This window comes from Pteropus medius, unplaced genomic scaffold (assembly GCF_902729225.1).
Source record: "Pteropus medius unplaced genomic scaffold, Ma_sr-lr_union100, whole genome shotgun sequence".
NCBI classification, from domain to species: Eukaryota; Metazoa; Chordata; class Mammalia; order Chiroptera; family Pteropodidae; genus Pteropus; species Pteropus medius.
Genome location: NW_024349800.1, coordinates 55,534,200 through 55,678,378, shown reverse-complemented (window position 1 = coordinate 55,678,378; position 144,179 = coordinate 55,534,200). Strand labels below are relative to the sequence as shown.

The following is a 144,179-nucleotide window of genomic DNA, read 5'->3' as shown; positions in this document are numbered from 1 at the left end:
ACCTCTAAGATGAATAAGACCTAGAATAAGAAACAAAACAGTTTAAATGATATACAATTCTTTTGTAAATAATTGAACTAACTTTCCCAGGAGTACCATGCATAGTGCATGAATAACACTGTGCCATAGGGTAATAACCCTCATAAATATGAAATTATTATTTTGCATACTTCTTCCTGTAGCCATTATTGATTATCCATCCTGCTACCTCAACTATGAAATGGGTTATTTCCTCATGTTCTTCTTCTGGTCCATACATTTTGGCTACTCCAATAGCTACAGGTAATAAATTTTAGCATTGAGAATTCATTTAAAAAGTATAGCACCTACTTGGCTTCATGAGCACAGTTATGTTAGGTATAGCTCAAAGATATGATGAGATCAGAATTTTAGTAAAAGTAATTTAAATAATTTTTCCCCTGGATAAATCTATATAGAAGAAAAAAAATCAGTTTCGAATGTTTAAATGTTGCTTACTCTTGGTAACAGATATTTGTATTAAGACATGAAGAGCTGAGAAGATCATTATATAATCCATCTCAGAAATAAGGAAGGTCTGGTAAGGGGAAAAATATTTAGGAATGTATGTAGAGGAGATTTTTGGATTAGAAGAATAGAAATGACACTACGTAGTCCTTATTTTCCTAGTAAATTACAAAGCTTATTCCCTTTTTATTCTTTAATATGGTAAGAAGATGTTACTGAGATTGCTCAAGTTCATGTGTGACAAAATATCTTGATATTCTCAAGTAGCAAATGTCCCTGAACTTCAAAGGAGCAGATATCTAAGTGAGATACATATGGCTTAGGGAGGAGGTATGTGTGTGGTTACGTGTCTCTGTGTGTGTTTCTGGTTGGAGATGAGGCTAACTGGATGGTTCATGTTCCATGGTAAGCTGTCAACCCAGGGGACTTTTAATCTTTAGGCCTGGAATAGACACAATCTTGGCTGACATGTACTAGAGGAGGGATGATTAATAGAATTGGAACTAATTTTAAGGACATGTCTATTTAGACTTTTTTTTGGCGGTTGTTTTTTTAAAAAAGTCTGCATGTGGTATTATTGGCAAGATGCTTGCATAATGAGTCTCAACAAAGTTATTTCCACATGGGTTACCTGAATAAGTAAAGCAATAAGGAGAGAGCTAGCTTGTATTGAGCAACTGTTGTATATGATAATATACAAGAACAACAGAAACTTACACATTATGACATTAGTGTAAAATAGACCAGTTAGTTGGAATATGAATTGCAGGAATAGAATTAAATTGCTATGTGTCAAATAAACAGTCAAAACAAGGAGAAAAAAGGATTATTTATTAAATGGTACTCTGGTAGGATACAATTTGGAAAATGAAATGTTATGTAAAGGATTACTGGGTCGAAGATTAAGAATTGAGCACCTGATCTTCACTCCTTGAAGCCTCACAAAAATGGAACTAAAAGATTTTATGAGTATAAATATATAAAAGTACAGAGAAATTGAGAAATAGCTATAGCAACAATAGGGGCTGAAACTATTAGCTGACCTGAAAAATAACTGAATCCTAAGTCAGCAGCGGAGCAAACTGGGCAGCTACTCAATCTGCACCACAAATCCCCCGAAGGCTCAGAAATTGTTAGCACCAGGTACCTCTGAAAGTGGGGAGGATGAAGTGTACGAAGAAGTTGTTGAAAACAGAAGGTGGGATTAAATTCTGCTTTAAAATGCAGTTAAACAACCAGATTCCCTCTGTCCTCTGCTCACCTGGAAGGCTTCTCTTTCACCCTGGCAGAACTCTGGAGGCTTATTCTCTGGAGAGGTCAAGTTGTGTGTCTCAGGACTGAGAAAATTAGGTGCATTTGGAGGAAGGAAAATCTTACTTCAAATTGAGATATTTCATTCAAGCTTCTATATTGAATGATGAGTGTCTCGTACCACACCTTTCCCACTTTGTCCTTAGAGTACAAGGAGCCTGGCTTGCACTTCTCTTAACAGACTGGATGATGCTTCTGTACAGAATTTGAATGGTCAACAAGAAAAGACCTGAAAGACACACATCCATGCTTTCTTCAATGAAACAGCCATGTCAGTCCTTGAAGTGAAGCCAAAAGTCGACAAGCCAACACAGTGCTCAGCAGTTTCCATTAGCCTTTAGAGATCCACTCTTAAACATGAGTGAGCAGCCAGGGATCCCCAGGTATTTGACCAGAGTCTCTAATGAAAAAGGTTGAGACTAAAATAAGCAAATAGAAAGCAACAGCATGGCTGAAACAGTTTATGCAGAGAGAGAACAATATTAAAAGTATCATGATATTCCAAATACCTGAGAAGATATTGCATCAATGAAACAAGAATAAAATGCCACCAAGTGGGATAATATGACTCCAAAAAAAAGTCTTCAAAATTAAAACTATAAATATGATTATAAGCTATAAAAATCTAAACTATAAAAAATGGTTGGAAGCTTTAGAAGCCCATGGTGAGGAATTCTCTCAGAAAGTAAAACAAATAGAGATGGAAAATAGGAGTGAAAAAATAAGAATATGAGAGAATTATCTCAGGGGGATCAATATCCAAAATTATAGTTCTAAATAGACAAAAAAGACAAAATAGAAGAAAAAAACCAACAAGAAACGTATCTTATATAATTCAAGTATCTCTCAGAATTGGGGAAGATGAGTTCTATAATTAAAAGTTACAAGTACCCAGTAAAATGTATCAAAATAGAACCACATCATATCATTTCAAAATGTCAGTGGCCTGAAGAAGATCTTGTGGCTCCCACAGAGGAAAAAAAATCAGATATACCAAAGATTATGAAACAAACAAACAAACAAAAACAGCTTTGGACTCTGCAGAAACAGAGCAATACCTTCCAAATTTAATGGAAAGACCTTCAAAATTTTCAGGAGAAATGTTTTCCAAAGTAGAATTCTATCCTCAAACTGTCGATTAAATGTGAGAGTATAATAAGGATATTTTTGGATAGTCAATAGCATTAAAAATGTACTTCCTCCTCACTCTTTCTGAAAAAGTTACTTTAGGATGTACTCTACTAACCAAGAAAGTAAAAGAGAAGTAGCCACGGGAACAGGAGGATCCCACACAAACAAATGGCAAAAGGAATACCCATGATGATGGTGTGATAGAGCTTTCTAGTAGTCTGTAAAAATCCCCCTCCCTGCACATACACACACATTTTTTTCCCTCGTAGGCACATAGTTGTGCTCTATTCTCCAAACTCCCTTGCATCTATATGTGGCCTTAGGACTGAGTCCTGTCAATAGAACAAATGAAGATTGTGCTACTTCCAGGCTACTATTTTCAAGATATGAGTATGCCTCTTCTGATTCCTCTGAGGCGGCTGGATGCAGAGGATAACGACAAGGACCCAACAGATGACAAAGTTATGAGATGATAAAACCTGGATCTCAAACTTATCAGATGGAGGAGGTATACCCACTATCAAAGGGCCACCATCTTGGATTGTTACATCACCGAGAAACAAGTTTCTGTTCTGGAAGTCTATTTATCACTGTAGCCTGCTCTAACTATTAGGGATGCTGAAAAGAAATGCTGGGATAAAAGCTGCAAAATAGGCCTAGAGAGTAACCAGTCCAGATTGGAGCAGGTTAGAGGCTCTGGAATAAAAGTTTTCCAAGAAGATGAAACTGATAGAAAACTGGATGTATTTAAACACTGGGGAAAAGTTTTGGGGTGAATTAGTCATAATAACACAGGCAACGAAGAAAACAAAAGTAAATAAAACATCCATTGAATCCCAGGAGCACAAAGTTTATGCAAGATAAGAAAAGTAGCCATAGCTTGCTGCATGGCTCAGTCGTAAATATCATTTAGATAACCTTAATGGATTGATCTTAGCAACATAAAAATATAGCTTTATTGGGGGGATGGAAGTCTGGAGGTGTGCATGTGTGTAGTAATGTGGGATGGGGCAAGAGAGTTAAGTCCGTATCTCCTGTCTTGAGACGTCAATATCTGACGCCTAAAACTGAAAAATCAAAAATTAACAACATGAGCACACAAAAATTAACTATTAAAACTGAAAAATCAAAAATTAACAACATGAGCACACAAAAATTAACTATAAATATATATATATATATATATATACACACACACACACACACACACACATATACATACACACATATTTCTGTGGCAATTTAGTGGATAACACTGAGGAAAGGGAATATTGAAGGAGTAGCAGCAAGAGATTCATATTTTATAATAAGCCACTTAGATTTATTTTACTGTTTAAATTATATGCGTGTACAAAAAAGACATTTAAGAAAAGTTACATTCACATTTCGTACAAAAATATTCCATAGGGATCAAAAAAGAGCTATAACCTTATAATAAAGTTCAATCAGAGTGAAACAGAAAACAGATTCTCTACTATTAGAGCTTAGGGGAAAACTTCCTCTGCTTTGAAGCTACAGAAGTAACTAAAGAGGAAAACATCTGCGTCATAAAAAAACTGAAATCAAAGAGAAACGAATCTGAAAAATACTTTATTAATCATGAAAAGCTTAATTTTTATTACATAATAGCTCATTCAAATATCTAAGAAAAATATTAAGACCTCAGTAGATGAATGAAAAAAATATATGATGGGAAATGGGACTAGCCAATTATTGAAAAAATCCAATTTGCTGTTGCTTAAGTAAATAAACGAAGTGTAACCTTTATACTTATTCCAACTTTAAATTGGTAAGTAAATGCTCTGGAATTGTGATAGGCTTGTACTGTATATGCAGACACATCTAGTCTTAATGCAAATTTTTATGTTCTACCTAACAATATGATAATTAATATAACTAATGATGTGGAACCTTCAAACTCTTTGACAAAGTCTCAGAAACCTCAAAAATTACCATAAATAAATAATTAACCAAAGGGAAAAAAGTCATGAATAGTTAGGGGAATGATGAAATAAATTGTAATTCCCCACATCTTGACCAGATTATTATACAATAAATATAAAATGCTATATACAATAATGAAATTGTTCTTGTTACATAAAATATAAAAGCGTACAGGCACAATCTTACAAATTCACAAAATTCACAAGATCAATTACTTTGGGTTGCTGGAATGTGGTATGATCTGTTTTTATCTTTAAAAATTTCTTTAATGTTACAAATTGGATTTGAAGTTCAACACTTGCTGGTCATTTAGTTTAGAAAAGTCTCATGTATTTTTAAACCTCATTTTTTCCATCTGAGAATAATAAAAATAATATTTGCTCACCTACCTCAGAGCATTTTCATGAGAATCCAATGCTGTAATGTATATGTAAACACTTGGTAAATATAAAGCAGTTTATTAAATGAGGAATTATTGTTATTATTATCATCGGTGCTATTGAGAACACTGCTTTGGCAGAATTATTCTTTCTCAACCACAGACAGAGCTTTATCTCTCTGCTTCCATATGTGACATATTAGAAGTTACTTGAGCTCAAGGTCAGTTTTAACTTTGGCTTCTTAGAAAAGCAATGGAATAACCCAAAGATCAATGTGGATATTTTCCAAGGAACTCATCCAAAAGGAATACCCAGGGAGTGATGGAAAACAGTCCAAGGACCCCACAGGAAGAACAGTTCTTTGTCTGAGCAATCTGGGCCACTCTAATAATTTAGTCTTAGCCATTGTTCATCTCCTCGTTGGAAAAGACTGGCTCCTTGGTCACCTCCTATTAACTTTAGTGTTTATGAGGGGTCAATATCTTTGAGGGGCTCAATCAGAGAGGCTTAATCATATGAATTCAAATTAAAAAGAGGATAATAGGCCCAATCATTACAGAAGTATCTAAAATCAAATTTGAATTTTTACACGTAATTAAAAATATATATATCGATAACCTGACTTTTTTAGATTGTTGATGTGGTGGATTACATTGATTTTTTTAAATATTGAACCATCCTTGCATGCCTGGAAAAGATACCAGTTAGTCATGGCATATAACTCTTTTGATTCATTATTGAATTTGATTTGCTAATATTTTATTGTGGATTTTGTATCTAAATTCATTAGAGATATGACTATGTTTTTCTGATTAATTGATTTATTTCTTTACTCATCTACTCAACCATCACCATACCATTATTATAACTTTTATTTCAACATAAACATTTTCTGTGTTATTGAAAATTCTCCAGAATTATTACTTTCTGTGGCCACTCTTTATAGAGTTGCACCATTATTCTCTTATCGTTAGACATTTAACTAGTTTTCCTGATTTCAGCTTTTTCTTTTATAATATTGATGTAATAAATGTCTTAGTGTATATAATTATTTTTACTTTGCTTTATTTAAATGCAAAAGAGTCCTAGAAGAGGATCACCATAAGAGATAAGTTACGAAGAAACATAGGCTTTGCTATCAGAAAGTCAACAATTCAGTCCCCTAACTCCATTGCTTTCTACCTGGTCACTTACTCTACTTGAGCCTCCATTGTGGGAACTAATCCAGGTAATGTATGTAAATTGCTTAGTCCACACTGGGCCCTCAAACATCTCACCTGGCAGTCATACTCCCCCTTCTCCTGCTTCCTCTGCTCCTCTGTCTCACTTTCTTCCTTGGTAGAGTTATGTTGAGCTAAGTAAAATGGCCCTTTAAGGAGGATTTTTTTAAATACCAGATTTAAAACAATAATTAACGCGATTTTTAAACCATCTGCATTTTGCCTCTGTACAATTATATTTTTAGTAAAACTAAGTTAATCGGGAATCTTATACAGAGATTGTAGGATTTGTTGTGTGTGAATGTGAATGTGTGTGGGTAAAAAGCGGGGGAGAGAGAAGGAAGGAGTGAGAGAGAAAGAGAGAGGGAGATGTTTGTGAGACACAAAGTTAAAAAAAGAAAATCAGTGAAACGATGTTAGTAAACATTAAACGGTCAACACAACATGGCATGGCAATCAAGTACCACACGATTTCCACGAGCCTCTCTAGCCCATAGCAACCATATTTGGATTTCTCATGAATGATGATTTCTCTATAAAGAGACCCAGAGGGTTTGCATTTGCTCGTTATTACTGATGATGATGCTAATGATGATAATGGAGCAGAAGTAGGTGGGAAGGGGAAAGGAAAAGGGAAAGGAGGTGATGGTGGGGGAAAAAGACTAATTATTATGTATCAGTTGTTAAGCACCTATAGTTTGGAATTTTATTTTTCTGATGATATAGATCTGGGGTCATTTCTTCCTTCCCCTTTCTATGATCTTCTGTTTACTTTCATCTTATTTGCGTAGCCTGACAGGATGTGCCAGCAATATAAGTGATGACTCGTTTCTCTGTTTTCTATCACAATGCCTTTTCTCTTTAAATTTTTTGATAATTTTTATAAAGGGTGATGAGCCATATGATTAGTTAACCTTTCACTGATAGTGACTTCTGTGTCTTTCTTTTATAAGTTATGTTTAGTATTGGAATAAGTCAGAATTGGGGATGAAATTATTGTGAGTAGGGAGTGCTTTCCTCGTTTTTATATTTTATCTATTTCTATTGATTTTTATCGGAGTTTCATGTATAAGTTTATAGGGTGATAGATTTTTAACTGTCTTTGTTTTCTCCAGTCAAACAATAACTTTGAGGTGCTGGGTCATGTGCCTTTGGTTTAGGGACTTAGATGTTTTTATTTTGAGAAGTCCTGTGGTTCAACATTCTTGGGACTAGCTTTATCTGTGCACATAGCCCCCTGCCTTGGCTTCACCTTTGTGCCTGGGTTCCTTGAAGACCCAATTTACTATTCATTTACGCTCATGATCCCCACTGGGAGGATGATTCACCATTCAGCCAAGTAGGCTCAGCCTGGAAGAGCCTGTCTTTCTCTCAGACACAATTCAGCTCCCTAACTCCATTGAGTTTTCTGGTAGAGAGAACTAGTTTGATTGGTCAGGAAAATGCCCTGATGAAGTAAACTCATCTGACTCTACTTGGCCCTTGAGGTCTAATCTTTTTATATGAGAAACATCACACAGAAGATTCCATAATGGGCATCAATTGGGCTCTTGGGGAGAGGGAGATTTGGTTGGAAGGAATGCTTTTAGAATATATAGCATAATAGATGGATATTTAATATAATGCAATATTTCTGTCATTTCTGTAATAACTATCTTACATCCGAATATACTCTTCATTAGCTTAAGAACTTTACTGTGGTCATAGCCAAATAATATGTCACCCCATATATAACCATGAAAATCTTGAGATTAACCAGTCACTGGGTGCTACTTTTAATGGTGTTTTTGCTAGCAGCTTTCTACTTAGAAATATGAACATTTGGCAGATATTTTCATATTTGACTTTGTGTTGTAAAAAGGTCATAACATTGAAAAAGTGGCCAGATTCTTACTCGATGGTTCTTGAATCTTTATATTTGTTCATGTGTCAAACAAGGATTTTGAATAGCTAAATGCCAAATTCTTTGTTAGTCATTGGAGTTGGAAAAATAGATGAAAAGGACATTTGTTTGTTCACTCATTCATTTAGAACTCATTTTTGAGCATATATTATGTCCCAAGCATTATGCTAGGTTCTGTGAGGTGATGTAGAAATGGATAAAGTGAGTCCATTCATTCATTCATTTATTCATTCATCCATTCATTCATTCATCTAGTCAGTCAGTCAGTAAACATTACTGAGAAACTGATTGGACAGGTTAATAAAATATGATTCCCATCTTGAATAAACTCACCGTGTAGTGGCAGAAATCCCACCTAATAAAATTGTTGGGTTAATTATGAAATTAATATAAGTAATCATAGATGCTAGGGAAATACTTTTCAAATGATGAAGCTATGTGCTTGAGAGCATAAAATTTGTTCGGTATCAGAGTAGTCCACCTGTACTTTCTTCTGACGATACAAGGTACTGTGAGCACATACTGATGTAGCCTAGTCAAAATTCACCCTATATATGCCTGCAGAGTTCCCAATCCTCTGCTAGGCACTTCAGAATAACAAGATGAAAGAAGCATGGTTTCTGCTTTTGAAGAACTTAATAGTAACAGAAGCAAGGATGCTAAGCAATTGTACACTGACATGAGTGGTATGTGAGCGCTGAGGGAGCAGAGCAGTTAGTTTCCTGACAGTAGTGATACGTGGGTTGAGTTTCAAAACATGGACGGAGATGGGACGTCAGTGTCCCAGCCACAAGCGAAAGGCATCAGAGGTCTGAAGGAGCTCCCAGTGTTGGAGGAACTACATGTCATGTGTTATTACTAGAGCGTGAAATCGATAGAAGAACATTGGGAGAGGCCTTGGATGCTGAGAGAGAGCATTTGGATATTCTTCCGAAAAGGATGGTGAGTCAGAGATCCACTTTCCATCTGAACTGCCAGTATTTCCTAACTCCTCTTTCCTGCACACCCTATGCATTTGTTGTCCTTTGCTTAAAATAATAGCAGTGTTGTTTGAGCTCCACAGTGGCAGAAAGCAAAGAACAGTCATCGGGACAGTTAGATTAGAAGAACATAGAACCAACCCGAGGTATCAATTCGTCATTGATGCTACCTCTCACATGATATGAAGCACTTCCACTTATATTTATACTCTCTAGTCTTCCAGGCCAACCTATGGGGTAAAAATGCAATCTCCTTTGTTTGTAGTTGAGGAAATGGAGGTCCTGGGAGATAAATTGGCTTTTTCCAAGCCATAAACAGAGCCAGCGTTGGTCCAGTGCCAGAGCCCAGGTCTTCTGGTCCTAATGCATTATTTCTGCCATGGATCATGTGAACTCTCTGTGCTGCTACAATCCCGATGGGCACTGGCCTACCACAGGGTGTGCAATTTAGAGTGTGAAGGAGATGTATCCCTTACCTACCACACTGCTATCCATCTCATATTTCTAGTCAGCATTTAGTCATTTATTAACCACCTACTGTGTGTATTTTCACACCCAGGAGCATGTAGGAGGTCAGACATGGGAATTGAATTCCAGCTTTGATACTACATACCTCTTAGTTTTAGTTTTGAGCAAGTTGTTCAGAGTGTAGTTTTTATTTGCTCATCTGTAAAAACAGGCACAATCGTAATACCTAAAATACAAGAAAATATATTGTTAGCAGAAGGCCTGGCGTATGTTAATCTCGCAGAACCATTGTCTGGTAGCTGCAGTAATTAACAAGATCCTGGCCTTGTCTTCTCCATGCTGTAGCTCAGTGAGAACACTGATATTCAGAAGAGATATTGAAGAAGTTTCATTATGACAAGAGGGCAGAAAATCCCAGACACACTAGACCCTTTCCTGGCATAATAGAATTAAGCATTTTTAACTATTCACCCTCGTTTTGTGTCTTCTGACGACCATGACCAAAATGTATGGTTGTTTATGGAAAATGCCTACCATGAGGGAAGCGATTGACCTAACCCCAGGAACACCATCCACTTCTTCTTTCTTCTACTCCCTCCTGTGCCACTAATAGCTCTTAAATTTCCTCCGTCCTTTCCTCTGGCTGTTTTCCTTGAGATTTTTTATGATTGCTTATCTCATGGAATTGGGAGTTACTTTCTCAGTACCCACAGGCCTATCACAGACAGACATGGAGCCATTGGTGTGAGTTACATCCTCCTGACTGCAGACAACCATAGATACACACATACCTCCTCCTGCAAACACCTCGCACATACACACACATCACAAATGCCCTCACACACCTGCATACACACACATACCACGCATCACATGTACACACATATGCACGCACCCTCCCCTCTACATATGCACAATCACAGACACCACATGCCTGTTTCCATTTAGTTTTGCTTCTTGGATGAAAAAGTTTACATAAGTAAGACTATAGGTTAAGTTGCCCATGTTGAAAGATTTGGCAAATGGGTCCAGCCTGAGATGCATTTTTGATATCAGAGGGCTTAAATAGCATCATTTTCAGGGGTCGAGCCCAGCTGGATCTGGCTCGGAGTTCTTTGCCAGTTTTGAGGGTGTGGTGCAGAGAATCTGATGTTTGCTTTAATGACTGTGAGAAGTCTCTTAAACAGATCGGCTGCCTAGAAAAACACTTCAGATGCTTCTCAGTCCTGAACTTTGGCTTCTTCAGCCATGACCACAGGAATATTAGTGTAAGTTTAAAAGGTTCTCCAATCATGCCATAAAAATTGTGGTTTCCCTCCTCTATCAAATTAGCTAATCTCATTTAACCATGACCACTGCTTATACACAGTCAAACTATAGGCAGGAAATTCTGACTTGACTTTGCCAGAACCTAAACCGATGCTCTCATACTGATGAGTGTGACCATCACAGGGCTGAGGTCTGTATAGTTCTGTGAGGGCAGGTGACTTGTCTCTGGTCGTCACCACCTCAGTTAGCAGAGACTTCATTTCAACTAACAAAGCCTGAGTTCCTTCAGGGAGTTTATTTGTTCTTTTGTCTCTGCAGTGGATGCCTGGCACACAGCAGACTTCGGGAAGTATGTGTAGGGTGATTGTTTACCTCTGGAAATCTATCTTCTGACCTTCATTCATTTAGATTCAGACTTTGATTCTTATTAAGATGACCACTCTCTGGAGCAGTGACTCACAGATTTGATCTTCATGCCTGCTGCCTGTGTATGAATGAATAAAGGGTGGGGAGGTGAGAAGGACAGTGCCAAGGTGAAAGTAAGTGGACGCCACCATGGGGCAGGTTAGCAACAGATAAGACGTTTTCCTCCTTCACTCTAAATTTTAGCCAGCTGTCAACCAGCCTGGGCCACACCCCACCCCACCCCACCTTCCTTGGGGCTCTCTCATGCTGCCTGTGGCTCTAAACACAGGGAGCACCACTGTGCCATCTCATTAGGATTAGCAAGCAGCACTCCTCCTGATTGAACCACGAAGGTCCGTGGACAGGTATTTTTCCATGGAGTCAGCCTTTTGACATAGCTCCAGAGAATCTCACATATAGATTTGTTTCCCCTCAAATATACATTTTTGTATGACCATAAAAGCAATATATACTCATTTGAAGAAAATTGAGGCTACAGATGAGGTGTAAATAAACATAATGAATTACTCATTAACATTAAGCTATATTTAATTCGTTCATTATTTTTAATGTCTAGTTTTTTTCTTTTGCATTATTGAGATCATATTGCATGAAAAATAATGTATTTTGACTTTTTACCTAATATAATTAGTATAAGCACTTCTTCACAGCATTAAATGGCATTGCAAATACTCTTCCAGAAAACCCACAAACTTTGTACCGTGCAAGAGCACCATAATTTCTCTGGACTTTCCTCCCTTGTTTGGTAATAATTGATAAATAGAATGAAGGATCTCTCTAGGCATAGAGATCAGTGCTAGGTCTTGCCTTAAGTCTAAGCCAGGCTTTTGATCTTCCTGGGTCAATGTAGTTGTTTTGTGTTCTCTGGATCTAGTCTTTGTTAACGAGCCATTTGATTAAGGTGTGGGTGCAGTAAGATGTCTATAGAAATAAGACATTTTTGTGCCTTCTGACTTTTATAGTTTTGAAATAATAGAAATGACACTCAAACTGATAGATAACTGTAAGCAAACAAGTCAAAAACACCAATGCAGATTGTAACTTTTAAGCCTTCCTAAATATTTCAAAACAACATAGATAGTATATTTCAGTGTTAATTTGGATAACTAATGGTTTGGTTTGATAAAATTCTCTGAACACTGACTAAGCCTCAATCAATGCTAGGCACCGTTCAGAAGACTATGGAAGAATATAAAATTGTATAGCCACTTTGGAAAATGGTATGACATTTCCTTAAAAAAACCCCATAAGTAGAATTACCACATTATCTAGCAATTCACTTTCTTGGTATAAACTCAAAAGAACTGAAAGCAGGAATTTGAACAGATACTTGTGTAACCATGTTCATGACAGCATTATTCACAGTAGACAAAAGGTGGAAGCAACCTAATTGTTCATTGATGGATGAATAGATAAACAAAATGTGGTTTAAAGGTATGGTGGAATATTTTTTTGCCTTAAAAAGGGAGGAAATTCTGACACATGCTACAATATGGATTAACCTTGAAGACATTATGCCAAGTGAAATAATCCAGAGGAAAAAAGAAGACAAATACTGTGTGATTCCATTTAAATTAGTCACCTACAGTAGTCAAATTTATAGAAACAAAAAGCAGACTGGTGATTGTCAGGGAAAGGAAAGATGAGGAGTTTTTCTTTAGTGAAAACAGAGCCTCAGTTTTCAAGATAAAAAGAAATCTGGAGGATTGTGGTAATGATTTCATAGTATCAGTGAATTCCACTAAACTGTACACTTAAAATAGTTAAGATGGTAAATTTCATGTTATATTTTACCACAACTATTTTTTAAAGGGCTCTGGAAAAACAAGTAATGTAAGAAACAAATACTTTATCTAAGGGAAATCTCAGGGGTATGTGAGTATGTTAATGGAGGGAGAGTGGGAAAAAATAGACTGGTTCATAAATTATACCACAGGGAAGGAGTGACAAGGTCATGAAATTTACAAGACACTAAAAACGTTAAGTAATTGAGAGTGCACATATGGGGGCACACACTGGCAAGTAGAGACTGAAGAAGATCAAGGAAAGCTTTATGAAGAAAATGGCTAGGACTCCCATAGAAGGATGTAGGATATGACAGAATAGCCAGCATGCAATGAAGAGAGGAATATAGAAGGAAAGAGCATGGGAATTAACAAGTTCAGCATGCTAAGTTCATAGTGATAAATACCGACATTCGAACACTAAGAAAAATTGTAAATAAGCGACCTAGCTTTATACCTCAAGTAACTAAAAAAATAAGAACAAACTAAACCCAAAATTAGAAGAAGGAAGATTATAAAGCTCAAAGCAGAAATAAATCAAATAGAGAATCAAACCACACGATCATCTCAATAGATGCACAGGAACATATGACAAAATTTAACATCTATTCATGATAAAAAAAACAAAAAAACAAAAAAAAAAACCACACGGTACAGGGAATGCAGTTAGCATTAATATTATGGCCAAGTGGAGGGCCAGGGAAGGGAGGGAGCAATTATGGGGATCATTTTATGAACTATATAGATGTCTAACCAATGTACTGTATACTTGAAACTAGTTTAAATAAATAAATTTATTTTTAAAAAAAAGAAGGAAAAAAACTATGATAGAAACAGTAGAAAAATCAACAAAACTAAGAGTTTTTAATAAGCAAACTCTTAACTAGACAAAGAAAAAAGAAGATAAATAAATAAAATGAGAAATGAAAGAGGAGACATTAAAATGGATGTCTTAGAAATAAAAAAGGATTGTAAGGGACTATTGTGAATGACTATATGTGAACAAATTGAATAATCTATAATAAATGGATAAAATCCTAGAAACATCCAGCTGACTCAAGAAGAAATAGAAACCCTGAACTGATCAATAACAAATAAAGGATTGAAGTTGTAATCAAAAACCTTCCAACAAAGAAAAGCCCAGGAACAGATGGCTTCATGTCTGAATTCTACCAAATATTTAAAGAAGAATTAAAACCAACCCTTCTCAAACTCCTTCAAAAAATAGAAATAGAGGGAATATTTTTCAAACTTATTAATGAGGCTGGTATCACCCTGATACCAAAGCCACACAAAGATATCACAAGAAAACTATAGGTAAATATTTCTGATGAATATAGGTGTAAACATTGTCAATAAAATACTAGCAATCTGAATTCAGCAACTATTTTTTAAAGGGCTCTGGAAAAACACAACTATTAAAAGGAGTATACACCATGATCAAATGCAATTTATTAAAAGGAGTATACACCATGATCAAATGCAATTTATTCCTGGGATGCAAGGTTGGTTTAACATACACAGATAGATTAATGTGATATACCACAATAAGAATGAATGATAAAAGCCACACGATCATCTCAATAGGTGCACAAGAACATTTGACAAAATTTAACGTCCATTTATTACAAAAACTCTCAACAAAATAGGTACAAAAGGAAATTCCTCAACACGATAATGGCCATTTAGAAAAAGCCCATGGCTAGCGTCATAATCAATGGGGAAAAACTGAAAGCTTTTCCTTTAAGATCCAGAACAAGATAAGAATGTCCACTGTCATCACTTCTATCTAACATAGTACTGTAAGCTAGCAAGTGCAGTAAGACAAGATAGATAGATAAACAAACAAACAAACAAACAAATAAATAAATAAAATGGCATATAGACCAGAAAGGAAGAAGTAAAATTGTCTTTGTAGGTGACATAATCTGGATTATAGAAAACCCTAAAACTCCCTGGGCAAAAGGGAGAACTGTTAGAACTAATAAATAAATTCAGTACATTTGTAGGTTACAAAATCATCAGCATTTAGAAATCAGTTGTATTTCTTTATACCAACAACAATCTATCCAAAAAGAAAATCGAGAGAACAGTCTCATTTATCATACCATCAAAATAATAAAATATTTGGGAATAAATTTACCCAGGAGGTAAAAGATCTGTACACTGAAAACTATAAAAGAATGATGAAAGAAAATGAAGACACGAATAAATAGAAAGATATTCTATGTTCATAGATTGGAGGGATGCATATTTTTTAAATGTCCATATTACCTAAAGTGATCTACAGATTCAGTACAATCCCCATCAAAATTCCAAAGGCATTTTTCACAAAAATAGAAAAAAAAAAACCAGTTCTAAAATTTGCATGGAACCATGAAACATCCCGAATGAAATCTTGAGAGAGAGGAATAGAGTTGGAAGCAGTGCACTTCTAGATTTCAAATAATATTACAAAGCTGTAACAATCAAACAGTATTGTATTAGCACAAAACACATGGACCAATGAAATAGAACTGAGAGCCCAGAAATAAACCCATGCATATGTAGTCAATTAATTTTCTACCAGGGAGCCAGCAATACCTAATGGGGAACAAAATAGCCACTTTATTAAATGGTGCTGGGAAACTGGATATCCATATGTAAAAGAATGAAATTTGACCCATGTTTTTATCATATACAAAATCCAAATAAAAATTAAAGGTTTAAACAAAAGACCTGAAACTGTAAGATTCCTAGAAAAAACAAAACACAAAGGAAAAACCTCGTTGATATTGGCCTTGGCAATGATTTTTTTAATATGACACCAAAAACTCAGGCAATGAAAGTAAAAATAAACAATAGAGATTCCATCAGAGATTCCAATAGAGATTCCACAGTGTATTGTGCAAAACGTTTCTGCACAATAAAGAAAACCATCAAGAAAATGAAAAGGCAATTTAACAGATTAGGAGAAAATATTTGCAAACCATATACTTGATAAAGTGTTAAGATCCAAAATAGATAAGGAACTCATATAACTCAATAGCAATAAAACAAGTAACTGGATTAAAAAATGGGCAAAGAACCTGAACAGATACTTTCCTAAAGAAGGCTTACAAATGGCCGACAGGTATATGAAAAAGTGCAACATCACAAATAATCAGAGAGAGGCAAATCAAAATCACAATGAGATATCATTTCATACCTGCTAGGATGGCTATTTTCAAAAAAAGAAATAAAAGTATGTGTTGGTTATGATGAGGAGAGCAGGGAACCCTTGTACGCTGTTGGTGAGAATGTAAATTGGTACAGCTATTATGGAAAACACTGTAGATTCCTCAAAACACTAAAAATAGAACTATCATATGATCCAGCAATCCCTATTCTGGGAATATAATCGAAGGAAATTAAATTAGTATCTTAAAGAGGTATCTGTGATCCTATTTTTATTGTAACATTATTCACAATAGCCAATATGTAGAAACAACCTGAGTGTCCATCAGTGAATGAATGGATAAAGAAATTGTGATATATATGTACACAATAGAATGTTACTCAGCTTTATAAAAGGCGATCCTGCCATTTGCAACAATATGGATCAACCTGGAGAACATTATGCAAAGTGAAATAAGCCGAATATAGAAAGCAAAAAAAAAAAACCTGCATGATCTCACTTATATGTGGAATCCAACAAAGTTGAATAGATAGAAACAGAGAATAGAATGGTGGTTACCAGGTGTGGGGAGATGGGGAAGATGACAGACGGTTCAAAGTTGCAGTGGTGTAGGGTGGCAAGTCTAAAGATGTAATGTACGGCGTGAGGACTATAGTTAATAATACCATATTGAATACTGGACATAAGCTAAGAGAATGGATTTCAGATGCTCACGTACACACACACACACACACACACACACACACACACAGGTGCAGACACATAGAGTTGTAATTATGTAAGAATGTGTTCATTACTCTGACTGCAGTAATTATTTCACTTTGATATTTGATCAAATTGCAAATCATCATGTTACACACTTGAAATAAAGAAAAAAAGCATGGAAATTAGCTCAGGGCAAGTTTGAGCATGGACTAAATAAGAAGCTCTTATTCTCTTGAGTTGTGCCACCGTCTAGGCCAGCAAGTTCTGTACTAGTGATTTGATGTAGGACCAGGGGTGTCCTAGTCTTGCATCTGTCTAGGACATGCCTATCTAGGAAAAACAGAGCTTAAGGTTTAGAAGCATTTAATTCAGGGTGAAAACAGGTCTGTTTTGTTGGAGATTCGGTAGATCTGGAAATGAAATCTCACAAATCGTTGGTCCAATTGGTTTTATGGGAACAGACCAAATTATATATTATTCAATTGAAGATGTAAGTTAGAGATACACCGATATATTTGAGATACATTGGTGTCATTTTTAAAGGTCCCCTAAGTATTTTTTTAATTTAACATATACAGTACTTCTTGGATGAATAAGACTATGTTTAAGAGGGGTAAAGGGGCACAAAAAGGAAAATTTAAACCAGATTAAATGTAGTTTCTCACTCAATGGAAGTTATGGTTTTGCAGGGAATATAGACATTGTGTAGTTAATATAAGGTAGGGTGGGGTAGAGTATTGAGTCCCTTAGGGTCTATTGAGAGAATCTATAGAGATAGGTTGGGTGACTTAAATATTCAATCTAGGAGATATAAGGGCAGAGATAAGGTCCTGCATCGAAGGATTTTTCACTGTAGGTTGTTGCCAGCATTTGTTAAGATATAAACTAGAACAGAATGGAGTGGAATAGAAAACATCAGTGTGAAATCAGAGAGTAAAGAGAAGTATGATTTCATAAGACTTTGGTTTAGTTTTGAGAGCAGAGTAATGGAGTATAAAGTATATTTTTTACTATGAGCCCAGATCCAAAATGTTGAAAGCAGCACTCTGCAGATCCGCAGGAAGCAAGTTAGGAAGGCATTGGAGGGGATTAATAGGATAATGGAGGACTTCCTTAGCGCACTTTTATTTTATAATAATGCTATAATTAAACTTGTTCCAATATTATTAAAAATTGAATCTTGTTCTAAATATTTAGAAATATATATTTCAAAGAACAAAGAGCTAAAATAAACAAACATAACAAAACAAATACTGCCAGGGCTAAATACTAGACAAGGAAGGGAGCAGCTGTAATGATATTGTGAGTTCATGTGTGTGTAGGCATGTGTTTGTGTCTGTTCCTAAAATAGTCATTAATCTAAAAGAATTCGACCATTTTTTACAAATAGCAATCTGACACTGAATGCAGTGATAGGGCAAATGGAATGATCGTTATTCTGTCTCATGGCTCTATGGTCTCACTGGATACTACTGTTCAGGATCTTCATAACTAAGAGTCTTGTTATATATTCTTCGGGCTATAGAAAAATATATAGTTTTCAGGAAAGAAGTTATATACTTTCGAGGGGAATTGGTGTCAGGTAAATGGCTTTGTTAGGCCCACAAAGGCCATTACCGTGAGAAAATATAAATTACTTAAAATATATAGGCCAAAGATGGGTGTTACCAGCAATGCTTAGGGTTTCGTTGTAAGAGCAAAGCCAATAGGTTGAGGTGGTTTAATGAAAAGGTTTGTAAGTGAAGAGGGTAACATTTGGAAAGGAGTTTTGGCAATTCGCAAAATGATGCTGATTATTTTGAAGTTTTGTCTACTGAGTAGGTTTCATGAGCATGTTATCATGTCTACCATTCTCAGTGCTGCTTTAAAAAAAAAAATAGTCCATTTATTTAAGCATGTCCACTGCCAGCTGGGTGAATTCCTTTTACAAACACCCAATTGAGTGGATCGGAGAGGACTCTTTATTTATCTATGATTTCAACTCCACCTGTTTACCATTTTCTTGTTAAAAGGAATTAGTGTGTGTTGGGTATGTGGCTATGAAGCAATTGAACAAATCTCCACTGCAACTATAATACAAATCCATCTTCAACCCCAGAGCAAATTGTTCTCATTTTGGGAGGGGGAAGGTATTTTCTCAGCTAAAAACAAAAAACAAATATTTTGCAAGAGGTGAACCTTAGGGTCCCAACCAAATCCTGAACAAATTAGAGTGAAGCAGAAACAGCTGTTGGGTAAAAAGCACATCCGAAGAGTAGGTTCTGGGCTGTCAGGCCAGACTGTGTAGAGCTGGCCCATCCCAGCTTTACCATTCCTTAGTACCTTGGCAAGGAAGGGGAAGTGTAGAAGGAGGAGCCATGGTCAAGCAAAAGGTAGTTTCTCTCTTATTTTCTCCGGGGAAATAGCCTATGGATAACGAAGACTTGGTTCCATGACAGGGATGCATGAAGCTGTGACTGACGGTGAAAACTCAGCAAGCATCTCAAGAGAATTGTCATCTCTTTGCAAGTGCTCTCCCCAAACAGGGCTTAGCATGGTAATCCCTTCTTCTGTGAAGGTTAAACTTTGACCTTCTTCTGTGAAGGTTAAACTTTGCGTAACAATAAGTGAAACATCTGCATTTTATCCAATCATAATCTAAGTCAAGAGATATGCAATGACTAAAAATGACTGAAGTACAGGCTCTATCATTTTCGAATTCCAAGTTTGCTTTCACTCCACCTAGTACTGTTGCGTTTGAGTCCAAGAAAGGTCTTAAGTTTTTCTGAACATTTTATATTTTAGATATGCTAAAGAATTGGAAAGTGATTCAGTGCTCTACCTCATCTCCAACTTCACGCTTAATTATTTTTCTTGTTAAATTTGTTAGAGCGTGCCCAGGGATCCATAAGAAAAACACACCTCTTTCCACCCAAGTTCCAAACCAATGAGAAATGAGTGAAAAGAGTGATTATTTTAAGGCCAAATATAACCTTTATAATGGATAAAGCTGATATGGTTCAATATGGCTTATTTCTTGGGGCATGGGGGCTTTAAACACTGAACTAGAATTAGAAAGACTTATGAAGCCTCTTCCTCAGGTGACACCAGCCAATTCCACAGACTTTCTGCACCAAGAAGGCTATTATTGTTTGCCATGTGGCCAAGAACAATCAAAAACATATGCTCTCAGTAGAATATACCTCCTCAACATTCTTATAGTATAATTTATCTTTTTAAATATAGCTAATTTTCTTTTTGTAATGTATACAAAGTGGGAAAACAGATGACGAAGATATGAAATGAAAAGATAAAGTCTTTCTCCATTTATGCCCCCTTCTCTCCCTTTTCATACTTGAGGCAACAACTTTTAGATGGTTTCTGTTTTTACTTTCCCTAGTTGTTGTCATTATAGTTTTAAGTGAGATATTTCTATTCCTGCTTCTAAAATGATCTTTAAACAATATTTATTGATTTTCTTCCATAAAAGATGAGGAACTTAGCAACTTTACACTACCTGCCACCTTCTCTCCTTCCTTCATCTTCTAATTTTTTTAAGTATTTTCTTGTTTTCACTTCCTCTGTGGGAGGGAGCCTATTTAGAAGTGAGCTCCTAGAGTTCAAACTCCCTCTCTTCACTTATTTACTTATTAGCTGTGTAATCTTGAAAAAGATATTTTGCCTGTCAAAACTTTAAATGTCTCATTTGTAATTGGGGCTAATAATAGCACCTCCATCATAAGCGACTATGAGGACTAAATTGGTCAATCCATATAAACTTAGCACTTTGCCTAATAGAAAACACTGAACAAATGTTACATATGGTTCTGTGACAATAATACATTTCTGTCAGGAGAGTGGTTCTAAAATCTCACAAACAGAATCTATAATATGATTATTTAATAATTTTTCATGATAGAATCAAATAACATGATTAGACTCAGAAAGAGATATAATTTTTTGTCACTAAAATTTTGTCGTTTAAAAAAGAAGTTTCTAAATGTTTACTAGACCTTCTTAATTTCTTTTAGGTTTCCTCATTTCTTCTGGTTGTACTAATTTCTTTATATCTCTTGGATTGAGAAGTAATACAGTAATGGTATTCAGCTTACAAGGTTCCATTGTGTATGTGACATTATGCAAGTTACTCAGAATTTCTATGCCTTATTTTTCTCAATAATGAAAGTATATTATAATGAGTATATAACAATAAAAGATATAATAAAAGTATCTTCCTCAGAGTGTTAGTATGAATAACCAATGAAATAATACATTCGCAGCCCATGGAAAAGCATATTATTTTACTGTTTGTTTTCCTTTTTTTAATTTTGCTACAGTATTTTGTCTTACAAAATGTTGGGGGCACTAAATGTTCTGTGTTTGTATGTACAAAATACATTTTTTATTTTCCTGTCCTGTCATAAGCGAATGCTTAGAAGATTCTAAATTTAACATCATAATTTGGACTCCTGTTTCCATAATGATGGAGTAGATTGTTGCAGACCAATACTCCCACCAGGGACATATAGAAAGGCTGGAAAAAAATTCACGTAGGCACTGGAGAGGTAGTCAGGCAGCCAGGACTGCTCAGTTGGAACAGAACCCAGAAAAAGTAAGTGCATTGAGGTGAACCCAAAATTTTGCATTTCTTTTTCATTCAAGATATTTGCTATTCTTGGCATGTGGCCAAAAGCCTAAAAATTTGAGCAGGAAGTGACAGCTAATTGAGCAGAGCATTTGGCAATTTCATGGGACTAAAGAGATAAAAATTGAATTCAGTCTATCAAGAAAATGGGTCCTGGGTAATAAGCCTCGCACTTCTAGTTAGGACCCTGGAAGGGAGTACACACTAGGAGTAAAGGCAAACTGGGACTAGATCATCCCTCACAAAAAATGGAATTGGGCTTTGCCAATTCCAGACTGGATTATGGTGATCTACTCTAAATGCCCACTAGACAGTAAAACTCTCTCCTTATTGGAGGAAGATGAATCTTTCAGATCATTTTTTACATTTTTTTCATTCACGGTGTCCAGCATTCAATAGAAATAACCCAGCATGTCAAGAAATAGGACCAAATAATCAAACTAAGAAGAAATACAGAAAATAGAATCAGACAGACAAGTGACCCATTTATTATTTGACATTTACTTTAAAATGACTATGATTATTTTGTTAAAAAACATGTCAACAGAATTTCACTAGAGAACTAGGTTATATAATCTAATGGAAATATTCTAGGACCGTAAACTAAATAAAATAAAATTAAGAACTGAAAATACAGGTTTAATAGCAGATCACAGTCGAAGAGAGGTTGATTAAGTAAGCTAAATGACACATTACTATCAAATATCCAAACTCATGATCACAGAGGAAAAAATAATGTAAGATAGATAAAAATGCGTTAAAGACATAAGAGCCTGGTGAAAAGATCTGACATAGTATACAATTGAAGTCCTTGAAGGGAGGGAAGAGGATTTTGGTACCTGCAAGGTTTGAGGAGATGGTGGTCAAGAATGACCCCAAACTGATGAAAATCATTAAGTCACAAAATTCAAGAAAAATTGCAAACCCTAAATTGGATAAATAATTTTTTGAATGTCTAGAGACAGCACAGTAGAATTACTAAAATCAAAAGACAAAAAAAGAATCTGAAAAGCAGCCAGAAAAAAAAAAAGATTTTATTTTCAAATGGGCAACAATAAGACTAACAGCTAAATCCTCATCAGAAATAATGCTGGAAACCAGAAAACAATGAACCGACATCTTTAAAGTATTTAAAGAAAATAACTGAAAACCCGGAATTCTGTATTCAACCAAATATACTTAAAAAATGAAGACAAAATTAAATTAAAAAAAGAATTTCTTGTCAACAGAGACATACTGAAAAATAATCAGAACACAATTTGTCAGATTCCCCGGGTTCCCCTTTTTTAGCTCAAAAAGGATGAATGAGAAATTATCCTTTGTGTTAAGCTTATGATATATGAGGATTTGGGGTATAGAATAATCAGGCTATATTGACAGATGATACAAGTTTTTTTTCCCCTCATTCCTTCATTCTTCTCTCTGCTATTTGTAAGCTATGCTCTAGTCTACCTATGCTTTTAGTGGTTACTTTAGTTTTTTCTAGAATGCATAATTAAGAAATTCTAAGTACTTTGAATAAATTCTCAAATTTTAATGTATATCCAAGACACCTGAGGATCTTGTTAAAATGCAGATTATGATTCAGGAGGCCCAGTATGGGGCCTGAGATTCTGCATTTCTAACAAACTCCTGGGGTGTGCTGGTGCTACTGGTATACTGACCTCATTCTGAGGAGCAAGGCCTTAAAATACTTAACTTGGTTTACCCCGTCTTCGGACTCGTACCTTACTATTGTTCTATATTTTAGCTTTATTTCCCCACAAATTAAAGTTCAAATTTTTACGTAGTCAATGTTTATTTAGATTGTCTATTTCTTCGCTTATCATTCCTTCCTGTATCTCATTTTACTTCATTTAGAATTTCCTTCAGTGATGGTATATTTGTGATAAACTTCACTTTTCATTATGCAAACAATGTCTTTATTTTACTCTCCTTCTTGAAAATAACTTTATTCCGAAACATTGTATTGTCTTCTGATGTTCATACATACTAACATGAAATAATTCATCTGTCTAATTGATACCCAGGTGATTTATCCTTTCTCTCTACTTGCTTTAAGGACTGATTTTTTTTCTTTTTTCTTTTTTGATGTTCATACTTTTACTATGCTATTTCGTTGTGTAAAGTTATTTTTAATTTATTCTTTATGTAATATAGTGGTCTTTTCGGATTTGATAATTGGTGTCCTTTAGTGGGTCTCGAAAATTCTCAAATAAATTGTCATTAAACACTAGCTTCTTTTCATTTCGTCTTCTCCTTCTGTGTTGTAATTAGCCACTCACTGCTAGCTCTCCTCACTCTATGGTCTGGTTTTTAATTTTACTTTCACATTTATTTTAATCTCTCTGTCTTTCTGAGTTACATCTTTATATTATCTTTTTATCTACATTCTAGGTCACTAATTCTTGTCAACTTTAATCTTCTATTTAACCTATTTATTTTTAAATTTTATTTAAAATTTTTCTCTAATATTATTTGCCTCTTCTAAAAATATTCTTAGAGTTAAAAAATATCATTTATTCTTTGTTCATATTTTCATGTTTCTCTTTATTTCTTCAAAGAAAGTGTACTTGTATATTCTCTGGGAATTACAATAGCTGACATATTTAGAACTGATTCTCCTGTGTTTAATTCAAGATGCCTTGTCTCTTTGTGTTTTTCTTTTTTCCAGTGAATTGTTCATTTTCTTTGGAAATGGGCATTTTCTGAAGCCTGGGTTGAATTACTGTTCCTCCTGAAATGATTTGTGTTTGCTTCTGCCAGTTTCCTGGGGGCACCACCGACCTAGGACCACTTTAAATTAAATTGTCCATTGGAGATTTTTCAGACCTCACAGGTGGTGTAAATTTGGATGGCAAACTTGTGAACGGTCTGTTGTGGTTGTAAAATCTCAGGGGAGATTTTTTTTTTTCCCCTCCACTAGTGCCAATGTAGAAATGGAAAGATTCCTTGATCTTCTATTTTTGGCAGTGAGTTTATATTTCATTCAGCCTTCTACAAAGGGGATAGCCCATTGGGATTTCAGCTTCATGCAGGGGCTCCTAATAGTACAGCCATTTTATCCTACCCCTTCAACCCTATATAGTTTTTAGGATGGGATCTCAAGCTATCTAGGATAAAAGAACTCTTTGTATCCTGGAAGTTGGACAAGTTTGTCTTCCTCCTTCTCTCCTTTAGGTGCCTGATGTATGCTGAAGTACATAGGTGAGTGAGGTCAGTGACATATCAAGAACACTTAGACACTTTCTACCTATTCTACATTCGTATAATACTACTTTATGCTTCTGGCCCAAGACCATCATGGGAACACTACGATACAGTGAAATTTATTTCAGTCTGTTCTTAATTAGATTGAAACTCTGAATAAAATAGGGGCAATATCAGTTTGTTTTGCTTCAACCTCTTCACATAGTTCATGCCTTCTTCACACATAGCAGCTTCTCATTGAATGTCCAGTGTTGATACTCAGCTAACAACATTAATACTAACATTATGACTAATCTGTTTAAATATAAAACTAAAACAACAGAAATCTTGAATTTAGCTAATAATCAGTATGTGTTAGCTCCATCATTTCTGTATTCGGGCTCCTCTAGTTAATTCCAGAGAAATCAAATTTAGGTTCATGACTATGTGTTTTAGAATGTTGTACTTCCCAGAATCAAACCTCCCTCTGATTTCCTATTCTCAGCCATCCACATGGACAGTGGATGGAATCAAAACTAGATAATCAAGTGGAAGAGATTTAAGATGTGTGTTTTGAGAATGTTCCCAGACCTGTCCCTGTGGTTGAGACCCACAGATATTGTTCCTACCCAAATCATACTGGGAGAATGATGGAGGCTTTCCTCAGGGCACGAGATGAAGCCCAGCGAAGGGGCTGTGGTCAGTTCCACTGCGATTCTTCATCATTCCAAGGTCAGACCTGTCAGGCTCTCCATAAGTCATGAGTTAGTCATGCGCCTGGGGTCTAGGCAGCCCTCCAGCCTCCCTGTCTGAGAAGCCCTCTGGCTCAGGCCCTCCGTCACTTTTCTCCAGCAGACAATCAATGGGGCTCCCTCTATCCCTACTAACTCCTCCCTAGCCTGATTTCAGGTCCCAGTGGATGGCTCGAACCCTGTGTCGACCCCCCAAATTTCCCGAACTTCTCCTTCTTCTTCTATCCCGACAACTTCTACAACTGCCAGACTTCTCAGGGTGAGCCTCAAAATAAAAATTCTGGGTTTAATGGAACAACATTTTGGAGTCATTATAGATACTATCTATGGCGTTACATACAATTCATGTTATTTCAGAAGGGTGGAAGGAAATGGACACTCAAAGACTACTTCTGCAGTGTTTCTTTTTATTGGCTGCCATCACTAAAAGCTCTGATTTATTCATAGTCACTCTACTCATCTATTTAGTATCCTCAGGGATGATGCTGTTCTCTTCTTTCCAGGGAGATGAATCTTTTTTTTTCTAATTTTTATTTCTTGTTGAATCTGGGAAACTTCTTTTTCACCGAGTCCAAACCACTGTACCCCATTCTTTTTCAGTGCATGCTAGTACAGTGAGAAACGTATTTCTTCTGGCCAGTGAAATGTTCCAATAGCTTCTTAGAAGACAGATCCCAGGACAGAAATCAATTCCTTGGCAGTTTATTTTTAAGGGCCATAGTCTCTTTATCATTCCCCAACCCCCACTTTTTATTTAAACTCAGCATAATTAAATGGAATTAGTCTGAGTTTGGGAGCCTGCGATGGAGATTTAGTTTCCTATTCTGCCACTAATCCAACTGTGTGGCCTTGGTCAGATTGTTTACTTTATTAGTTAGTTTTCTTATCTATGAAGTGTGTAAATTAGTACCTACCTCCTGTAGTAGTTGTGAACATTAGAGAGGAATTGTCTGATCTAGACCAGTGCCTTACAAATGAGAAAGACCCAATAAATGTTAACTATTATTATTGTTGTTGTTATTTGTTTATTCATTCAATAAACACGTTAATCGTGTGATAGCAATTGTGGCAATGGTGATAACTCATGATTATGGTAACTTGGATTTGCCCCAGGGCCCTGCTCAATACTCATTGTCCTGAAGGGAGGGTGGGTTTCTAATGTAGTCAAATGCCTTGAAGTTCAGAGCTAAGTGGCCGTGGAGCTTCTCTTGTTTAAAACAGCACGACCCCCACAACCTTCAGACCCAGTAAGGAATTCCTGTGCAGTTAGTCCCCCTCATGCATGGCTTCTGAGGCTCTTAGGCCAGTGTGTCTGGGAAAGTTTCAGGCTGGAGGCATCAAGGAGTAGTAATGTGCAGATGTAGGATCTGTCAAGAATACGAGCTGTGGTGCAACACAAACCACCTGCACGGCTTGTGATGTTTTTGAAACAGAGTGCCGGAAAGAAGGGGCCCAGGGCCAAGAAACGAAAACGGAGCTGCGGGTTTGTTTGCAGCTCCGAGCCCAGGAGCACGAGGAGGAGGAGGACTGCTGCCGAGCTGCCACTTCGCTGCCCCCACTGCCGGTCATGGTGTCGCCTTAGGACTGATGGACCACGTCAGACTGAGGCCTGCTAGATTCACTTCCGTGCATGCAGAGAAGGGAATAGAAAAGTCAGCATCTCCCTTGAAACGTAGAGAATGTGTTATCCCGAGGGGTGACTCCCCCACAGCCTTGACATCAGAACATAGTAGGAAGTTTCCAGATAGTAACACGAAGCCATCTTGTGAATTGCCAGCCCCTAGGCTTTGTGTGCCCTGCAGATGCTGGGAATGGTAAACTGGAAACAAAGCAGTTAGAGCACCAGCATCAGCTAGTTAGAGCTGCATCCCAGTTAGAGCACCAGCATCAGCATCCTCCCATTACTCTTCTTCATATGCCAAAAACACAGGGAGGATGCTGCCATAGGTTGGGAGCAGAGCCACTACAAACAGGCAGCCGTGTGCCTACCAGTGGCTCTGCTCCTGTGGGATAGAAAACGCAGAGCTGAGTGAGCTGAGCGGCCGGGCCGCCCTTTCTCCCCAGCCGAGAGAGCGCCTTTGCCAAAGCAGGCCTCCTGGCTCTGCTGATTGTTTTTCAGAGCCATGAGTTAAAACTGGTTTTTCTGTTCCTAATTTATGCCACGAGAGCCTTGACTACAGCTTAATTGGGAGCTCCAGAGTGGTAGAGAAATAGCTACTGAAGTACACAGTCTGGCAGAAACCTAGGGTGAGAAACTATAATTCAAAAGGCTTCAGAAAAGCGATTTGCTGAATGAAGGGTGATCCTAACAAAATTGTTTCCCACCAAGTGGCAGAGAAAGAAGTCTGGCAATGTCAGGAGCGCGGAGATTTTGTGGACAGTATTCAGGCTGAGGGCAACACTTTCCAGACCAGCTTTCCCACCTACGATGCTATCAACATGCATTCACCCCACACTCCCACGTTTCCTTCCCATCGCTCCCTGCCGCCATGAGGCTCTCCACAGCCCCAGTTCTGTCTGCAGCAAGGGCAGTCCCACCTGACTTCCCACGTCGGCCGATGCAAACTCACATGGATGGGAGAGAAGGAGCAGGGTCGGGAGTGTGAGAATGCCCGGATGAGAAGAGAAAAAACTCCCAAACCTGCAATTAGGGTGCCAAGTTGAAGGTAGCTCAAACTCCAGAGTAGTTAGCAGTTAGCTGAGAATAAGTGCATTGTTGGAGAGATGCACTAAAATGTTTTTCCCTCCTCTGAGATGAGAAGTTAGCAAATGTAGAAATCCCGAGAGAATATAGAATGCCGTTGTGAAGAAAAACCATTCGTTGGCCTAAGTGGAATCTTTGCTTTTTTTATGAGAAAGATAGCGAAACCTAGGATTTTTTCCCCTAGATTATACTAATTTTAAGTGATATTGAATAGAATAATTTTATTCGTGTCACAACAATTCTGTAAAGTAAGTAGACATAAGATGATATTATGTCTTTTTCAGAGCGAGGAATTAGAATGCTTAAGACCAAGCATGTAGCATCAGCAGAATTGGATTCTCACCCTCATTTTCTGACTTCAAATCTAGTGTCCTATCCATTTGAGCTCACTTTTATTTTTATTTACCTAGCTTCTAAGCCCAAGACCTTTCTTAAATAAAACATAATAAAATTCTTATTTTAGACACAATACATTGCCTGCACGTGTGTGTGTGTTTGTGTGCACATGCACACATGTGTGCTTGGGGTACATTTAACATGACTTGTCTTTTGGTCAAATTATTCATAGTCAGGAGGACCTCTAGCATCACTTTGGAGTAAAGAGGCACTAAGTAGGTTTGTAAATATTTAATCTTTTGAAAAGGAAATATAATTCAAAAGAATGGCTGATATCCAAACAATGTTCCTCTTAAGTATGTTCCCATTATTTCAGGAGATGGATATTAAAAGCTAAATTAAGAATGATCTCAAATTATTGTTTTCTGTTACTGTTTAGAGTAATGTGCTTTGGAATAACTATTATATTAAAATGTACGTCCTTGCTTCACACCGACTCCCTACGTGGCCAAAGCAAATGTCAGTGCAGTAGGCATTTATTGGGAACCTGCTGGGTGTGTCTCAGGAGGCGTGTTCAATCCTGCAGTTGTGGAGATATTTACTTGCCCCTTTCTTTGGTTGGTTTCCATGTGATTGGGTTCTAACCTACCAAATGTGTTTCTATGTCATACACTTGTACTAGTCAGGATAGCCTCAGTTATAGTGTGGTAACAAACAACCCCTAACTCTCAACAGCTTGTCACAAGGAGGTTTGTTTCGTCCTCACACAAAGTTCACTAAAGGTTCACATGATTCTTCCAAAGCTGTCTTCCAAGTGATACTTCTGTGATTCTGAATATCTCAATCTTTAGCATCATAATATGAGACTTCCACATTTGGAATCAGACGAACATAACTATTGACATTTCAGGCTTCCTCTTCTAAGCTTTGTCTATAAGTAGAACACAGCAAATCTTGCAGCCTGTTGGCCACTGTCACGTGGCTCCACTTAACTGTGAAGGCATCTAGGAAGGAAAGTCTGCCTTCTATTCAAGAACAGGAAGATGAATTTATATCGGTGGCCACTAGTAAGGTCCGCCAGCCTGCATCTATACTGAGAACCTGAGCAAGAGGCTGTAGGCAGTCACAAACAGCAGCATGTAGTAAGAACAGAATGAAGAGCAAACTGAGATGGAGCAATTCGTAGGCTTATGGGGGCTGAGTTGGTCAAGGAGGCAGAGCTGGGCCTGGAAATGCGAAGAAGAGCAGCTGGGGAGAGGGTGGGGAGCTCCTTAGAGGAGGAAGACACAGTATAGTTCTCAGAGAAAAGAACGAAGCGGGTGAGCTGTCCTCAGGCCCACACCTGGTGAGTGACTCAGCATGGGCTACAATTTTGATAATGCTGAACTGTTCAAACAAGATAAAGTGAGAAGCAAAATTATGCCAGAGAATAGCAAAAATCCTATGTGGAGATGCACCTATGCAAGATTTTTTATGTACATGGTTTTCCTGGAAAAACAATGCACTGTCTCTAGGCTCTTGACACCTTCCTGTAAGGTGTCCCCAGCAGGCCAGAGAGATGCCAAATGCTGTATCCATCATGCTATTCCATCAACTCTTAGAGAATCTTGGCCTTCCCCCACCCTTTTTTTAAAAATTTAAGTCACGTTTATTGGAGGGTGAGTTACATCCAGTCCTAATAAAATTAGGACTCGAGGTATTCAGTATTAGTGATACTCTCAGTCATAAAAATCGACCCTTTTTCTGATGAGAGTACTGTGATTTTTAACAAAATCCATGTAGTCGTGTAACCACCAGCACGGTGAAGATAGAAAACATTGACATCACCCGAACGAGTTTCCTCATGCTCCGCTCTAGTCAGTATACTTTTTCCAAACCCAGACTCTGGCTACCATTGCTTGGTTTTTATGTCCTTATAGTTTTGCCTTTTCTAGAATATTATACAAATGGAAACATATAGTATGTAGCTTTTTTGATCGTGGCTTCTTTCATTTAGCACAATGCCTTTATGATTCATCCGTGTTTGTTGCATATGTCAGTTCATTTCATGTTATTGCCGAATACCGATCCTTTCCATGATGTTCCAGTTTGTTTATTCAGTCACCAGTTGAAGGATGTTTGGGTTGTTTCCACTTTTTGGCAATTATGGATAACGCTGCAATAAACTTTCCATCTCGATTTTTATATGAACATTTATTTTCATTTCTCTCGGTTAAATACCTAGGGGTGGGATCGCTAGGTCAAGTGGCAAGTGTATGTTTAACTTTATAAGAAATTGCCCAACTCATGTCCAGTGTGTCTCAGCTCCCCCTTTAATTCCTGCTGCAGCTTGCTCTCATGATGCACAAGGGAAGTGTTTAAGGGTTATAATGATATTTAATCCTCCTATATTCATAAATTTCACAATTTATGAAGTACTTTCTACCCATTGTTTTATGTGACCCTTGAAGCATCCAGAGTAGAAACGATGCCAGATTTGGAGTCGCTCGACCTGAGCCAGGCTATTCCAAACTTAGATAAATCCTTTCACTTTTCAGGGCCTTCGTTCCTTTGTTTGAATAATGGGAGTGATACTCATAAGGGACATTAAGGGTATAATTGTGATTAAGAGCTTAGATTTTAATGTCAGTCGTATGTTTGAATCCTAGTATTGCTGCTTACTCTCTGTGATATCAGGAACTTATTTAACCTACCTGAGGTTCACGTACAACAGAAGCTGTCTCAATGATTAAATGAGATCTATGTAAAGCACTTCATAGAGACTCATCGCAGAATAAGTGCTTCGTAAATAAGTGTTATTGTTACTATTGACAGTATTATTACTTCGGAGAGGGTATGCCTGAAAGCGCTCCACAATTTGCAAAGCATTATATGAAAGCGAACCATTTAGCAGCTAATAAAATTAGGACTCGAGGTATTCAGTATTAGTGATACTCTCAGTCATAACACTTCTAACGTGCTTGACCTTTAAGCCCAGAACTCTATCTGCTCATCAGATGGCCTCTTGAACACCTTTCAAGGGAATGTTCAAATAATTTGTCCTGTGACTAGAGCCTGCAGAGCGATAGCATCATACCCTTCTTTGTCTTTGCTCTTCTGATCTCAGAACACATTCATTCAGGTAGAGTCCGATGACCAAGGAGGAAGAGGATTCATTCTCAAGGCCACAGTGTATCTAAAAGGAAGTCGTCTAGACGTTGCCTGGCCAAAGGCTTTGTGAGGGAGCCATTCTTAGAGCTCAGTAGATGTCTGGGCTGTTCTTGATGTCACCAAGGCCCTGCAGCGAGTGTGGCATTATAGTCATCAAGACCACCTGGGGGATACTTTCGGAGTTGGGTTGAAGCAGGTTTCATGAGGTACACAGATTGTTTTAAGCCTTCCTAGAAGTGGCTATAAATGCGTACGCACATCCGTGCTCAGGTGCCCTTCGGACCTGTCCGGCCGGTTGCCACCTGGGTCATTAAAATAAATGTGGGGCATGTTGCGCACATCATTACTTGGTCATACATCTTGTATGGCTCTGTTTGTTAAACTTTTCATTTTGGAATAACTTGTAGCTAACTGAAAATCGCTAAAACAGTACTAAAAACTTGTGCATACCATTTACCAAGATTCACCAAACTTGAATGTGTTGCTGTATTTGTTGTATCACAACCTCTTTATATGTGTGTTTGTGTGTGCATAGTTTGTAATTTTTTCTCAACTATTTGAGAGTAGTGTACTTGCATCATGCTCCATTACTCCTTGAGACTTTTGATGTATTTTCTAAGAAAACTAATACTCGGTCATATGACCACTGTACAGTTATCAAATTTATAAAACATACCATTGATACATAATTTTTATTGAACTTACATTGCACATTCCAATTTTGTCAGTATTTTTCCTTTATTTACAGGATTAAGTACAGGGTCACATATTACATTTAGTTGTCATCTCTCTTTAGTTTCTTTTAATTTGTAACAGTTCCTTGGCCTTGCTACGCCATTCATGTGATTGACATTTTTGAAGAATACAGGAAATCATTTTATAGAACGTTCTACAATCAGGGTTTAATGTTCAATGTTTCCTCATGGTTATGTTCCATTATATATCCCTGGTGAGAATACCGCAGAAGTGAGGTTGTGTCCTCAGGGTATCACATCCTAAAGCCTATGATATTTCTCTGCTCTCATTTTGATGCTAATTTTGACCATTGGTTAAAAGGTTGTTCAGTTTCTCTTCTTACAGTTGTGATGTTCCTCTTGCAATTAATAAGCTTTCTCTCCTAGATTAAGTACTCATAATGATTCTTGCCTAAACCAACATTTACCATGATGATTATACCACTTCATTCCCAGTCATCAGTTGGCAGTCTAGTATAAGAAAAAGACCCCACTTTCCCTGTCTGTCTGTCCATAAATCTTCTATTATCTGTACGTCAATTTCAGTATATATTCATGAATTTATATTTTAATCAATGGTCTATAATCCATTATCTTCTTTATTTTGATGCCAGTGGGAGATCCTTCAAGCTGGCTCCTGTGTTTTTTGGACATTCTCTCTGCATTCGCTTGAGAAATTCTTTACTTTCTGGTACAGTGAGATATTCCAGGCTTATCTTGTACTTTTATCACTCCAGCCATGGAATCAGTCATTTCTCCAAGGATCTTTTCTCCTTCTGTCAAGGAATGGTATTAAGAAACAAGATCTGAGTGCTAGGTGTGCTCATTGATACTGGGGTGTCAGTGCTTCTAAGCACTTTCAGCACATAGAACTGGTGTAAAAACCATACATATTTATATAGCTTTAGAAATCACTAATTCATACCAAACGCTCCTAATTCCAATCCAGCTCCAACTGATTCTCCCTCGCTTTCCCTTTTTTTCATCTTGTTTCTTCCATAGTGAAAACTTTTGCTCCCAATTACATCAGCACATTTACTGAATTCTACCATACATAAAAATTCGTTTTAGAATTCCTAGACCTCAAATACTATGAAATAAAAAAAGAAACCCTATTCCGAAGAGTTCAAGGCTTATTTGCAGATGCATTTCCTCCAGACTGAAGTTATCTCTTCTTAGTACTGTGTTCTATAGTCACTGGCATTAGATCTATTTTTTACCTCCGCGTGATTATATTTTTCATTTTAAAAACTGAATTTATTGATTTGTTTCCTTTTTGCACTGAACTGAGGTTTTTCCCCACATCTTTTTAAATTTTATTTTTTAATATGTAGAACATTACTATACTTCCAACAGTTCATACTCTGCAAAATTACATACTCAGAGCGTGTCACCCCTTTATCCCTGCTCCTACCTTTGTTAGGTTAAACAGTTTATGTTAATCGTTCCTATCTTTCTTTGTGTAAAAATAATCAGGTTTATATGTATTTTATTATTTCCCTTTTTTACACAAAAGGTAGCACAGTATATACTGCTTTCACTATTTTTTTACAAAGACTCAATATAACAACATATTGAATTTTACCCTCTGCCTTGTCTGTGCTGTGGATTTATAACACTTTCATAGTGTGGCTAAGTTGAGCAAAGAAGATGCCTCTGAAGTACCCCAAGACTTAGCATAGAACTGGCACCCTATGAAATTGTTGGATTAATATTTAATTGAGCTGGTAACTGAAGAGAATGAGGTGACAACTGTGACATATAACTGAGTGCATAGTTGACTGTTTAATAACCTTTCTGTGGCTCTTATCAACTTTAGATTGAAGTCTAAACTCTTCAACTTGGCCTGTAAGTCCTTTAGAATATATTCCCAACTTATTTTTTTACTTACCCACATAGATCTTATGCAGCTGCCACCCTGCAGTACTTGGTCCTTATTCCAAGACACGCTTTTAAGCTTTAAAGAATTTAAAATTTTATTTGAGTTGTCTAGTATTCTCTCTCAACTCTTTATGAGTGGTCCACATTTAACCATCCTTCCTTATCTAACTTACTTGCCTTCTCTAGGAAGCTCTCGTTAAAGTACTCCGGCAAACTTATTATTTCCATAATAGCACTTGGTGCACATCTCAGATATGGCACTTAGTGACCCGTCTTAAAGTACTTGGTTTGCTTTTATGTCTCCCCTATGAGATTTTGAGGTCCCTGAGAATTAGGACCTTGTTTGTCGCTAGTGATTAACATAGTACCTACTGAAAATATTTTTAAATGATTCACTAAATGGATAAGACCTGCCCGTCTCTGTATACTAACCTGCTTTACATGTCTGATGAAGGGTCTACATGAGCTTATCTTTATAAGAGTCTTAACAACTCTTAACAATTTGAGATGTTAAAAGGCAGTGATTGTTTTTTGCTCCTTGACCAAATTCATCACTGACAGGAAGGGGGCGCCATTTAACAGCTTGTGAAGAAAGTTTTGTAACTTCTTACTTTTATAGAGATATTACTATTTTAGTATTGTAGATGAAATTGAAGTATAGTTCATGTTCTTCTCAGAGATACCAATTTACTTAACCTTTGTCATTTGAATTAATAATGAAGCTAAGTATACCTTATCTAAACTCTTGTAAATGTGTGTATAGCATTAACAATTCTTAAAAACTCTAGGTGGATTTGTGAAAGGTTAAGAATGTTGATAAGGAAAAGGAATAATGCTTGCTAACTCCTTATGTTATTAAAATTTATTAACACGTATTTTATATGAGTGATATATATATGAGTGTGTATGTGTGTATATTACAGTGCAACATCTGAAATTGTAGAAGGGTTTCTCTGAATAAAAATTAACACTAAAGTGTGTTTTATAATGCCTGTTTTTATCAGGATAAGCAGTAACAGCAGAAAAGCATTTCTGTTTGTTTCTCGTATTACTAACATTATGTGTTTTGTCCTAAAGTTGTACCCACATTTCAGGGACTATTGTGCCTGAAACAGTTCAGAACCCAGAGTATGTGGAGGTCCTGTAGGACCACACATAGCTCTGAGGTCCAGGTGATTGACCAGAATGCTCAAGTCGTCTCATGTAAAGGAGGGACAGACTTGGTAAAGCCTCTCCATGCTGCCCGCTCTACTTTCTAGGTGCCTGTTTTGATCCAAGTTGCGTTCACTGCCTGGCCCAGCCCCACAAGGCATAAACAGAGCTTGTTATTGTAAGAGGCAACCTCAAGCCACTCTCTAGTGCTGTTACATAAATAAGACCAGGGCTCTCTTGGAAGGGGTGTAAATCTCTGGCTAAAATGAGAGAAGAGGGAGCCATTCGCTTAAACCACAGTTAACATGCTGAATGAGTTTCCAAATAAACTTTTATCTCTTAAGACCGATTGCTAGTGATGGTGACAAAATTGCATGTGAGAATGTAGCCATGGAAGTGACCACACCTTTGCAGCTTCTTCAAGACGATTCGTCAGCTCTGTCTTCAGTGAGCATTTTCCTGGGAGCAAGGCAGAGGCGGCTCTGGGTCCCGAGTGTAACTTAAATTCCTTACAGACCGAAAGGGGGAGCAGTCCCCACCCTGAGCTGCTCCTGTACCCCTTTCTGCCAGTTGCAGAACATAGAGCTGAACAGGAGAGATGACCCAGAGGACAGGTTTGAAGCCGGCCATTTCCTGCTCTACAAAGGGTGCAAAGTCATCCTGCCTCAGCCTTCATTGTCATACAGGAAAACTCCAGGAAGTCAAAGGAAAATGCCTCATCTTTGAATGCTCTGTGGGTCCTGTGACGGGAGTCAGACTATTGGCTCGGGCTGCACACTTTTGTGACATTTCATAAGCTAGAAGATGTTGCTCGTAGATCATAGTCGTTGTCTCTTAGAAAAGTAAACAGAACAGCATTTCTTTGAGGTGTTATCTTCATCTAGCTTTCTTGTTTGTTTTCACTTGATTTAGAATTTTGTTTTTCCTTTAAAATGATTTTTTTTTCTGTTGTCAACATACGCAATGCAGAATAGCAACAATGTGTTTTGTGTTTGAGCTTATTTGATTTTTCCCTCGTAATTAAAATAAACTTTTCTACATTAGGTTAGACCTTTGCAGTAAAGATCGGTGATTATGAATTACTGCTCCCCCCACCTTTCTTTTTTGGATTCTGAACATCTTAAAGTAGTTTTCAGCACTTTCAAGGAATTTGGTTCAGTTTATTTTGGGATGATGTATTTTTTTCCTCCCTATGACATGGATATTTTTTTCCTTTTTTCACTCCTTTTTTGAAAGTCATATTACCAATAAAAGAAAGCTTTTTGAACAAACAAACAAAACGCCTGTTTAACTGAAATACAAACGGCCAGATATGATGTGCCGAGAAATATTTATAAACATGAGATGCAGATTTCCTTCTGACACCCTCAAATGCTGGTCACCTTAGGGCACAGTAAAGAATTATGACTCCATGAACTGCATGCTGACATAACTAAATAAGTAAATAACTTGAGTGAAGGCAAACTGCTGTCTAACAGCTTCCCCTGTTACGTATACACTTTCAAACAAGCATGAAATGTGGGTCTCTGGACATCACTTAAAAGAACCACAAACAAACAGAGTATGTGATCCCACACTCCTATTCCTCCCAGACGGCTAGAAAGCTTGGCTTGGAACTGGGGTGATTTTTGTTACTCTTCTGTCCCCTACCTTGTAAACACAAACCCGGTCGCTCAGAGAGCTCAGGGTCATGCTGCTGCCGACAGACCCATTGAGCCCCCCAAAATGAGGGAGGTGAGAAGGCAAAGAGTCTGTGACCCGTGGGCCATCACCTTGCCTCTTATTTTGCTAAGTCTCACACTCCAGACTCAGATCGTTCCATTGTAACATCTGGGCTAAGTCAGCCTAGAGGACGAAGAGCCAGATTTGCAAACTCCCGAGGGTAGCTCCCTCGTTTCACCTGTAAGATATATGTTTCTGCAGCTTGGGGTCTAATGGCCAAAACAATAGTCCTTTTAGGTGGAACCCATTCTTTTTGCATTAAACACACATTAGAGGTAGAAGGCCCATTAGACATTATCTATTCCAGCTTCCTCTTTCTACACATGAGGAAACTGAGGCAGGGAACAGAGCTCAGAAAAGAGTTCAAGTTTCTTGGTTCTTGGACCACTGCTTCACTTGACATTTAACTCTCTGTTTCAGTGACTTGTCGCCATGTAGCAAACCACCTCAAAATGTAGTGGCTTAAAACAATGATGATTTATTATTTGTCGCACTCCGTGTCTGGTCGAGCAGTTCTGCTGCACTCGCTTGGGCTCACTCATGCATCTGGCTGGTTGGCTGAAGGCTGGGCTCACCTAACTGGCTGACCTGGCTGGGGCCGGGTCGCTCTGCTTGGTCTTTCCCCCCAGCCTTTGTCACACATGAGGATCTCAGAGACAGAGAGAGATCCAAGAGGGCAAGTCCTCAGTGACTTATCAAAACGTTGCTTGCTCTCTTTGCCGATGTTTCACCGGCCAAGGCAAATTCCATGGTCAAAGTCAGCATGAAGGTGGAAGATGAATGCACAACAGTGTGGCGAGCAAGAGCATGACCAATGCAGGCTGCTGCTGGAAAAATCCATCACTCAGCTCATGGCAGCATTGCTCCCACAGTGTTCCGTACAGTAGTGAGTTCCTGAAAACGTTCAGAGGCCTGCCTTGAAAAATAGATTCCTCTGGTCAAGAATATGTACAGTAAATCCCACAGCTCTAACACGCTACTGTGTCTTGTGCACCAATGCACAGGAGGAGGCGAGAACCTGGCGTTTTGCAAACACATTGGACAGAGATTTCCTTTTCCTTGGAAACAGCTGTGAACGCCACAGAAAATAGTTTCTAAAACACGGGTCTAGGGCATTAAGAAGAAAGATTCCTTCCACCTTCTGCCCTTTTTCCTTCACATACATATTGGTGAACTTGAATTCAGTCGGCGGAGTTTCAGGATCAAATGCTGATTGGTTGCCATTGTGTGTTTTCACAGCGGCAGGGTACCCATCTCGGGGGTAAATGAAGGCTGAAGTGCCTGAGGCTCCGTGGACTACAGTGCCTGGGCACAGCCCTCAGGGTGATGAGACGTAAAATGGCTCTTCCAAGTTGGGACAAGTGCTAGTTCCCCAGGAGTTATGTAATCTGCGTTACAAAGCTAGTTCTGGAACATGTCAGAAACTGAAGAAAAAGCACCAGTGATGTTTTGCCTGCCTTTTCCGGGCTAATATTTTAAAACGCTTCCTCTGAGTTAGTATAGCATTATTTTTTTTTTTTCAAAATATCTTTTAATTCATAATTAAATTCCATTTTGAAAGTGTGATGCATGCCCAGTGCAAAAATTAAAGCAGTGTAAATGGATCTACAGTGAAACTTAATCTCCTCCCCGCCCACCCAGGTCTCCCCAGAGGCCGTCCCCAAAACCTACTTCTTTTATCTTTTCAGAGATAGTCTGTGTTTACACAGGAATATATATACAGTGGGCACTGCAGTACATGTACTATGCTGCGTTTTTAAACAACTTTATTGGAGTTCATTCTGTGTAAATAGATATTTAGCTAGAAGAACACCTAATATTTTCCACAGAATTTCCACATGACTGTCGCATTTGACCTTGACTAGTCCCTGAGGGTCTTCTAGTTTTCAGATTCATGTCTTTTCATTTTTACCGGATCATCCTATAGGTCATAAATTTTAGTCAACTGAAACTGGCCATTATGTTTATATTACCTGTTTCTATTATGATCTAGGCTGTCGAAGCAAGCACAGAACCTTCCCTCCGTCCTGGAACAGTAGGTTGGTGGCATGGATCCAGAGCCAGCCCCGCATTCCACTTTATTTTTCTGAGTCTTAGTCTCTGCTTTGGTAAAAACGAAGATAATCACGATGGCCTTGTAGATAGTTATGTTGATAAAATATGACTATATATTTAGAAGTATTTAATAATCTTTAGATGTTAGGCAATTAGTATCCAACTCAAGTTAAATACTCATGGAATTGCTATAATCAGGGTGCCACTGGCTTTTTAAAATACAGACTAGATCTCCAAAGCACCCAGCTGGTGCCAAGAATGAGTGAAACTCTGAAACTCTAAATCTGGTCATGTCGCTGCCCTTTTAAAAACTCTCCAGCAGTTCATTACTACCAAAGGGAGGGGACAAGGCCTTGCGTGGTTGACCCTGCCCACCACGTCTTCCGCTTCCCGTCTCACCAGCAACTCTGACCCTCCCCTTTTCCTTTCTGTGCTTCAGCAGGAATAATCTTTTATTTCTCAAATATTTCCTGCAGCCCTGGGCCTTTGCCTAAACAATTCTCTCTGCCTAGAGGACTCTTCTTCCTTGACAAGTAGTCACCCCTTACACACACACACACACACACACACGCATGCGCGCGCCCTCTTAACTCCTCCAGAAGTCTGAATTAGAAGGTGTCCTCTCTTCCAGTGAGCATCCAGAGCATCATGTCTTTCACTGTTTTAGCACCGATTCAAGTAGGCATCACTTAATTTCTCGCCTATGTTCCAAACACTACTGCAACACTCTTCGATCGAAGGAATAAATGTATTAGGCAATACATCCATAAGGAAGTCAGGAGTGCCTCGGACAGCATTTTGCAAGTGTTGTAAAGCCTGCATGAACCTCCCGTGGAGCAGGTTAAAGTGAGGGGGCTATATATATATTTAAATAATAAAATGCTTTTATTTAAGAAAGGTTAACCAAATGACTATCTTTACTGTCAAGGAAGAGCAGTTATTTTATAATCTTCCCCTCCAGACTCACTTTCTAGAGGAGGCCACCCCCTTGCTGTAAAACCAGAGGATGCATCCTGGGCACACTGGGTGGTGCTGAGTGTGGGAGGGAGAAGGCAGCTGGAGAGTTGTTTGCCCTGTCTGGGTCCAAATCCAATGACAGAGGATGAAATTGGACCAGACTAATCCCCTGCTCTGGAATGAGGTGTGGCTCTGAGAGGAAATCTAGGTCTTGGACAATAAAGATAGGCTGTTCTTATAAGGGCTGTGTGTGTGAGCTTTTGCATATGTGGGCCTGGGTGTGGGCCTGTAGGACAAGTATAAGGAATCTGGAAGATCTTGAGAAGAAGATCTATGGTGTAAAAGTCTGCCCGTCTGCTTTGCCAGCAGGAGAGAGGTGGAGAAGTCATGGGAAGAATAACCACCTGCAGTCACATTCCTTCAATTGGTTTAGCATGAATCGTCTAATAAGTTCCTATGATAAAACACCATTTTGATTAAAGATCAACACAACTTTTTGTTATCTTCCTTGAAAATTTTCTTCTTCCTCCTCCTCTCTGTTTCTCTTTCTCTGTCTTTATCTGTGTGTGTGCACACACATTTGTGCACCCATTTGCATGGGTGTGTGTGTTTGTGAGTTTTAAAGCATTTCTGGATGTACATATTCAGAATAACTATTTTTTAAATGTCAAGAAACCTCCAAAAGGTATAGTATAAGTTTTTATTTATTTTATTTTTAAAAGTAAAATAATATATATACATAGTTTAAAGATACAATTCATTCTACTAAGTTTATTATGAAAAAAAATGGTCTCTGTTCTGGATTGTCACCCGCCCGCCACCCCAAGAATCACTTTAAACACATTTAGCTTTTTTTTTTTTACATTTACCTACCCCTGTCTCTAAATCAAAGTTTTTCTAACAGTAAGCAGCAGACAGATTACAGATGTGGGGAGATGTCGATCCTTTCTGCCCTCGGGAGGTGAAGAGGACCCAGGGGTGGCCTGAGCTCCTGTCTCATTGCTTCCAATCTCATCCTTTGCCATTTATTACTGTGTGCCTTATAAGTGTGTGTGTGTGCGTGTGCGTGCATGCGTGTGTGTATGCCACATCTTGAACAAGGTTGGGAAGCATTGCTAAATATAAGGCTATTTACAGATGTTTCAGCTTAGTCATTATCCATTGGCTTCATACACACACGCACGCACACGCACACGCACACACATTTCCTGTTTCTCCAACACTTCCAACATATCCCTCATAATTTTAGTTACATGAATAGTCAGTGTTTTCTGGATTATTACTAGGTAAATCCTGAACCATGCAGTAAATCAAAATTTCTTCTTTTCTGCACAGTTTTTTCTTTTTTGTGAATACTTGTGTTTATTTTTTCTTTGTTTAGTTTCCTATGTTCTTATAATTAATTTAGCCCAAATACTTTCTTGATTATCAAAATCTTCAAGTATTCTTTAAATTTTATATTCTAGAAAATATTTTTATCAAAATTCTAAGCATCTTCTCATGAATTAGATTGTCTTCTACTCTCGGGGTATAGCTATCACAAGGGGATATTCTTTCTATTTCTGGTGTTTGATTCCCTCTTACTATAGTCATGTCTTTGCTTTTGATCACTTCTTCCTTGTTTTATTGGGGCACACCATCCAGTAGCTTCACAAAAATAGGAATAATGAGAAGTAACATTTTTAAAAGACCATGGCATGCCTCACAATGTCTTTATTCTAGTGTCACCTTTGGTTGAAAGTTTGGTTGGGTATAAAATTTTAGATTGTAAATCATTTTCCTTCAGAATTTGAAGGCTCTGATTCATTGTTTTCTAACCTTCCAGCTGTGTTATTGTGAAGTCTAAAGCTGCTTTTGATTTCTCATCTTTCGTATGTGACTATTTACTTCTCTCCCTGGAAATGTATATGGTCTTTGATATTTCAAGATGATGTAGTACATTGGTATGGGTCTGCTTTTTTTCACTGTACCAGACATTTGGCAATTCATATCCTTCAGTTCTGAACATTTTTGATAAAGTTTTTCAATGACAACTTTGTTTCTTTACTTTTTATCAGCGCTTTCTTTCTGGAACTCTTATCATTGCTATATGAGAAATTCTGGGCGTATTCTAAGTTTTCTTAGTGTTCTGTCCCATTTTTCATCTCTAGACATTTTGTCCTGCTTTTGGGGAAATTTCCCTAATTTAATCTTGCAATCCTACTGATTTTTTCATTTCTGTTTTTAAATTTATATCCAAGACCCTTTTTATATTTTCAGAATATTTGTCGCTGTAAAGTGCATCGTTATTATTTTATGAATGTAATATATTAATAACATTTTTGTACAAGTTTTTTCCTTGCATTTTTTTCTATTATATCCAAGTTGCCTTTTTTTCCCCCTCGCTTGCATTTAGGTCTCTGTCTTTCACTTTAGCACCTTTTCTTAATGGTCTGATTGTTTTTTAGAGTGATGTTCTTAAAGACTGATATGAAATTCTGCGTGCTTTGCTGAAATGTATTAATCTGAGTCTTCAAAATAGAGAGGTGACCTGCGTGGGCTGCTTTGTGGAGGAAGTCTCAATGCCAGTACCTGTGTATCTTTCCTCTCGGGCTAGTCAGATTCCTTGAGACAATTTTCCCATCTTTTCTTGTCAAGACGTAGGTTTGATTTTTAGTGTTGTAGAAGTCCAATAATGAAAGGAGACTGGGAATGAGGAAGTAGGGCAGATCTCAGCATTCAGCATATAGATGTGCACATCATCCCTCTGACTTCAGTAAGGTAGTGCCATCCTTGACTGGGCTTGTGTTTCTGTGTCCAAAGGCCTTCTGAATGGACTTGGGCACAGAATCTGGAGATTTAAGCGTTTCTTAAGCAGACTTTCAAGGAATCCTCCACGTTTTAGCCCTACCCTCACTTCCATCATAAGCGATAACTGGAGCTGTACATTCCTGAATTTGGGGGCTGGCGGGGGGCGGTATTTCTGACATGAATTTAGTCACATTTTAGCTTTCCCTATTGCTAATTTAGAATTCATAGTCCTCACGTTTCCTAAGTCATTTAGAACTAGTCCAGTTGCTTAACCAGATTTCTAAGTTTTATTGCTGTTTTTGTCTTATTTTTTTCTTATGGTTTTATGCCTCAAAAATATTTTCTTCATGTCATTTTCCTAGGGTGTCAAGAAGAAGCAAGAGTATATGCGTGTGTTTATTTTGCTGCCTTCACTTGGAGATTTAGCATAGCTTTTCCCCTTTCAGCTCTTTGATTATTCTGTCCTCTCAGGTTGTAATGTCTTTCTCTTGACCTTCTTTTCCCTTCACTGAGACTCAAACCTAACCATGGCTCCAACTTCAAGCCTTCTCTAATAGCTCCAGCCTATGGGGCCACTTTATGGTCTCTGCCCTTCAAACGATTTGATTCCTGTCCACTTAATACCTGAATTTTCACATGGTACTGCTGCTAAAACTACCAATACTATTTCTAGTTGTAGTAAAAAAACAATAATATAAATGAACACTAACATTTGCCGAACGTTCAGTACTTTTCTAATTGTTATACATACTTTCTCTTACCTCATCCTTACAACTGCTCTTTTAATTAGATATTGTGCTCATCTCCATTTTATAGATGGAAAAATTGAGGCCCTTAAAAGTTCAATGAATCACCCCCAAATTCACACAACCGATAACTAAAAGAGCCAGTTTTTTCACATGCAATGATCTGATTCTAATGCCTGTGTTCTTAACCGTTCACAAGAGTTCTGAGAAGAAAGTACTATTATGCCCGTTTCAGGAATGAGGAAATAGTGGTCCAGAGAGTTTATATGATCTTCCCAAAGTTCCTTTATGGCTGGTAGGAGACAGAAATAGAGTTCTGAGAGAACAGCTTCGAGGCTCTACATTATTAAGATACTTTATTACCAAGATAAATAATGACATTTTCTAATTAGCAAAACCTCGTGTCTCACTGTGTCAGTTTTTCATGAAATCGTTGATGAACTGATTAAATACTTATCATGTGCTGCGTGCAAATGCAATACGTGATGGCAAAATGTACTTCCAGTGTTTCAACATTGATCTACAGTTTGAGAACATTTAATCCAACTACCTTATTTGGTAGATTACAGGTGATACTCAAAGAAGCTGAGTAATTTATCCCAGTTTCCATCGCTAAATACTAAAGAAACAGTGTTAAAATCCAATCATCAAATGCACTCCTGCTTATATGTAATAAAATACTTTTCACATGACTCATATTGTTAGCAACTTAAAAACAGACAACATTTTTTTCCTAGAGTATTTTATTCAGTTTCACGGCAAATCACTTCACAAAATATATTGTTTCTTACAAAGGAAATTTCTTTATGTCATATATTATATTACATAATGAAACAGAGTTGTTTTCCAACTGATGTATTTTGGCCCCAATGCATGATAAAAATCACACAAAACACCACACTCACAAATATCTATATTGTTGAAAAGTCTTTCGTTTTGTTTTTTTTTCCTGCTAAAGCATGCGTGACTCTGAACAAGAGGTCACGGTATCAGTGCAGCCTTAAAATACTACAAATCAGAAACAGCGTTCTCCTCTTGATCCATGGGAGAGGGCCTGTGTGCTCTTTCCTGTCTGTCCCTTTAAACTCGGTCTTGGGTTTTATCTCAGTTCTAAGGTAAATATTCTTTAAAAGTCCAAATCTCTTAGCTGTTCCTTTAAAAGGTTTATCTTGTGCACGTATTGCTTGTTTATTTAGTAACCCTATGAAGCTATTGAAGTGTTTGTTTAGTGGTCTTTCTAAATTATTTATGGTGAGAGCCAACCAATCTTTAGTCACAGTGAATTTCGGGTTCTGCAAATTGCTTCCCCGGTTGATTATATTTCCAATTGAGAAGTTCTACAAAGTGATCGAGCTTTGTAGTGTTAGATCTTCAAGCACCTTTGTGCAGAGAAAAGTGAGCAAGTTTTGCATACTTGATGTTGTTCTCATAGGAGTGTCGGAAAACCAGTGAACCTGTGTATATTGGGCCGGGATTATGACTTCCATATTTATTCATCTCTCTCTCTCTCTCTCTCTCTCTCTCTCGTTTTTGAGGTAGAAGTAGAGAATTGAGGAGCTTTAGTCAGGTAATCAGAAGAAACTGGAAAAGTGATGAAGACAGAAGCAAAATATAAAAACTCGCAGTAAATACATCTTGTAAGAAATGTCAACAATACAGGGGAAATGCAGTCTTGGGCTCTTCATCCTATCTTAAATCTTGGCAGTTTTACAATTCAGGGCAAAATGACCAGCATACCCAGAGCTGTTCTTCCCTAGTTCACAGAGGGGCCTCAGTACTTTTAAGAAAAGGGAGTGTTCAACTTCGTCTTTGAGGGCAAAGATTAGAATCATAGAATGTTAGCACTCAGAGGGAATTCATAGATCATCTACTTTCTAGTTCAATCTCTTTGTTTCACAGTTGAGGTCGCTCTGAGGCCAAGAGAAAGGATATAAGTTTTCCGGAGTCGTACAGTGAGTTAATGGCAAGGCATTGATCAAAACCCACCCAAATCTTGATTCCCAGACTACAGTGTCAGCAATAATGCATTAAAATGCAAGCAAAATCCAAGCTACTTAACTTGGCTGACCTCGTCTTCTGTCACTCTCTTCATTATTCCCCCTGCTCCTGTCACATTGGCCTTCTTGATCCTGGGACATACCAAGACATTTCCTGTCTCCAGATCTTGGCAATGGCTGTTCTCTGGGCCTAGAATGCTGCCTTCCCCTCCCGCTCCCCCTCCCCATTATGGGTGTTTTCTTGTCAGTCTGATCTGAGTCTCAGTCTAAATGCCATCTCCTCAGCGAAACTTCCCTGACCAAGTAATACTAAATAGACACCCAGGATCTCTTTATCATATCATCATGTTTTATTTCTTGGCATAGCACTTATCACATCTATTTTGGGTTGTGGTTGTTTCCCTAATGGAATGTGAGCTCTGTGAGCATATAGATTTTGTTTGTTTATTGTTTTCATTAATGCCTGGAGTATGCCAAGGATGTACAGGTGTATAATGAGATCATATTAAACAAACGAACAAACAAACAAAATAGTTGGTAATACAATGAAAAAAATCTCACGTGCTGACATTTGTTTTACACCCTTCGACTTCACCACGCTCTTAATATCAACCTTTATGTACATATTTTAAATTAACATATAATACATAAATTTATAGGAAAATGCACACATACATATATGCACACAAGCTTCAACCATTGGATTCTATCTAGATAAACACATATCGACATAAAAAGGGAAGAGCGATGCACATTTGATGACTTATCGCAGAGAATATTGTTTTCTTGGGGGCATTTTTGAAAATGAAAGTCTCCTTTCGTGTTAAGAGAATAATCACTAACTTTTGGCAGTGCAGAGAGCAGTCCACCGAGTTCATTAACAGCTTCACATTTAAGGCAGCTTGGGTACTGTAATGACAATGACACTCACACCTCTATGTAGCTAAAGAGGCTCAAATGTTCATCGTCTTTTTGCCTGGAGCTTCCTCGATGTGGGAGTGATGTCTGTATTTCTAGGCTCATTCTTCCTAACTTGACTAGTTTAGGATATCCTTGGTGGGAATAGAAAAACTTCCATCTTCATTCCCACCCCCAACACACCCATGCTGACTTTAATTAGAATTGTAAAGATGCTCTTAGTTTTATAAGTACTTTCTAATCAGATACCAAGTTTCCCATTTTAAACATCTGATGTTGACTCGAACCTGGCTCGCTTATGCTTGGCTCTTCGGGATGGAGAACTGGATTGTAAAGGGAACTCTGTCACCTCTGACTTTCACCAAAAGAGAAGCAGGATCTGTCTTCCTTTGTCCATCTGAGCCCTTGTTCCAGACAAAAAGTGGGGGAAGACCTTCTTCTGGAGGCAAATGAATAAATTTGCTCCTAGAGAGTCATGAAAGAGAGAAAATCATAGACATTTAAGTGACATTCACATCTCTTAGCTATCACTGGGGCAAAACCTTCTTTATCCCATCTTACCAAAATGCTCTGACATCTCCCCAGCACCAGAGGGGCTTCCACTAAATCATGACCTACTGACAGGAAGGCTATGGGCCCTATAAAGAGAATGATGTACTTTTCTCAACACTGCTGTCACCATTAACATACAGTTTGAGTCCAACTAGCATTTAAGTATTGTCTCTATAAACAAGAAGCAAACATAGGAAGCAGACTCTCGTTTTTTTTCCCTTTATAAAGGATAAGTGTATGACACCAACAACTTGAGCGACAAAGGAAAGAACATATAAACTGAACTTCATAAAAAGTTAAAACTTTTGTGTTTCAAAAGGCATTGTCAAGTGAAAAAACAGCCAAAGATTGGGAGAAAATATTGGCTAAACACAAATTGGACCTTATATCTAGAATATATAAAGAATGCTTGTAACTCAATAATAAAAAGTCTACCCAAGTAAAATTGGGCAAGGGATCTGAATAAACATTTCTCTAAAGAAGCTATGTAAATGATCAATAAGTACATAAAAAGATGCTCAATATTCCCCACTCCACCTTCTAACCTCTTCCTGGCATTAAGAAACTGCTCATCTACTTTCTGTCTGTATAAATTGTACTATTCTAGGCATTTCATTTAAGTTGAGTCATTCAGATATGTTGTTTTGTTACTAGTTCCTTTCACTTAGCATAAAGGTTTATCCATGTTGTAGCATGTATCAACACTTCATTTTATTGTCAATTATTCCATTGTACGGATGTATTAGATTTTACTTATCCTTTTATCAGTTGATGGATGTTTGTGTTATTTCCACTCTGGCTATTTGAGTAATGATGCTATGAACATTTGTGTACAAGTTTTGTGTGGATGTATATTTTCATTTGCCTTGGGTACATATACTTTGGAGTAGAATTGCCAGGAAGCATGATAACTCTGTGTTTAAATTTTGAGAAACTTCCAAACAGTTTTTGCAAGGTGGCTACAACATTTTATGTTGCCATCTGTAACGTATGAGGACTCCAGTTTTTCCACATCATCTCTAACACTTGGTATTTTCTAACACTTGGTATTTTCTGACTTTTATTTTAGCTATCCTAGTAGGAGGGAAGTGGCATCTCATTGTAGTTATTATTTATATTTCCTGCATAACTGATGGTGTCGTGCATCATCTCATGATCTTTTTGGCCACTTGTATATTTTCCTTGGAGAAATGTCTATTCACATTCTTTGCCTATTTAAAAAAAAATAGGCAATTTTTTTGTATTTATATTATTGAGTTTAAGAATTCTTTATATATTCTTGATACAAATCCATTCGCATAGATAAGATGTATGAATGTTTTCTCTCATTCCGTGGCTTGTCTTTTCCTGTTCTTGATGGTATAATTTGAAGCATGAAAGTTTTCAATTTTATATAGTCCAAATTGACTGTTTCTTTCCTTTGTCACTTGTGCTCAAGATCACATAGAGTTATTTCTATAATTTATTGTAAGGGTTTTATAGGTGTAGGTCTGACATTTAGGTCTGTAATGCGTTGTGAACTGCTTCTATGTGTTTTGAGGTAAGGGTCCTGATTAGTAATAGGGTTCGATTTGTATATACCATTTTGCTTTATTTTTTTCCCGATGTTTCATGTCTTTCGTTGTTGCTGTTGTTCTCTTCCTCCTTCATTGCCTTCTTTTTTATTAATTGAATATTTTCTAGAATAACACTTTAACACCTTTAATAATTTTAATTTTATTTTTGAGTTATTAGTAGTTGCCTTAGCACTTACAATAACAAGGTTTTTTAAATTGCTCAATAATAGTAACTATTTTTATTTTAACCAATAATTTGCACCAGCCCAAAATTTGTGTTCTGCATTCTGCCAAACAAAAGACCTGAATCTATGACTCCCAGAAAGAAATTTGGGAATTTTTGACATAGTCGATATGTATATAGGCTTAAATTGGTGTTATATTGTATTCTGTACCATAATAGATTAAATAAATTGTGGCAAGACTCAAGCTGTTCAAAGCCATAACACACACCACTGTACTCTTTTCTTCTTCTATGGGTTGCCACAAAAGATAAAATTGTCAGAACAGACTCAGTGAATCATACATCTTGCTAAACACTAGGTACTAATGATTCAAAAGATATAAGTGAGAAGGAGGCACAGATGTGGTATTCCTTTCTTGAGGGGCTTGAGCCTTCATAACCAGCTTCCTAGTTGTCCGTTTTCTCATTACTGGAATAGCAAACAAGCACTAACAACGTGTGGCGTGCATGTCAGCTCAGCCACTTAGGTCTAGAGCTTCTTAGTTTTAATATGTGTTTAGTCGTTCAGTGACAAAGATGTTACAGGATTAATTTCCATTCTCTAGCCAGCTTTATGCTATAATTGCATAAATTCTAGATTTCTTTATAGTAATCAGTATAGACAAGCACATCCTGGACAAATCATCTTTTAGGTTGCAATAGGCATCTTAACTTATCAGAATCTATTTCAGGTTTATACACTTAAGCCAAGTGGAATTAAGAAATTTTACTTCTGTATAAAACATAATTTTCTCCTCACTTTTTAAAACTATTACTATTATACATATTATGCTTGTTATGTTACAAATCCAACAATACATTTTTATAATTATTACTTTATATAATGTTATATTTTTAAATAACCGGAGAGAAGAAAGTTTAGCAGGTAGATGTTTATAAAGCATGTTATATTGACTGCTCTCTTATTTACCCTTTCCGGTTCTCTTCTGTTCTTCCCGTGGCTTTGACTGACCATCTGGTATCATTTCCTTACTCCACTACAGCTTTGTTATGGTCAGGTAGGTTACATTTCTATACGTTCTGACCTTAACAATGCAATATGCGAAACAGCCCACGTATTGTTTCATCAGTCAAGAGAAGAAAGGAGAAGAAATATGCAATTATACTGTCTCTTTCAATTACCTGCATAATTATCATTGCCAGTGTTCTTTTGCTTTTTCATGTGGATTTGAATTACTGGCTGGTGTCACTTGCTTTCAGCCAGAAGAACTTTTAGTGTTTCATTCATGAAAGGTCTGTTAGCAACAAATTCAATTTTTGTTTACAGGGGATATCTTTATTTTGCCCTCATTTTTCAAAGACAGTTTTGCTGGGTGTAAGACTCTAGGTTGACATTTTAACTTTTGACACTTTTAATACATCATCCCACTGCCTTCTGGCCACCTTGTTTGTGAGGAGATGTCAGCTGTTAATGCTATTATGGTTCTCTTTTATGTGATGAGTTATGTTTCTCTTCTGCTTTTAAGATATTTCCTTGTTTTGGATTTCATCATCTTTATGATGACATGTCTGGGTGGATCTTTGATATAGAGGTTGTTCTACCCAGAGCAGAAACAGACCATCAGGAAAAAGCACTCCAGCTGGCCTGTGGGTATTCACTGTATCAGTGGGAGCCTTTTTTCTTGGAGTGCCCCGGCTCTATGAGTAAGCATGTGGGAGGCAGACAGGCAACCGCTGGTCTTCTGGATTCCTCCCAATGTGGAACCTCTTCCCTGTAAGTGAGCTGAGACTGGGGCGAGCAGGGCCTATTATTCTTGGCCTGCTAGATGTGGGGTAGAGTTTTTGCTCAATGAATGGGGGTGAGGGAGGAGCTGGCTGAGGAGAAGAGACACGCCCTCTGCACAGTGGCTGCTTGGAATAGAGCATCTGTAGCATGGGTCTGGGGGAAATAAAAAATAGCGGCATCCTGCCCCTTCTGGTGTGAAGCCATAGTCCCAGACTGGGAGCCGAGAAGCTCGTATAACACTGAGTTGTGTGTGGGGAGGAGGGGTCTAGTGGTGTAGTCTGTGGCTACATGCCCATGCCACAGGCTCTCGATATTCTCGTTGAAATTTAGTAGATTTTCTTAAATGAATGTTTCTATTTCCTGTATGCCCTAAGGAAAATTTCTAGAGATTTTAAATGATTAAAAAATATAATTTTCACCAGTTAAATTGTGAAACGGAGGGATAGGGTTCTCTGAGCTCCTTATTCTGCCATTCTGAAAGTCCTGAGAGAACTAGTTTTAAAGTTAAAGCTAAATGGGAGAAATCACTTCTATGTGCATTTTATTTTTATTTCATCTCTCTTCTACTCACATGCTTCAGAGTATTTTCCACTGCCTTGAGTCCTGTTATTTATTCTAGCCTCTGCATTTTTCCCTTACTTATCTTCAATATTCCGCATTTCATAGAACCTTTATTTCACACAGGTCATTCATTTATCTTCTGTTATTATCCATGCATCCTAGTGTTTGTTTTTGCCTCTTTGTCTTTTTGTCAAAAATAGCCATACTTGTTCTTTATGGTTCATTCCAGACATTCACAGACTATCAGAGCTCAAAATGTATCCCATTCACCAAAGCAACAGGACCACTTCTACTAGATCGTTCCATGCTGCTCTTTAGTTTGTTACATGTGTGCCATTTGGACCCAGCTTAATTTTAAGCACCTGAAGTAGAAACTGTTTCTCATGTTTGTCTGCTCCCTCTCGGCACTTTGCCTAGAACTGGTCATGCAGTGAGGATTTGGTGAATTTTTTAGAGGGAATTCTCCATGCATGTTCAGTTGCAACTTACAGGAACCTCTTCTCTTCAGAGGGGCAAGTACAGTCGTGATAGATGAGTTTCTATTTAAATTTTAAATAAAGGAGGATTATGAACTTTGTTCAGTTTATGGTTCTTCCTATGAAACAAGTGTTTGCTCATTAATACCATATTTATAGTTATAGTATATGAATATACCCAGTTTCAGTTGTCTAAAAAAAAAAACTCATATTGGAGCAGTTATTATAAAAGCCCAAGGACTAAAGAGTATCTGGAAATATAGTTTTTGTTGTACAAATTCATAATATTACATTTAGTGAGCATTTATTAAAACTAGACATCATGTGAGATGTCATGGATTTGCAAACTTGAATCACCCTAAGGAACTTGGGATCCAATGGAGAAGATTCTAATAAGAAATAACAACAACAACAACAACAAATCTCACCAGCAATATAAGGCAAACTGTAATTAAAACAGTGTACTGTGGGTTTCTTAAGTCCTTCAACTGAGAGACTCTGGTCATGTTCTCATTGAGGAGATGGCACTTTAGAGCCTCCTGGGTTTTGAATAATAGGCAGGCTCGTAGGAGCAATGCGATAAGCTGGGGCTTCCAAGCAAAGGAGATCAAACAAAGCCCCAGAAGGGACAATTGCAGGGCTTTTTAAAAAAATTTATGAGCATTCCAAAATATTGGTATCATGGGGGCTGTGGTGAAGGGCAGTGGGGTGTAAGACTGGGTGTTCAGGTTGAACCAGATCGTGAACGAGTCGACAAGTTTTCTGTTTATTTCATTCACACCATTAGGATACAATTGAGTTACTGGTTGTTTTTTAATCAGGCACTGCATAATTAGATCTAGATCTACGCTGTTCAATAAGGTAGTTACTTAGCCACGTGTAGGTATTTAAAATTAAATTAATAAAAATAAATTAAAACTCAGTTCCCCAGTTGTACGAGCCATATTCCAAGAGGTTAATAGCCTTATGTGGCTAGTGCCTACTGTATCATACAGTATACGACATTTGAAATTTCTATTAGACCATGTTGTAGTCGATTTTAGTCTCACACCAGTATAAAGTAGGGTTCGCGGGGTTTGGGAAGCAGAGATGAGGAGATGGGAAAGAAGCAGTGTATTCGATAAAACGTTCTCAGAGTAATCCAAGTGAAAGGTCATTGTATTCTCGACTGGAGTGGTGGCAATGCAGGGACAGCTGAGGCGACTGCTGTAACACACACATTCGATATTGACAAAGAATTTTACGAGTAAATAAGTACTTGTGAGAAATGAAGGGAAGTAGATAAGCTAAAAGAGAAAGTTAGCATACTCTGAGTGCCTTTCATAGAATTAAGGGGAGGGTAAAAAGGAGTTGACAGATTACTGAAATAATGAGTACAGTCTAGTATGCTTGGTTTGAGTTTCCTGTAGAACAAGGTAGAGATTTCCAGAAGGCATATTCTGGAGCTTGTGATAGAAGACTGTATTTATAGTAGTATTTCTTACATAGGAATAATAGTTAAAATCATAAAGAAAAGATAATGGGGTCAAAGAAAATACCTAGTAGTATTTCCCTATGTTTGTTTCCCTTTTGTTCAATTCTTGGTTAAAACAATCTAGGTCATAATTTCAAGTGATAGCCATTGTTTCCAATTATTTTGTTATCATCTTGGTTTCTTAAGAGTGACTTTGCATGTTCAGTGACCCAAAGGTTAGTTTATTTCTTCAAGGCATCATATGTACATTTTACCAAATACCGTCAAATGATTTAAGATACTGAACTTTTCTTGTATAGCACAAAGACTAAACTTGACCCAGGAAATGGAGTGGTACATGTGGTAGTCAATTTTGTTTGTACATTTAAAGATGACTATTGAAATAATAGCACATATTACTCACTGATCTCTAATTGCTAAATTCGTATCTGTATATCCTTAACGGATTGTATTCATTTAATTCATTCAGGAATATTTACTGATTATTTACAAGATGAATAAATGAAGGAAATACAAAGACTTGTACAACTGAGATCCTCGCTCCTAAGGATCTCACAATTCAGTGAGAGAACAGATGTGAACACAGATAATCACAGTACAGTGTGATGAGTGCTAGAGAATTATAAAGGGAGGGAAGCATGGTAATTGCTATGGGCACAGAGGAAGGGAACATTCTCCGGGAATGGGGGAGGTCAATAAAAATTCAGAGTAGATGACTTCTGAAGTAGATGTTGAAGAATGAGGAGGGTGGCACCTGCAGAGACATCGGCGTGGAGAACCTGGGGTTACTTATTATAATACAGCAGCTAGAAGACAGGTGAGGCCAGATTCAGAACAGCCTTTTATGTTGTTCTAATGAGTTTGGGTTTGTTTTGGAGGAAACATAACAAAGGGGAATCACGCAAGGGTTTAAAGCTATGAGAATGCATCATTGAATTCTGTTTTAGAAAGATACCTATCAGCAGTGGCGCAAATGGATGGTAGACTGGCGATATTGGAGGAAACAATTAGAAACCCGCTGTCGTAAACCAGACTTGAGGGAAGGCTAGTAAGAAGTGGATTCCAAAGGTATTTAGGCATTAATGACTATATTGGGCATTCATTATACTTTAGGTGTAAGTTAGAAGGAATGTCTGGGATGATACTCAGACATCTGGCTTTGGTGCCTGGGCATAAGAGGTACCAGTCCTTGAAGCAGAGGTGCTTGGGGAAGAAGCAGGTAGAGAGAGTAAAAGAGCGTTCCAGTTTGGTAATGTTGAGGTTGAGGTTCCCTTGGACACCCCTCCCCACGGGGAGATGCGCACTTGGAGCTATGGTTCAGGTGTGGTTCAAATATTCTCTCTTATCTGTACTGAATGACCTATTTATTCATCTAGCGCATATTGGTCATTTAGAGTCCCAATTTTATTTCCATTCTGTGCAATAAGGTCTGGTGCGGCTGATAGAAGGTGAGATGCCATTTTATGAGCTTACACAGAATAGGAATGGATATGAGAGAGACATTGTGGCATCTTAGGTTGCCACATTGACTTGAATCTCATATACGTTCTTCTTTCTTGCCCTGGAATGTCCCTCAGAGATATTTCACTAATGCTTTCTTTCCCATAACGTATTCTCTCTTCGATGTCTCTCTTTCTGTCCCTCTGTCCCTCCCTGCTTCTTTCTTCCACCTCACCCCTCTCATTTTTCTTTTTCTTTTTTCTTTAGATTCTTTTCCTTCTGGATATTTTTTCTTGCTTGAAAGCTACGTTTCTGTCCTGGGCATTCCCTAAGACCCCTTTTAACCCTCCTCTTCCATCTGCTGCATAACAGGTCTTAGAAAACCAGCATTGAAACCAGCATTTGGAGCCAGAGTGAAACTTAGGGAAAATTTCATGTAATGCCTTGATTTTGCTGATTTTGAGTTTACAGAGAAGAAAACTTGTTCAAAGTCACATCGCTAGACAGTGCCTTGCATGCACTTTTGATTATCTATATCCCTGTATATTCAATTCTTTGAACATACTTTCTATTTATAGTACAAATATATACATCATGGGTTTTTAAAACATAAAACATGAGTTACTGGTTACAAATTCATTTACATTATACATTAAGAAACACATTCTGAGATTTGTTTAAAAATGTTTCTTCTAGCCCAGTTGAATTTCATCATGTTTGTTTATTAATTTAATGAAATTGCATTCAGATTTCCTGGTGAGTTTTTTTCAGTTTACTGTGTAAATAGAATGCTTTTCAAATTAGACCGGTCTATTTAATATGGTTTATAAGTGTCAATCTGTTGAATTATGAATGTATTTTTTAAATGATGCCCTTTAAAACACATTTACATTTTCTGGTCTTTGAATTAATACATACTCATTATACAAAATTTAGAAACTATTGAAAATTAGGCAGAAGTTTTAAAAAGTCATGCATATCTGATTACAATTATACAGTACATATTATTTTAGTATAGCTTTTCATTAATTTTTCCTCTGCATGTTAATTGGATTCTTCTATAATACAAATCTCATTCTTTTTTTTCTAACCTCATACTTTAGAGTATTTCTAATATATATATATATATATATATATATACATATATATGTATATATATATATATACATATATATATGTATATATATATATATCTCCTTATTACCAATTTTAATGGCTTTGCAATATTTCATCATGCTTCTATACTAGATATACCAATCTATTAATGCCCTTGTCTTTTGGATATTTAGTTTATTTTCTATTTTTAATAGTATATATAATGCTATAAAGAATATTGTTGGATTTAATGTTATATCATATTTTGGAGATTGTTTCTTTATAATAGATGTCCAACAATAGACACACCGAGTGAAAGGGGACAAACGTTTGTGTATGAGGGTATGGCTTTTGACCTGGGGTCAGCACAACATACATGCCACGAGTGACTTCTGGATAGTTTTGATGAGTATAGTCTGAAAACTCTCACTCCTGGACTCCCCCTGGGACCAGTAGAATATATTTTGAAATTGATTGAGATAAAGGATAAAAGTGTTAACTGAAGAAGCAGAGGTTTTGCCTTGATCCTGTTAACTTGTCCATATAGATCATAAACTTTGACTATATTAGCCTTAGACTTAGAATAATTAATCTAATGAGGTCCACTGTCTATACTGCTAGAATGTAGATTTTATAAATATGTATTACAATAAGAAATATTCAATCTAATGCCTCTATTCTACCAGGAGACGATGGGAATGACTCATGCCAGTGCCACAGCTGAAATCTAAACCTCTTGATTCCCAGATAAGAGATCTTTACCTGAATACTAGGAATAGTTATTTCATTGAAGCTGAGTTAAACTTGGTTGTCTTTACTCCATTAGAAAATGCTCTGCCTTGAATTTCCTAGACTCCCAGATATGATTTACATGGGTGAAGACAGATCTTGATTGCAGATATTTGGGAAGCAAAGATACTAGAAAACAATTTATTCTGTTGGCATGTCTCTTCATCCAACTCCAATAATTTGATATCCACAGATGAACAAGTTACTGGAGAGACTGATGCTTTCCATTGTAGCAATGCAATATATATGTTGTAGTACCCTCACAGAGAAGGGCAACATTGATGTTGCAAATAGATCTGGGGAAGATCTATTGCAGACAAGTGATTCTTAGGCTGGATCTTGAGGAAGAAGAGTCATCTTTGACTCATAGACAGGCAGAAAGGGCATCCGAATGAAGGAGCAGTCTGCGTAGGAGTAAAGAGGCATGAAACTCGGTGTCATTCATCACTCTGTAGGGCCGAACATGTGAGGGTGAGAGGAAGGCGGCTGTGGAAGTTTGTCAGGGAGCCAGAGCCGAGGCCTGTCAGGGAGCCAGAGCCGAGCCCCTCAAAAGGGGACTTTATTTGGTGGAGGATGGTAAGCCAGTTGATACTTCTAGCCAGAGAAGACAGTTCATTGTGTATATAGAATAGTAAAATGTAGTTAAAATTGTTTAAGTTAACATGCCGCGGAACAAATTGCATGTTTTACATCTCGATACAGTATCGAGTTGACATGTGCTATGGCTTCATCAATCAAGGGGAATTTTGCTGAGATTGTAGTCGGTGATGTGTAATTCACCCTTTCCTCCATTTCTGTGAACAGGAATATTTTTAGAAATTATGCCCAATTGTTTCGTGAGTGAAGTAGTCACAAGAGCTACCAAAAGTAGTGCTTTAGTGAAATCCTTCTCTAGATGATCTTATGTCTGACCTTCTGTACTTTATCTTCCAAAGATCAACTTGTGGTGTTAATTATGGGGTAAGTAAGCAGTTACTTCCTACAGCAAATCAGCCAAAGTCCAGGTTTGCTCTGGAGGTCCCAGGGATCAGAGCTCTGTGTTTCTTCAGGTTTCAATTTACCAGCCTCAAACCACTTAAAAGCAGGAGGAGGAAAGACTGGGGAGTGATCAGTTTACAAGTGACCTGGGAGTTCACAGCTTTCATCCCTAGAAATCACAGCCCATATAATAGGCCTTGCGCAGATACAATTGGGACAAATTGACTCAGGCGTCTTGCTTCCAGAAATGAAAACCCTTCTTTTCCCTTATCAGTGTCCCCATGGCTGAATTGATGGAATCAAGCATTTGATGGAGAATGGTAGTTGTTCTAAGGTCAAATAGAGGATGTAGGTCCTGAGTTAGAGTGTAGGCTGTTAAGTGGCACCCAGCTGTGTTAATTGGTTAATAGGACTCTAGCTAGTTTAGGGACTTAAAAGTCTTGCCAGAGGAACCATGCCTAGCAGGTTTTTTCTTTCTAGGCAAGTGAGAGATTGAACTGTGGAACAGTGTACAGCCGGCACATCTTCAGACTACGCTACTGTTGTATCAAATATTTCTGGATTATTTTGTATATGCTTTTAAAATTTTTGAATGTTTTCAAGAAAAACCGATATTTCCAACTTGGCACCTGAAGTTGACTTTTAGAGGCAGCTTGAGTTGCCAGGAACCCAAGCTAGTGGGTATGGTGATAATTGTTGCCAAATAATCATCCTCAGGAAAAAGAAATGGAACTTGAGAGAGAGCCAGAGAGAGAGAGAGAGAGTGAGCAAGCAAGCAAGAGAGCAGATTATCTCATGTGATTTGCCAGCTAGTTTTCATGGCACTTTGCAAGTAGAATAAATATAGAATATGAAGGTGATTGCTTTCTATATTCCTTTGGATATAGAAAGTCTGGCTATTTATTAGGAATTCAATAGTCTTGCTTTAAGGTTATGTATCAAACAAACAATTGGAGCAAAACATATAGGTACTTCATAAAGTCGCAAGTATCTTGAGACTACATCGTTATCAAGTTATAACATATTACAGATGGATGTATAATATAGTGACTATACTGACACTGTTCGGTGCTTTAGTCTGAGAAAAGACATTCCTATTAGTTCTTATCACTTATCGATTAATGGTAATTATTCTCCAATTTGTCACTCATTCTATGCCTAGCATATTTTAAAAATTTAATTCTATACTTGACACCTTCCTATTTAAAGCCTTTCAGTGGCTCCCAAGTGACCCACAGAACAATGTCCAAATGTCTCAGTCTGCCACTGTCAAAGGCCAGAATGATGTGCCCTGAATTAGTCTATCTAGCATCCTCCAGGACTGCTATTTTCAGTCCACATCGATATCAGGTTATGACATATTACGGATATTCCATATTACATACGACATACAACATATTACAGTCATTCCCTACTAACCACGACAACCTCAATTTTAGCTATACCTCTGCCAGAGTTTCTGTTATTTTTCCCTCCCAACATAAACTCCACCCATTCTTGAAATGCAACTTGGTTACCGAAGTCTCTCCACCTTTGTTAAATGCCCTTCTCAACAAGTTCTCCAACCACCACCTTCCCCATCATCTCAATGAAACTGTTCCCATTAAAGTTACCCTCAATCTCCTTGTCATTAAATCCAGTGAACACTTTTTAGTGTTTATTTGTCTTGACTTCGCAGCAACATTCGATACCGTTAACTAACCCCCTTCTTAAAATATCCTTTTTCCTAGCTTCCATGACACGATTCTCTCCTAATTTTCCTCTGGGTTCCCTTATTCTCCTTTGTGGGAATTTCTTCCTCTGTCCATTCGCTGAATTGTTATATATTTCTCAAGGTATCATTTCCGCTGTCACATACTTAATTACCTCCCATGTGTTGATGATTTCTTAATTTATATTTTCAGGCTATCTCTGCATTGTATGCTTGAGATCCATATTTTCCATTGTCTAATGGGTAGAAACAGTTGATGAGCCCACAAGCATCTTAAAGTCACTATGCCCTACTCGAAGTCGTTATTTTTACTCTTCAATCTACCCCTTTCATGGCCGCTAAACTTGGACAACAGTACTATCATATTCAGCTTCTCAAGTTAAAAAACTGCTATAATCCTTGATTATTCTTTCCCACGTCCAATCAGACATGAAAACTAAATAAATACCTAAATTTTAAAAACTAAATAAAACTGTTTCTATCTGTATCTCTCTCTATCACTCTATCTGTCATCTACCTATTGTTTATCTATCTAGAAATAGATATCTGTGATATCCTCTTCCATTCATCCTTATTCTCACGATTCTAGTTTAGGCTATTATAATCACTCATGGATTTTTACCAGTAGTTTCTTAACTAATTGTTCTTTATGCCTTCTGTTTGGATACTATCCCCCACCCCACCCCCACCCCCCCACCCATGATCATTCTCACTGCAAGCAAAGTGATCTTTATGAAATACAAGCTGATCATGTCATGCTTTTACTAAAAACTTTTCACTTGACTTCCTGTTATCTTCTGGATGAGCCCCCAAACTCTTTAATATATTTCATAGGACCCTGCATTAACTGCATCTCTTATTAATTCTCCCCTGGTACCCTGCTCTAACCGTAGTGAGCTGGTCTTTTCTTCTGAATGTATTAGAATATCTCTGCCTGCTCACCTCAAAGCCTTCTCTTGCTTGGAGCATCCTCGCTTCATGTCTTTGCCTTATTCTGAGAAAGGCTCAGGGAACCCAAACCCTCACGTCACAGTACAGTACCCTCCTTTGAGTTCCCATGAGACTAGTGTAGCCCGTTGGTTACACTATGTTATGTTTTTTAAATGTTATTCTGTATGTTTCTTCCTAGGCTAAAAGTCTTATATTTCCATCTTTTAATCCCCAGAATCTAGCCAATACCTTACCGAACATTCGTGGATGACCTGGTCCTCCCAGTGCCATTGCCCACCTTAGAACAACCTCTTTATTAAGCTGAGTGCTGATTGTTCTCTCGTTGCATAGATTTCATCCTGCTATTCATAAAAATTTACTGTCAATCACTTATAGAGTTTCGTTATGCTCCAGACACTGTAGCAGACATCTGCATGAAGTCTCAATTGTTTTTCCTTAAATACGAGGACTACAGTGTCTGCCACACAGTGGAGTATCCAGGTAATTTTGCTGAAGGGTTCTATAACTAAAGGGATTTCATAATATTTTTGAAAGAAATAGGTATAGATATTGAAGCTTCTGTACATGGACAAAATCTCAGCCATGTAGCTTAGAATGGCTCACTAAGGGCTATTTCCCATGAAGTAAGTTTCCAATAAGATATTTTGAGTTACTCAAAAATAATCTTGAATGCTTTGTTTTAGGAAATCTGCCTCTTAGACTGACAGTTTCACAGTTTCCACAGCAATATGAGCTGCTAAGTGCTCATGGAATATACTTCCTGTCTCCCACTCTAGTCTAGAAGGGTTGGAGATTGGGAGACAGAGGGATGTCTTCTCTGTCCTCAGAGAGCACCAAGTCTTCCTAAGGAGGTAAAAATCTGCCCTTATTAACTAGTGGAGATGTAAGGCAGCTAAAATGACAGCGCTTGCTCATTTAAATTCTTAGGTCTCAAGTGCCCCAGTATGTGAGCCAGAGAAGGTGTTAAAGGTCAGAGTGTGCTGAGAAGTCCCAAATCTAAGTTGGAAAATCTTATCAGGGACTACAAGGGTAGCAATCAGTCACCATCCTATGTATCATTCATGGCTCAGAAGCTACATTTGTTCTTTTGTTTTGGCCCCACAGCAAGCCTATAATACCATTGTGACTATAAGTATTGCTGTCTTAACGATAAACAGGGTACATGGAGTACAGAGTACATCTGCTTTCTCACTAAAGACTGCTAAGGAAATATCTACATGCCACTAAATATTTCTTTTTGATAATCAGAATTGATAAAAGTGATGAAATGACTAATCAAATGCCTTTCGTTTTAAAATTATTATAGCACTATATATGCTTTTAGCATTTGATACTATCTATATGAAAAGTATATAGCTCACTGCTTAGAGCAGTGACTGGTACTCAAAACATGAAAGCTATTATGACTATCTGTGTACTTGACAATGGATTTTTTGTACACATCCAAACACACTCTAAAGAATATTTTTCTATTTGATGTCAAGTACTAATTTAGTGCTTCACTCTCCTGTAGAAGTTTATGATGACAGAGACCTTTATTAGCATGAGAAGACTGATACTTCCTTAAGAGGCTTTTGTGGTTCCACATCTGTGTACATAGGATGGAAAATGAATACCATGGTTATGGAAGCTATGTTTGAGGAAATTATCTGAATTTGTCTAACTGTATCTATAGTGATAAGGTTAGAAGAAAAGATAAAAGTTCTTTCCAGCCCTCAGAGTCTAAGAATTTTCCTTTCTCCATTGAATCTTCATTTAATACAGGGGTTAAGAACTTAATCCTTTTTATGCCACGTATTTATCATTCTTCAGTTTTAACATCTATACAGAAGCATATACATTTTCTTTAAATAGCACATGTTTTGGCCAAAGCTGCATTTCAAACTACTGGTTTTATTGTTAATTTCACCTATAATTATTAATTTAGAAAGTTTGTCTATGTTCGACAAAACAGTAGTCAATAGTTATTAAATGGGAAAAGAAGTGTCTGGTTCAAAGCATATACTGTGACAAAAAGAAAATAAGCCTTTGGATAAAAATTCACTTCAGGAAAATATATCTTGTAAAAATCTGAACCCACCAAGAATTATTGCGATTATTCATAATAGTTGGTTATCATTCATTATACAAAATAATTCTGAATTTTGGGGAGTTCAGTTTAGCAACATGAGTAATTTCATAAACTTTCTGAGGGTATCTCAGACACCATGTTTTCGGAGTATCCTTCCACATACGTGTTAAAACTCTAAAATTCTGAATGACTGCCTAGTGGAAAAACTTCATCTGATCCAATGGTATAAGATATAAATATGATTCTTGCCCATCGTTTTTTCATGATATGTACACATATTTAATTTTCAATGAGTTAATAATATGTCATTTTTATTATTTCTATGTGGATTTCTTTTATCATGTGGTATGATTTCAGTATACTGTTTATCACATTTATTCTATATTTTAAATTTCTAACAACCGGCACATATCTCAGAATTCTCCAGCAAATCTCAACTAGCAGACAGTGGAAAATCAATTCTGCTTGCAAGTGATTTGGCATTTCCTATCATCTCTCCTTCCATCTTCTTTCCTTTTTTACTACTTTTAGTTTAGTCAGTTGACCACAGTCCTTCCGTTAGAGTCTAGTTTATTTCATTTTATTTAATGTGCTTTAATTTTGTCCCCGAAGTGTGAACATGTTTTTTTGTTGCTGTTGTTGTTTTTTCTTTTCTTTTCTTTTTTTTTCTATGTGTCAGGACCTAGCAAACCCAAGGAAACTTTCTGAAATTCTAGCCCCTTGTGCGGCCCTTAGTTGGGCAGTAATTAGATCATTATGTACTACACTAACAGATTTAGTGCTTTCATTCCCACAGCAGCCTGCAGGCCCCACCTGTCAGCTGGGGAGAGACAATCTCATAAACCTGCCAATACTATGATTTAGCTGAATACATGTTTGTTAATAAATCTTTCATCGTATTATAATCAAAGAGCTCTTTCAGTTTATGACCCACCTAATGAAGGATTTGGGGTGTCTGTTCATCAATTAGATGTTTGTAAAGAGAAAGCTAACGGGTGTCATTAGCATGTATTTACCCCTTCACCGCAGGTGAAGAGTGGAGCGAGAGAGGTGGTAAAGGAAATGAGGGAAAATGTTAATTAAAAATAAACGCATGGTGTGAGCTACATCCAGTTACCTTGAAAAGTAACGGATTGTGAGAAAAATAAGATGTTTTGCCATCGTTTCAAGTCAGTAAGCCACTGGGATCTACAGTATTTCTTTATCAAATGCCTTTTCAAAGATTTAAGGGCCACGTTGTCGTCCAAAGAATTCGATGAGGTTCTCTCCATTATGGGAGTATAATTACTGATATGTTGGAAACGAAGTTTAGAACTAGTGAGGGCTTGCAATCCATGCCAGTGTACAACGATGAAAAGTCATACTGTCTTTTTCACATTAATGCTATGCATTCAGATTTCAGTTTCATAATTTATTTGTGCTTTGAATTATCATCGGTTAAAATATTCTCTTGGTTACTTTTCTTAATACATGGAGGATAGATATTACTGTGGACCTGGTATCTTTAGAAAGAATGAAACATACTCCTCACTGAAATATACCCAAGATTTTAATGAATGCAAAGCAAATATAAAGGGATATGCAATTTGCTAAAATTATAAAGTAGGTTGTATCTTCTACTGAAAATCTTTAAAACTGTAGCCACCAACTGCCTGGTTAATTTCTCATGCCATTCTCTGCCCTACCAAAGCTCTTCTCTGTGGCCCAGTTCTCAGCTGCCATTGACTGAGATCCAGACAAATAAATCTAGGGAAAGCAACAGTATACTGACCTTAGTTTCCCCTGTGTTTCCTTCCAACTCTAGAGCAGATTATATTTCAATTCCATAATCAACAAATAGTTCTGAAAAGCAAATAGAGAGAGTGAGGTCAAATAGAAACCCCAACGGGCTGTATAGAAAGTCTTCTCATCTCCTTTGTGGAAATTTCCAGCCTTCATATTCACTCATCAGGATGTCCTCTTTACACGCTCATGCCATTGAAATCTTTGGGCTGCTCCAGACTCCACCTGAAGATGGATGATTTTTTATGTTGTATCTGCATTCATTGCTTTCTCTATTTCCTTTCCTTTGAGATATTTCCAGCATCAGGAAGTTTCACTCACCTTGACCATTGTTTTCACATATTTGGGCTACACACATGGGGTTGTTGTTTAATTTGCATCCAAGAGGATGGACAGGAAGGAAAGCAGACAGTAGAGATATCATCCATTTCCTAACTGAATCATAACACTCTATTTTCATGACTTTGTCACACTGCAGAAAAATGCAGGGCACATTCATATGAAGAACCATAAACAATGAGAGTGTGACAAGTTTCTTGTTGAGCATCTCTATCCTAAATGTAAAGACTAAGCTTGAATTTGGAGGGAATTATTAGCTTCTCTGATGATACTTTCCCCTAATAAAGTCCAGATTAGGCTCAAAATGAATGTGTAATTTCCTACTGCTCGAATTTTGAGTTCTTATGTAAAGATCACCATTTTTACTATTTTAATAATGGATCTGCAGAAATAAGGCTGCTGAACCGATGCTTTAGCATTGCTAGTGGAAATTTAACATGTGTATGTGTTGGGTTTTGTTTTGTTTTGTTTTAGAGTGAAAGCTTTGGTGTTGGACACATCTGGTTATACATAGTGGCTTAGCCACATGCTAGATGTGTACTTTGGGCAAGATAATGAACTTTCCTAAACAATGGTCTCCTCACTACTAAATTAGAGATGAACAAACTTGAGTTGTAATGATTAAATGAGAAAAATGTACATGAAATGCTTAACTCAACGCAAAGCACATAGTGAGTATTCATTTAAGATAGCTGCTATCCTAGTTAGTGTCTCTATTGGTGTTGGATTTTCTAGACTTTACATAGTCTTTAGATTATTGGAATATACATATAAATGAACAAGACAAACAAATAGAGACTCATGGACATGGACAATAGACTAATGGGTTGGGAGAGGGTTGGGAGAAGAGGGGATGGGGGTGCTAGATGGGGTAAAAGGGGTCAAATATGTAGTGACAGAAAGAAATCTGTGACCACACAATGTAAATATATATATGCCTTACTGTTAAAATGTACAGCTGAAACTTATGAGATTTCATTAACCAATGTCACCATAAAAAATAAATAAATTTTAATCATCATCATCATTATCATCATCATCATCATCTGTACTCTGGGCATACATATTTTGTTGAATTACCATATCAGTGATTGTTATTATTATTTGTGTTTCTTTAATATCTCACACAGCTTTTTTAAAAGTACTCTCACAGAAACATATAAAAACAATTTTATGTCACTTCAGAGCATGTATTAAAATGTTTTCTAATTTATTATTATCAAAAATATTCATTTTTTTTTAGTTTTGATTTATTATGGAAATATGTATGTATTTCAACAGTTTTCATGAGCATCCTCAATATTTTTTGGCTTTAAGTGAATGAATAAAAGGAACACCTCTCAAATAGATGACATATTGAGGTAAATACAGAATTTATATGTACAAAAACAACTTGAAGTTGGGGGAGTTACGACACAGTCTGACTACACTCACACTTACCTAAAATGCTGTGTGTTTCCAGGTGAGGGTAGGTAGCTAACTTAATTTCTTTGTACATTCTGATTTGGACCAAGTATATACTATCTATTAAATAAATTTGCTAGTTAAATATGGTCTCGGAAATGACAGAGACTTCTCTGTACCATGCAATAATTCCATAATGACCTTAATTATTTTAGCTTTTTCAAAATAACCAATTAATGCCTTTCCTCAAAGTCAAAAAGCATTCCACATTTTTATATCACCAAGGGAAAAAAAGGCCAACACCAATAGCTCATGTCCATCCCGGTGTGGTGGTCCCAGGGCCTTATTGCATACCTCGGTGTCTACCACCCAACTCTGGACCCAATAGGAAACAATACTCTTTGGTCTTGTTTCAGGCCTCCCAATTCCTTAGCACCTTGCACTCTGTGGTAAAAACAACATCTTTGAGGATTATTATGTGTTGGTGACTATTGGCCTCCTTTAAGTTCAGTTATCTCTTTTGCATGACCAAAATAGGAAGGAGGGAATGTGATTTCATAACTACCCTGAGGTTTCCTGAAAGAATGATTAGTTAAGAAATCCAATCGATGAAAAAGCCCACCCTAGTATATTAGGAATCCAGGGAAGCAGGCTTTCCTCAGAGGACATGGTGTCCCGGAGGGTGGGGCACAGCCTAGGGCTTTAGCGAGATTGGGGCGTGTGCTGGGAATGCACATGAATGGGATGGACAGAAAGGCAGAGTGTACACGATGCCAATATTGTTTATGACTGGGGGTGTTAATTTTGATAATCTAAGGTAATGTGTGCTGGATTTTTCTACTGTAAAATCACTATATTTTTTTAAATTAAAAAGTACCTTGAATTGTATACCTTACTACTTTTAGAATATGCCAATGTCCTGTATCTAATCATGTTTTGATCCGCTTCTTTAAGCATTCATTGACGGGTCTTACCTGCAACAATTATTACAATCATAATTGTAATAATTACAGCTATTATAATTACAAAAAGTTACTATTTTTTGTTTGCCAAATATTGATTTTATATTTCCATCATTCTGTTCTCTTACTGGGACTCTAGAAAAATACTGCTTTACCTTATTTACTTATTTATTTATTTTGTTTATATAAGCATGGAGTCCTGAATATTTCTTTATTCCTATAGGTTATAGTCTGTTACTATCATTATTTACTTTATTGCTCAAATTACTCAAATTCAGGCATTGTGAACTCCTTTAAGTTGACTGAGATGGTCTTGTGACATGGCTATACCAATTTTTGAGCATTTACTTAATTTCTGGAACCATAAGATATTCCAGACTACTCATGTACTTTCCCTGTTCCAGTCCTAGAATCGAAATCCACAGAAAATCTTGTGAATTTTGATAGGAATTACATTAAACCTATGAACCAATTTGGGAAGAATTGACATCATTACTATGTTGAGTCTTCCAATCCATGAATATAGTGTATCTTTCCATTTATATATGTCTTCTTTGATTTTTTTCATGAGCATTTAGTAATTTTAAGCATAGGGATCCCATACATATTTAAAACATAAGTATTTCATTTTCTTTGGAACAATTATACATGGTATTATATGGGGTTTTTTTGTTTGTTTGTTTTTTTATCTCTTTCACCCATTTCTTTGTCCTCAAGGTTTGATGTTTCTGAATTAGAGACTGTACATTTCTATAGAGGATAGCTTTGTTTGAAACAAATCAAATATGCCTGTAACATTCAGACATTACTCTTCCTCCTTTTTCCTCGTACCAAGATCCAAATACCCAAGAAATCTTACCATTATTTTATCTAGTCTCTATACAGTTGACACTTCATTCAAGTGCATTAAAAAAAACTTGTACATTTGCTCTTTCTCTGCCATTAACTTGCTGTGAAACTTTGTCTATTTCTCCTGTGCCCTGGTGTCCTCATCTGTCAGTTGAGGTAATGTTCCTTTTTCTGGCTCCCTCAAAGGGATGGAGTGAAGATACAGTGCGATAAAGGACAAGAACATGCTGTAAAACAAAAACAAAAACAAAACAAAGGAAAAAAAAAAACAAATGCAATGTGAACAAATTTCTACCAAGAAACATATTCTGAATTCTTAGGTTGGCTAAATGTCCTTTCTCTGTGCTCTCACAATACTCTTACATCCACTTTATCACTTAGAATATTTTATTGGCATTATAAACGAATTTACGTCCAAGAGGCATGAAATGTTTATCTTCATAGCTTCTGCCCTTAAGTTCACAGTCACATCTATTTTGTCACACCAAAGTTCATCAGTAGAAGAGCTGTGTCCCTCCAGAAGTAGACTCAGTTTCTCGGGGTTTCCTCTTGGCCTCAACAGCCTTTAGTTACACATGAGGAAACCTGGTCGGCCTCCTTGGTCAGGATCCATGATGCCGCCTATTTCCATGAAGACATCACCATAAAATCTGCTGAGGTAAGGAAACCTTTACCTCTCATCCCAAATTGCCCCAGCATTTCTGAACCTCCTTAATACCAAAGCTTCATCTCAAAGAAACTGGATGACATTCAAATAGAATCATAAAATGTCAGTTTTTAGACTGCTAGGAAATTCTGTTCTGAAAGCAGTTATTTCTAGGAGGAAGAGGAAGGCCATGAGGGAAGTAGAAGTAATACTTTGATGAGGGCATGGCCTGAAAGGAGAGGATAGCAGCTCCTCATCTTTTAGTTTTTCTCCATTTTGCCAAAAGTCCACCCTTGTCCCCTCTGTTCTTTAAGCTTAAGAACACTCTATCCCTAGGCAGGGTATATCTGGGCCCTTCCGGGATAACTAGAGGTCAGTAAGAGGGCATTTCCTCAGAAGATGACCCCGAGGATTCCACATGCATGTACATTAGAAACTGAGTACTAGTTTGCGCGCTAATGACCTGGTTTGACTTAGATCAGATCAAGCATGTAACTGTGAGTTGTAAACCCTGATGGGCTGTTTCAGTGTGGGGGTGGTATTAGCGATGGTGGCTCTAGAAGAGCAGGCAGGCATCTTTTTCTTCTGGAGGGTCACTCTGTAAGGCACTGGTGCATCAGGACATAGTTGGCTGGGATTCTCAAGACATAAATCTGGGGAGTCCCGTCTTGGTCTGGCTAAACTTTTCATTCCTCAGAATTCGATGCCCAGCTCCATGGTCGGCCTCCCCTCACTCTCACAATCAATGGTGCAGGAGAGGGGCAACCCCAGGGCTCACAGCAGAATGCTACGAGGCCCCCAAGGGCTTGGCAGAATGCCCAGCACGCATTTCTTTTAACCAGAGAGAGAAGACAGATCTTTGTGGGAATGAGATTCAGAAACTCGGGAATATATTGGAACTGAGCCAGATGTTGAATCCTGAAAGAAAAAGAGAAACTCCAGGCATTGGACGGATGTCCCTGGTTAGAACAATTGAGTTACATATATACATGCATGTCTATATATACTCGCATGTGTTTATGTATATGTGCATATATTTATTTCATATTTCGTAATTTGTAATGTTCAGACATATAACAGTTGCACTCCAGGAGGTGGATTTAAACACGGTCTTCAGGAATCAGAAGATTTTGCCCAATGCGTTTTAAACTGTGCACTTGAAAATTTCAACCGGAAGTGACCTTAGAAATCGACACTGGTCCTTCCACTCCTGTTTAAAGATGAGAAAAATAAGGCCTAGGGAAATGATGTGACTTGCTCAGTGTCAATGGAGGGTACTACTGGGAGGGAGTTTTTCCTAAATTCAGGCCAGAGAAAGCCTGACCCCCTTTCATTTCAATGCGTCGGCCCCTCTGGATCCCATGACAGGGCCCCGTAAGCGTGGCTCTACACTATGTGTAAGGATTTTCTCACAGACTGTCTCTATTTAAGCCTCACCTCCTCTTTTGCACAGAGGTAACTATTATTTTCTGCATATTTCCCAGGAGGAAACTGAGGTCTAGAGAGGTTAAGTGACTCGTCCAAGGTCACATGTCTAAGAAATGGAGGAGACACACTCAAGCCGAAGACCATCTGCCTCTCGGTCCATTATAGCCTCTCGGGGGGAAAGGAAAGCACTGTGAGGTTAGGAAGCTGTGAGTGCTCTCATCTAGGATTCTTGCCAGCCTCTTACCACAGTCCCCTGTGACCCGACCACACTGGCTAGCAGCATTGTACAGACATCACCCGCACCCTGCGTGCTTCTGTTCTTGCAGCTCTATCTTCACGGGATCACCTTTCTCCCTTCTCACCTGTACCAGCTGACAGGCTTCTGGGGTAAGAATTTCCAAATACATTCCTTCCATGCTCCTTGTCTTAGTTTGGGCTGCTGTTCTGGAGGCTGGGAGTCCAAGATCAAGGTAGCAGCATGCTCAGGTTCTGGTAGGGCTCTCCCCTGGGTTGCAGATGGCCACCTTCTTGCTGTGTCCTGAAAGGGGTGACGGATCTCCCTGGAGCCTCCTTTAAGGTTACTAATGTCATTCAAGAGAGTTCTGCTCATGTGACCTGATTACCTCCCAAAGACTCAGCCTCCTAATACCATCACGTTAGGGGTGAGGATGTCAGTGTATAAATTTGGGGGGACACAAACATGCAGATCCTAGCACCTTTCTTTTTTGGAAGAGCAATTGCCTATGTCATCAAAGTTCTTTTAGTGGCTTGTTTGTACTTCTCTTTCAGCAGATATGAGCCAGGCTATGTTGGGTCATCTGTTCCCCTCGACTAAGGCAGGCATTGTCTGAAAGTCCTCATGATAGACATAAGTCCTGGCATATCAGGGTTATTCAGTATATACTCAACGAGCAAATACAATGTGAACATTAGCCCAGGAATATTAGTTCCGTGGAGCCTGTGAGGCACTACTACATAGTACCTTGCACAGTGTGAATGCTCCCAGAGTTCCTGTCACCCGAGGCCTTGACTCACGTCCTCTTTTGTATCCCATCGTCCTCAGCAAGTTACATCTGTCTTTCCAGAACACCTGCCTTTTGGGCCTTAGTCATTCTGCTCCCCCACAGACTATGCTGGCTGGGAATATCGGAGGGGGAAAATATCTTGATAGAAAATGTTTCAAACGTATGGAACATAAAAAGGTTTCATAAAGGGGAAATCAAGACGGACAGCATAACTGGTATCTTGAGAGCTCACATAAAGGTCCCTTCACAGCTAAAGCCCGGAGTCTGAACCCCGAGTGTGTGGCAGAGGGTCTGAACGGTTAGAAAGCCACGGTGTGGGGCTGTTTTTGTTGGTTTCTGTGACCGTGTTCGCACATGAAGCTGTAAATCTGACGACATGCGGCGCTCTGTAGTTAGAGTGAATGCGGAGGGCTGGAGTGGGAGAGACCTTTCTCCTCCCAGCACCGCTCAACTGCCCTTTGATCTTGGAGTGGAGATTAGGCTTTCAGGGAGAGAGTGCGCAGGTGGCAAGGTGTAAACAAGACAACATCCTGAGGCCTTTGTCAGGCTTCTGAAGACAAAGTGGAAACATGGTTGGCTCCTGGGCCGCCCAGATTTTAAGTAACAAGTCTGAGACGTGCCTGAGCAGCTCCCAGACATTCACAGGGTCCATGGCAGCTGGACAGTGAGCCCTCTGCAAGCAGACTCGGGCTGATCGCCAGGGCCAGTGGACTTCTCAGGGGTCTCGCTGGGGTTCCCTCGAATGACCCTTCGGTAGAATCACAATTATTCTTGCACGCCAGGCTTTGGTAACTGCAGAGAGAACGTGCTTGTCGGCTCCGGCTTTCCCTTGGCGCACTGCCTGTGTGCTCTGCCGTTGAGGACTGGGTTCTGCGGGATGGCTGTGGGTCGTGGTTAAGAAGGAAAAAGTGGTCGATCTGTATTCTTTCAGAAAGAACTAAGCACAAGGCAGGAGATGGGCTGGGACGCTTCTGAAGTCTCTCTCCATTTTATCACCGTGGAGGGACTGAGGCCGGTACTGTTTATTGAGAACCTGTCCTGCCTGGGCCCCACGCCCAGGTGCTTCCCTGGAGCCTCTACCTGGGGCTCCCAGGGCCTGGCAGCGGCTGAGAGGGGCAGTTCCGTGCAGAGCACAAGCACCTTTATTGGGTATTGGCGCCTTTATTGGGGCCAAGTGGTCAGAGGCCGCATGGGGGCCCGTCTCATTCACGTGGTGACCAGAAGCAGCTCCCCGACGTGAGTACCGACCTGACTTCTCGCTCCTGGCCTCACCCCGTGTTCTCACATGGATTCCTTCTGAGCAAGAAACGGCATTTGTGTATTTTGAAAAGTCAAACACCGGTGTTAAATGTCCCTCCCTGTGAGAGAAAGCACATTGCCTGCCCTCCCCACTGCCGCGCAGGGAAGAAAGCCCAGCTCCGCTGAGTGCTCACGCCTCGCTCCGACCTGGTGGGTGCCAGGCTCTCATCCAGGCGGAGGCCCTGAGAACCAGCAGCGGGGCTCAGCTGCAGTTAATTTTCATTTGCTGTTTGTATATAAATGCTTTTAGTACTTAAACTAAATTCAGATCAATTAAACTAATGTTGTTTGACATAATATTCCTTGTTCCAAAATCAATATCCCTTCATTTGACAGACTTATTCTTGAATTCAGGATGTTTATTGTTCTTAAAGCTTACCTATAGACCTGGTTTTTGTCTTTAATGATATAAAACAGCTCTTCCTCACATACTGTACGCCAACTTGTAATGGGGTTCGAATTTCTCTGGTAAATATCTTTAATTGTACCATCATGCCTTTTAATCTCAGCGGCATATAACCGCTCCTTCTCTGTCTCCATTTGTCTCCTCAGTTTTAAATACATTCCTTTAACGGTGTTTGTTTAGAAGAAGCCGAGGTGAATGGAGGAGCCAGACCCGGATCCCAGGGCCAGTGCTCCCTCTTTCCAGAGAGCTGAGCCAGCTGAGGAGAAGCCCCCAGGCCGCCCAGACCTCCAGGCCGGCTATTCGACTGTGGCCACTTATCTCCCGCCAGGCCTCTGCCTCACTTTCGGCTCTCAGCCCATCATCATAAAGTAACGTGCAGCTACTAAAATGCACCACATTTTCTCATGCGGTCTTATCCCCCATGCCCTGCGGCTCTTCTTCAGCCTGCCTTTGGCTCTTATAAATCTTGTTATGTTTTCCCTGGCCTTTGTCCAGAGACAGGCCTCGTTCGGTTCTGGGGAGAGCAGGCTGGGGGTCATTCATCACTGGAACAGTGGGAATGGGGGACAGAACATGGCAAAGTCTGTGCACAGTCACCTAATTGGAAGAATCTGGTCCATGTTCCTATAATTGCTCCACCTCGATAACTTTGCACGGGTCACTCTTGCCTAGTTCATGACAAAGAGAAGGATCGGCCGAGAGTCAGGACCCCTTGGTGATAAAACGAATGGTTTGCCATGTTTTTCTTTATTTCCAAGCAAATATTTTCTTTAAATTAATAGTCATTGAAATGATGTAAGCTGGCATTTGTGAGGGCTTTAATCAGCCTCTGAAAACCACCCGACTTTGCTCTGCGACCAGCCTTCAGGCGGGATGAAGCCTCGTGAAACCTGAGCTGGGCCTGCTGTCTCAGCCGTCCTACTGGAAAGGCTCCTGCAGCAAAATGAGCCCAGACCCTGGGAAGGGAGCAGCTCAGCCCCAACCCCAGAGCGCACACACACACACACGCGTTCACACACACACACACACACACACATGCTCACTTTTTCCTACGTTATTCTTCAGAGGTGCAGAGATCCAGATCAGAGAGACTTGGATGACCCTAGGAGTCCTTAACTCCAAGGATTGCTGAGGTTGGGGGGACAGGAAACCGGAGGAATAAATGGTTGGCGCTGCTGCGTTTAGTTTCCTGTGAATGATGGACGTAGCTTAGCGTGTGTTCTCTTACCTTGGGAGCTCATCCTCCCAGGGATCAGTCATCTTCACTATTCTCTTTTGACTTGTTTCTGCTCTCAGATTTGATCTTTCTCCTCTTTTCCTTCTCTTTCTTCTCACCCTGCCCCTCTCCTCCGCGTGTCCACAGTATGCCATCTGGAATGATATCCTGGATGGTCTGAACATGGTTATAGTAAATCTTTCATAATCGTAAGTTGCATAAAACAGTGTCGGCTAATACAGCCTGCAGGAAAGAGCTTTCCCACAGCCTCTCCCTTCAGAGCCATGCTTCCTCCTGTGGGACGCCTTTGATCATTGCCTTGACCACACCTGGCTGCATTTCTTTTTCTTTTCCTACAGATTCCCGTTGCCTCTAGCTAATTGCTCTGTCCGCCTGCTGAGTCCCATTGCCATGAGGATCCAGCTAGGCTGGTAGAGGAGGCAGTGTACTGTCGCTCCTCAGCGGGAAGTATCTGAAGGACTCTCGGCCTCGCACTCAGTTCCGCCCTGACGTGGTTGTCAGCAGAGGCCAGGAAGGGAGGCCTCGGGTGGAGTCCAGGGGGGCCATGAGGGCCCAGAGCTCTCGCTGCGATATCCTAGAGAATCTCAGAGGAAAACCCGTGCAGAGTTTTCTCTAGAGATGTCCCTAATCTGCCACCCTAGGAAGGAGAGCAGTAGCTGCACCCCTCGTGCATCAGAGATGTCAGCGATAACACCTGTGCAGTTCTCAGCACTGTATGTTAACAATATTTCAGGTAGTAGTTTTTAAATGTTATTTAACCTCCACCATTTCCATGTGAAGCGGGACTGGCTGGTATCATCAGTCCCATTTCACAGCTGAGGAAGATGAGGCCCAAAATAAGGACTTGTGCAAGGTCACTGAGCTGTACATGGGAGTGCCGTGATTTGAATCTAGGCTTCCACTGCCTGCTCTACAGCTCACTAAACCCCTTCCCAAAGGAGCAAGGCCTTTCCTGGTCTCTGCCATGCTGTTCCTTCCCTTGGCCTAAATACTTAAAATGGGCTTACATCTCAGAAGGCTTAACCGCATCCAGACCAGACCTTCCCAGAGTGCTGACCCGAAGCCATTCAAATGGCCGTGAGAGGAGGAAGGTCGCTTCGATGAACAGCTCCAGAAGTGGGCAGGGAGCAGCCATTGGGTCCGTGTGCAGCGGATAGCGGTCTGCCATGTTTTTCTTTCCTCCTAATCAAGGTGATACTGGATTTGTTTCCGGCTTTAAAAGCAAGCAGATCTGCATAACCCCCTCAGAATTCCTGGTTTGGGGAGAGGGGGTGTAACTCAACTCCTACTTACCTAAATATGTTGGGCGGAGGTAAAATGAAGGCAGAGAGCGCATGCAAGGGAGCCTAGTTCAGTGCACAACGCATGGGGAACCCTCGCTACATGAAAGGTTGAGATCTTTCTAGAAGGAGATGTGAGTCTGATTCCAAAGACAAGGTGACTAGACTGGAAAACTGAGGGTCGAGATGTCCATGCCTGGTTTAGATACTAATTTTGGTGCCGGGTCACATTCTCAGCTTTCTCTCTTCTCTTTTGAGAAACACACACTGAACACACGGAGCTGATAAAGATGACAGATGATGATAACCCTTATAAGGCAACATCAAGCTCCCATGGACTTTCAATGAGATTTACCTTAAGATTGCTTAAGAATGAGATTAATTATGTATAATCCCATGACCAGGCTTTGGTCACACACTTAATAATTGAGCCTCTACCTTCATTTTATGTAGGTCCTAGCATTTAGAAGCTTCTAGGCAAATGTAGTATGTTAATTTTAATAAGAAAGAAGATCTTAGTAAAGGAACCAGAAGTTAGTGGTAGGAGGAGGGCGAGGAGGTAGGAGAAAGTGATGGACAGAGACTGAAATAAATACAGAGAAAAAGTGCAAGTGGAATGTTCTAGCAATTTCCGAGAAGGGCTTGATATCTTCCCTGGTACCTGAAGGCTAAGGCTAAGCAGGCTTTTTTTTTTTTTTTTTTGTATCTACGGACTGTCCTCAATCCCATCAACCTTTGCCTTTCAATAGCTCCGCAAAGCATGCTTTGCCTGTAGCGCTGTTCTCCTTTAATTATAAAAAATCCAGCACGTTGAGAGAAATGCATGCCATATGGTTCTGATTCATTTAGATGTAAATCCTCAGCTGGCTGTTAGCTAAAAGGCAGTTTTCAAAAACTCATCTTAATAAGCAATGTTAGTAAGAACACTCTTAAGAAACAAGTTTTGATCTTGCTGGGGAAAGGGAGCAACAACGAACCCCAAGTGGTTTGGGTAGGGTTCGGAGCTCAGCCACTGGGATCTGCAGGGCTAGTCGAGCATTGTGAGAAGCACGCCTTTCTCAGTCTCGGCCGAGGATCAATCTTTGTCAAACTGGAGTTAGTTAGGTCTCCGGGGAGCAAGGGGAAGTAGTAATTTAGGAGAAAAAGAGCTGTTACCTAGGGCTGCTGTTTACCTTACAGTAAATATAGGGGAGTAGTGGTTAATAAAATAGTTTTATATTTTTCCTTTAAGAAAATAGCTATAATATATGAAATATATCAGTATTTGAGCTTTAAAACAAAACAATAGACCTTGAGATTTAATAAAAAGAGAAGAAGAAACACCGCTCCCTTCTTCATTGTTTGCAAACATATAACATTTCGTTATTAATTGGCTCTAATTTTTTTAAGAGAAGTATTCATCTTTACTGTGAACTTCCCCGCCCCGCCCCCAGACTCATTATGTTAAATGTGGCATTTAACCTACACTTGAGGAGAAAAAAAGGTAGTATTTCTGTTGGTTTAAACTGTCAGATTGACTCACATGGTGGAAAAAGGACTAACTGGAAATGGAGGAAAATATTTCAGTGAAAACAAACATCCCCGGGAAGGGATTAGCTCCGTCGTATTCCCAGCAGCAAACCTGCGTTGCATTGGCACCTCCTGGCCTCTCCCTGGGGAAGAGCCGAGGGGGGAGACACGTGGAAAAGAGAAGGCTGGCTTGCTGGAAGCTACCGCCATGAAGCCAGTCTTTCTGTCTTATTAGAGAAACTCTGGGCAAAAATGGCAAAGAGCACAGTAGTTGGTTTCATGCCCCTGGCCTTTCTTTTGTTTCATTGTGCTGAATCCAAATCTACTGTTTTCTCTAATTTTTTTTTTAAATTCAATTTTAATTTTGCTGTGTTACTGTATATCCTTTCTTTTAAGTGACAATGCAGATCTAATACTCCGCGTGGTGTAAGCCTTCATGCTTTCTTTTGGGAATGTTCGATCTTAGATCTTGTCAGTACCTGCCGTATAGTCAGAGCGTAATAACTGTCACTGAATATTGTTGAAAGAAAACTTCAAGGGATGGAAAAGATGGTGAAGGGTTGTACAGTGGGAAGGAGTGTATACTTAAGAATTAGACAGTTGGGTTCAAATCCTGGTTTTGTCAGACTAGTCATTAGGTTAGGTCCCAGGCCGTTAGTAAAGCAGGCATAAGAATGGCTACTTTGAATTGTTGTTTAAGAATTATCAATTTATGTATATGTTAGTGCAGACACATGGCAGGCATTCACTAGACAGTTGCTGTTTGTTCGCTGAGAGCATTGTGTAGCCCTGTACACAGTCCTGAGACTGCTTGGATCAAAATCTCACTACTAATTGAGACAGATCATGTAGCCTTTCTCTGCCATAATTTCTTCATAGTAAAATAGAGATATGATACCATCTCAAAGGATTGTTGGAAAGATTAAATAAGGTGTTTTTGTTTTTTTGTTTTTTTTTTTTTGGTGTGTGTGTGTGTGAAAGAGAAAGAGAGAGAGAGAGAGAGAGAGAGAGAGAGAGAGAGAGAGAGAGAGAGATGATGATGATGATGATGAGGATGATAGGTGGCCATCAACCTCAGGCATGCTTCATCTTTGAAAGCATCTTCCTCAAGCAAGTCCAAAGCTTTGGGGTTATGGGATGACTTCAATGACTCTATCTTCTGGGGAGATGAATAGAAGATCAATTTTTACTTTAGTCAGTACAGGGGAAGAAAAACTCAGTAACTTGGTAGCAACATGCGCTTCAGTGGTGCCTCCTACTGGCAGAGCAGTTCCAAAGCTACCTTGCTCCTCTGTTGAACTTGGCCCCAAATGAGCATCTCTGTATTGTTGCAATTGTACAGTATAGTTAATGCTGGAGTAACCATCGACTGATAGTGCTAACAAATGATTTTTCCTACACTCTATCAGTCTTTTAAAATTTGTGTATAAAATGTTAAAGATAGAGTTGCAATAATATTGACTTTTTGATAAAACGTCTGATTTATTTTTGTCTCAAAAGTGCAGTCTATGATAGTGATACTCAGTTTCTGCCTCGGCTTTCAGCCAAATATTGACTTTAATAATCAGCCATTCAGCACTAGACCAGAATTCGTGCACCCTGATGGATGTGTAGAACCTAGTCAATTGCCTAAAAATAACAAACATTTTGTGGATGAATATTGTATTATCGATTGTGAGGATGAAGGGAAGTTTTACGGCTGCCTTGGATAGCACGACATGCAGAAGGCTGCCCACTGACGTATTATGGGTCTTGGGCAAGTTTATTCCTCTTTCTGGGGAGACTTTTCCAAATGTAAAACAAGCGGGTGGTTTAGACTCCACAGTCTCTGGCTCTGGACTCTCTTCATTCTTACCAAGCACTTTCAGTATTTCTTCTGCTTATCGCTGTGAATGCATCACCGATCCAGGAAGCAGCCATCCCAGATGCCCGTCTGGACCATGAGCTCTAAGATCTAGATTCTCAGAGCAGTAAAAAAGCTGAAGCCATTAGACAGAGAGTGGAACAATGAACCGCTTCCTGATGAAGCATTTACATGGATATATGTTCTCAAAGAGTAGCCCGAATCTAAGATAACAGAATGGCAATGAAAATATAAATTAAAAAAAATTTTTAAAAAGCCTCATTTTGATGAAGAACCTAGATGGAAAAATTTATGAGGCAACAAGCAGTGCCAAAAAGTGATCCAGAGAATCGGTGCTAGCTATATTTCCTGTTTCTTTATCAGGGAAAATGATAGGAAAGAATTGGCCATTGATCGATCTCTAAGTTCCAAGCCATTACTAAGTATCTCACTTACATTTTCTACCGACTACTCATCACGACACTGCCAGATGCGTATTAAAACATGTCTTTCGTTGCTAAGAGAGCCAAGGTTCAGAGAGATTAACATGCATGCTGAGGTCACGTCGCAGTGGAGCTCGGTGGCTAAGCATGCCTACCCTGGAGTCAGAATCCCGAGATATACGTGCTGGATTCATCTTTTATTCATCTTCTGATCTCGGGCAATAATTTCATCTCCAAAATGTAGATGGTGATAGCGCACGCGCCTGGGAGTTGAACTCACTTTTTCCTTAGGTAGTTTTTGGAAACATTTCTGCCCATAAGTTGGCCAGTAAACTAAAATATTCTGAATAGTTGCATATTAGAGAAGCTGGTCAGAGACTCTTACATCTTGTGAACTCAGGAGTGGAGACCAGAGACCATGAGGCTTAAGCGCTTCCCACTCCCACCTCATAAAAGCCTTTGATGTGGCAGTTCCGAATCTGTGATGCAGGTTCAAGTTGTTAAGAAATTCTGGGACGACATCACTCCTAATACCTGTTAACTTTGCCTTGCGCGTCTCCTGCCGCTGCTCGATTCCGGATGAAGGGAACTTTTCATGTTACAAATTCAGCATCAGCAGTCTTTCCCCTTACACAGGACCCTGCTCTAGATGGTCTGCTCGCCTTAGGAACACAGGACACAGCGGGCTGCTCAGTTGGCTGCTTTCTCTCTCCACACAGAGCTCCTGCTGGCTGAACGAGAATTAGGACAAAAAAAGCTCTGCAAACAGCAATCTGTCATGAGTCGGAGAAGAAAGGGATCTGATTAGAAGAAACAAGTGGTGGCTTTTGTGTGTGCCTCCTGCATCAGTACTTCCTCCGAGTCAGGGAGAATGGCACCCAGGGAAATGAGTAATGTTAGATTTACTACACGTTTACCTGAGATTAAGGGCGAGTTGGATACAGCCGGTATCTTTTGTTCTAATATTGACTTAGTCTTGTTGTCACAAATCAGCTATTGATTTTTGGGGTCCCCATTAGTCTCAGGGAAGAGAGCTAATCCTTCTTTCATGTTTGTTTATATACCATATTGGGCCAGAGCTCAGGGTGCACTTTTCACCTTGATCTGCAAGGAGGAAGACAAACACATGACCTCAGTACTAGAAGCCACCCTGGCTGGTCACTCTCCACTATTTGTTTAATTTCGCTCTGACTTCTGCCTGCCTTCTATTCCCAGGTATCGGGACATGTTACAAAGTGAAAGAGACCCTGAGATCAAAGCACTGGTCAGGATTTTACTAGGGGGCACCTCTGAAAGCGTTTGCAGGCCTGCATGAATGGCTGGAGATGTGACCTCTAGAAAATACTTTGCTCTCCAAATTGGGGCTAACAGATTTATCACTCACTGGGCCTGGGCCTTCCAGGTCAGTGGAGGGTTATTTTTTGTGTATTGTGTGCAAAGACATGGTAGTACTATTACAGAAGCCTGAAGAACAAATATTTGGAACATGCTTTCAGGATAAAAGAGACTTCTGAAAGCATAGGTTTGATTTTAGAATTCTCTATAAAAATGTTAACTTCATTGTCATCTGTTTGGGATCTTTGTCCCTGGACAGATTTCTCTTTCAGCCACCAGTACTGTGACAGTTCAAGATGATGGATGCTTTGTGGAAAGTCATTTTCTACCCTGTGGAAGGCTCCAATCAGATGATGGAGGAATTTTGAAGCACAGTTTGATTGTTTTTGTTTTATTAGTTGTCTGAAACATGTTTCCAAAAAAAGGGGGAACATCAACATATGCAATATTAAACAACTTTTTTCTATTCTGATTATCGAAAGGGCAGTTAATTTAATTTGGTGAGACATTCCTGTTCAAATCTGCAGAATAGAGAATTCACAGGCAATATAGTGCAGCATTTAGAGCAGAATTTGGTAGAATTGTGTTCGAATCCTGACTTATTATCTGTGCGACCTTGGGTGAGTTATTTTACCTCTTTAAGCCTTAATTTCATAATAGCATTGTGCCTTACCCATGAATAAGGGTAGCTGATATGATTATTGTTCAGTCCCCAGGACCTCCATTTAACTCCTTACGGATGATCGTGTCTTTTACTTTACAATGTCTACTGCTTTTTTTTTTTTCCACCTCAAAACATTTCTGTATATTCACCAATTCATTTTTTAAAGTGCTGAAAATTTTGTTGGTTCTTCCTTTGTGGCAGGTTCTGTTCTGTTCTTTATGCATATAGTTCTTTTCTTCCCCACAACCAGCATATTCCATTGCCTCTTAACTTATAAGAAAATCGAGGCTCAGCAAGTTTAGTAATATGCCCAATATGCTCATATAGGAACAAAAATCGTCTAGTTCCAGATCCTCTCTTTCTAACCTCTGTGCTATACTACCTGTCTTTAGTGCCTTAGATTTTAGTTCTGTACATAAGCCCCCTTGCATATTCAGTTTTTTCTCTCTCTACTAGTACTTTAATATCTTTCTCAAAGAATACCTAGATTTTTCTTAAATTAAATGAATTAATAAACAAATCTTCATTATTCACCTCTAAACTCCTTATGATTTGGTGGTTGTCCCACCGCCCCTGAAACTTTCCTCCCCAAGTTCACAATTGAATATAAAAATGACTATACGTGAACCAGAAAGTCAATCATTTCGGAGGCTGTTACAATACTCTGAGAGAGGGGGGTTAGTAGCTGGGACTAGAGAGGTACTGATGAAGATGGAGAATATTAGATTATTTTAGCGGATTTTGGAGATGTCTTCTTGGTATCATTACAGTTTTAGTATATGTGCTGCCAAAGTGAGCTCAAGGATATTTTGGAGATCATGAGGATGCACTGATTGATCTGATGTAGGAGGTGAGGGGAAAGAGGAATAATGATGCCTCCTAAGTTCCAGTTTGAATAATTAGTGGATGATGTTGCTGTTTATGGAGAAGAGTTGGCTTGGAGCAGGTATGGGAAAAGGAATGGAAATTAAGTAGTGTGTGTGTGTGTGTGTGTGTGTGTGTGTGTGTGTGTGTGTGTGTGTTTTCCCTGGGTGAGTGTTGTAGGATGGAGATGTCAAAGGATTATGAGTCTGGAGCTCAGAGAAGAGACATTGACATGACAATCATATGTGAAGCCATAGACATGATATTTAGAGAGAAAATGTAGACAGGAGAGAAGCAGCCTGGCAAAGAGTGCTATCATTTGGGAGGTGAGCAAAGACGGTAACAAAGGATCAGAAGAAGGAATAGACAGCGAAGTGAGAATAAAATGAGGAATGAATGCCCGTGTTACTGGAAATTACGTATGAATTCCTTGAGGTTTTCTGAACCAATGCTGCTGGTGAAAGTTTCTACACTCCTACACATTCAGCTTCCACTGCCTACGAGGCCTTACTCGACCCCTCTGCCTGACAGACTCCTACTGTTCCTCCAAGGTTTAGTCCAGTTCCTCTGGAAGACCCCTCTGATCCCTCACCGCTTGTTTGCTAGGTGGACATTTCCAAACTGCGGTCCTTTCCTCTGTCTCAACCCCAATACCCGGGTCCTTAGGCTTATGTTATCTGTCTTAGAAACTCCAGCTCCACTGAGGTGAGCTCCCCAAGGGCAGTGACCGAGCCTTTTAATTCTAATTTCCAGCAACTAGCACAGTGACTGAAAAAAAAATAATAAGTATTTGACTTTGTTGGTGGAATAAAATGTATGAATGACTGGCTTCCCTTTTGAGATGCAATATGCAGTGTCAAAGCATTTATTTCTCCTAGAGGGCTCCACTTACAAGCTCAACATTAAGTTCACTGGGCGTTCAATTCTGTTTATCTCCAATTGATGCAATTCACTTCCCTAAAGACCTCCTTCTATTGCTATTTACGGTGCCAATATCCTCACATCCTTCAAACTTGAAAACAAGAAATCACTGTTGACTCTTCTGTATATATAGCCAGTCAGCCACGATTCCTGTCCGTTTTCCCTAATACCCCTTGAATCTGAATCCTACTTTTCTTCTCTAGTTAACAACTTGCCCAAGGTCACCAAGCGACTCAGATGCAGAGCCAGGGTTGGAATCCATTCTGTCTGACTCACTAAGTAATATCACCTTTCTGGCCGATGCTCGAGTAACTGGGATCCTTTGATAACATGGGAAGTGATTCCAAAGAATGTAACTTGTAATTTTCTGGAATACTTTGGGAAGGAAAATACTCTGTGGACTTTTGTTTTGTCTTATGTCTGAGACATAAACCGGCTATTTTACGAGGCATTGACAGAGAAGTAGATGGATGACTAGTTTATTTTCCTCAGTAGGATGCAATCGGATGACTGTCTAAGGATATAAAGTTAATAAATATAGGAAAGTATTTGTATCTAGGACGTTTCTGGTAAAAATCATCAACTGGATTCACTAGGACATCTTACTTCCGCTCCTTAAGTTTCGATGTCTTCTCCTAAGATTAATCTGTTCCCTAGGATCTCATCTCAGCTACAGGATAAACTTTATAATTCTGAATTTTCCTACAATTTTGTCTTAACTCTGGCCGATATTCAGAGAATGTTTGGCGATAGAACGAATAAATTATTAAATGTGGCTTAGTAAGTAAATATGTAAATAGTACGCACACTAATACCAATTAACTGACTGATATTTTTTTCTACTTTCTTACCATTTGGCTGTCGAGGAAAGATGGAAAGTAAGTCACCCTATCCTAGTGTGACATTTTCTCCCCACTCGTAACTGTTCCGTCTTTGAAATCATGAATTCTCACATCCTTCTTTCTGATTTCTTTTCTACCCAGATTTTGCACTATACCGTTCTCTAACTCATTGGTTCTACCAGCTTATTTGATACCCTACTTTCAAAAATTCATAGTTCGATATTCTACTTCCTGCCTGATTAAAATAACTGGATGTGAACTCTTGCTATAAACACTATGAAAACTGAACAAAGATATGTGAACTGTTTTCAGACAGTGCACAACAGTAAGAACAGTACTGCGAGTCACCTGTGATTGTCCACTTTGATACTAGAACATGGCGCGGTGGGGGGGAAACGCAGGCAGAGCGTGGCGGACTCACTGAGATGAAGAGGGAAAGCAAAGAGATTGGAGAGACTGAGACAGCTGGAATTCGTAGAACAGAGTACCAGAAACAAGGAAGCTACACGAACTGCTGTGGACTGAATGAATGTGTTGAAGCCCTAACTCCCAACATGATAGGATTTGAAGATGGGGGTCTTCAGGAGGTAATTAGGTAGGAAATCTATGGGAAAACCTATAGCAATACTATGTTTAATTGTGAAACACTGAACACTTTTCTCCTAAAATTGGTACAAGACACAAGTGTCCCCTCTGACCACGTTGACTGAGAATTTTACTGTAGATCCCAGCTAGCGTGATTAGAGCAAGAGAGAAAAATAAAAGGCAAATATAAGGGAAAGAAAAAAGCACATTGTATTTCTTTTGCAAAAAAATATAAGCATGTGTTTTTTAAGATTTTAAAGAATCTACAAAAAAAAAAATCCCACTCAAACAAATAAACAAGATATCAGGATACAAAGTCAACATATAAAAATAGTTTTATTTCTATATACCAGCAAATAAAAATTGGAAAAATAAAAATACCACTTATAATAGTATCAGAAACATGAAAAATCTTAGGGATAAGTTTAACGAAATATATGTAAGACCTGTACACTGAAAACTACAAAACACTGGTGAAAGAAAGGAGGCCTGAATAAGGGATAAGATGTAACATTATGTTAAATTGGAAAATTCAGTGGTGTTAAGGTATCGATTTTCCTCGAGATGATCTATATATTCAGTCCAATCCCAACTAAACTCCCAGCCAGATTTTCTTTATTTGAAAACATCAAGAAGGTGATTCTAAAATTCCTATCAATATGAAAAGGATCTAGAATATTAAAAAGATTTTTAAAAAGGAGAACAAAGTTGAGGTGCTTACAATATCTGATGTCAAGACCTACTGTAAAACTACAGTAATCAGAAGAGGGTGAGATTAAAGTAAGGAAGGACAAAAGGAGCATTGGAACTTGATAATTATCTCCAACTCAGAATTCCCCTTTGAGTTGCACATTTTTTGATAATTATTTTACATCTCTTCTTGAATGTCTAAAGGACATTGTGATCTCCCTCCATCTGAAACCCAAGCCATTATCTTTCCCCCTAAATCTTCATTTACAATCCCCTGCTAACTGTGCAAAGCAGAAACTTAAGAGTAACCCTCAACCTCTCCCACTCTTCGCTACTGCACGTTACTGATTCCTTGCTAGGAACTTTCGGTCTTATCTCCTAAATATACATTGACTTCATCTGCATTTCTCTGCTTCCTCCACCCTATTCTACTATCTGCTGCCTGGACTTCTGAAAAAGTTTTCCAAACTAGTTAACCCACACCTACTCTTAACTACCTCTGCAGTATATTTTTTAAATGAAATTTTTATCATGTTAAACCTTGCTTAAAGTATTTCAATGTTTTTGCATAGATTATAGGAGAAAGATAAATTGTCATATGGCTTTCAAGATTCTACCTGGAATCTAGTCTTGTCCTTACTTGCTTCCTGACATCATCTTACACTACTCTGTCTCTTGCTTTCTCAGGGAGTAATGCCTTTTTTAATGCAGGGAAATACTCATAATTTAGTTGCCAAATGAATGAACAAAGTCATTACATACTTTTATGCTACCGCAGGCAAAAATATCATTATCATTATGCTACCGCAGGCAAAAATATCATTATCTTCCTATTTCCTATTGAAATTTGACAATAAGTTGACATTACATGTGAAGTTCTAACTTTTTAGACAATTGGTATAGTCGAATTACTGACACATGCACATGCTCCAAAATGATGGTTTCATGGTTTTCTTCCAAAATTCAATACATCACTTTTGCGATTTTGATAGTTATTAAGTGTTTATATTTAGCTACCTTCTTGTGAAATTGAGAACTGAAAGATTTACTTTAACAGCAAGTTCCAGCTCGTGCTTCTTTATCCATCACATGTAGTTCAAAGGGCTTGAAAATGTAGAGAGTTGCAGGATAACAGGCAAGCAGTTTGTTACTTCACACTCAATGTTTTAGAAGGGAGTTCTCAACTTCTCAGTCATCACACACGTAACAGAAGACATAGAAGACATGTGTCACACATTCCCACGGGATGTACTTGAGGTTATATGCAATTCCTTGAGTGCTAACTAAAATCCACCCAGTTCTCTCTCTTCAAAAAAGTAAATTGTTAAGCAAGTGAGTGAGAGTGACACTATTTTGGGGATAGCTTTGAATGTGACTTATAGTGTTCTAAAATTACATTATTCACAAGTTTCATACTTTACCTACTCTTAATAACAAATTATTTGTGGTGCATCTCACCAGTAAACTGGGCACAGGAATGTATTATGACACTGAAATATACAAATGTCTGTTTTAGAATGTAACATTTCAAGTCTTGAACCACCAATATGTTCTAGACTGAATAAATATAACAATAACCAGATTGAACACCGGAGGATAAATTATGTAACATTTATGTGCAAATATTAAAACATGCCCTTATATGAAAACGTTTTTCTGTTGGATGTGTCCATACACTCAAATATGCATACATATTCCCAGTAATGCTGCTTGTAAATTCTTTACCCACAAATATTGGAGAGTGGAGGGCATGGAATTCTTGTTAATCATACACATTTCTTAAACAGTTACAAGACTGGGGAGAGTAATATCCTCTGGGCTTATGTGAAGACAGCTGTGCTGTGGTTAATTCTATTAGTGACTGTACGTGGAGGAGTTATTAGGAGTTTATAGGTTCTAATGGGTTTAGCTGGTTTCCTCTCCCATTGATGTGCCATTTCTCTGAGTCATCCCCTGAAATTCCGGGTCTGTGAGAAAAACGGAGCATTTCTTCATCTAACCCCTGCAGCAGTCTCTTTTGTGGCATCATTTAGCTTTTTCTCGAAACCTGGAGCCCAGCATTTTCTACAAGGGTGTTTGTTCTCACGTTATCATCTTTAATGTCAAGAAAGGCTTTCCTGAAAAAATGTTAGGTCTGACTTTACGTTGCTTCTAGCCACAGATCCTAGTTCTGACTTCTGGACCACACTCAACCAACTTCTTTAGTAGTCTGCTGCTTCCTGTACTATTTCTTTGCTAATTTTTTTTTTTTTTTGTCTTCAACTTCCATTTTTTTCCTGCCTTTTTTTCCATGTGAAATGTTTCTCTAGCATCTCAAAGCATTGTGCCCAAGATGGAAGATGGTGTTCCAGATGGATACAATTCACATTTTTTTTTTAATATTCGGTGGATTCCTGAGGAAGTGGCCTTTAAGCTGAGGCAGATGGTGAAGGGAAGGTCCACAGGTAGAGGAAGAGCTTGTGGAACAACGCAGAATCATGAGTGTTTGTGGCATCATAGGAAAGTCAGCATGGCTAGCAAGTAGAGTACGTTATGCTAAGGAGTTTGATAATTTTCCTTCGGGTTACGTAGAGCTTTCAAATGTTTCTAAACAGCCATTGCATGGTAAGATTTGTGTTTTAGAAAATCTCCTTTGGTATTAGTGTTGCAAAGTATTTGCAAGGAATAAAATTAGTGCATGAAAATGAGTTAGGAGGTTTGTCCACATGAAAAGAATGGGATAGAAGCAAAGAAGGATCCTAGGCACATTTCTTTTTAATCCACAAGAGTAGGTAAATAATTAGAGGCCGTTCCTAAAATATAGGTCTTTTAGAACACACTTGGAGTCTAGGTCCTACCAACCCTGGGAAAAACACGTCCATTTTTCCCATAATGGTTCAGAAGCAGATTTGTTCCACTCACTATGGCCACGTGCGGTGAAAGTTGCAAATCAGGCCAAGTTTATCTCAAGATTTTCCTCTTCCGAACCTCTCTACCTTGTTTCCACCATGTCTCTCTCTGTCCTCTTCTGCAGGCCTCAGCTCTCCAGGTGCCCATCTTTCCTTTATTTTGCCTCATGGAAAAAAAGGAAGGAGACATGGTTAGCATGAAAATGGCCAGTTCTACAGGTAGACAATCCTGGAGTCATAGCCTGGCTCTGCTAGTTTTATAATCCTAGACAAGTTTGCCTTTCTAACATTCAATTTCTTCATCTGTAAAAATAGTCATAGGTTTATACACACACACACGCGCGCGCGCGCGCACACACACACACACACACACACACAATGTGTGGCATGGCATACAGTACACAAATAAGCAAAGTAAAATATTCATACCAAGGCATAGATTTAGAATTTGTAAAGAGTTTAGAAGAACAATGCTGAACCCAAAGACTGATATGAAGGAGACAGACCATCGTTTGAGGAAGACCTGTATCCAATGGCAACTTGTGTTGGTTGTGGAGGGGATGAGGTGGATGAGAAGGTTTGGAGCTGACTTTTTGCCAGATACCAGTGCCTGCCCAAGATGGAAGATGACTTTTGAGTGACACTTTTATCTCAAAGTGCAGAACTGTCTGATGGAAAGATTAACTGTGTTACATTCTGCCTAGGAATATTTTAAAGCCTAAATAAGCTGGAGACTCCTTTTTGCTTGGTCTTGGTGCCATCTCCATAGCTTGATTTCTACCTCTGCTGTCACCTGGTCCTTCTGTTCTGTTGGGAGAAACCGTGAGGGGAAGGCAGGGCTTTCTGAATCCTACGCCGCGTTATAATAGCAGGTTGTCAGTGTCTCACCACCTTCCCTGCAAAGTGGGTACTATTACAGATTCAGCAGACCGCACTGCCTTTACAGGGTTGTTGTTGCCCTCGGCAAAGCCTGGGTTTCTTTTACACTCTCACGTAAAGCGTAGACTACAGAAGTCACCACAGGGAAGGTGTATACAGATGGAGAGTTCGGATGGTTGAAAGGCAACTACTCATGCCTGAGCAACTCTTCCATATCAGTGGGACCCGATGTGCTGGGGACTTCGACTGCCTTCAGTGCTGGGAAAAGAGCACAGGAGATGTTTAGCACATGGATAAATGAGTAGATGAAGGCTGGTGGGGTAAACCGTGATCTCTCCATCCACCCAGGATTCTGCTCTGACACACGTATATGAAGACTCCTCTTGAAGTGGATCTGGAAAGCATTTCCAGTATGAACTTCAAATGCTAAGGATTCTCTCTGTATCCACCAGGGATTGATTCTTCATGAACATTCTTGAGGAAACAAACTCCATATTTTATAAACACATGAATCGGAGTTGGGTTTTATTTTATCTGAAAGATGCTGCCTTCAAATCTCAAAATGCGTTTCCTAGTGGCTTATTAACAAATATATATCCACTATTTCCAAGTCTCGTAGTTATATTTATTGATTCATTATGTTAGTGAACGATTTCTAAGTACTTGTTAGTACTTGTTAGTACCCTGAATAGTATCAGTTACTGTGGAGGATACCAAGAGAAATATGATAATGTGTTTATCTAGCTGTCTGCCCCCTAGAATGTAAATGCCTTGAAATCAGTGGATTTTTTTCTAACTTCTTTCTAGATGATTAATCCATTTCCTATATCTGCCATGTAATAGATACTGAGTAAGCAATTTTTGAAGGATGACTGAGTGGGTAAATTGAAGAACTATAGTGACAAACAAAGGGAGAAATTTTTCTGTCCATCTGAACACCCAACATTTTTTAAGCCAACTATTAAATAAACAATTAAATAAAAGCAGATAAGTTTGGTTTGCCCCATATTCAGTACTCAGAGGTCTCTGGAACTGCCGAGTCACCGTAATACTCCCATAGGGATTTATGAACCATTAGAAAAATATACATGATGCATATATTGTGAAATAATTTTCATTAGTATAACAAAAGTCTTGATGATGTAAATTTCAACTAAACAGACTGTTCAATAGCTTTGAAATGAACCAACTGAACACCTACTGTATAACGGACCCCTTCTATGGGGATAAAATAATTAATAAGGTCTTCAAAGATCTAATATTTCAGCTTGTGAGACGAGACACAGGCATCTGCAAAGCTATCTGAAACTAAAAGATTTAAAGGACAATGTTCAACCACATTACTAGTTGTGTCAATTACTTTCTAAAAGCATGATAATAAAAACAAATAATGATCCTTTTGGGCAGCCATGTACTGTCATCACTCTTGGATACCTTGGCCTTAAATTTTAAAGCTGATCTGCTCATGGTTCATAGGGCTGGCTCCTAATAAAAAGGAGCACGAGCCCTTTGATCCTTCCAACAAAAGTCTGACACTTATTGCTTTGCTCCTGTTGGTTCTTGTTCTTCATTCTATCCTCACATGTCCTACTTTGGGGCTCCAAAATACTCCTTAAACTGTTGGAAATCTGCAGATACTCTAGTTTTCCCTCGTGGCATTCCTTCTTAGCCATGGCTCCACCAGCTGGCTCCAGGCCCAGGACTACACCTTACAGAAGCTTCATGTCTGAGACACTCTCTATAGCTTCTTCGCAAGTCCCACCTTTGTGATATATGCAGGGATGTTTAATTCTCTGATGCTGAAAATCCCATCTTCATTTTTGATGGGTGTCTTGTTTCTACTATAATTCGAATTTGTATTTTTTCTGAGAGTAAAATGACATTATTCCTACATGACAGAACATGAAACTGGATTTTTCAGATTCAAAAGAAGTTCCATTACCACACTTACTTGAAACAACCAACTATTTCACTGCCATCTGGGAGCAAAGCCAACAAATACAAGTGGTCAGTTTCTTCGTGAGTAGGAGGAAAGGATTTAGGTTAGACTATTTTTGCGGTTCTTTATAGTTTTAATTTCCAAAGATTCTTTAACTCTGATTCCTGGGGAAGATAGAACTATATTGATCTGAATATCAAAATAAATATGTTATTTTTAGCCACATATTAGATTTAGAAGGAACTTAGGAATCATGCATGACAATCATCTTATTTTACAGACATGAAGAAAGAGGGCCAAGGGGACCTCAGCATCACATGCCAACTGAGTTCAGAGCTAAACGTGGCCTTAGGGTCTCTTGATTTTATTTCACTGATCTTCCATTGTCGCAGGAACTATAGCCTGCAGGAGTACTCTGGAAGCGAGTGCTTATAATTTCCCACAAAATCTGGCACATTTACACATACTAAACATGGGGTTTTGATTTAATACCCAGCTGTCGTAGAAGCCATTAAGATTGGCAGTTGATTCCTCCTCAGTTTATATTGGTCTACAACCCAGTAAACAACCCAGGCTTAATCCTGAGCCTGAGGTGCTCATTTTTGTTCCTGCTTCCCAGTGATTACTTAGCCCTTGCTGGAGAAATATTCTTAAACCACCATGAAGGCACAGCGAATTTAACTTTCTGAATCCGTTCTTTTTTCCATATGTGCCCTCTACCTGAGGCACCATATTCAGTGTTTCTGACCTAGAAAATATTCTATTTCATATTCCAGTGTTAAGCTTTTTAGAATTCAAGAATGACACCTAAAAGTTTTTAAAGCATTCTTAGGAAAGGCACGACGCTCTCTGGGCAAGACTGACAGCTCTACTTGAGAAGCGCTTACAACATGCTGAAGGGACTTCTCCAATCTTCCTTTACCAGTCTCTCCCGAGTCTTTGAATGATCACAATTTGCCTCCGTGTCTTCCGAAAATTTATGGAGAAAAGGAAACAACATTTTAAGACATGTTCATTTTTCCTTGAATCATAAAAGTTGTAGCCACCTTTGCATCCCCATTCCTTCCTCCCCAGCCACCATTTCTAGATTTAAAACCCTGGAAAAAGTACAATTCCACCAGCCACCCCGAGTACCCAGTGTCAGCAGCTCATATAAAACCTGGAAAAATATAGTGGGGATTAAAGAAATCTGTAAAACTGTGAAGTAAGGCCATAGCGTGTAAAATGCAATTCCTTTTACTGAGTACATAATTTATTAGGAAGGTTCTTTATTTATAGGAAATCTGCTTGACATCTTATCCTTGGCAACTGCTTATATTTTTTTAGGACAAAAATGGATAAAATGTCTCCCAATATAAGAATTCATTAATTTCTCAATAAATATCTCTATGTCTATGCTTCATACCCACCCCTCTACTCCTAAGCACAATTCTCCTTTTCTACCTTTCTTCCTCAAAATAAGTCACTTTCCTATAACCAGTCTCAGGGCTGGAACTAACGGGGTTTCATACCTATTCCTCCCTCTGTCTCCACGGTCTCCTCTTTCCCCGATGTACCACCACGCCCACCATTAAATTCACTGCTGTAAGTAACAAGCATGTGACTTTTGGACTCCCATGGCTATTCAGATTCAGTTCTCTTGTAGTTCCATGAGTAAGGGGGGATTTGGTCTTTTCCATGGTTATTTTCTCAGGAAAACACCAATTACCCACAATTTTGTACAGCTTTGCAAATAAAAGGAGTCCTTCAATTTCAGACCCCGTTTCTCAAAATAGAGTAGAGAGACATCAATGTCACAAACACTTTCTGTTGGCCAGAGCCCCCCTCTCTTTCCAGACATACTGTTTTTATATGTCTGAGCTTCCCAATACCCCCAGGTTATAGAACCTTCACGAATGCCTTTAGCCGCATATTGAGTGGGGCTATGTGAGCATCGGGTCTTGGGTGTAGTAACTTTTGATCTTCGAAGATTATTGTCCTTTGCAGTTTCCAAAGCTCCATTTAGTTCTTGGAATGAGAATGCCCTGATTTATTTTCTCGAAGTGGATCTCTGAGATGTTATATCGTATTGTCATCTCTAGGGTTTCTTTCTGTTCTGAAGAAGGATCGGAAAAGTTTCACTCATTCATTTCAGAGACAAAACTACCATTTGGGGCTGAGGCAGGAGAGTGGGTGGGATACAGCATAATATGTGGGCACCGATCAATGAAGGGCAAGGTGAAGAAGAAATAGAGAGAAGGCCCTACTCTGAGCCCAAAACATGAAGTATTAAGCCAGCTGGCTCTATGATGCTGCCCCTAATTTTCCAACTCTATTTATACCCACAGTTCCATTGGTAGCCAAGGGGCTATCTCAGACCCCAATAAGCTTATCCTAAGGTCATTGAGAGGAGCGTATGTATGGAGTATGGGTGTGAGGGTATAGGTGTTAACAAAATTCATGGTCTCATAAATTTCTTACTCAAAACTTTGCACGAAAGGCAAGATATGCCATGGCAAAAACTAGGTTGTCACTTCCTAATTTATTTGTGGAGACTTCATGTTGAAAATAAAGCAATCAAAGTTCAAGTTTTTAAAAACTTATAACTTATTTCAGTGAAATATCAAGTTAAAAAACTCTTATTTTAGGATTTGTATTTTCATCAGTTGTCCCAAATAGTAATAACAGTGAACTTACAGTTGGGATGGTGCAGGAAGAAAGGCTAACGTTAAAAGGGAAAGTGAGTTAGAAAGAGCTCTCTGTTAGTCTTCCTTAGCTCATCTTTACACCTGAACAAAAGCCAGATCTGTGCACTGTTTGGTTTGGTGACTTGGTGACTTGTTCATTTACCCTGGAAAATAGATTATGTATCTCCTCAAGATACCACACAGTCCTGAATGTAAAAAAGCAAAACAAACGAACATACAAACAAAAACAACTATCAAGCCTAGGCTAGTCCCAGTCTTAATTATCGCTATCATCATTATTACTGTTAGCCATCATATATAAAATACTGTGAGCCAAATACAGTACTATTTTATATCGCATTTAATCCTAATAACAACTCTATGAACTATAGTTTCCACCTGCATTCAGTGAGATTCAATGTTACACCTCTCGCAACTGACCGAACTTTAAAAGTTCATACTATCAACCTGCATGAAATCTGTTTCCTAATGAAAATATATCCTAACATGTATTTTCTTCTAGCAACATGGACCAAAAAGAAAATTCTGACTTTGGTTAAATTTGTGTCAAATTCGGTAGTTCTGGACCACAGGTCCCTTTTTGGACTCAGAAATTTCTGTGATCGGTATTGATTCATATAAGAAGCAAAGTAAATGAGACCATGGGACAGGGACGAGGAGGTAATTTAATCATCCTTCGGCTGAAAAAGTAATCATTATTAGGTTAAAAATAATTTGAAGAGTTCCATTTATTTAAAAGCCATAGCTTCTCTAAGAAATTTTATGGATACTTATTTTTATTTTATGGAGTTTTTTGGCTGTTGTTGCCATTTGTTCTCCTTTTCCAGTTAGAGATGACACAGTTCCTCACCAACTGTTCTTTTTTATTGTGAAAGATTTTGAATATAATGGTAAAAATAGAGAATAATAAGAAACATCTGTGTCCCTTTTCTAATCGTGTTCTCTCTCTTCTTCAGAGAGATCATCATAAATTCAATATCGCTGATTCCAGGAATGGTTTTATACATCTGTATCTGTAGGTATTCATATGCTGCTAAGTGTTTTTCAAGTTTTTAAATTTGATGTGAATAATTTCACATTTTATGCATTCTGCTTCAAGTTGTTTATGTTTTTGAGAATCATTCCTGTCAAAATATGAGATTCATTCATTTAAAATGCTTTGTAGTATTCTAGAGTTTAAACACGCCACAATTTTTTGGTCCATTGTCATGTTGATAGACATTTGTGTTGTATCTTCTTCTCCTCCTCCTCCTCCTCCTCCTCCTCCTCCTCTTCTTCTTCTTCTTCTTCTTCTTCATCTTCTTCTTCTTCATCATCAATGCTCAGTAAGCAGGCTTTTATGCACTAGTATATAAAATTTTATCAAATTTATTTAGAGTTGTTATCGAGATGTAGAATTGCTGGCTAGGATCAGGGAGCATGTCTTTCTCTAGCATATTGCCAAAATTCACCTGGCCTGAGAGTTCCAAACACCGGAATGGGACTTCAGCAAGCAGAAAGTGGATTGGATGAAGTAGGTTAGTTTCATGGGTAGACACAGAGGAGTATGCAACGCTGCTTTCTTTCCATGAACCTGCTGTGATAACAATGAATTCCTTGCTCTCTTGAAAATTTGCTAGATTGTAATCTGAGGCTGAGATTTCTATTTATATTGAGTTTTTCTGTTTCAATTATTTTTCCTTCTCACTCCCTTGTGAAAATAAAATGGGTTCTCTCTGAGCATTCTGTGGAAATAATGCTTCTCAGTTAGGTGACTAGCAGTAGACTGTGTTGACACATTTGAGAGTTGAAAAAGCAAAAGTTTACAATAGAGCAGTGCTTCTCAGACTGCAATGTGCCTAGGAACCACCGGGGTGTCTCATGAATTAACAGATTTCTGTTTAATTCCTGGGGCTGGGCAGACTCCAGTTCTAACAAGCTCCTACATGATGCCAATGCTGCTGCTGGTCTGAAGACTACACTTTGAGTACGGGGCAGGCTAGCCTAGAGGGAGCAAGCATTTGCCAATATTTAAACCTTTCTGGGACTTAATGCAAATTATTTTTTTAAATCTCTTACCTTTTATTTTTCTTTAAGTATCAAAAGATTATGCAATAAGCAGAATTTAGGGCCATCTTCTTTTAAATATATCCTTATTATATTCTTGATAGAAAGGTGAGCGATTTGGTCTGTTGAAATATATCCTAGGTATATCTGTCAATCTCATTTTTGATGAAATAATCGAGTGTGTACTTAAGTCAAGCACAGTAATGCGTCAATGCTGCAATAACTCTTTTTTTCCCTAGATTTATTGAGATAAATTGATGTGTAATGTTTTGTAAGGTTAAGGTGTACAATGTGATGATTTGATAACATATATTGCAAAATGATTACCACAATAAAGTAAGTTAGCACATCCATTGCCTCATACAATTACTGCGTCTATGTGTTGTGTGTGTGTGTGTGTGTGTGTGTGTGTGTGTGTATTTAAGCTCTTCTTTCTTGGCAGCTTTCAACTACATAATGATACAGTATTGTTAACTATAGTGGCCATGCTGTACATTAGGTCCCCAGAACTTATAACTGAAAGTTTGTTTCCTTTGACCAACATCTCTCCTTCCTACCCACCCACTTTTCCCTCATACCACTCCACATCTTGGCCCCTAGCAACTACAATTTGTTTTTATGAGTTTGGCATTTTTAGATTGCACATTATAAGGGAGATCAGACGGTATTTGCATTTTGCTGCCTGACTTTTTTTCATTTGGCCTAATACCCTCAAGATTCATCCATATCGTTGAAAATGGAAGAATCGCCTTCATTTTTATGGCTGAATAATAGTACTGTGTGTGTGCGCGTGTGTGTGTGTGTTCATCATTTTCTTTTTTCGTTCATTCATTCAAAACATTTAGGTTGTTTCCACATTTTGGCTATTATGAATAATGCTGTAATAAATATGGGTGCAGATATCTCTTCAAGATACTGATTTCATTTTCTTTGGATACATACTCAGAAATGGTCTTACTGCATCATATCGTAGTTCTGTTTTCAATTCTTCTGAGTAGCCTCCATGCTGTTTTCTAAAGTGGCCGATCAATGTACATTCCCACCAACAGTGCGTGAGGATTCTCTTTTCTCCACACTCTTGCCAAAATTTATTACCTGTTGTCTTTTCCATAACAGTAATAATAATGTCATTTCTTGTTAATTCTAACAAGTGTGAGGTGATCTCTTATTATGTTTTTAATTTGTATTTCCTCGATAATTCGTGATTTTGAACACCCTTTTAATGCACCTGTTGGCTGTGTATGTGCCTCCTTTGGAAAAATAGATGTCTATTTAGATCATCTGTTCATTTTTTAAACAGACTTTTTTCTTTTGAGTTGTATGAGTTTATTTACATTCTGCATATTAACCCCTTATTAAGTATATGGTTTGAATCCATAAGGTATCTTTTTATCTTATTGATGCTTTTGTTGCGCAGAGGCTTTTTAGTTTGGTGTAGTCGCACTTGTTAAGTTTTGCTTTTGTTACTTGGGCTTTTGGTGTCATATCTGAAAAATTGTTGCTAAGATCAACATCAAGGAGTTTCTCCCCTGCGCTTTATTCTAGGAGTTTTATGGTTTCAGGTCTTACATTTAGTCTTTCAAATGTTTCACATTAATTTTTACGAGCAGATTAAAATAGAGATCTAATTTCATTCTTTTGCATGCGAATATACGTTTTTTTCCAACACCCCTTGTTGAAGATACTGTCCTTTTCTGTTGAGTAGTCTGGGTTCTCTTGTTAAATATTAGCTGACCGTATATGCGTAGGTTTATTTCTAGACTCTCAATTCTGTGTCTTTGGTCTATATGCCTGTTTTAATACCATAATCACACTATTTTGATTACTATATATTTGTATTCTAGTTTGAAATCAAGAAATATGATGCCTCTAGCTTTGTTCTTCATCCTCAGGATTGCTTTGGCTGTTTGAAGTTTTAGGATTGCTTTTTTGTTTTTGTAAAAAATGCTGTTAGAATTTTGATAGGGATGACACTGAATCTACAAATGCCTTTGGGCATTTTAACAATATTAATTCTTCTGATCCATGAACACAGGATATCTTTCCGTTTAGTTTTGTCACCTTCAATTTCTTTCATTAATGTCTTATAGTTTTCAGTGTATAGATCTTTCCCTTCCTTGGTTAAATTTATTCCTAAGTATTTTATTGTTTTTGATGCTATTGCTAATGAGATTGCTATCGTGATTTCCTATTTGAATAGATCAGTGTCGTATTAAAGAACTGATTTTTGTATGCTGATTTTGTATCCTGCAACTTTACCGAATTTGTTTATTAGTTCTAACAGTTTTGTGTGTAGTGAGAAGGATTAGGTTTTATACAAATAGGGCCGTGTCATCTGCAAACAGAGAAAATTTTACTTCTTTTCAAATTTGTATGCCTTTTTTTTTCTTGCGGAAATGCTCTGTAAAGGACTTCCAGTACTGTGTTGAATATGAATGGTGACAGTGGACGCTGTTGTTTTATTCCTGATTTAGAAGAAAAGCTTTCAGACTTTCCTAATGAGTTGTAATGCCTCTTCTATCATTTCTAATTTTGAGTCTTCTTTCTTTTCTTCTTATCTAGGTAAAAGTTTGTTAATTTTTTTTTATTTTAAAAAAACTGCTCTTCATTTTGTTGATCTTTTTTATTATTTTTCTGTTTTCTATTTCATTTATTTCTACTCTGATCTTTGTTATTTTCTTCATTTTGCTAATTTTGGATTTAGTTTATTATTCTTTACCTAAAGGATGTAAGTTAGGTTCTTTATTTTTTTCTTAATGTAGGTTTTTATCACTGTAAAACCTCTTTTTCTTCATCACGTAAGTTTTGCTATACTGTTTAATTTTGTTTGTCTCAAAATATTTTTTTAAAATTTTCCATTTGATTGCTTCTTCAACCCACTGGTTTTCCAGGAGAGTGTTGTTTATCTCCACATATTTGTGAATTTTTCATTTTCTCTCTTGCTTATGATTTCTACATTCATACCATTGTGTACGAAAAGATACCTGGTATGATTTCAAACTTCTTAAATTTTCTAAGACTTGTTTTGTGAATTAGCACGTGATTTATCATGAAGAAATTTTTTTTTTTTGCATTTGAGAAGAATGTGTGTTTTGTTGCTGTTGGATAGAATGTTTTGTTACATCCATTTGATCTAAAATATGATTCAAGTCCAGTGTTTCCTTATTGATTTTTTTATCTGAATGATCAATCTGTTATTCAATTCCCCTATTATTATATTTTTTGGAGTATTGAATTCCCCTATTATTATATTTTTTTTCTGCCTTCAGTTCTGTTAGTATTTGCTTAATATATTTAGGCACTCTGATGTTGGGTAAGTATATATTTATGATTCTTATATCATCTCAATAAATTGACACACCTTATCATTTTATAATGACCTTCTTTGTCTCTTATTACAGTTTTTGACTTAAAGTCTATTTTCTCTGATATAAGTGTAGCTACTCTTACTCTTTTTGGGTTTCCATTTGTGTGTAATATCCTTTTCCATCCTTCCTATTGAGCCTATGTATGTCTTTGAAGCTGAAGTGAGTCTAGGCAAGCATAGAGTTGGAATTTTCATTCAACCACTTTATGCCTTTCGTTTGGAGAATTTAATCCATTTACATTTAAAATAACATTGACAGGTAAGGACTTACGAATGTGATCTTATTGTTTTCTGACTCTTTTGCAATTCCCTTGTTCCTTCCTTCCTCTCTTGTCTCCCTTTGTGAATTGATGATTTTCCATAGTGGTATACTTTGATTCTCTTCTATTTATCTTCTGTGTATCTACTATAGGTTTTCATTTTGTGATTATGATGGAGCTTGCATGAAACATTTAATTAAGAGCTGGGGAAGGAAGCCAGGAGCTTGCTCGTGTACTCCACTTACTCTCATCCAAGAAATCACAGGCTGAGAAAGTTTCTCTTGGTGCTGAGCTATGCCAGCGTGGGGAAGGTGTGATGGGGTTAAAATGAAATTATTCCTCTCCTCTCACCCTCTTCAATGCATCCAACCTTGGATTTTTTTTTTCCTCTCAAATAGTATGCTGAAATGTGTTAGTGGGACTCCCGGACTCCCCAAAAGGCCTTGGTTAATTGACAGAAATCGTTGTTCTTTGAGGGGAAGATGGTAGGAAATGTTTATTTCACCATGTTGATGATGTCACATCTACATTAATGTACTAGGCTCTGCACCACATTATGAGCGAAGTCTGTGATTTTTAGGTGCCGGGTACTACTTCAAAACGATATTATGAAGTAATAAAGTATGTAAATATAAAAATAAAAAACATAAGAGGAGTACAAGAAAATATAAAGGAAGACATCTATTCTTATAAGGAGAAAAACCTTTCTAAGTATAAAAAGAAAGGCAAAAAAATAAAAGAAATATCAAAATATCAAAAATTTAAATATTGAGGTAAAAAATACTATAAACAAAATTAAAAGAAAAATCTAATGTTGGAAAACTAAAATGTGGCACATAATTTTTAAGAATTTCATAAATGAAATGAAATCATAAAGAAAATATGAAAACTACAACAAAATGTACATATAATATAAATAGACAATTTGCAATAGAATTAATACAAATAGTAAATGTGAAAACCTTAACTCGTTATACTAAAAAAAATTCAAATTAAATAAAAAATAAAATATAATTTTCATTCATGCTATTGGCCATTGTTCTCAGTTACCCTTCTCTTCTTTTTTTTATTTTAATTTTTACTTCTTTCCTCCTCTCCCCCTTTTGAAGCATTTCTGCCTATGTTATTTATTTCACTCCCACCATCAACTTTCCCCATCAAAATTTATCCTCCGGGAAGAATCACATCATAAAATAAGGAAATACAATTCCTTTTCATACTTTGTATTTTCTCTTATTCTGTTTTACGTTAGAAAAATAAAAGGTGCTTTTGTTTTAATCTCAGGTGGGAGGTGAAATTTGGTCAACTTGTGTACTTCCCCAAAGACCCAAACACATTGTTACGGTCGCACACCATCATGTCAGAGGCAGTTGGGCAATCAGGAAGGGCTCCAATACTTGGATCCGAGTTTCAAAAGAAGAGTAAGAGAGTGAGCAGTCTAGGGGAGAGAGGAGGTGGCAATGGATTTGGAGGAGAAGAAAGACACGAGGAGGGAAGGAAAAGACGGAGAGGAGGCAATTGCTCCCCACCATCTCTGCAGAAATATAGAAACCTGGAGACTACGGTCAGTTTTCCAGGAACTACCATTTGGGTTCCTAGTCTTCATGGTGCCAAATGCCAGGTCATATGTGTCATGAATGAGAACACTGAAGAAGACGTCAGTCCTCTATCAGAAGGGCACACGATTCCTGTCCACCTCAGCTGTTTAACAGGGTATACTGAATAAATACAAATCACGTGGGTACTAATGGTCACAGCCACCTGACTATACCTTTTCTTTTAAATGAAGTACCAGGAATCCCAGCTCTAAGACCAGGATTAAGTAAAATGCTTCAGGATAGGGAAGTTGTAGTAGATGCTGTTTTTATATGGTAAAAATATTTATTATTTTCCTAAGTAAATATTATTCATCATTAAGTATAATGGCTGACCAGACTATGTAAAAGCATCCTAATTGGAGAATAAAAACATATGTTCCTGACTTACATTGGTCATAAGAATAGTTTAGCATAAATCTTTCTAATACATCTGCCTTCCCATTTACAGAAATCGCCTTGACCTCAGTAGTGTAAATGTAATCCCTTCCTGACCAATCCTCCAGTAGAGAAGTGGCTTCTAAGTCATCACATAATAACTGCTCCTTTTAAAGAATTCTGGCAAATCCTCCCAACATACTCACCATGTAGCAGAGACCTGGAGCACACTCCTAGGGACGGGAAACTTGTGAATGTGTGTCTTTTATTTTGCGTGGGGTTGCCAAGTTTGCACTGGACGAAGACTAAGGCTTTTCTAGGAGTGGGGATAAGGTCATCTCTGAATTCCTGGCATTTCTGATTGTGCTGGGTCAAGTGCATCAAAGATTAGTTATCAGAAAGGCAGCAGGAGAGCTCACTTTTCTTTTTCAGAACCTGGTCCTTTGCACTGGATGGATAGAAAGAGATTGGGAGCCTGTTGCTTTGGGTGTGCAGTAGGAGAGAGTCATCCTCTGAGCCTAACCTTGGCACATGCTGATTCTTCTCTACCTGGAAAGCCCACTCTGCTTACCTACACCCCGTGCACTTCCCCCTCCTCCTGCCGATAGGAGAGCATTCGTCTCTCAATGCCTTTGGTTTACTCTTCATAAGGAGCCCTCGCTTTGCTCTGTGTGCTTCGCGCTCTGCCCACCATGTGTTTTTGTCTCACTGTGTAACACGGTCCCATTTCCCAGTCCCATTCCAATGGGTCTCTGTCCCATTGGAGCAACAAGGAGCCTTGGAAGAGAATGAGCTTTGCCCTTAGACAAACCAGCAGTTCTGTCTCATCGTAGTTTAGATGTGGAACTTTGGGAAAATTTCTCTCTGAGTCCTAGTTTCTGTCATGAAGATGGGGAACAAAAAGATATTCTTTGCAGTGAAAATAATGTAAACCATCTAGTATAGTGTTTAGTACAGGGTTGGCATGACATTTATGTCATTTATATTATTTTAAGATCTTTGAGTAGGTGAACATTGCTTTTAATCTGTATTTTACCCCACAGCAGTTGAATAGAGCTAAAACATGAAAGAGTGAGATTTGTGAAAACTGAGGTAGTATAACTTTGCTGCTAATTGTGTGATTTGAGGAAATTTCTTAAACTCTCTCGATCCAAATTATATCATCTAAAATTTGTCAGAATAAGAGTAAATATTCCACAGTCTTCTGGGGTGATTCAATGTAATGATGTATTAAAGTAATTAACAAAGAGCCCACCCAATAAATATCGAATGAACGAATATTAGGGACTGTTCCTTAGAAAATGCAGCTTAAGATCAAGCCAGGAATAATTGTCTCTCCAACTAGATTGGCCTCCCCCTCTTCCCAGAGCTGTCTCTTGGGGGGGGGGGTTATGGGGATTTAGGGCATCTCTGGGCCATGGCCCTCGTGTACAGAAGTGGAAGCCGAAGCTCGAGGAGCTCTGAGAAGTGGCCCAGGCCACACAGGGAGCTAATGGCCAAGCCTATCAGAGTGCTGGCTGTTTCCACAGTTCTCCAGGGTCTGACCTCTCTGCCACCTCTCATTTCTGTGCCTTTTGACCTACAGGAGTGCACAGCAAGGCCTTCGACAAATAAACAGTGGCCTAGAGATTAAACTGCACCTGAAGCTGGTTATGCAGGTTCACTTAGCATTTGAACCAAGGGCGGAAACTCGGCTGTACCCAGACTGCAAAGGGATTAACCCATTCTGTGACTCGGCCTGTGAATTACTACTCAACTTAGTAAACACAAGAAGGGAGGGAAGAACTAAGTCTCATTAAAGAAACACAAACCTGTATAAAAAATTTAAACAAATAGAAAAGAAATCAATAACAAATAAAACAATTGGAAAAAAACTAAGTGTGGTTAGATATGCAGAAAAAAAAGGCCATACAACCTTTCTTCTGGCTTTCTCATCCATCACAGACAAGAAAAGAATTAATGAAATACAGCGAAAGGGGTCATTTTCTGTGAGAAATCGTGGGGGCCATTTTAGAATTCTGCCCACCGCCATCCTGGTTCAAACCCCCATCTTTCTAATTACTCTGCTTCAGCCAAATCGGGCTGCTTTGTGTGCCCTTGAATGAATGAGCTAGCTTTACTCCTACCTCAATGCCTTTGCATTTGCCATTCCTGCTGTTCAGATAAAGGTTTTGCTCAGAAGTTACATCCACAGAGAGGCCATTTTGACCATTTTAGTTAGGGAGCTTCCTCTCTAACTCTCTGCCTTCTCATGGAAATGTCCTCTTTAGTTTCCCAATGCTTATTGCCACTTCAGTGTGATTCATTTACTTCTTGGTTTCTATATTTGTTGTCTTTCATTGTGCCCCTGCTCCCACATAAACTCCCTGACGGAAAGGACACATCCTGTCCTGTTCGTCGCTGTATCCCCAAGGCCTGGATTCGTACTGGCACATAATAAGCCCTAAGCACATGCACGAATGCGCGTTTTGTGGAAAGTGAGAGGATAGAGGGGTGGTAGAAGCGAGTCGTGAGGAAGGAGGACACGGCGTTTGGCTGGAGCCGAAGGCCTCGATGACTCATTAAGAGCTTGAGTACAAATGAAGAGAAAGGAACTCTTGGAGAGACAATGAAGCTGTTAGAGAATGTAAGTTCACAGGCGAGTTCCAAGTTCAGGCCTGCCCCCTCCCCCGTGTTTAGGGGACACTGAGCTTTGAGCATACCACTTGGTAATGGCGTCTCTGGCCCACCTCCCGCCACCATGCCCTCCACTCTCATTCCTTTTGGGCTGTAGAACAAATCTGCCTTCCCACTTTCCCTTGTCCAGAGGGGCGGCAGACGAAAGGGTAACCTTAGATATGTATGATGCTGGCTTAACGGAGAAAAAGCGTGACTTGTGATACCAACCGTTCAATGTTAATTTCCAGGTACCTTTAAGGGGCGGGCAGAGCAAGTATGCGGCCATCAGAATTACCTTCTTTTCCATCGAGTCCAGGATGAGCCTCCTTCCACACCTTGAGCTGGACGCAGTGGATGCGGATATAAGTTTCCAGATCTGCAGTTCATTAACCTCTTGTCTTGGTACGATATTATTTTCAAAATCCCCCAATGGTTTATTGTGAAGGAAAAGAATTCCCCTATGTGACCCATGTTGAGTACATGTGTGTAATAAATTTGGGGATTTTAGCATCCCTTGACAATTACATTTCTTGCTATGTCAGCTATTTTAACACATTTTCTCCTCAGTTATAGTTGGATTAATTATATTTATGCCCAGACATTAGCCAATGATATTATATTCCAAATAAGACTTGTTTATACTATTTACTGTTTTTCATTTTCTATTATTTTTTCTAATTATTTTTTCGAACTTTTGTTGAGGGAGGAGATATATTAAGATACTTTGAGCACTCTGAACCCAAGATCCTGGATTAGGCAGTTTTCACGCTCTAGCAGATGGCATGGCTTGGTATGTGTATGCATTATAATTTGAATATAGTATATGTATAAATCAATGATGCCTTTTATTTACGTTCAATGGATAAATAACCTCAGCTTTAAATATTTTTATTGATAGAATTACTCCTGTGAGACAGCAGACATGTCTACTCATGGCAAAATTTGAGCTGAGTCCAGATCAAAATAAATGAAAGAAGTGGTACCTGTTTAGGAGTTTTAATGGCCAACTGGGAATCTCATCTCTAGTTATTTCGTAATAAAATGAGATTTTTGCTGATTCGAAATGACAGGAATTGCAGTTTGGTCTAGTTTACCATATTTCGCCAAGAGAATCTATATTCCCTGGGCTTGAGACCAAAGTGCATAAATAATTTTTGCCCAAGCCTGTGGGAGTATACACGACTTGTCATAAAACGAGCTACTGGCGCTCTTACACTTTGAGGATATTTGTTTCACTAGGAAGATTGAGGAAGAAGCTGTTAGCAAAACTATGTTGATCTTCTTTCAGAGGAGAGAAAATTGAGCCTTAGGGTGAAAAGGAGAAGGTTCAGAAGAAATAGCTGATGTGTCTGTGATAATTATGTTTACATGGGTAAGAGGTGTCAAAGTGACATTACTCATGAGGCTGATTTGAACAGAATGTTGCAAATCACTTTCAAGATTTTCTTTGGACTTCCCCATATTTTTGGAGGTTGGAGTCAGGATTACTGGCTTTGGTAATTAATCCTTCCCAGGCTGCATTCTTTGCTACTGAGCGTAGCAGTGATTCAGGGGCTCAACCTGCTAAATCAAGATAATGCTTGACCTCTGGAAGCAGAAGCCTTTCCCTCACTCAGCCAGAGAAACTAAACCCAGGAGCACAATTGGTAAAATCAGCAGAGTCCATATTTGAAGAGCTGTAGAGGGAGCTTAGACTATCTACTTCTGGCATTATGAGGGGATTTTAAGAATATAGTATAAAAAGTTATAAACTTCTAGGACAAAGTTAGTTGGGTTTTGTATGAATCCAGACACGGGGCCCTTAAAGAGCTGTAATATTTTCAAGGGAACCGTTGGTTTCAACATAAACTTATCACAGTAGATCTTTTATGTCTGCTATGTTTGCATGTTTATTTGCCTCGTGTTTGTTTCACAAGAGCCCTATATTAATGTCACAACTATGCATAAAGGAACTCATTAGGTTAGTTTGAAAAGAGCTAAGGTGTTTAAGATAGTTATCTTGTCCAACAGTCTATCATGATCTTTGTGTTATTACGCAATTAGATACAGTACCTTTAGACAACACCTACAACTCTTGTGAGATTGTGCTGAGAAAATGATCACTTTGCTTTTTGTCAAGGAAGGGAAATAGGACCACTTTCCCACTGTGAAACCAATTTAGATTTATAAGAAGTTAGGACTAGAGTGGCCCCCTTTTGAAAGAGCTAAGACAAAATAACCATGCTCGCTAGCACGGGCACCAGCGTTTAGCATAGAATAGGTACTTTAAAAATCATTTGAGTGAGTAATATTAAATGACGATTTTCTGTTGTTTTAAAAATAATTTTGTTAGTCACTAAACTTGAGATTTTTGAGACTACAGCAATGAAACATTTTGAGTAAGTTTGCCATTGTATTTCTTCAACTTGACACACAAATATTAAAGTCTTACGATTTCTTTGAGTTTAAAGATTAGTCTCAGCTGGGATGGTGCAAGAATGGGAGAAACATCTTCTGTTTTGAAAAACAAATGACACATTAGATATTTTCTCTATTCACTGCTGCCCTGCATCTGGCCTCACAGGGCAAATCTGAACTTGCTTTTATCATGTCCCTTATCATACTCTGTCCTATAATTGTCGGGTTACTGTGTCTATCCCAGTAGATTGCATACTCTTGGACAGCGAGGTTTAAATGTATCACCTGGCTTTATATTCCTAGGGTCCATTTGGTACCTGTAATATACTAGGAGCTCAAAAACAGGGGTCTGAATGAATGATTAAAAGGCAGAATTCCGAAAGCTTTTTTGAAGCTGCTGAACATTTTCAGTTCCTGTGTGTATGTGAGATGTGTGTGTGTCTCACCCAAAGCGTCACTATGTTCATCTAAATGTGTTTTTCCTTACTATGTTTCATCTAAATTTAATTTTACATTCACACCCACACACAACCTCATACCTCATACCTACCAGACACAAACCCGAGCTGCACATACAACATATATTCTCTAATTTTTAGACTTTAAAAGCAAAAGTACAATCTTCAGACTTATTTCATTCCCCAAAGCCAAGTCTTTTTGATGTCAGACACCTGAACCCTCTGTCAGGAAGCTGTAGCCTGCAGGTCATCCTCAGATACTTTGTTTTCTAGGACTCCGCTTGACCAGCAGTTGTAAACATAGAAAGGTATTGGCCCTTCTCCTCACATTCTTTGCTCAACTCAACCTCCTTTGCATGACAGCCTCATCCTAGGGCAACTTAGAATCCAGACCTTTATTTATAGCCTAAAGTTTGTGGAAACTCAGAGAAGGTGAGTGAAAGTCATAAATCAAAACCAAAACGTAATTTTCCTTCAGATCAACTGTTCCGTCTTGGCTCATTTGGACGTCAAATGCCCTAGATTCGGAGGGGGAAAAAAAATGTGAGATGAGTGTACTTCTTACAGTGCTATAGCACAACGTGAACTTTAGAGGGAGGATTTGCAAGTTGTTTAAGGTCTAAAATATTCGCTCTCTGCTTTTCTGGTACACGTGTTCGAGGCTGAGAATCTTATCAGTAGATAAAGGCAGAGAGGCTGCCATCCCACATTCCACAAACTCACTTCCAGATGGTTTAGAGACTAAGGGGTGAAAAACTCAAGCTCTTCAATCAAGCCAAACAACCCACACCTTTATTGCCCCATTTGTTTAGCGGCCTGTCATGGGCCTCCTAACATGTCAGAATCAGCCATGGGGGCAGCTGTTTAATTAACTCCTCAAGGCTGCATTTTGGTGGGGGCAATTTATTTATTATGAAAAACAAATTGAAAGCTCCAACGGTTTTTATGTTCTTTTTTTTTTCTTTTTGTAGTGGTTACTGTTATCTGGAGCCATTCTGGCTCAGTCCAAATAGCCACGATGCGTTTTTTTTTTATTTTTTTTTTAAAGGAGCCACTTTCAGTGTGTTATTCCTTTTTTTCTTCTGTCTTTTTATTTTCCTAAATCAGTTTGGCTATCTGACTTGAATGTGGGAAGATTTCTTTCCTTGGTGCTAGGAACGATGGCATTTTTCCAGACCACATGCAGGTGTGTGTTTGTGTGTGTGTGTGTGTGTGTGTGTTTTAGTTGTAGAAATGCTACAGTTGCAATATTAACTTCTTATGACAGTGACAGGGTTACATGTTGCTCAGTCTCAGGTTAAAATTTGTTTGTGAATAATTTTTGGCCTACTTAATTCTAATAGAAATTTGAGAACTGACTATAAGACACCTCTGTGCTAGGCCCTAAGGAACATACAGAAGGACACAAGAAGACCCATGGCCTTGAGAAATTTACAGTCCCATTTTTCTGGAAGAATATATATTTATCTTTGTATTATTCTTAAAATTTTTCATTTGGGAATAATTTTTTATTTCAATAAAATTTGCAAAGGTCCTACGGAATATTCCCATATACCTTCCATCCCCTTTCTTCTAATGCTAACACCTTATAACCGTGATATCAAAATAAATAAATTGACATTGACACAATTCTATTAACTAAACTACACACTTATAGACTTTACCTAGTTTTTCCACCTGTGCCTCTTTTCTGTTCCAGGACCCAATCAGGATCCCACACATTGCACTTAGGTGTCATATTTCCTTGGCCTCCTCCATTCTGTGACAGTTTCTTGGCCCCTTCTTGTCTTCCATGACCTTGACACATTTGAAGAGTAGTGGTTGGGTGTTGTGTAGAGTGTCCCCCTGTGTTCATCATTTTGCTGCCTATAGAGAGTCAGCCTCTTTCAGAAAGCTGTCTGGAGGCAATGTGCAAAGATTTGGAATCATATGGACTTCGAGTAAGAGCCAAAGGGTCCCCTCATTTTTAAAAAGTAGAAAATAAGGTTTAGAGAGAGAGAGAAAAAAAAAAGACTCGCCCTCAGCGAGACAGCTGGCTGAGTTGGGATTAGGACTAACCCAGACCTCCTGACTTCCGAGCAACGTTAGAATTATCCTCCTTTTCTATTTGGAAACCTGGGGGAACGTAACTTCTGGGGAAGTGCGACTTCCACTGTGCTCCTTTGATGCCCAGAGACTGGGCTCCACATGCTTCCCTGAGCCCCCAGCACAGAGCCTGCTCAGTAAGCACTATCGAATTGAATTAACTTATTATCCAGAGCATCAAAATGCCAGGAATGGACAAAGATGTGTCTCTGAGATAAGAGCTAAAAAGTGCACAGAGGTAAGAACTGAAGAACTGTGAGCGAGGTCATGAAAATACAAAATAAAACAAACAAACAAACAAAGCCAAATTCCCTGTAGCGATGACCCGAGATGCTCACAGCAGAGCCATAGCTGTCGGGTGGAGCCTAAAGTTGCTCCATGAATAGTGGGCAGGGTTTCCCATTTTGGGACAAATACTTTTACTCACTCACAGTCCCGCAGGAAAGGATCTATCTATCCCGTGATCTAATGTACTTCCTGCCCATCTTGATTCCCGAGACCTGAGGGCACAGAGTGTGGCAGTCAGGAGCGCTGTCTCACTGTGTCCGTGTTCAGTCTCTTCACCACTGCTAAGGGCCAGACAGGACCTAGCGAAGCACTATAATCCTCACACCTCAGGGTTTTAATGTGTGGAGTTAATAATTGGGTCTCATAGTGCAATCCTTAGCCATCTAGAGTCCCGTAACTCTGAATCATAGAATGTTCTAGAAAGTAAGTTCATTGTTAATGATCAGAAATTTATACTTGGTTTCCAATATTTTCTGTCGTTCCCTTGGAAATAGAAGGGCTCTCCTCTGGCATCCACTGTTGGCATTATTCCAACATGAACCAGGTACAGAGTGGATTTGCCTGATGGATGGAACAAATCAGAGCAAACAGGGAAATGGCCTAGGACTTAAGGGTCCTGGTCAGATATCCCACCAAGTGCTTACGTGACTTGGGGAAAATGGCTACACCTTTATGTTTCAGAGTTTCTTCCTGCTGTGCTCTTGCAGAGTTCAACTTGACTGGTGGTTTATAAACTGGATAATAAAAAGGAACTGCAGAGGTTGCCCTGGCAGGGATATGGTTATTGAAGCGAGTCAGTGAAATATTTTGTGGCAAAACATTAAAAACACAGAAAGGTTGGAATAATGATCCAAGTGATCTATTGTGTAGTATAAAAAAGTGAGAATTCTGCCTCGAGTCAAACAAATCTGGTTTCGTGCAACAGTGCAGCTGCTTACTAGCTGTGTTTCTGCGGTAATTTGATTAACCTTCCTGAGTCTTAGTTTCTTCATCTCTCTCTCTTTTTTTTTTTTTTTTTTTTTTGAGAGGCAAGAATCATTTATTTGAGATTTAAAAAGTTTTTTCATCTTTAAAGCAGAAATAGTACCTGTAACTCCCTCTGAGTTTATTGGTGGGGATAAATGAGTTATGTAATGAAACGTGCTTGCATAGGCATCTGGAGTATTTTAAGGGGGCAGTTAATCATGAAAGCTCTTCCACCTGTAATGTTCTGTGGTTCTGAGAGCTGGACCTGGAGGCATTACTGGAGCATTGTCGCCATGGTCGCCATCTTCTGCAAGGTCCAGGGACTTTCTAAACCTGACCCGTCAGTCCGTGGTAGGACAGGATGTCGGCCCAACCCAGGAAGCGGGAGAAAGTCTATGAACGTGATCCCTGCAAGGTCATAATAATTTGAGAGTTAGCGAGAAGGTGATGGAACTTTCCTCCAGCTCTTACACAGCAGGGCGGGGAGGAGAGACTTGGAGCGTTTCTGTTCTTGGCCCCCTTTTACTTTTCTTACCCCAACTGTGCAGGGCTATTCTGGGCGTATGTATTTTGGGAGCCATAATGAGGTGCTTCTCATCACACCTTGCCATTTTCAGGCAGCTTTGACTAGCCGCCTGGACACGGGGACAACCTAGCAATTTAAGAGCTATAGTGGACTGGGCTGGAAATAGAGAGGCCCAAGCTGCGGCAGGGTGAGATGGGAGTGGGGAATTTGTATTCTCCCCTTCTAAAAGAAGAAGGCTGAAATGGCTCACGGTCACACATAGAGACGGTCACAAAGGACGAGAAAGCACATTTTCTTGTTCTTGTGCCCCACTGTGCCCGGAGAATGTAAGCGAACGATGACCTCTGAAGTAGCAAAGAACCAACTTCGGTGGATGTGGACGTGGAGTAGAATAAATGGGCTTCCTTCATTTGCCAAAGCACAGGGGCCGTCCAGGTCACCCCATCACAGTTCCTTCCGAGCTCAAGTTCTACTGACATGGGAATAAGCTCAAAGAAAATAAAGCTGTCACATCAGCCTCTGGGCCAAAATGCTACCCTTATAAATGCCTTCAAATTCCTAATGACCTGTGATCATTTCTTTTCCCGCAGCACAAAACACAAAGCCCGTCTTCCCGGACATGATTTTCTAGAGCCCAGACACCTTTTTTTTTGACTCTGAAGCTATGAAGGTGCCAATAGACCTGGACCTGCAGTCTTGCACCCAGAAAGTACCCATCCTCTGACACCGTAATGCAGAATCTTTGCAAATACATAAGTGCAGATTAATGTCTAATTCAAAGAACCCCACATTTCCACTCTCCGTATGGCGGAGGGGGTGGGGGGCGGGCGGGAGAATACTGCACACATTAACATTTCGCTCAAGTTTTCAAACAAAAATGTTGTCCTGACTTCAAACCCCAGTTAAAGGAAATGCTTGTCTCCAAGAGCTGACACTTCTCTGGTCATATTTCAGATACAATTAGCCTCCATTGATGGCGGTGGTTGATCTCTCCAATGAGCAGCTAATCTTATCTGTGGTTCACAAATGGCTCAGATGGGAGCCTGTGACTTTGATTACTGGAAGACTGGACCCCATCAGACAGCTTCGCTCCAAACAGTGGTCCTTTCAGCCCCCTGCCCCTGGAGATCAAAGCACTCTCCGCTCTCCCTATCTGCAGGGAAGCTCATTAGAGGGAAGCTGTCAGGGTTATAATCACGCAACAGTTTTACTTCTGGGTTATAACGCTTTCTCCTTCTTATCAGCCTGTGAGGTCCAAAGTGAGAGGGATAAAGGAGGTACCGATGACATCTGATACATTTAATAGGCTCACTGGTGACTGCTTGGGCCCCAGCTCTCTGCCACTGCTGCCTCGCTGACTACTGAAGCGCCCCCCTCCCTCCAGACTCACTGGGGTTGTACTTTATTCCTAGGGGAGGGGGCAGTGGAACAAGGGGGGAGCGATCCATTGTTCCCTTAACAGTTGCTTTACCATGAGAACAGAATCAAATAAAAGAGGAGTTTCGAAGCCCAAAGATCTGCCTTTCAATTTCTTCTCTTTCACTCAATAGCTGAGTGAACTTGAACACTTTGCCTTGATCTTCAGTTTCCCCTGCAAAGTACGTAAATTAATACTTTTGTCATTAGACTTTATATGCAGACCTCAAAATTCCCCTCTCCTAGAAGACATCTATTATAACCTGAGTTCTTTCCTTCTTCTCCCTCCCCCAATCCCCACCTGAGTTAAATCTCCCCCCTTCACAGCCCCCTCTGCTGTATTCTCATAGCCCTCAGGGATTTCCACTAACACTGCACATATCATGCCTGATTTTCTGTTGACTTCCCTTTTCCTTCCCAATAGACAGTAGAATCCTCAAGGCACTGGGGGCTGAGGCTCCATAGACCAAAAGATGCCTCCACCTGACACACAGTTGATGCTTAGTGAGTGTTTGTTGTCTACGATGAATAAAATGCTATGTACTAAGATGATTTGCAAAATGCAGCAGGAAGGGCTGGGATCTGTCATTGGACATGAGCCTTTAGAGTTTCATGGGGACCCATGTAGATGACGCACCATAGTGGTTCTGAGGTGAGCCCAGGAATTTACATTTTTAACAAGTTCCCACTTTGAGAACCACTGATAGAATCCAGTCTTCCTATTTATAGATGAGGAAACTGAGGCTCAGATTGGAGAAGAGGCTTGTGCTAGGCCATAGAACTAATCACAGGCACTCCGTGTGTTCTTATTACTAAGTAGCTCATAGAGTAAACTCTCTCGCGTGGGGATTTCTGTGTGTGTGTGTGTGTGAGAGAGAGAGAGAGTGTGTGTGTGTGTGCGCGCGCGCGTTTTGAAATGTAGGGGCAATAGGTCTTTTTGTTTGTTTTTAATCTGCGACTAGCTTCTTAAGGCTTCAAACTTGGGTCTTTTAATTCTAAATCACGTGACCATTTCATAACATGGTCATTTCGCAATACGCTGCTTTCATGTTAAGAGGCACTGTAGTCTCGCTGCCAGGATGCTGGCTCAGTTATTATCTTTATTTGTGCCTCATATTCCTTACATGTGTTGATGCCTTAAGCAATATCTGAGAAGAAATGCATAGGGAAACCCAGCTCACAGAAAGCTAAGAGAGGGACTCCGAGTACCGCAGGGCAGACTTGGTCTCCCCATCATTGAACCCAGCGTGAGCTAGCTCAAGGCCTTCCTTGTCCATGCTGTGGGGAACTGGAGCTCTTGCCAGGAGCTGTCAGTACCCAGAAGAATGAGAAACAACAACTGTTGCCTGTGGGGGTGTGAGGTTTGGGGCTAGATAGGCCTATGTTTAATACTCACTTCCTTATATCCCTGGTGGGGTAAAATTTCTTAAAAGATTGAACCTCAGGGGGGACTCATTTTGCTGCTCTGTAAAGTGGGAAACATCCACCTCACAGATAAAAGAGGAGTTTCGAAGCCCAATGATAACTTTTAACTATTGGAAAAGTTAAAAGAAGTAGTTTTTAAGCATCTTGCTCCGTGCCTGGGACCTACCAGGAGCTGGGCCCAGGTGAGGTCCCAGCTTCTCTTTCTTTCTCTCTTCACCTCCTCTCCTCTCCTCCCCTCTCCCACGATCATCTACAAACCAACACTGGGAGAACATGAGTGAAAAATATAACCCAGCAGGAAAAATAAGCAAAAGACACTGTCTTTTAAACAAAACAAAACAAAACAAAACAAAACAGAACACATGCCTACTGATTTACTTACTGTTATTTCCTCAACATTAATTTAATTATGTCCGATTTTTTCATGGAAATCCATTTAAAACTTTTATGAAAGAAATTTTTGTAGTTAGAATAATTACCTTTCCATTAAATGTAATTTGGGAGGCATTAGTACTAATTGTAATTGTAATGGAATTTATGGCTGGCACATTATAGTTCATGTGATAAAAGAAAGCCAAGCACTCCCCAGAAATCAGTGACGAGCTTATCAGAATATTAATCTCCTTCAGTTGCTCTGCAAGAGAATAAATAACTAATCAGTCACTGACTGCGAATATGATATATAACTCTTGTGCTAAGATGGATGATCATTTAAGCTTCGGCAGAATATATTTATTTAACTGACAGAAATCATCACTCAATTTCATTTGTTTTAAATGACAATGCAGTAAAAGCCAGACTAGCTATAATGCTTGGAAAATGGAAAATTTATTAATTTTTAAAATTACACTTTGTGAAAGATAGTGAATTCCATCCATTCCATGTTAAGCATTGAACATGTATCTGAAATGTTTGTTAATTATCCAGTCTTAGTGAGTGATCTCTAAGAAACATTCTGAAGTCTGTGTTAGCCTCATTGTTAGAGTCCAATTATTTTGACAATCAAATCTCCTGGCATCTAATTTCAGCTGCAGAAGTTCTGAATATTTGGGCAAATCTTACTTGACCTAGGCCAGAACTAGCTGTTTTGATTCTGAATCAGTTTCAGGTCTTACTCAATTTCGTTGTGATTCCTTGTTTTCTCCAGTGGTAGAATAACAGGAACAAAATTCCATCGAGAGATACAAATGCTCCCCTGAATTCTGGCTAACTTGGCTTTTATGGGTATGTTCCATCAGCAGATGGGATAGCCATCAACTGCTGTGTCACCATGATCACCGTGATAAGGTCTAGCTAACAGGGTAGGACTAGCGCTTCTCTGACTTGAGGAGCACAGGCCACTCTCAGCACAGGGCTCTGTGTGCAGGCATTAGCGACATCCTGGAGGGGAGTCCATCTGTTTCCACATGGAGGGACTTTCGGCCAATGTGACATTCTAGCCTTCTCTACCCTTCACTCTTTGGAAGAAGAGAGAGTTCCCCAGTTGCTGAGTTGGGAAAAGAAATTGAACTCAGCATCAGCTGTTCCTTGAGAAGCCCGCCTGCTAGCAGAGTACCATCTGGTTCGTTCAGTTGTTTGGAAAGCAGTCTTGGATTAGAAGTTTCTGCCCCATTTAGGGACTTGAAGAATTGTTCAGCACTGCCAATTACTGGGTGGCAAGTGTGTCTAAAAATGGGATAAAGTATTTACAAATCCACTTCGTTGCAAATCTAAAGTTAACGCTTTCTGAATATCTTCTGAATTAATTCAGGACAAAAGGGGCATTTAGTTACTTATTGGGCCCTCTGTCAATCCCTAGGTGCGCATGTGAGAATCCCGATTCTCCGGGGCCTGATGCCAGCAGCTCCACACCCATGCATGGACACGCGAACCACGTCAGGGCTCAGTAAAGATGTGATAAATGAAAGATTGAACAGAGGTCTGAAGACTTCTTGTGATTCTTCAGTTTTCCGATGTTTATTTGTCTAACGAGGCAAAAATGGGTTCTGTGATTGAAATGTCTCTGGTATTTCACGTCCTCTGTTCTTACCCACCCCCATTTCCATCTGCACCTCCAGTGTAGGTGTGCGTCTTCTCAGCCTTCCATTTCCTTTACATCAGGTCTGCTCTCAGAGATGGGGTGTGTGTTTAATATAATGCGAACAAGACAACAAGACATCCTCGTCTGTTATTGAGCTTCCTGAGGCCAGAAAAAAAAGGCGGCATGGATGCCCTGTGGAGACACGAGCCATAGTTGTCATTTGGGTGCGTGCCTGTTGCCGCCTCCAAATGTAGGCAGGTCTTGACGTTTCTTCTGAAAAATTACCTTGGGAAGGTAACTGGGACAACAAGTGCCAGAGTGGCTCTGAATCATGCTCCGCTCTGAGATAGAAGGAGCCCATGAAAGTCCCAGCTAAACGATGCTATAAACATTTAGAAAGGGGAGGAAGACGCCTGCTCCAGGGAGTAAGCTCGGGCTGATACATAATTTCAAGTGCCCACTCCCAAGGCGGTGGGCTCCTCTCTGAGTCTGACAGTGGTTTACTGACAGTGATCACACAGAGCGGACGTTCACCCAGAGAAATGGAGCTCACAAACTGTCATTGCTTTGAGATGTGGTTTGCTGAGGGCTTCCCCCTGCCCGTGTTTTCAGGGTTAGCGAGGCCTGGGGAGGCCTGTTCATGATTGAGGAATCCGTTGGCACTTTTAGCTGGGAGATGAGGAAATGGTTATTCTATTCATCGAATCATTCATTTATTCATTCATTCATCAGATATATTGGAAATGCTGATTCTGTATCAGTTTATTAGCCACTGGGTGAGGGTGGGTGCAGAGGTAAATGAGATGTAAGCCCCAGGAAAGTCTTAGGCTGGTGGAGAGACAGACAAGGGTACACGAATCATAATGAAGTGTGACGTTTACTGAGGTTTTAGGACCATGCAAGAGGCGCTCAAAGCTTTCCATCCTGGAGGATCAGTGAAGGCTGCTCAGAAGAATTGGTATAGGAGTTGAGGCCCGAAGAACTAAACTGAGCTAGCCAGACCCTTCTGGGGCTCTGGGGATGTAGAGGGTGAGAGAAAAATCAGTGGAGTCCAGGTTGTTAGGTATCTGGTAGGGGCTTCCTTTCCTCTTGCATGTTTTCAAGAGGATTATTTCTTTAGGGGCCATTATGTATCTTGAGACAGCTGCCTATTTGTTCATGTCCAAGTTTATATTAGATACCATGCCTGGCAATTTTGTAGAAGTTATTTTAATTTCTTACAGCAGTCCTATAAGCTCAATCAAGACCATTATTCAAATGTTTCATAACAGAACTGAAGGTCAGCGTGGGTAAATAACTCACCCCAGTGTGCACACGGCTTCCCAACAGGGCTTCCCAACACTAATGTCTGGGCTCTTTCCATGAGCCACGCTGCCTCTCCAAGGAGCAGAGCACACGCAGGACCTGAGAACTTGCAGGCAAGCGCGCTCTGCCTGCTGGAGCCCGGCTGGGCTCTGGACGCCTCCCTCTCTCAGCTGCAGCACTCGATGGCGAGTGAGCCTCTCATCTTCACGACGCCAAAGGGCACTGGCTTCTCTACAGATTCACTAGCCCCTCTCCCTGCAGCCTCGCCCCCACCGATTTCATTCCTGGTTTAGCTATTTGTTCCGCCCGGACTCTGACACGTTGCCAAAACTGTGGCTCCAGTAAGTTAATTAAACTCCTCGGCCAAAAAGAGGCTTCTGTCACTCACATGCCAAAGAGTCTTGATCACTCCCTCCTATGAAGTACTTTGCGAAACACTTAGGGGACCATAGCCCCTCTCTCCTCGCTCATCTCTTTCCTCACCCATCCCTACACTTACCGTCTTTTAGAGACAAAGCAGCAGGCCAGTGGGAGCGGAGACTGGGCAGCCCAAAGTATGCTTCTCTGGACAGCGTTTGGTCATTTGAGTTCCAAACGAAACTATGTTTAATCGGTCTCCTGATTCGCAATGCCGAGTACATATTGTTTGTGGCTCATTTTCTCCGTGCAGTTTTAACAATCTATGCCTTCAGAGATATCACGTAACTGAAAGACAGAATTAGGCAAGAATGGCAGAAGTCTGGCAGCCAGTAGCCCTCTGCTAGTGTTTTCCATTGGAAAGCATATAGAATTACCTTATTGTTCCAGATATTAGCATTCTGTACCCAACATATACACATTGAAACACCGTAACAAATGGGCTACATTACAAAGCACCTATATGTCACCAAGGCCCAGCAAGCTAAGCTGTGCCAAGGCCCAGAGACATCCTTCCAAGTTTCCTCCGCGGATTGTCTCAGTGTTTGGGGTGGGCCAGCCAGCCTGAGTTTAATAGCAAACATTCTCGGGTTTTTTTCAGATCCCATGTGTAAAACAACTTTCAGCTGAATGTGCCATCTGCCTGCCACGGAGTTAAGTCCCCAGCACCGCCAGCACCTCTCGTCACGCCAAAAACCAGAAAGGCTCTATTTAGGGTTTTTTAGTTGTTTCTTTGTGTTTGTTTGTGCTTTTCCTCCAAACGCCAGGGCTCAGGCTCCGGACTGTACCCTTGCTTGCTCTGGAGAGCATTATCAACCTCCTGGTTCAGGGTTAAGGGTCGAGGTTGGGGTATTGTTAGTGTTTTCATCACTAGCGGAAATGTATAGTCTGACAATCACCATGCTCGCAGATCAAAGGCAAAGGGAGGTGTTATCTGCTGCCGGCTGTGCTGTGACTCTAAGCACATCTCTGGTGGGCTGACCCCAAGGTGAGCTGGGGTGGGAAAGAGTTCTCCAACGACAGATGTCTGGGTGTGGGCTCGTGTGGGATGGCGATCTAAGAGCACAGGCTCTGTCCCTTCCTTTTGCGTAGCCTCACTGTGCCTAGCCTTAAAAGCATGGAGTGCTTTGGAACTGGCGTTTGATTGACGTGGAGGGAAGCGTGTCAATTTGTAGAAAGATTAGCCTGGAGGAAGTGAGGCGCTCTGTATTATCATCTTAGGTCTGCCACTGGTTGCTTTCTGAACTGGGCTGAGATCCAAGCTCCAGTCACACTGACCCCTCAGCCAGTCCCTGCGTGGCCCCTCCCAGTTCTGCTTTACACAGGATGCCCTCGCTGAAGGGGCTGTTTTACTCTTCCCTGCTGGAGAAACTGAGCCTTTTGTTGCTAAGGCTCAGTTTCCACGTGACTCCTTTCTGACGCAGTAAGCATCTTCCTACAGCCTTAAAAGAGTAATGTGTCCCTTCCTCTGCCCTCTCATCATGAGCATCCCGTCGTTTATGTGTGTGTCACTGTTAGATGTCAGCACCTCCAGGGTGACCTATTCACTTTTCTCCAGATGCCTTTTACAGCACCAGAGCCGAGGCGACATTAGGTGAATGAACGCATGCACGGGAGAACAGGTGGAAGAGAGGGATGACGGGTTCTCTGCATCCTCGGAGAGAAAGCACTTTCCCTGGATGCAGGCTCGTTTCTGCAGGAGGTAATGTCTTCCGGTCTTCTGGTTGCTCCCATTTTCCGTGACGTCTACAGTTGCCAGAGTGGAAAATCTGCTCTCTCTATTTATAAGCTTCCCTCTTTCTCAGATTTGTGTGTTCTCCATTTAGTGCTTGCGGTTCAAGTCCTTTTAGCCTCAGCCTTTGTTAAAGCATGGAGTTTCTTACTAGAAAATGCTCTGTTCCTTCTCGAGTCATAATGCCTAGCATCTTCTGACATCTCTAACAGGCTGTTTGTGTCCCCTCTCTACAAGATGTAGTTCCTCTGCTATCCCAGATCCGCACAGCTCTGCCAGCCCTCCCTCGGGGTCTTGGCCACTTGTTCTTTCTAGCTTAAAAGGTCTGAGCAAGAGTGTGAGCTAGTCCCATAGTCGTAGCACCATGTTGCTGCAACTCCTGGTTTCTGCTGTAGTTTGAGGAGTTGTCTGCACTGCGCCAACTGACAAAAAGGAGTTGACTCGACCCCTGGGGACCCTGGCCCAGGCAAGCCAGATGACACAATCCAGGAGTTAATAGATGTTTACCAGTTGGAGACAGAGGGCAGTAAAAAGTCACTGGAAAAATTATTCTTTCTTCTTCAACTCCATGTATTATTCTAAGAACATGCAGTTTGTATGTGTCTTTCTGTCAGGATGATGTGTGAATAAGAACAACCATCCATGTTCATCATGAAGCTGTGCTCAGATGGGCAGTGTACCCTCTATCTTTGCATCTGTTGCTCCCCAACTTCCTCTCTGACTCCTATCCTGCTTCTCTGAGTTGGAGTCTTAAGTGTTAGCAAGGAAGCTTTTACCTCGGTCTCTGTTTTCGACGGAACCTGGGCTAAGTCACATCCCTGGCCATTGCGGGTTAGGCTGACCTCCTTTGTGCTCTCGTAGTATTATGTACACATCTCTCTCACTTTCCACACAATATCACAATCACGTATTTATGGGTCTCTTTCTCCTCCTGGATTACATACCTCTTGAAGGCTGAGACCACACTGTATGTTTTTGAATCTTTGGCACCTTGCACCATGCCTGACATAAATTAGAACTCTGAAACTAGTAAATATTTGCCAGATGACTAACCATAAAAGAGACCTAGATTTCCTCTGATCAGGGAGAGATTCCAGCAGATCTAAGAAACATTTTACATGGTTTGCCATTTCAATGTGTGGTCTCTTTTGGCTTCACCTAAATTGAGTCAAGGATGACGCTAACAGTTGCATCACACTACAGGATTATAATTATATACAATAATTTTTACAGTAATTACAACAATATGCTTGGCACCTGTATGTTACCATGCCGTTAGATATTTCACATACATAATCTCGTTATTGCAGCAAACATATTAGGTCGTTATTATATACTTGAGACTTTCTGGAAATGTGGCTGGACAACAACTGGTCTTGACCGAAAGCATTCATGAGAATATATTCAAGTCTGTTTTAATTATAGTTTTTAAAATGAGGTTTTCCTGAATGATTAATACTATATCTACCAATATCTACCAATTGGCACATAAATGCCTAATGGCAGAACTACTTTAAAAAAAAAACCATCTCATTATATTGTGATATGGACTCTGAACCACAGAACTAGTCACTCTGTCACCCTGCTTCTTCATGGTTCCACTGAAGTTATAGAAGTCAGCGAGATGTAACAGAGGGACTTACAATCAGGGCACAGTAGATAATTATGGGATTCAAAGTTGGCTTTGCCCTGTTCTATAAACCTTCTGAAATCATATAAATATTTTGTGTGTGCCTTTCAGAGGTACAATTTTCCAGGGTAACTTTTATATGAAATTCGCAAGTGGATTAAGAATCGCTGATTCTAATCCTATGTGAACCACCATCTTAGGGTGGGCTGTGAAGCGTGGGAGAAGAGATCTCTGCCTCAGATGTCCTGACTGATCAACTGAGTTCTGAATGACCAAGGATCCTAGAACTAAACTCTTCTGACGACGCATTAGGCACCTAACTTAAAGCTTAGGCGTCAAGGAGCTCACAATATTTTCTCTTCTCTCTCAAAAGCTGGAGGGTTCTGTAGGACTTAACCTTTACTCTGGGCTTTTCCTCTCTCCATTGTAGCTCTGTTGTCAGGATTTCATTTTATGATGTAATCCAGTACAACTTGTCCAAAACAATATTAGATTTATTCCATTTGTTAAAAGGAAGATATCACTAGTATGTGGCCCTTTTGGCAAAATCTCAACTCCTAGTACTAGGCATGGGTTCAATCACCTGTTGCTAAGATACTGCAAAAAAATATTATCTGTTTTTAAATGTTTCTTTTTTAATTAAATAAACCGTTGCTTTGAAATATCAGTGCAAAGGTTAAATAGGTCTTTGAAATCATATATATATATACACACTTTCTCAACTGCCAGAGATATTTCTGAGCATTTTAAATGGAGCAGCTGCTGTCTCAGTGGAGTTCCTTGATGGGGTTTTAAAATCACACAGAAAGGAGCACTCATAGCACAATTTGGAGTATGGAAATAGCAGAGAGAGACTCAATCAGATAAGTACATGCTGAAAACGCTGGTCACAGTTGTTGATTCTGCATCAGAGGCATGAGGGAAAGCAGACGTAGATCCACAATCCCAATTAGCAACCCTCTTAGCCAGATCCAGGGTTGTTTTGGATTTGAGAATGGTAATACAGAGAGCAGATATCCCCAGAAGGGTCTGGGCCAACAACTCTTAAATGAAATCATTAAGATTTGTGTGACAAAATATTTTAGTGTTTATACTATGTTCTCACATCCAATTCTGTGGTCAAGTGAGTTTGCTCAAACTTATGGAAACATTTGGACTTGAAGAACATTTTTAATTTTTTTTTTTTGTATTACACACGACTGATTGTGGACCATTAAAATTGAGAGAAACTCCGGGGTGTATATGATTCAGAATAATTGCAGGATCAACTTAGAGCCCAAAAGTCCCAGGCTGTAGCAAGATTGGGAACTAGGAGAAGGCGGGAAGGAACAGATTGAACATTCACACGAAGTCCAAATGAGGCAAAGTCGCCGTGGCCAGTGGGGAGGAACAGAGGTCTGGGACTTATGGATGACACTTGGAAAGACAAATTAGAATTTAAAGACACTGAGCCTGTCCTAGATCTCTCCCAAATGCAAATGATTCTCTTACTCCACGTGGTTATTGCTCTAGTTCAGGCCATCTTCTAGATGCCTACAATAGTCTCTTGACTGGTCTTCCCACCTAATTCTGGTCTTTTTACCCAAACAGTCCTATATATCTGTCTCCACTGCAGTCATTCTGTGATGCAAAGCTGACCTTGCCACTTCGGTGAAATGTTTCACTGATTTCCCATGACTGACAGAATAAGTTGCTAAGTACTGGGGTCCTCTTCTGTGTCCATCTTGTCTCTCAGCCTTCACTTCTCTTCTTAGGCTGTAACAACACAGTCATCTTTAGATAGTGGTCACCAATGTCTCTGCCTTTGGAATGCCCTCCATTCCACCTCCTTCTTCCCATGGCGAATTCTGTAAGACTTGACATCAGTTAACTTCTGTTCCAGGCTCCAGGCTGACCTAAATAGCTCTACAGTTATCCTATACCTATGTCAATGGAGTTAGCACTTTTCATAAAAATTGTCTGTTTGTATACTTTCCTCTTATATCTGGCTATGAGTTTCCTGAAGGCAAAATCCATTTCTATTATAACTCTCCAGGTTTGGCATAGGGCTCGGGACGTGGTTTATGCTCAGTAAAAAGTTATCGAATTGTGGGTTGAATGTCAAGGCAGACAAAATTATGGAATCCAGGCCATCGGGGAACATGCAGAAGCAGCATTTGTGACCAAAAATTTCCCAGGTGACATAAAAAAGGATGAATTTCTATCCTGGAGATATGAGGAGTGTTATGAGATGGTGAATGTAGAGACTCTAAATTATTCTGAAACCAGCAATATGATCTGTCATGTCCTTTGGCCATAAGATATGGCAAGGGGAAGCAGAGTAACTTTAACCAAATGGAAGGGATTTCTTTATGGTGAGGTTGAGCGGGTAGGGGGATTGCTTTAAGAGAGCACTTTTTACAATAGGGCCTGTGCATCTATGAGAATAAAGGACTGACCAGGGAAAGATAAGGTAAATTGACTTGTCATGGTCGCTAAAATACGATACTTTGAGTTGGAGTTTCTTTTTGCACTCCCCCACTGCGGGGTAAGCTGGACTGTCTCACAGCAAAGTCACATTGTCATGATGACCTAGGGATTTTAAGCAGAGCTCACAGAAATCAGCTGTGATGGAGTAGATAAAGCACTGGTCCAAAAAACAGAAGTCCATCCAAATCTTAGGACTGAGATTTATTGCGCCCTTGGAAAATTGGTTACCACCTATTTGTCTTCAGTTCTTCTTCTATGAAATGGAGATAATACCAGCCTTAAAGGGCTGTTGTAAGTATTAAATGAAAAACATGTTTGAAATCATCGGTCAAATAATATACACTCAAATTTGTGTTGATGCTTTAGAGATGTTCTCTAGGTAGTTGGTATAAGAAGAGAGTAAACATCATTCTGTTATAGACTAGATTTTTGATATGGTAGGGAAAGATGGTACTTTAATCACTTGCAAAGTCATTAGATCAAAAATGGCTTTAATTATCCATCTGGTGCACATCATTGAAAAAAATTCTAAAAACACCTCGATATATATGTATTAATACATTTCTTCATGATGCTCTGTCTGTTTTATCTGTTTGTACAAAGTACAGCGTCATTTAGACCTTCTGAGACTAGGAACAACATGAAGTCAAATCTTTTCAAAGTAACTCCTCACAATTAATTATCAGAGCAAGACCATCTAAGTATAAGCTCTGCCAGGATTCAGAGAGAGCCTGAAAATTAAGACACTAATTAAGTCAGTAAAGACAATCCTAAGGTTACAGTGTCACAAGGGAGGAGTGATGGGAAGCAAGGAGTAGGAGAGTTAAGATTCTCATCCCTGACAGGAAGATGAGAGATGGGTCCAGAGACTAATTATATACACGCTGTTAAACACAGGAGGTAAATGCCTGAAAAACATAGATACAAATATACACACACCACACATACACATGCATCTTATAATTTTGGACATTGTCAACTTTGTGTGAGCATGTATATTCTGTGTACATATATTTCTTATAAAAAATAACTATATTTAAAAGGTCTAATAAGTAAGTTTTAAAAACAATTGTAGTTCATACACACATACATTTCCATTAGCAGCAAGACCGTAATATATTCTTTTGAATTAGAAATGATCCTTCATTACGGAATATTTAAAACCACTCAAAGAAGACATATTTCTTCTAATTAATTTTTGTAATCGAAGCCTGTATGTTCTTAGCAGAAGAAATATTTATGCATAAACATTTAAGTTCAGTGCTCTTAATGACAGGGTTCCTGTTTAAGACTATTAAATACTTTCTGTGCTCCAGATGTGGAATCTATGACGTTTCATTTAATTATTTAATTATTATCTCCATGTTTAGCTTCAGTGAGATATAACTGAGGTATAATATTTTGCTCAAAAATGCAGTCATTCAGCACATACACCCTGACGGGTTTGGACATGTGCATACACTTGCGACTGTGTCGCCACATCCACAGTGCTAACCCGATCCATCACCCCCAAAAAGGTCCTGTGTTCTTTGTGATTTTTGTTTTTTGTTTGTTTGTTTTGCTTGTTATTTGTTTTGCTTTTTTTGGTAAAAATATTTAACATGTTCTCTCCTCTTGACTTATTTTAAAGCGCAGAATATATCAATTATAGGTACTGCATTATACAGCAGATCTCTAGAACTTACTCATTTTGCATAATAGAAATTTTATACCCATTGGAAAACAATTCCCCATTTTTCCTTCCCCCACCCAGCCCCTGGTCATCCTATTACATTCTCTGATTCTATAAGCTTGACTATTCTAGATATCTCATATAAATTGAATCATCATTATTTGTCCTTCAGCAACTTAGCATAATGTCCTCTAGTTCATCCATGTTGTCACAAATAGCAGGATTTCTTTATTTTTTTAAGACTGACTAATATTCCATCATTTGTATATACCGCATTTTCTTTATCCATTTATCCGTTAATGAATATTTGGGTTCTTTTCTTACCTTGGCTATTGTGAATAATGCTAAAATGAACATGGGGATGAAGATATCTCTTTGAGAGCCTGATTTTAATTGTTTTGGATAGAAACCCAGAAGTGGAATTGTTGGATCATACCTAGCTCCTTTTGTAACTCTGATGGAGATCCATACTATTTTCCATAATGGGTGCACAATTCAGCATTCCCACTATTAGTGTATAAGGATTCCAATTTCTCAGCATCCTCACCAATACTTATCTTTGTTTTATAATAACAGACATCCTAATAAATGTGAGGCGATATCTCATTGTGGCTTTGATTTATATTTCCCTGATGATTAGTGATGTTGAGTATCTTTTCATATATCTTTGGCAGTTTGTGTGTCTTCTTTGGAAAAATGTCTATTCGAGTCCTTTGCGTGTTTTTTAATTAAGTTATTTGGTTTATTGCTATTGATTTATAGGAAATTCTTGTACATGTTGGATATTAACCCCTTATTAGATAGATAATTTGCCGATACTTTTCTCATTTTCTCTTTTCATTCTGTTTATTGTTTCCTTTGCTGTGCAGAAACTTTCTAGTTTGATGTAGTTCCACTTGTCCATTTTTTGGTTTTGTTCCCTGTGTTTTTGGTGTCAAATCCAAGAAATCATTGCCAAGACCAATGTCAAGAACTTTTCCCCTTATGTTTTATCTCCATTTTAAGTATAAAAAAACCCACCCAGTAAAGTAATAAAACATGAATTTAACCGACGTCTGCTTGAAGATTTAGCCTATGCTTTCTGAAGGCAAATTAAATAGAGCTGAGAGAAACAGATCAAGATATTCATTAAGAAGAAAGGAAGCAGTGATCATGTAGCCCGCTCAGAATGTCCTGGAACCCAGGGGCTTCAGAGTCCATGCTTTTAATTCCTATGCTATACTTCCTCTCCTCTTTTCCAGAAGGAAGAATAGGCCCTCATATTCTCAGGCACCTTGAGAATGTGTCATTGGTATTATGTATTATGGAATTGACCATATTAGCATTTACCACGATTATCATTGCTCTTAGAAATCTTTTAAGTCATTTTCTTATATTCAGCCGTTGCCTGACTTATGAATTTAAAGACTTTACTCCTACCTTTATCTTCACTTTGCTATAACTCTGGCCCTGACATTTGTAAAAGCAAGTGTAAAATGTGTGAAATATGTTCTGTTAGGGAAGGATGCTCTTGTTTCGTTATCTAGTGTCTGCAAAATAGAATGTTAACATAAAAGCAAGGAAGAAAGCCTTTGTGAGTGCTAAGGTGTGCTGAACAGGACAAGCTTTGGTAGAGTCATTCATTTATTCATTCATGCAGTGCTCTTGTTTTTGAATGTTTTTGCCTGACCCTGGCACTCTTCCAGACATGGGGAATTAAGCAAGAAATAAAATAAAGCCCCTACCCTCTTGGAACTTACTAGATAAAGGTTTTGGGCTGATGTTTTTGGTGTTTTCCACTCTTTTACCAGAGGCAATAAAGATGGCAGGGCAGTGGGGCAGGCAAATAATAAATGGCTGCCAGAGCCCAAAGCAAGATCTGTGGCAACAATCTGCATAGATATCCTGGGAGCCCAGAGTTTAGCAATAGGTAAGGTCTCCTCAGGTGGGTTTCAAGCATCTCTGACGAGCACTTTAACTGGCTGTTATTCCTCTGTGCTCTTACTTAAAAGCCAGTGCGGCATAGCAGTGGGTTTTGACGTCAGTATTCTTGGATTTAAAATCCATCCATTCTAGGTCCCCTGACACAAAATTTCTCATCTAGAAATGATAACAATACATAATGTGTACAGTTGTAGTAGAGACCTAAAGGATATGAAATATAGAGCTCGGCATCTGGAACATAATAAGTGTAACTTAAGTGTAGGTAATATGCTTACAACAACAACAATAACAATGATAGCAACATATTGCTCCTACAACTCATCTCCATAATAAGAATGCTGTCCTCGGTCTTTGGTATTATGTGTCTCATGGAATTGGCCATATAAACATTTTTTAAATAATTATCATTGCTCTTAGCAACCTTTTAAGTCATTTTCTCATATTCAGCTATGATCTCACTTATGAATTTAAAGCTATGACTCCTACCTCCATCTTCACTAACTAATGCCTTGATCTGAAGACTTGACACGAAATGAAAAAGCTTTAGTGCTGCTTTGTTTAATGCGACTTAAACACGTCCAAGTTGTCTGACTTGTTTTAAGCATATGAAATAATAGATATGTACATGGCAGAGTTATTGACTTTTAAAGCTTAAGGGGACTTTAAACCCAAGTCCATGTCAGTAGTCAGAACCCAGGTCCCTAGATTCCTACCCAGAGCTAAACAACCAATTGCACATGATAGTAACAAATGGAAAATTAAAGTATAAAGGAGTGGTTGGGTTGGGTAGTCAAGAAAGTCTCCATATAGTGAGCACAACGTGTGGGCTTTGATTTGAGGCCAATTTTGATTATCACTGTCAGATTCCCTAAAGTTCATGTTAGAACAAGACACTGACATACGCCTAACAGGGACTTCACAAACATGTCCTTGCCACAGATGGAGAGCTTCTCCTTGGGATTATTTCAACTACTTGCCCCTTCTCCCCAACTACCAGAAAGTTGGTGAAGGGCATTCTCTTAGTGCATGATCATTCCTACAACCGAGAGAGCCCATGGAACAAACTTGTGTGACTAAGGAGAAATATGAAATTCATGACTCTTCAACCCAACTTTTTAACATTCCTAGCATTTTTAATGGAGTCACCGTTTTTCATCTCAGTTACTTTGATGTAGGGTACTGAGTGCTAATGGCTGGCCTTGTCCACTGTCTGTGGTCCTTTCCGTGTACTAGAACCCGAGTACATGATGTTGCACACGTCTCCTCTTCCCAGATAGCCTCAGACAGAGCAATTTGGCCATGTTATATTAGTCAGGAAGGTGCTCTGCTGCTAGTAACACAGTACATGAGCAGGAGCAGCTTAAACTAAAGGAGTTTATTTTTCTAAGAAACTCAGAAGCCTGCGGTAGGCAACCATTGGCTTTAGTTCAGTGTTTTGGTCATCCAAGGGCCAATATCTCTGTGACTTTCTGTCCCACATGACAAAGGATTAGTATCTCCATTTTAAAGGGTTAAAAAAAAAAAAGCGTTCATGCTTTTGAGAAGATAGTCCTCCCCTGGGATGGTTGGGGTAACAGTCAACTGAGGAATAGTGAAATAAATCACTCATGAGGTGATCACATATGCCATATGCTCATGGCTGTTTAATTTCAGCCAAATATCCCCAGCTCTCATGCCTACATAATAGCTTCTCCACCTTCGAACTTCTTTACAAGGCTGGAAATGGATGAAAGGGGAAAGGACCTGTGACAACCAGATCTTTGAAAAACATATATTTTCCCCTGGGGCTCACTGGCTGACCCTAGATTGTATAGGAAGACTTCCAAAGAAGACTTAGAAACAAGGAAACGGAGTGTCATAATTGGCCTAAATCAATCATAACTCATCATTCAAGTCTCATCACAGTGCTGCTCTGGACAAATTTGGGCATCTATTACCAAAGAATAAAGGTGGCATGAGTGTTGTGTAGCCATTGTCAATATGTGTGACACTCTGTGCGTCTGTCCTCTCAGGTCAGCTGCCTTGATAGTAGAGTAGATCTGTCACAGAATTATAATCAATTGCTTAAGTGTTTTTGGTTTTTTGGTGTTTTGTTTTGTTTTGTTTTGTTTTGTTTTGTTTTGTTTTGTTTTGTTTTTTTATCCCAATTAACTAATAGCTCCTGCAAAGCAGGAACTGTGTCTTACTTTCTCATCTATTACAGAATTTATCACAGGGCCTAGGACATAAATGTTGTTTAGTGTTCTACTGAACTGCATTAAATTAAGTGTCTTAAACAGAACAAGGTGAATTAAAGAATTCTAGGATTACAGTACTAGATTATCACAGTTTCAAGGTGTAAGTAATCACATTAGGTTTGAGGTGGGAAAAGGACATAGGAAAGGCTTCACAGAAGACATATGTTTTATTTTTATTTATTGTTAATTAAATTTATTGGGATGACATTGGTTAATAAAATTACATAGGTTTCAAGTGTACAATTCGGTAATACATCATATGTATATGGCATTGTGAGTTCACCACCCAAAGTTAAATTTCTTTCCATCACCATATGTTTGACCACCTTTACCCTTAATCCACTTCCTCCATTCCCTCCTTTCCCTCCGGTAATCCTTAAACTGTTGTCTGTGTCTATGAGTTTTTGTTTGTCTCGTTTGTTTGTTGTTTTCAATTTTATATCTCACATATAAGTGAAATCATATGGTTCTCAACTTTTTCTCTCTAACTTATTTCACTTAGCATGATAATTTCAAGATTCATCCATATTGTCATGTACAGTGATATTTCATCTTTTCTTATAGCTGAGTAATATTCCATTGTGTGTGTGTGTGTGTGTGTGTGTGTGTGTGTATTCTTTATCTAATCATCTATCAAAAGACACTTTGGTTGTGTCCCTGTCTTGGCCACTATGAATTATGCTGCAGTGAACATCAGGGTGCCTCTATCTTTATGGATAAACGTTTTCAAATTTCGGGGGTAGCTACCCAGAAGAGGGATTGCTGGGTTGTATGGTAATTCTATCATTAAGTTTTTGAGGAATCTCTATACTGTTTTCTTTGGATTTAAAGAGGGATTTTTGAATTTGACCTCAAAGACAAAGGAAGTAAAAGCAAAAATAAATGAATGGGACTATATCAAACTAAAAAGCTTCTGCACAGCAAAAGAAACCATCAACAAAACAAAGAGGCAACCAACTGAATGGGAGAAGATATTTTAAACAATGACTCTGATAAGGGGCTAATACCCAAAATATGAAGAACTCATACATCTCAACAACAACAACAAAAAAATCCAGTTTTAAACAACAATGGGCAGAGGACCTGAACAGACAAGAAGACATACAAATGGCCAACAGACATATGAAAAGATGTTCAACTTCACTAGCTATTAGGGAAATGCAAATCAAAGCCACAATGAGATACCACCTCATACCTGTTAGAATGGCTGTAATCAACAAGACAAGTAATAACAAGTGTTGGAGAGGTTATGGGGGAAAAGGAACCCTCATACACTGTTGGTAGGAATGTGAATTGGTACAGCCACTATGGAAGATATAGGTTTTAAAATGTATCTTGAAGAAGGGATAGAGTCCATGTCTGATTTAGTTTTATGTGGCACCCGTGGCACCCAGGATGGTATTTTTTAATAATGAGCTTTTTATATGTTCGTTGAATGGCATTAAACTTGAGTAGAGGGGGAATTCAAGGAGGAAACCTTTGCAGGTAAACTCCATAAGTAGAAATGCACACAGGCATTTCCCTACCCTTCCCTTAGCTTTCCTATTCCTTCTCTTTGATTTCCTCATCCTTCTTCACCTTCAAGCCTGAGGTCACAAGTATAATCTGATGTTCAGCCCTCAGGTACTCTGAGGCTTTGAACCTTAGTGGAATATATTATTGACTCTTTGGGCTGAAAACAGGGCTGTTTTCCACCTGCATCTACTCAGAGATCTGGTACACATCCAATATTAATTTGCGGCATACAGATGACAGAACTGGCAAATATAAGAGCAGTTACTTTTGGACGAACTGAATTGAACTGTAGTCCTTTGCTGAGAATGCCTGTTATCCAGAGGTAGAATGGATCTCTGATTTTAGAGTCTTTGAGAAGACTCTTCACTCCCAGCATGTGATGCCATGTCAGCCTCTGCTTTATCTTATGAGGTCATGTCAGCTGAGTTAAATTTACTGGGGCATCCAGTTGGAGCTGTAGACCACATGGGCAGACACATTACTAGTAGTTACCTATTGATTTGGAACCAAATAGCAATGAAAGTCTTACTGAGTTAGTTTGCTTTGTGTGAACACAGGTCCATCATCAAAAAGGTTTTGTGATTTTTATAAAGCAAAAATGAAAGAAAACAATCAAACAAACAAAAAAGAAAAACACAATACCTTAAGAGCGGTCTGGTTCCAGAATGTTTCAGTAGTACCTAAACTGCTGACACATTTCCATCATGGAGATCTCTCTCTTTTGCTAGAAAAGGGGATAGGGTAGGTAGAGAATTAAAGAATATTGGAATTGCAAGAAAGCTGAGGTTAACTCAGAAGAGGATGCCACCTCTAGCCAAGGTATCTTGGTCATGTCCATGCAAGATATCTTCACTGCACTTGTCAGTAGGACTCAGTAGTTCTCAGATGGGCCTTCCTCGCATTTTGGAACTTATCATTTAGAGATCTGTCTCTGTAAAATATCACCATTCCATTTATTCAACATGGTTTTCTAAAACTATGTTCCATGTGCCAACCACTATATTCCTTATAAAAGTTTCTTTGCTTTTGAAGGACCTGTGTTCACACAAAGCAAACTAACTCAGTAAGACTTTCATTGCTTTTAATAATTGTTACATAACTGTGGCTTGGTAAAATAAGTCTGTCGCTTCCCATCATAACGTATTCTACAATAGAGAAGACTGTATGAGTTAAAAATTGCATCTGACCGTCAATAAGAATGATGTGAAATAATAGTATCTTAAACCAATTGGGAGATTACTTTTCTCTTGAGTAAAAGAAATCAGGAGGGAGACAGTCCAGAGAGAGTGTGATAGATATATGCTATCATCAATGTTCTGGATACCTTTTATCTTTGTGCTGCACTATCCTTAACACATGGCATCCATCCTCAAGATCACAAGATGTCAGCTGGAAGTCTTGCTGTCACATCTAGGTTGCAGGAAGAAAAAAGAATGAAGTGGGAGTGAACAAAAAGTACACATACCAGCTGAGTCTCACCCATTAAAGAGCTTTTCTGCACCCCAACCGGTAACTTCTTGTATCTCACTGACTATGCTCTAGACATAAGAAAACCTGGGAAATATCCCATAGCTGGCCACATCACTATACCCAATAATATAGAAACTTTTGCTACTAAGAAAGACAGAGGAAGATGGATATTGGGAATGTAGTTAGCCAGTTTCTGCCAGAAGGCAGTGTGGAATAAAGGGGGAAAATAGATTTGTTTGTCAGAAATATGCCATCATTTATTAAATTAAACCGTGGAATCATTTGACCAATCTTGAGTGATACATTGAACAGTTTGGCTCAGTGTTTTTCACCTATGAAATTAGAGTAAAAATTTTGCAGTTGTCTTCAAGATTAAATAAAATGTTTTATCATTTAATGTGGTAAAGATTAAAGACATGGACAGAATTGTCAAAATTTGGAAGGAATTTCCACTAATTGTAAGGAACCTAAGGAATTAAGGAAAGGAAAAACAACAACAAAAAACCTCACCAGACTTGTGAAAAAAAGACTTCATGGAAAAAGAGAAGAAGATACTTAATCCTGCCATTCTTTTCTCCTAGTGCAGACAGTCAAGGTCTGTATCAGCAAGAAAAATGAACAGATATCACTCTCCCATTCCGAGGCTGATGTCTGAAGCCATCGGAGGACACACCTTGTGCACTTCTACCAAGTATCACACAGCTCATCTCCTCCAATCTTTGCACAAATGTCAGCTTCTTCGTGAGACCTACCAAGATGTCCCCACCTTAATGTTCCCTATGGCCTTGACTTATCCTACTTTTTTTCCTTAGTACTCACTATAATCTAATGGGCCATATATTTGACCTATTTATCTTTCTATTTTTTTGTCTTTTTCTAGTAGGACATAAGCTCTTTGACAAACTCCATTTTTCTTTGTTTTATTTAATATTGTATAACCAGTGCCTAGGAGAGCATGTCGCATTATAGTAGGTATTATATAAACATTTCAAATTGAACTATCGAACTTCTCATATATTCACTATAGCTCTTTACTGCTTATGTTTCCTAAAGCACTTGTCACCATTTCACTATTTGTTTGTTTGTTCATTTATTTAATCTATTTATTTTGCTTTTTGTCTAATTCTCCCCAGTAGGATATAATTTCCATGAAGGTAAAGATGTTGTCTGTTTTGTTTACTGCTCTTTCCTAGGACCTGTAACAGAACCTGGCATATGGTAAATGTTCAGTATATATTTGTTGATCTCCTGACAATCCCACCAGCTAGATCTCACTGAAGATACCTGGTTGGGAAATGTGGGGTGACAAAATTCATGATGTGTTATATCCTAAGGATATTGCCCTTACATTGACATGTGGGACAGAAACTAGAAGGACACTAATGGTAGGCTTGCTGGAATTTACCGTTTTCACACATCCCGTAGGTTTAGAGTATCAAAAACCATAAAACAGAATGGTACCACCGTAGTACAAAGATTAAATAGCTGCATGACTGATAAAATTTTATTATTTCTCAAGAGCTGTGTAATCAATGTGAAGATAGTAGACATTCAATAAATGTATATTAATGTTTATATTTCTTAACCACCGTCCTCCCCTTGAGATAGACAATAAATTATTTGTGGGCAGGAATTGTATTACATCCTTTGTTTTGACTTGTATGTGACACCTGAAACACTGCTTATTGGGGATCTGGTAAAAGTCTCACTGGTTGTTGGTTACAGACTTGGTAGAAATCCACAAAGAGTCAAAAGTGAGAGTTGGAAATCTGAACTGCACTAGACTTGCCCAATATCAAAAAACAGGAAAGAGGAGGGGATATTTTGACCAATGCTGAATCAAGCAAATCTCATGGTGAGTTCTGCTTTGCTTCTGTTACAGTGAGGAGAGTCTGTCTAGTACTTGATGACGAATCTTGAACTAGAGAGAATGTGTGTGGGCCAGTGGGGAACAGTGGCAGCCATGCCACAGTCCAGGGCTGACAGACTTCGGGATAGATGGAGAGCTTCCTCAACTTGGTGTGCAGTAGAGGAAACACAAGAGTCCTCGCTTCTGTCTAGCTTGAAAAAAGAAAAAAAAAAAAGGCATTAAAACAGCTCTTCCTTGATTCCTGTTCTGTGACTCCAGATGTTATGGTTGGGTGGGTGAGGGAAGGATGAAGCCTCTGAGCTGGAGTGTCTTAGGCACATGAATGACGCTTTTGGGTTCCAGGCCGCGGATCATGAGCTTGTATGTGTTCAGTCCAGGGAACCTGGTTTCTTTGCATGAAGTCTGAGTCCTGGGTCCCCATTTGTTAAGTTCACCTTTCTGATTTCATGCAACTTACTTTTTTTCTCAGCCACGTCCTTCTTAACCCAGCATTTCTTTTGAAATGTCCATCTCTCCCTAAGCATGGCTTTGTAAACTCCTAATCATATTTGTTTGTTTTAATTGAACACATATGTTCTGAGTCTTGGGTACAAGTGATGGCTTCTAATTGGTTACATGCTAGCTTGGCTCACAGTTTCAGAGGATGGGGTTTCTCTGGTTCTGGTTGGGAGTGTGGAGGGGGAGATAACTTTATAGCTTGATTAAAGCAAGTTTCTCTAATGTCAGGGTTCCCTCTAAAGAGACAGATATAATCCTGGAGGAACAATGGATGCTTGCTTGCATTTAGAAAGTTAGAACAGGAGTTTAAAAAAACAACCCTTGGTCCAATTTTCAACAGGATTGTATAATGTTCAAAAAATGAAAAAAATCCCCCCCACTTGTAACCACAGGAAGCCAAGCATTAAAGTCAGAAAAAAGGAACCCCCCCAAACCCACCCCCAGAATGAACTGCACCATACTGTTTTCCTTTCGTGCTTGCCGATTTCAGATTTTCATTTTCTGTACATTAAAAAGGAGACTTAAAAAAATATTCGTTAGCGGTTTCTGTCTAAATCTCATCATCTAATTATTTTCACAGTGAAAATTTGAAATGGCAGAAGCAATTCTGCCAAGAGCCTTCTCTCTCTGGATTCCAGGAGATGTTTCACAATAATGAGAAACCCCAATGGGTCTCTTAAGAACCGTTAAAGGGTTCCATATGCAGACGCCCATATGTAGGGGTACAAGGCATAGTTCTTCATTTTCCACAATAGGGCCTGACAGCCCTTAATGTATATTATTACATTAAATGAGATGCACATTAGTTGGTCAGACTGCTGGCTAGCTGGCCCCAATTCACTGAGAAATACACACCAACCTGGTAACCTCGTTCTTTGGCCCCACCCACTCCCACACATACGGAGTACTGTTAGTCATTGTTCCAAGTGCTCAACTACTAATTGGCTTCTTGGACCTTGTCCTTGAGTGTGGAGTGCTGGTCTCATTGATTTTACTGGAATCATAAAATGAATTAATGTATCAGTCAGGAAATATCTGGGCCAAGCTGGGGATCTCTTTCCCACTGAACCACTAGAGGACTTTTATTTGTTCTTTGAGAGGTAGAGATGGCAGCTATAAAAGACCCAAAGATGATGGTGTCCTCTATTTTAAATGAATGACTTGACTAGATCTTAGCATTTCTTCTTCCGTTGCTGCTGTGGCATTCTGTGCTAAGGTAGCAGAAAATAAATACATGGAGGCAATATTGGGTATCTTGTCAGGTGGGTTTATTTACCACATTTGCTAAACAAAGAATACTCATTATCATCATGACTGAGAGAAGTCAAGCGTTTTTATTGACAGTAAAATGCTGTTGTTTTTTGTTTGTTTGTTTGTTTGTTTGTTTGTTTTTACTTAAAGGTTATGCATTGTTCATTAGGTGGCCAGGACATGGAAGTAACCAAAGTGTCCTACAATAGATGATTCGATAAAGAAGATGTAGTACATATATACAATGGAATATTACTCAGCTATAATAAGAAAAAATGAAATACCGCCATTTACGACAATATGAATAGATCTTCAGATAATCATGCTAAGCAAAATAAGTCAGAAAGGAAAAGTTGAAAACCACATGATATTACTCATGTATGAGATATAAATCTAAAAGGAACAACCAGACATGACAAACAAGCAGAAACTCATGGATATGGAGTGGATTAGTGGTTACTAGAGGGAATAGGGTGGGGAAAGGTAGATAGGGCTAAAAGGGGTCAAATATTTGGTGACGGAAGGAAATCTAACTCTGGATGGTGAACACTCAATGCAATATATATATATATATATATATATATATATATATATATATATATATATGACATATCATTGAATTGTACAGTTGAAACTTATTGGATTTTGTTGGTTAATGTCTCCCCAATAATTTTTAATTAAAAAAAGAGTAACTAGAGACAGGATGCAGAGTATGAAGGCGGTATAGCAAGGGGTAAAATTAAGAATCACACTCTCGTCTATGGCCATGCCACCCTGAACATGCCCGATCTCGTCTGATCTCGGAAGCTAAACAGGGTCGGGCCCGGTTAGTACTTGGATGGGAGACCACCTAGGAAGACCAGGTGCTGTAGGAGTTTAAAAAAAAAAAGAATCACACTCTCAACAATGCTCTCAGTCAATCAAGAGCACAGAATAAAATAAATACTGCAACAGAGAGATGTAGACGTGCAGAAGCATTTGGAGATAAAGAGAACTGGGCACCCTGTGTCTGTGATCGTGAGACAGGGAGGACTCTGTGGGCTCCCAAGAGAAAGGGAGTGAAGAAAGTTCTGAGAAAACGAAGTGACAGGGCTACAAAATATTCCCCAAAGGAGGCGTTTATAAACACTCACATACACACATAAGCATGTAGGTACCCCCGCCACCCATACACGCACATAACGCAACGGATTTTTAGGGAAAAATCTGATTGCAATTTTGAACTCCAGCTGCTCATATTTAGCATAGGGTTATTTTCAGGGTGGCCAAGTCATGTAACCAGTCCTGATTCCCACTTGGGTATTTGGAGACCCGGAAATCAATAGTGACAAGATAATCTGCTGCAGTGGCCAGGGAGGGGCATCCTGTGACTGAGACAACCGGCAGAAGAAAAAGCCTGCATCAAACTCTGAAGATCTGCAGGTCTTTATGGTGCTCTGTGGGTGTGTGAAATGGTAGAAAATAGGAAGAAAAAGTATTTTATCACAGTCTCATGAGGTCATTCATTATTGGTTCCAATTTTCAGATAAAAATATATGACACCGCAAAGGTATTGGCACGATTCTCATATACTCATCAGTGAGTGGGAGATTTAAGAGAACCCATTTCATCTAAACTCAGAACAGCAGCTTACAGTGTTGATGCTGCTTGCACGCACACACGCTAACTCAAGGCTCCTCCCAGTGTGAGCTGGAGCCAGTAAGCAAATGCCGTATTACTGGCTTGCAATGGCAAAAGTCCAGAAATGAGAGTCTGAGTTTAGAAACTTCGATAGCAACTTAACTGAGTAATTTTATATCTGTTGAATCTAATTTTTAAGTGTCACATTTTTATCTTCGTATTCTCAATTTCTGAGTAATATGTTTTTATTGCATTGTATGGAAGTTTGAATTAAAATGAATTAGTAGCTTAAATAAAACAAGCAAACAAAACTAGTCCTCTGTCACAGATAATTAGAGAAGTATCAGCCTAACTGAAATGTTACAGCAATCCATGCAATGAACTAAGACTTCCCCTAATATTTGGGCTTGTTTTCCACATTTTAATCTCAGATTTCTCTCTTCTTTGATAGCTGAATGCTTAATACAGTATAACATAACACACCCTGAATGGAACACTAATCCCTAAAATCTGTTCTGCCAAAATACGGTAAGAAGCCTGCTTTATAGGATATTTAAAAGTAATGCAGTTTTAGTTTTATTTAGTTTTATTATTTTCCAAAGCCAGCAAGTGTGGATATATCCGGAGTTCCTGTTTCATAGATAGACATTAGTGATTTGTATTAATTGGACTTAAAATAAGGTTCTATATAAAGTATAAATGCCCCTTCATTTCTCCCATTTACAGTGATTATAAAGGTACCTTAATTTGCTTTAAAAGTTGTTTCTAAATAAAGATATAGTACTTTATTGCCAGTCCTGTCTCAAAAACAACTCTTCAAATTAGTGGACCTCAAAGAACGATGTCCAGATGCTTGCATTTTTGTTTCCATCTTCCACTAGCGTAGGAAACACATGAAACATTGACAAAACCTAAGAATTCAGAATCCTCAGTGCTCTTTTTTTTTTTTTTGGCCAATTATTTACTCTGAAAACGAATCTTTATTTTGTTGAAGCAAAAAAGTAAGTTACCTCTAACTGTCTCCTTATAATTATTGCCCTATTTTATTTCTCTCATAGTAATAATCACTGTTTGAAATTATAATGCTTATTGATTTGGTAACTTGTGTACTTTCTGCCTCTCTATACTAGCGTGTAAATTTACAGAAAGAGGTAAATCCACTCTAGGTGGAAGAATGTAGGGGAGGGTCCACTTAGAATTAGCAGGTACAAAATGGAGACCTCAAACAGAAGAACTAATTAAAGATGGTGTAGAGAACAGGAGCCCTGTTGGCTCTTCTCATTTTCACCACCACCCTCACACAGAGCAACTTGCTGTGTGGCAAACAAAAACAAAAACAACAAAGCATCCTCCTTTGACAATACTTAACTTGACCTCTTGAGAAAAGCTAAGGCTTCGAAAGGCCTATTCATATGGCACTTGGGGGACTCCTAGTCTAATGACCAACTCAGGTCTATAAGCAGACTGTAAAGTCAAGTCTTCTAGTGGACAATTTTGACATCAGATATAGAGCTCCAGTTAGCTCATGAAGGGGAAGGCATCCGAGAACACAATTCCAACTGTTTCCAACTACCTTTGAAAATCAACAATGTTCTTTGTGCCTAAATAGCACATCCAGATCAATTAAACCTAAAATGAATAGAAAATTCATAGAACATAAGTGAACTTTCAAAAATTCACAAATAATAGAAAGATTCAGAAAGATACTGTCACCTCTATAAAATAAGAACAGATGGTGATAACAAAAGAAAAAAAATGAAAAAAACTATGAAAGACCTCTTGGAAATTAAAAATCGTTTGCCTAAATTTAAAGTTTAATAGAAAGGCTAGGAGCCAAAATTGATAGCCTTTTCCAGAATAGATAAGCTATAGACAGTACTAAAAAAAATTGACATTCAATAAAATTCTAGAAAAGGAGAACGCACAACAAAATGGAGAGAAATTTAAATAAATAAATAATAGAAAACAGTTTACCAGAGGTGTAAAAAGATATGGTTTATTAATTCAAAAAGAAACCGTCAAGTGATCTCAGGGTAAGAATTTACCAGAGGTGTAGAAAGATAAGATTTTTCAACTCAAAAGGAATATCTGAATGACCTCAAGGTAACACACACACACACACACACACACACACACACACACACACACACACACAGAATTCTTTTACTTTTTTAAAATATTTTAGAACACAAAAGATAAAAAGAAATATCCTTAAAAGGCAAAATCACATAACCAGTAGATCGAAATCCACCTGGCATCAGAATTTTCATCACGAATAATGAATGCTAAACACAATGGAAGAACGCCTTTCAAGCTCTAGGAATAAATTAGTTTGAATCTAGAATTCTATACACAACTAACTTATCAGAATATGTGAGAAAAAAATATAAACATCTATAGAAATTTCCCCATGTAATCTCAGGAAGTTTCTAGATGATATAGTTAGGGAAATAAAAATTTTAAAATCTGAGTGAGAAAAAGAAAACATGAGGTACAAGATACATTGGAATTAGCTGAAAAGTACAAGGAAAATAAATCCCGCGATGATATCTGACCTACTATAGGAAGTTAGTGGTCTGCAAAAAAATATTTTCAAGAACAAAAGAATAGATTCTTTTAAATTGATAAATGGGATAAGCAAGAAGGTTTTAGTTATGTGGCAAAAATAGTTACATATTTTTCCTCAGCGAGAATAAAAGAAAGGTAATTAGTAATGTCATAAAAATGTATATAAAAATCATGGTAAAAATATGAAGCAAATGAAATGTGTCATTTTTTAAAGAAATTTCATGGAATGTAAGAAATCTGCCATGATTTCATTTATGATTTCTGGTTTCCTGTTTGGCTGAAAAGATATTCGCTACCCTGAGGTTATATCAATATTCTCCTAAATGATTTAGTTTAAATAATTGTACTTTTATGTTCTTTACATTTAGATTTCTAATCTATATGAAATTTATTTTTACATGGAGTATAATAGGGACTTAACTTTATTTTTATCCTGATGGTTAGATAATTATGCCAATGTCATTTATTAAACATATCGTTCTTTCTTTACTGAATTCAAATACCACTTTTATTATTTTATTCCAGATATTTTAGGATATGCCTTATGCTAAGGCCAAAGAAACCTGAAAGAAGGTAAGAGACATCTCCTTTTCATAGAGAGAAAATAGATATTTCATAAGTTGAAACAATGAAAAGGCATAAGAGAACATATATAGGTATTATAATTTAAGTCCAAAACCATAGGAAGAAAAATAGGATGTGGGATTTTTTTTAATCAGAGAAGACAATTTTAATTATTCACAAGATACAGAAAAAAAAGAAAAGGAGATGAAAGAAAATACAGAAATTTAGAAATATGAAAAAATATATGGAAAAATAATTAACAAAAGAATGTACACTAGTTGTAAATTGGTTAATGTCACTAAATGAAAGACATTCAGAATGGATTAAAAATATACAACACATAGACATACACATATACACTCTCATAATAAGTTTATTTACTGAAGAAGATCTGCATTCATAAAGAATGTGGGAAAAGCTTTTAACAAAATGCAACGGTCATTCCTGATTAAAACAACAACAACAAATTTAACAACAAAAACAACTCTCAGCAAACAGTGATAAAATGGCACTTCTTCAACTTGATAAATGCCTCTGAGAAAAACCTACACCTATCATTATTCTTAATGATGGATGTCTCGACACACTTCCACTAACATCAAGAACAAGACAAGAATGTTTGTTCTCATTCTTTTTTTTAATTAAATTTATTGGGGTAACATTGGTTAATAGCACTGTATAAGTTTCTAGTGTACTGAATTTGCATTGCGTGCTCATCACCCAAAGTCTCGTCTCCTTCTGTTGCCATATGTTTGACCCCCTTTACCTTCTTTATTCTCCCCTTCATTTCCTCTTCCCCTGTGGTAACCACCATACTGTTGTCTGTTTCTATGAGTTTGTTCATTTGTTGCTTTTTGTTTTATATCCCACATATGTAATATGGTTATTGAAATCATACAGTTATTGTTCTTTTCTATCTTACTTATTTCACTTAGCATGATACTCTCAAGATCTATCCATGTTTTCATCCTTGGAATTCAATTGGAGGTTCTAGCCTGTACAATAAGGTAAGAAAAATGAAGACATACAGATAAGGAAACAAAGTAAAGTCGTTTTTTTTCATTAATAACATGATTCTCTTCATAGAAAGTCCTGTGGAATTTGCAAAAAGCTACAAGAACTAAAACCTGAGTTCACCAAAGTTATAAGACACAAGATCAATATACAAATATTAATTGCATTTCTACAGGCTAGCAATGGACAATAAAAAATGAAATTAAAAATAATACCTTTACAAAAGCATCAGAAATATGAAATACTTAGAGATAAATCTTACAAAAGATATATAAGCCATGCACAGTAAAACTACACACACACTGCTGAATTGAAATTGAGATCTAAACAAACAGTATGATATCAACAGATGGATCAAAAGACACGAATTTATAAAGATGTCAGACTTCCCCAAATTAATCTACGATTTCAAGGCAAACCCATCAAAACCTCAGAGTGCATTTTTGTAGGATTGACAATATGACTGAAATTCATGTAAATTCAAAGGACTTAAAGTAGTGAAAACCTTTGAAAAAGAGAACCTTAGTTGGAAAAACAATGCTACCTGATTTCAAGACTTATTAGAAGTTACCTTAGTCCAGTTGCAGTGGCATTAGCATAAAGATAGGCAAATAGACCAATAGAAGAGAATAGACTCCAGAAGTAGAATCACATGTGTGAACAACTCATTTTTCATGAAACTGGTGGTGTTCTTCATGTTTTATGTTTATATTGTACAATTTCTCTTTTTAAATAAGGAAAAAAAAATGTTCAACAGGTTGATGTTGAGGTTTATGATTATTTTATTTTCCTTGCTGTTGATACTATGAATAGTTGTAGTAATGTTCTTATTGTTTTTGTGATTATATTTGAATGGAGGAAATTCTTCTTGGAAAAGACATTTATGGACAGATTTTGTGGATAAGGGACCAATGGGCGGAAGCTATGGTTGGAAGCAGTTTGAGTAGCAGGCAAGGAGGGAGTTTGAGAGTCTGTCCACAGAAACTTCTTCATCAGAAATTTACCCTGTAGATAAATGTAAGAGCCAGGAGAACAGAAAAACTCTTTTGAATACAGTAAAACTAAGTAATGCTACATGGGCCAGTGTGTGTGAGTGTTTGGTGGGAGGAGGTTTGATGTGATCTTATTTTAAATTTCAGGGATGTTCGATTCTTATTCTTACTCTACCACCATCTGCTTCTTCAAAGATGGCGTTCACTGGCTATTCAACCCTAGTTTGCCTACCACTCTGTAGACTCAAACTGGGTTAGAGAGGCTCATACAGTGAGAGAGTCTACACTTACTTCTTGTATCATCCCAAACAAGGAGTCACTGTGCTCATCATCTGGCTCTGGCTCAAGATCCTTAAAGGCAGGTGCCTTTTCTTGCCGTCTACCCTTAGCCATCATCACTCCCATTTAGTCTCTCTCACCACTCCTTTATACATTGTGGTTTGAAATTGTACGTGTTCCCTAGACTCGTCAAAGATAGCATGTCCCTTTCCGATTCTTTTTCTCCTTGTTGGTTTTAGTTCATTTTAGAGAGAAAGAGAGTCTTTACTTTTTCATGCAAAAACTGAAAGAATCTAAGAAATCTTTTAAATGATGCTGCCAGGCTCAATGGCTGTGAATAGCCAAGCGCCATCATGCATGGTGGTCCATTTAAAAGCAATGCCAACCTCAGGGCCCTGACCCAAGGCCATGTCTTCCAGCTGCTAAGAAATATTAAATGGAGATAAATATTACAGTCAAGAGCTCTTCGAACTGTATTCCTCATTCAATGTAATTATTATTCACGTACTTTTAATCCAAGAACCACTTTATAAATTGAGTACAAATTATGAAGTGGTGCTCATTTGAATACGTTAGTTTACTCGCATGTCCCTTTGAAGATGGAAAGGAAAGGCCAAGTCAAAAGTTGAACTGGAGCAGCATTTGCATGTACTGGCCTTTTCTTTTGCTTAGGCATACTTATTGTTCTGGTATAACCTTTACTGGTTATTTAGAGTAGATGTGATCACCATACCCCCAAGTATTCTGGAACATGTGGCTCTCCTGTGGACGGTTGTTTCACATGCATTGACTAAAGACTAACTAGGGACTGGAGTTAAGGGGTAAGGTGATTAAATAAGCTCAGACCTTCGTTCTCATATAAAGACAGTTCAATTAGACATGTAGCTAAAATACAAAGCACGTCTTTCATCACCACCTCATGGGACTGTTACATTATTTAAATAAGAATATAATATGGCATGCAGTAAATGTTTAATGACTGTTAGCTATTTATTGCTATTGTCTTTATCATCATCATCATCATCATTTTTATTATCAGTACAAAGAGGTAATGACAAAATTCTGAAGGAAAGAGTTGGAAGAATTCTTTTCATTCCTAGATTGACGCTGTGGATTCCAGCATCATTTGTGGTCTTTGGATAAAGGGACAGTCTAAATGGCAAAGCAGAAGTAGACATACAGGCAAAAGTGAAAAAGAACGGACCTGTTTTCGGTGCTGCTGTATCAGGGTGCATTCTGGCAAAACCTGCTTTGGTGTTGGGTCCCATGCATTGACCTTTTGGTTCTGTTTCATTCTTTCTAATTCGCTCACTTCAACTTGGCACGTTTTCTTTAGCAGGGCATTTGGCATCGGCCTGGTCCTTGTATAACAATTTTGAGAGGATGAGAGACGTGGATGGAAATAACCCCTCTAAAGTTACGGTGACCTTCTCCCGTAATGTATTGTAATGTGGTGATAATGATAGATGCACTAGCTTCTGTATTTGAAGTTAAAAGAAAATTCAGTTGTGTTTTCTTTTTACCATCCACAAACTGTTATTTTGTAATAACAGAGGGAAGAGTTTTCTATAGCCGCCTCGTCAGTGGTTCCAAACTGGAAATAACATCCAACCACTAACTGCTGTTTAATTTTTTTTTTGTTTTTACTTTATTTCATGCGTAACTATGTTTGCACAGCAGGGCAGCAAACATCTGCGGAAATGTCACTTGGAATAGCAAACAAGCTACCCTTTCTGCCTGGGGTTTTTGCCTTTGGTGGGTCTACACAGCCCCGATTCAGCAGGAAGATATTATTTAAAACAAAACGAAATCTGTGGGAAGATTAAAAAAAAATGGCAAATGGCACTACTTGCCAAAATATGAATTTTCTTACTTGTGGTGCTTTATTGCTCTACAATAGAAAGCACTCCTAAGAGACAACTCATAAAGAGCATTCCTGGCTACTGAGTGACTCAGGAGGCAATGGAAGGGGGGCTTGGTGGGAATTCATCACAGGGGCAAAACCAGCAGAAGCCTAAATGCTCAGT

General features: G+C 38.7%; 2 long non-coding RNA genes and 1 other non-coding gene across 3 annotated transcripts in view; all 3 read left to right on the top strand.

Annotated features, from left to right (window-relative positions):
• The first annotated feature begins 50,138 nt into the window (after positions 1–50,138).
• Positions 50,139–104,069, top strand: LOC120621934 (uncharacterized). The gene is made up of 2 exons (XR_005658350.1): positions 50,139–50,221; positions 103,794–104,069. It is a non-coding gene; the product is annotated as an uncharacterized LOC120621934 (long non-coding RNA).
• A 28,971-nt stretch (positions 104,070–133,040) lies between these two features.
• The window catches only part of LOC120621933 (uncharacterized), a 162,888-nt gene continuing 151,749 nt past the window's right edge, over positions 133,041–144,179 (top strand). The window contains exons 1-3 of the long non-coding RNA XR_005658349.1: positions 133,041–133,351; positions 139,829–139,876; positions 140,803–140,874. This is a non-coding gene — a long non-coding RNA (uncharacterized LOC120621933). The remainder of the gene's footprint in view (positions 133,352–139,828; positions 139,877–140,802; positions 140,875–144,179) is intronic.
• LOC120622442 (5S ribosomal RNA) lies at positions 135,872–135,990 on the top strand. Its single transcript, XR_005658482.1, has one exon. It is a non-coding gene; the product is annotated as a 5S ribosomal RNA (ribosomal RNA).